The sequence below is a fragment of the Pseudorca crassidens genome, chromosome 17 (genome assembly GCF_039906515.1).
Source record: "Pseudorca crassidens isolate mPseCra1 chromosome 17, mPseCra1.hap1, whole genome shotgun sequence".
NCBI lineage: Eukaryota > Metazoa > Chordata > Mammalia > Artiodactyla > Delphinidae > Pseudorca > Pseudorca crassidens.
Window position 1 is genome coordinate 39,451,999 of NC_090312.1, and position 144,179 is coordinate 39,596,177.

The 144,179-nt window shown below is 40.2% G+C and overlaps 1 protein-coding gene, 1 long non-coding RNA gene and 1 pseudogene across 9 annotated transcripts; all 3 read right to left on the reverse strand.

Moving 5' to 3' along the window:
- Positions 1-910: 910 nt before the first annotated feature.
- Positions 911-55,860, reverse strand: MTDH (metadherin). 7 transcript variants are annotated; one of them, XM_067711682.1, is made up of 13 exons: positions 55,147-55,859; positions 42,169-42,270; positions 29,363-29,447; positions 28,466-28,642; positions 27,001-27,066; positions 25,213-25,449; positions 22,589-22,678; positions 20,321-20,419; positions 14,214-14,338; positions 9,748-9,855; positions 7,412-7,552; positions 4,658-4,814; positions 911-4,019 (listed from the first exon to the last, which is right to left on the reverse strand). In XM_067711682.1, the coding sequence occupies exons 1-13, from the start codon at positions 55,525-55,527 to the stop codon at positions 3,949-3,951; spliced, it is 1,839 nt and encodes a 612-aa protein (XP_067567783.1). In that variant the 5' UTR covers positions 55,528-55,859; the 3' UTR covers positions 911-3,948. The 7 variants fall into 7 exon arrangements, with proteins under 7 accessions (XP_067567783.1, XP_067567784.1, XP_067567787.1 ...); XM_067711688.1 differs by lacking the exon at positions 55,147-55,859 and adding an exon at positions 54,652-54,806 and having other exon boundaries at positions 2,292-4,019; XM_067711683.1 differs by lacking the exon at positions 27,001-27,066 and having other exon boundaries at positions 55,147-55,860.
- Positions 55,861-61,641: 5,781 nt separating this feature from the next.
- On the reverse strand, positions 61,642-86,804 carry LOC137210643 (uncharacterized). 2 transcript variants are annotated; one of them, XR_010936657.1, is made up of 5 exons: positions 86,569-86,804; positions 69,312-69,440; positions 65,360-65,466; positions 64,964-65,234; positions 61,642-64,123 (listed from the first exon to the last, which is right to left on the reverse strand). It is a non-coding gene; the product is annotated as an uncharacterized lncRNA (long non-coding RNA). The 2 variants fall into 2 exon arrangements; XR_010936658.1 differs by lacking the exon at positions 64,964-65,234.
- Positions 86,805-112,939: 26,135 nt separating this feature from the next.
- On the reverse strand, positions 112,940-113,772 carry LOC137210644 (ADP-ribosylation factor-like protein 2-binding protein pseudogene; annotated as a pseudogene).
- Positions 113,773-144,179: the final 30,407 nt, after the last annotated feature.

Here is a 144,179-nt window from a genome sequence, read left to right on the forward strand (position 1 = left end):
TAGCTGCAACTCTGAGTAGCATCCGAGATTTAAAATTTTCCGCTCAATCGGAAAAGCTAAAACCTAACCTCAGAAGTGACGCTTGGCTGCAGGATATACACAACGTAGTCAACCCTGTGACAGACCACTAGCTGTTCCTGATATCCACTTCTCTACTGCTTCCTCAGTAATGAATCCTGAAATGTTACTTTGGCCCATGACAGCCCAAGAGAAACACTATGACTTCCCATCCTCCTCTGTAGCTAGTAGGATCAACTGACTGAGTTTGGGTGGATAAGCCTGTGTGGTGTGAGTAACTTGAAGAAGCGTTCTTAAAGGAAGGGAGCAGAAATGCTGAGAGGAGGTTTCTAGCTAGTGCAGCTGCCTGCAACCGTGACACGAAAGCCACGTGTTGAGAATGTGGAAGGGCAACACAGAAGGACCTTGGATGCCTGGCCCTGCAGACTGTCAGAGTAGCCCTGGCCTGCTTTCTTGGGCCTGCTTTCTCTCTTTTTTTTTTCTACATGCAAGAGAAATAAACTTCTATATTAAGTCACTATTGTTTAGGACACAGCCATACTAATACATAATGCCAAATTTGAGTTTACTTTCCTTAATTTAAAAGGTTGATACAAGTGATACACTACACCTGGTGGCAGTTACATCTACTGCTAAGATGATATAAGATGGAAGCTGTTTCCCACAGAGAACACTGTGTCACGAACAGGGACATTTCAAGAGATGTTTCACTCCAAATACTTGACTTGCCAGTGGTAAAGCCTGCAAGTACAACTATGGTTTCAGAGCATCAAGAACATTTGAAACATTTAGAACCTATAGTTTAGAAACATCAAGAACATCAAAAAGTCATTGCCTTTAGACTAGCTTAGGATGCGAAGTGCCCTCCCGTAAGAGAACTGTAAAGAGCAACTTAAATCAAAAATGGTTTGTTTTATTTACAATACTCAATGCATTTTACAAATAACATATTTGCATTCCCTAAGTCTTTTGGAAAGTAATTCCAGTTTGTGCAATGAGCTTATAGGAACGTCTTAAGACATCTGTTAGACATCCTAAATTCTAAATTTTGAAAGATATTTCACACTCTATTAATAGAGGACTGTTTGTAATTAAGAAAAACTAAACTCTGTAGTTAAATATTGCCCTTCAATATCTTTAACCCAAGTACAAACTGGATTAGCCTATGAAATAATACCATTAGATTCAGATGAGTCATTCCCACTGCCCGCCCAATAAAATGCATGCACAAAGTAAACACGGTCAATTACATTAATGACATTTTATTTCAATACTTGTTTTTGGACTCTCTCAACTATTGTTTTGCTCAATTCAGGATACAGAGAGGTAGGATTCCAATCTGGGGAATTCCTAACCCACTACTCCCTGCTCCAGAACAGGGAAGGATTTTCATTCAGTTAAGTACGGGCAGACAGGTCAGGATGAGAGAGAGTTTTAGTAGTTTCTCTAGGAGGCTTTGTTTGCTAATCAGAACAAGGGTCCCCTCCAGCCCTGACAAAGCCTGAAGGGATCACTTATCTCCCTACTAGTGGTTTGGGGAGCATCTAATCCAAGCCTCCAAAGGACAACAGGCTCCCCTCTCTCCCCTGAATCATTACCTTGATTTTATTGCCTTCTGAGTTTATGTTGGAAAACAGTTCCTCTGTTCAGATGCCAGAAACTGCTTTCATGTCACATAAACAACTTTATGGAACAAGTGAAGAGCGATGAACAATGATACTTTGTGCAAGAGTTTGCATCTCACTCATGTGTAAGAGAATGAACTTACTAATTTTATCACTCATAGCTGCCATCTCTTAAAAGATAAAAATCCATGCCCTAGTTCTTGAGCCAGAGAGAAGGGACAGGTATCTCCATCCTGGATCCACCCCAATTTAGCAGTGCACTTCTCCGTCTCAACACCGAATCTGCCCTCAAAAGATGGTGTTTCTAACACTGGTGTTGGTGGTTGAATGAGAGATACTAAGCTGGAGAAATAAAGTCCGACATTCGACATAGCCAACACAATTCTAAAATAAAGAAATGGTGAGGTAGAGTTGAGAGAGTTCAATTCAATTTGTTGAGCATAGATCTTTTGGCACATTCTAAAATTACACAGACTCCCTATTCAATTCTCCTTTGTGATACCTTTACAAAGTGCTGCAATGTAGGAATCCTTGGATCTCTTTAGGAAGCATCTATATAAAGCGAACAGAGCACAGTCATTTGAAGAAATCCACTCCTGGCACTTTAGCTTATTTACCCCGATATTGAAGCAAATAAAAACAATGCTATCCATTTGCTGAATTTATTTAAACAAATCAATTTAGAAATATAGAATTAAACAAAACTTCTGACATGTAAACATACTGCCATGTTCCTGAAACAGATGTTAACACCTGATAAAAGTTAATAATCACTTGTTAGGAAAGCTGTCCATTAATAAGGCCAGTCTTCAGCAAAACTAAAAGCATTTTGTTTCTTTAGCTTTCCTAGTGTGACAATGCAATACTATCAAACCACAGTCAAATATAATAAAGACAAGATTGGATGGACAGATCAGTACCATTGGTTACAGCTGTTAAACAGTTTCATTCTTGGCGCCACAGGAAAACAATTAAGCCAATCACATCGAATAAATCATGGCTTTTCTTCTTTATCACAATTCACTAAGTGATGTTAATTATGGTCCTTGTCAAACACGTTTGGTAAAGGCTATTTACAGTGTACATGGCTGAGCATGCACTATTTATAGTTACAAAGATACCTGCCAGTTTATTACAATAGAATTACACAGTGCCTGAAAATGGTGAAACATCTCACACATCATTTAAATCAATACAGTTTCAAGCAGGAAACGTTCCTTATTTGATCACGATTGCAATAATTACATGAAAATTCTTATAAAAACACGAATCCCCTTCAAGAAATTGATGCATATTCTACGCACTACAGGTTAAGGCAGTAAAAAAATGTATTCCTGATAACTGGAGGTCTTGACAATGTCAATTAAAGCTGTCTGACTTTAGTTTTTCATTCTCCATCATATAATCAACGTTCTGTCTGTATAACTAGTTTGTGAAAGATTTCATTTTTAAAGTCAAAAAAGTATTAGTAATGATGAAGAGTTGGTGCTGGAAAAAAAAGTAATTGCTAGGGAAAGGAAAAAATGTAAGGTGGATTTTGCCTGAAAGTTTTCAAATCATCAACAAGAGCATTATTTGTGAGTCTGAACCTTAAAAGTATAAAACAAATATATAGTTTACCTTTCTTAACTTAAAATATACTGTACTTTGAACAATTCAAGTAAAGTAAGACTATCAAAAATAACTTCATAAGCCATACAAGTGTCAACTGCATTTTGAATGTTTTAAGAACTTTTTAAAAATTGTAAACTAAACCATGACAGTTTAGTTAAACAAACGATAAATGACTTTTTATTTGCACTTGTGATTTCTTTAATACAAATTGCTACCAACAAATATGTAAAGATATGGCAGATTATGCATTTGATCAAAGCACTTTGATTTAAGCATAAAACAGATTCAAATGGTTTAAGTTCCGTGCATAAGATCCAAGAAGCTGCCTACGAATATGTAGGCAACCCTCTCTCTAATCAGAATCCTTTATTCCTCAGCTGCAGATGAGACAGGGCACAATCTGTTGTAAACAGGGCACTGTTGTAAAACCAGGATAATATTCTTAAATTAAGATCGTTCTTGTTAGATTGAAAAGACTTTCCCCAAGTGTCTTCCAATTCTGCTGACCTCTTAATTTCATAAATTAACTTTCCTTTGATTCCATTTTTACGGTGGTTGTGTTCACAGTTTTGTTTTAAAAATTGGTTTAAATTTATATAAAACTCTGTACATGTTCACAAATTATTGCATAAACAGCATAATCTTCAAGACAGTGTTTGCAAACACATGTCCAATTCAGGAAAAAAAATATTCACGTTTCCCGTCTGGCTTTTTTCTTCTTTTTTATTTGTTTGGGAGATTCCCAACTAGTTTCAGACTTGGCTAAAAGGGGGGGGAAAAAAAGAGAGAGAGAGTTAGGAGGACAGTAAATATTGTTCTGTTTCAAAATAATGAAAGTAGTATCAATAAAAACATGCTTTGAGATCCACTAACGATGCCTCACATTTTATGTTTACATTTTCAAGTTCTAGTTACATGTTTTTCAGGATATTTTCTGGCTGCCTTCCTCTTTTCCTTTCCTCTGTATTATTTGGTTTAACGATATGGATATTATTTCACCAGTTTTGACCTAGAAAAACCATTGTTTAAAAGACTCAATCTAAGTAATAAAAGTGAAAGTGGGTAAAATGGACACTAAAGGTAGCTAAAGGGAGAAAAAGAGGTGGAAAAAAAAGGGCACAGAACAATTTGCAGTCTCAAGAACATGTGCACAGAAAAAGGGAGGGACTGGGCAAGTAAGGGCAGGCATAGCCCTCCTCTGTGTATGTCCTTGGCCACCTATTCTTGCCTGAAGTGATTTCAGCTCCCTGGTCCTCCCAACTGAGGTCCACAAGGGTCCAAGGAATCTTCACAAAGGAGGAAAGGGATGCTCTAATAAGTAATCCATTAGACTTTTAAGATAGTAACACTTATAGACAGTACAGAGAACACCAAAAGAACCAAAAATGAGAATTACTTACTCTGTGAAGGAGGCACACTATTTTGCTTAGTATTCGACTTGGATTTATCTGTTTCTTGTAGCATCGGTGGCACTTGGGAAGAGCTCTTGTCAGAATCATTTTTTGATGAAATAACAGATGGCTCGGTAGAAATAGCAGGTGGAAGAGTCTTGATAGGCTATTTTGAAATGAAATTATCTTAGATTTTCATTAAAAATTTCAAATAAAAATAAATATCATAGTAATACAAGAGGCTGTATAGCAGTAATATGAACATGGTTGCCAAATAATTTATCAGCAGAAGCGCTACAACTCATGCCTGCCCTCTAGTGACACATAACCAAATAAGTCTTTATTTACAATATCCACAAATACAGGTTGGGATAAAAATGGATAAATGTGTAAAATCACAAGATGTTTACTGAATTTCACATGAGTGAATAATTCCATTTTCATTAACTTTTACATTTTTCTTTTTCATTACAAGTAACAGGATTTTTTTATGTTTTGGTATTCAATGCTTCTGCCCACTTCCCACTAACTCTCACCTCCTCAAAACCTTTTCATGTGAAGGCAAAAAGAAAATAGCAAATTTCTGAACTACCAGTAGGTGATACTCCCTTTTGTTCTTCTCAAGAGTTAGAGATATCTCAAACTGCAGCAGCAATAGGTTCAGTTTCCTCCCCAAGGAAAAAGATGGCCTCAGATACAGCAGACTATGGCTACTAGAGTCTTATCTATTAAAGCAACTAGTAAAACTCAGGTCCAAATCGTCAGAGTTTTATTGAGTCTGGTAGTGAAGTCATAATGCGTAGGGCCTGAACTCTTGAATCTTCCTTCTCCTCTGCAACCTCTGAGCAGAGAGGTAAACTAACTGTTTTGCCTGAATGAGGCCTGACTGTTAATGAATGTTCAGGACAGGTAACAACAGAAACTCCAACACCTACAGTGCCTTGAGGCTGTAACAGATGAGTAAGAGATCATCTCACCCTTTAGCTCTACCTGTGATGATTATTTTGAATACAGAAACAAGGGTAAGTCATGCTTCTCTTGCCCCTTGTTCTTCCAGGCTCCATGGGTTCAAGAAAGCACAACGGGAAAGGAAACAAGAGGCAGGTGTGCACCCAGGTAACTACTAGAATTCCTTCTTCCTATCTCAGGTATCTGAAGCTGCATTTATGTCGCTTGGTTCAACTTTAATAATGTTTCCTGTATTTATTTCATACCCAAAAGTTCAGTACTCATTTTAAATCTCTTTCCCCCCCATTCTCTCACTTACCTATATTAAATCACAGAAGGACTCAAATATCCTTTACAAGATGGCTTCTGAAAATGACTTATTAAGTAAAACATCAAAATGTCATGTGACCCTTTGCAGTCTTACTATTAAATTTATGTATGTATTTTTAAAAAAATTAGTTTATTTATATATTTTTGGCCGCGCTGGGTCTTCGTTGCTGCACGTGGGCTTTCTCTAGTTGCGGTGAGCGGGGGCTACTCTTCATTGTGGTGCGCGGGCTTCTCATTGCAGTGGCTTCTCTTGTTGTGGAGCACGGGCTCTAGGTACGGGAGCTCTAGAGCGTAGGCTCAGTAGTTGTGGCTCACGGGCTTAGCTGCTCTGCGGCATGTGGGATCTTCCCGGACTAGGGCTCGAACCCGTGTCCCCTGCATTGGCAGGTGGATTCTTAACCACTGCGCTATGAGGGAAGTCCTATGTATGTATTGAGACTGCATTCTTTTATGTCAAAATACTCTCAGGAAATTAAAAGCATCAAGTCCAAATAGGAAGTATGGTTAAGATTTTTAGTACCAGACTGTTACAAATTCTTTCTCTTAACAGTAATTCAGGTTCTTGTGTAAAGCTGTCTCATTAAATATGTAGCCTCCATAGAGGCAGAGATTTTTTTGTCTGCTTTGTTCTTTGATGTGTCCCCAGAACCTTAACTAGTGTGTGGCACTGTGGTAGGTTCTCAATACATTTTTTGAATGAGTATATAAACGAACCATGCAGAATTTCATGGTCATTCATATTTCTTATATTTCTATATGATATAACTTACCAAATTAGAAATCAGACTTTTAAAGAGCTATGGTCTTTGTGTCACTGGTCTAGACCTTTTGTAAAATGGTCCCTTCTGACATATCAAAATTTTCCACAGAGGCACACAGTTCAAGATACTGTCAGCAAATTTTAAACAAATGCTACATTCTGAGAGGTCGGACCATAGTCGTTTTATATTATGTGCATGCTTTTGGGAAAGTGGAACCAGTCACATTTTCTGTAAGCCATCTATCCCTTGTATGCCTAGATATTTAAGAAAAAAATACAGTCTAGTGGTTCTCTCTAGTTTTGCATCTGATAGTTATGGGACTTGGGCCAACTTATTCAACTTCTCTAAACTCATTTATATAATGGGTTGTACCTTTCTTGTGGGGTTGTTGTAAGGGCAATTTGGTGTATTTAAAATGTTTAGCATGGGCCTCCATAAAATATTACTATTAATACAATTCTCAAGTCATCAAAATTTTATTCCTTACATATCAGAAAGTTACCTGGCTATTTTTTTTTTTTTTTTTTTTACGGTACGCGGGCCTCTCACTGTTGTGGTCTCTCCCGTTGTGGAGCACAGGCTCCGGACGCGCAGGCTCAGCGGCCATGGCTCGCGGGCCCAGCCGCTCCGCGGCATGTGGGATCTTCCCGGATCAGGGCACGAACCCACGTCCCCTGCATCGGCAGGCGGACTCTCAACCACTGCGCCACCAGAGAAGCCCTACCTGGCTATTTTTGATGAGTGCTTCAGCTGGATCACTAGTGCTTATGGTCTTCAAAGAAAAAGCTTTTTCCTGTTTTGGACGGACCTTAGAGGTATTCACTGGGAGCTCTTCTCTAATCTCTTTTTCTAATTCTTCTGTGTCCTACAGAGAAAAGTAGTGCATTAGATGATACAAATCACTCATTTTTTTACTAATTAAAATCTATTTGGTTTATAGTACTACTGTCCAGAAGATATTCCAAGAAGATAATTTTATTTCAGAAACTGCCCAAATGGCTTAAAAGAGCATAAAAAAAATAATTATTCAAAGAATTTTAACCATAGGTACATATGGAATATACGTTCATCATCCCTGCTTTCCTCAGGGATTTAAATCAACTGTGAATTAAAAAACAACACACTCACGTCCCCAAATGGGAACCATTTAATTTACTAAACCAAACAAGTATTTTTTTCCTTTTATAAAAAGTACACGGGGAATTAGGTGCTACTTTAAGACTTTAGAAATAGCATTTCACTTAATGATTTCTTCAAGGAATGAAATATTTATACATAAGTGCATTTTCTAGATAAATTAAGCTTACATAGTAGGAAGGACACAGATAGGAATTTCAGTTTTGGCCATGCCACAACCTAGCTAAGTCAAGGACAAATGCTTACGTCAAGGACAAATCTTTGATTTCCCCAAACTGCAGTTTCCTCAACTGTAAAATAAAATTTGTGTAGATAATTTTTATGGTCTTTTCCAAGTTTGAACATTTCCATTCTTAGGTCTTCAAACTTTTTAAAAGACATTACATGCTTAGGTATGTGAGGTAAGTATGAATTAGAATATATTAAATAGGACTATCATTGTGAATGGTAAGGAAAAAAAAAATTCCAAAACGTAATCATTTATGCATAGGCTACTCTGTGCTATGTACTTTACACAGAACTTCACGGATATCTCATTTAATTCTCAAAACAATCTATGCAGTTAAGGAACTTGTGCAAAATACAACAAACAAACAAAAAACAACTCAGTAAATGGCAGAACTAAAATGTGAATACAGATCTGACTCTAAAACCTGTATACTTATTCACTATATTTAAAAAACAGATCAAACAATTTTTAAAAAGGAATATCAGAATACCAAAGGAACTTTCACAATTTAATGACCTTTGCCAATTAATCTGAAATTTAAGGAATACATCTACCCCACAAAATTTCTTTTAAAAGGAACTCACCTAATCTACAAGTCAGAAAAGCAGTATTAGTAAAGTCCATAGTATGAATCACAGAAATCCAGAAAAAGTTTGGCTAAATGGATTTCAGACAGTATTACTAAACAAAGTATGCCTATCAATAACACTTCTCATCAGCTAGTTCAGCTAACAAGAAAAGCACACCTACTGTATAGTTTTTGTTTTTATGCCCATTGATCTTAGTTATGTTAACCTTAATGCCCATCTATTATTACTGAGAAAAAACTAATACTGATAATGGAATGGTATCATTTATGAAGGGTTGTGCTCCCCACAACAAAAAAGAACTGAACACATACTTCTTTAAAAAGTCACGCTGAAACTTTTTCCAAATAGAATAAGTAGGAAAATTACTATGTAGCCTATCCTCTAGAAATTCTGGTTATCTCCTACATTTAAAGGAATGAAAACAATTAGCCACATGGTTGTAAGTAAGAAATAAGATTTTCATAAGTTGTAATGTAATAGTGATAATGCTTTCAAAAACAAATCCATGCATATTTCCAGTAATCTAGTACATTTGAAATTAAAATCTTTGTTTTCATCTATATAATGATCTAAAAATACTTTCCCAGATAGGAAAAACCAAAGAAAAGAAAAGGAAAATGTAGGAGTGATATAAATAGAAAGTTTCTGTTAGAAGCCAAAAAATCAGGAAAGGATACCAAGTCGAACAGCCAGCAAACTCAAAGTCAAGGGAAAGACTCCACTTGTTATGCACATGGTTCTTCTAAATGTGCTAAAATTCTAATTTGCTGAATTCCATTACTCAAAGAATTTCTGTATGTGTGAAATACTGTACCCCCTGTTCCATTTCATCATAATATAAACTAAAATGCATCTAATTTAGAATTTTAGTTATTTGCTTTTGGTTTATACCTTTGATATTTTCTTTAGAGCAATAACATTTTTATTACAGTATGACACATAAAATGTTTAAAACATTCTATGACTTTTCAAATGCTTCTCAAGTAAATTTGATGTCTCACATGGTGTCTTTATATCTCTACATTTTCTCAGCATCTGCAAATTATCTTTTCACAAGTCAGCAGTAGGTGCTTAATGAATGATGTCTGTTGTTTTATACTTTACCTGTGCAGGAGAGTTATCTTCACCTTGCTTCTTCTTTTTCTTTTTCTTCTTTTTAGATTTCCCTGTTGGAAGAGCTCCCTCTCCCTTTTCTTTATCTTCATCTGAAACCTGATTTTAAAAGCAAAAATACTGAAGTGAACCAACTGGTTAAGTTTTCATTATTCAGAAAATTATTATGAAATAATTCATTAGGTGCAGTCTTTTTCTCCCAAATTCTAAATAAGAATTAGTAACAATAAAACTGATCTGAAATCACATACTCAAAAAATAACAAAAGTGCATGGAACTTCACTCTTCTATTACGATAAACCTCTTTTTCTTACATCTTTCATCACTCACTACATGATCAATTAGACAGCTGTGTAAACCTTGGTTTTTAAAAACTCGTTTCTTAGGTAATTCATTTTATTTAAACACAGAACTATTTGCATTAAAACTGAACTTGACCCTGTTAAGAGAATGGCAAGCTACAGAGTAGGAGAAAATATTTGTAAACCACATATCCAACAAAGGACTTGTATCTAGATTATATAAAAAAACACTCAAAATTCAACAATAAACAAATAAACAATCCAATCAGAAAGTGTGCAAAAGATACAACAGATATTTCACAAAAGACATTAGAAATGTTCCGTATCTTGACCATGTCAATGCCAATGTCCTGGTTTTGACACTGTACTACACTTTTGCAAGATGTTACCATTGGGGGACACTGGGTAAAGGGTACAAGGGATTTTTCTGCATTATTTCTTACAAGTACATGTGACTCTGGGACTTCCCTGCTGGTCCAGTGGGTAAGACTCCGTGCTCCCAATGCAGGGGCCCTGAGTTCGATCCCTGGTCGGGGAACTAAATCCCACATGCAGGCCACAACTAAGAGGTAGCATGCCGCAACCAAGAAGCCTGCATGCGGCAACTCTGAGCCCACATGCCTCAATGAAGACCCAGCGCAGCCAAAATAAATAAATAAATAAATAAAATATTTTAAAAAGTACATGTGACTCTATAATTACCTCAAAAGAAAAGGCTTAATTAAAAAAATTGAATTTGAGAAGGAATGTCATTGAAAATAATATTCTGCATGACAAGAATAGCAAATTAGAATTGTTAAATTAGTATGAATGATATTTCTTCACACATACCATATAGCTGAGTTTTCTATGGAAAAGTGCTTTTAGATTATTCTGTACAGATGACAGCCAAGATTCTTAGACTCTACTTAATGGGAGAGATGATATAGCTAACTTGCTATTTCTCTGCTCAGCACCATAGTCATTAGGATAATTTTGGAGGTCTCATGAACCATCAAATAGTTTACAGAAATTACTAGCAGATGGAAAAACAAAACCAAACCAAATCCTGCACAAATCCTGCTAAACTTAGCTAAGAGACTTTCAGTCCAAGTTGGCTGCTAGTTGTGGAGAAACTTCCACAGAAGTTTTTACCATAGGCTCACAATGATTAAAATGTCATATGAAAACATGCATCCTCTGAAGGATATTCAGGTCACAAGAACTCTGGTCAGTCTGCTTCTCAGCCAATTTATAATCCATCCATACTGTCTATGGCTGCTTTTGCACTAATGCATGGCCCTTTAAATAAAAGTTTGCTGACCCCTGCACTAAAATCTCTCCTATCATTAAAATACAAACGACCCCAACAAAACCCTTCATCTTACTACAGTTTGCTATTATCCACTACTTCTCCTCCATCCATACCCAAACTTGCTTAAGAAAAAAAATCTTAAAAAAAATTTTTATTTATTTATTTGGCTGCACCAGGTTTTAGTTGCAGCATGAGGGATCTAGTTCCCTAAGCAGAGATTGAACCCGGGCCCCCTGCATAGGGAGCACGGAGTCTTACCCACTGGACCACCAGGGAAGTCCCAAGAAAAAAATACCTTATTATTTTTTAACCATCATTTTACTCAACTTACTCCGACTGGCTAGTAGTCCAAGGTTTCTAATCAAACTGCTCTAAATTACCAGAGAACAAATGTCTCAGCCTCTGTGTCCCAGAACTCTCCTCCCTCAGTTTCTTTCATGGGTTAAAAGTTGGGAGTTCCCCAGATTTCTATGCTCATTACATTGCTCTTTTCAACTCTATAAAATTTTCTACACATTTCACTCACCCTCAAAGTTTTAACAACCATATACTAATTACTTCCAAATACAAATCTTTTCCCAAAGCTTTAACCTGTTGCAACCAACTTTTCTTAGGCATATCTACAAAATACCTTACATCTAACACATCCCAAACTGAACCAACCATCTGCCCCCAATTAACTAGCTTTTGCTTTCTCTGTTGGAAGCACCACTTTCACCATCCCAGTTACCTAAGCTACAATTCTGGAAGTCATTTTTTTTTGTTTTTTTTTAAGAACAATTTTTTTTAAAAAATTAATTAATTATTTATTTTTTGGCTGCACTGGGTCTTCATTGCTGTGCATGGCTTTCTCTAGTTGCGGTGAGCAGGGGCTACTCTTCATTGTGGTGCGCGGTCTTCTCTTTGTGGTGGCTTCTCTTGTTGTGGAGCATGGACTCTAGGCGCACGGGCTCAGTGGTTGCAGTATGTGGGCTCTAGAGCACGGGCTCTAGTGCACAGGCTCAGTAGTTGTGGCAGATGGGCTTAGTTGCTCTGCGGCATGTGGGATCTTCCTGGACCAGGGCTCGAACCCATGTCTCCTGCATTGGCAGGCGGGAAATCCAAGGTTTTAAACATGACATTCAAGGGCTTGTAGAACCTGGTTTCTGCTTCCCTTTCCAGTCTCATTTCTGATCACTCTTTGCTACACATTCTGCTTTAACCTCTGGGATGCCTTTGCTAAAACGCCGAAGTGCTTCCATAATACCTAACACATTATAACACTACTTTTATCTTCCAATGTGCCTGTCTCCCTCCTCTCCTCCCTAACTAGACTGTAGGCTCCTCGAAGGCAGTAATTGTGTCTTGTTTCTCTACTAGCACAATATCTGACCCATGGCAGATGCAATTAATGTCTGTTGAATAATAATGGCCCTAGTATCTTCAGAGCCTCTTTGACTTTTCACCCTTCTTTCTATAACCAACCAGTAGAAAAGTTCTATCAGTAGCTTAATGACTCTTGTAAATAACCACTTCCATTTATTTTTCAAAGCTATCAACTTAGTTCATTATCTCCTCCTGATTCATGAAATCAAAATAGTATAAAATAGCCTCCCAAACCAGTCTTCTCATTTTTGCTATATCCAGCCTAATTTTTCTTTTTCAAAAAATTTATTTATTTAGGCTGTGCCAGGTCTTAGTTGTGGCACACAGGATCTTCGTTGCAGCACGCAGGATCTTTTTTAGTTGCGGCATGAGTGATCTTTTTATTTTTATTTATTTATTTGTTTGTTTGTTTGGCTGGCTGTGTTGGGTCTTAGTTGCGGCATGCGGGATCTTTGTTGCTGTGTGCGGGATCTTCGTTGTGGCACATGGGATCTTTTTTTAGTTGTGGCATGCGGGATCTTTAGTTGTGGCATTTGAACTCTTAGTTGCGGCATGTGGGATCTAGTTCCCTGACTAGGGATTGAACCTGGGCCCCTTGCATTGGGAGTGTGGAGTCTTAGCTACTGGACCACCAGGGAAGTCGCGGCATGCGGGATCTTTTAGTTGCAGCATGAGGGCTCTTAGCTGCAGCAAGCAAGCAGGATTCTAGTTCCCCAACCAGGGATCAAACCCCGGCCTCCGGCACTGGGAGCTTGGAGTCGTACCCACTGGACCACCAGGGAAGCTCCCAGCCTAATTTTTCTAACCCTAGCAATGATTAGGTTATCCCTAGTTTAAAAGCTGTCAGTAGGTTCTCATTACTTCTAGAATTCCATAAAAATGTGGCAAGGTATATATACCACTCATTTCATCTATTTATTCATTTACTGAATGTGAATCATGTTTTGTAGCTCTAGTTTATAGAGCTACAAAATTAAAACTTCACGGTCCCTTTCTTTAAGGAATGAAGCCTAGAAAGGGAGACTGACGTACAAACAATTGATCCTACCACCAATTGATTCCACACGTGTATTATACCTCTCCACCAAACATGTTACTTTCCTGCCTTGGTCCCTTTTTCATAAGGTTCTCAGTCTTATCTTGCTATGAAGCTTTCCTTAATTTTTCATTGAGAACCAATCTACTCTTCTCTAAACACACTAAAAGTTGGTAGGCTGTTATAATAATTCTGATGAGGACAGGAATTGTGCGTCTTTTTTCTTATCAGTATATAATAGTGCTTTCCACATAGTAGAATCCTCAATAATTTGTGGAAAGAAGAAACAGTAATGGAGAGAAGGCATGTGGACATAAGATGACTGAAGCAAATATGATTAGAATGTCTCTCTGAAGCAACTCTACCCCTGGATATATTTGTAATACAGAATGTAACCCTTAATAATTCCAATACAGTTGGTTGCTTAGAGAAATAAACACCCACTAATCCCTTTACTCACTTTTTGATCATCAGGAATTGGTTCCTGGGACTTTTGAAGTGAAGCTCTTTCTTCATCTACCCAATTTCCCCACTCTTCTGCTGGCGCATTCCAATCAGAGCTGGGATCAGCAGAAGACATACCATCTAAAATTTAACAGTGTCAATTAGGTATCTGTCACTTCTGCCAAAAACTAAATGCAAAACCCCAAATTCCTTATGTTGAACTAAGCTGTAATTTTAAACTACTGCTCTTCTTCCTCCCAAGTACATTTTAAGGGCTAGGAAAAATACCCAATAACATGACGGTAAAAACCTTTACCCAACTTCTGCTGGGCACATTATATGACTAGATGGAATGTCTAAGAAACTCCAGAAAACTTATGAATTAACCATTTATTCCACTCTCGCTACTTCCTTTATTATCAAAGCAAGTTTATCCCCTGAATTTGCTTTCTTTTCACTGTTTATGTGTAACTTCATCTAGGACTTGGTCATTTTTTCTGATTTGTCCCCTCAGGGTGTAAAATGAGTCACTCTCTAACAGCAGTGCCGAAATCACGCTCTTCCCTCCTTGTGAACTGTTTAACATTAGGTTCTTCTTCAAATTCACCAAGTCATGCACAATAGTCAACCTCTTCTTTTTCTCCTCTTTTTAAAAAAATACTTTACCTTCTTATATTTTTTCAGATTATTCAATGCTACTTTTATCTTTCCAAAATATATGAGTCACTTTCAGGGCTTCTATCACCCTCTTCTCAAGAAAAAAAAATTTTTTTTTTTTGAAGAATAAATTTCTAATCTAGACTTCCAAATTCTTTCACGCTAGGAAGCACTGAATTTTTACCTCCTTTGGGAAGCTATCACTGGCTTATTCTAAAAGAGAAAAACAATCTTTGGCTTTACCCTGGTTAGATAAGTAGCTCTCAAAATTAATTCTTCCCTCCTCTCCCTGGACATCATACACATCCATATATACACCTATAATAACTACTTAATGTTAACATAACAGAACTTAGACTTTATTTCTAAATGGTTAACAAGTCATTCTAACATTGCTCTTTATTGAAAAAAAATCCAACCTTTCCCCAATTAATGCCAAATGCTACTTTTATGAAATATTAAATTCTTAAATATACACTTCAGTCCATTTCTGGAATTTCTGTTCCATTCATCTATTCCTGTCATACAAAATATAACTTGTAATATATTTTATTATCTAGAACAACAAATCTGCCTGCATTACTCTTATCTTCTTCACTATTCTTATTTTTCCACATGAATTCTATTATTTTTGTTTAGAGGGGAGGTATTATTATATGACCTCATGAAGACTTAAAAAAAAATCTGTGTTTTGGATAAATATATTGTGATCTGGGAAAATGCTCATAGAATAAAAATCATAGACAAAACTGCCTGTGCAACATGATCCCAAATTTATAAGAAGAAGAGACAAAAGAAAAGAATACATTAATAATAGATACATCTTAACAACGGAGTTACAGGAATTTCATCTTATTAAGTACTTACTAAATACTAGAACTTGAGCTAGACAGATAACAGAGGTACAAAAATGAGTATGAAATAATCCCTCCCCACATGGAGCTCGCAGTCTGTCTACTCAGGGATGAAGATAAGTAAGTACAACAATTAAGTACAGAGTGACAGATTCTGTCATGGGAAGTGAGAAAAGGGAGAAGAGGGGCTAAACCAGTAGAGGATGGGGAGAGACTGAAAACATCATAAGCAAGAATTTATGGTCCAGCAGAGGAAAAACATGGAGTGATTACAAGTGTGAAATGTGTTACAAAAAAGGAAGTTCCTTCATATATTTCTAAATTTACTACCATGAGCAGGTATCCAGAGCCAGTATTACACAGTAACAGCATAGAGGTTAAGAGCATGGACCTTAGAATCAAACAGACCTATATCTGAATATTGCTCTACCATTTAATAACTATGTGATTTTGGTCAAATGTCTCAATCTTAATTGGCTATGTACCAACTTCATAGGATTGTTGAAAGGATTATATTAGATACATGTAAAGCAGTTCATAGCAATGCAGTAAGTGCTCAATAAATGGTACCTACTGCTTTTAATATATCACTGATGACATTAACGATAGAAAGACAGTTTCTAAGCTATCAGGCATACACAATTAAGAATTTATTTCTCCCAATCCTGATAAATCTCTCAATAAGATACACTTGGTTATGTTTTAATGCAGAAGTCATTTTTATAAGTAAATATGTATGTAGTATGTGACCTCCCGGACTAGTAGTATAGGACTTCCCTGGTGGTCCAGTGGGTAAGACTGTGCTCCCAATGCAGGGAGCCCAGGTTCGATCCTTGGTCGGGGAACTAGATCCCGCATGCATGCCGCAACTAAGAGTTCACATGCCACAACTAAGAAGTCCACATCCTGCAATTAAAGATCCCGCATGCCGCAAGGAAGATCCCGAGTGCTGCAACTAAGACCCAGCACAGACCAAAAAAAAAAAAAAAAAAGTATCTAGTAGATGTCTGGAACCAATTGCTCATCTTACACCAAGCATTCATTAAAAATATTATTAGGAGATTTGAATGCCAAAGCTGTCAACTGTTTTGCTTAAACCTCACAAATAAGAAACCCAGATTTGGAAAATTGCTGTCCATAAGCCAGGTCACTTAGGGATTCCTGTCGGAAAAAAAACTTTATTTTGTCAAAAAAAAAAAAAAGTTTAAGTGAATGGGCACTATTTAACATATAAACTCTTTTCTTAATAAATACGGTGGTGGTGGGGGGTGAGGGATAAAAATCTAGTAAAGTACTCGGTAAAATCATCTTTTTTTGTAAAAGGCTTAGACAGCCATAAAGTTTGAGGAGTAACTGTAGTCTATGTTTCAACTTCTATCAGAACATTAATAGAAGCATAAATCTCTACAGGCTTTATAAAGCTTTATTGTGATTTTTCCATGTTTACTGATTTCAGGTTGGTTTTTATATAATTTTTAAATTAACTGGGATCAAATAAAACTACTCCCCCCCACCCTCCCACCGCCCCTCACCCCCGACCTGTGGGATTTTAGTTCCCCAACCAGGGATCTAACTGGGGCCCTTGGCAGTGAAAGTGCAGAGTCCTAACCAGGGAATTCCCCAAATAAAACTACTTTAAAACAACAGATCAATCAACTAAGCCTAAAAATTGTCACCAGGAGACAACGCATAATTCTTAAGGTTCATGGGCCTAATGAACCTTAGTTTATTAGCACCAAGTATACATATACTTGGTGCTAATAATCTTAGTTTCCTTGAAACTATGTAGTACAGTTTCATTCATAGCATAGTTCCCTCCATTTATAGAGTAATTTCTCATTTCTTAAAATTCTCCCATTAGTTTGCCAAAGTCTTTCCAAAGAGCTTTATATTAGCTGTCTTTTCAAAATGGTAAGGAATTTGTCTCTCTATTGAATTTGCTTGTGAAATAATGTTTTAGGTTTAAGCATCCCGTAGCTATTTTCCTTTTTATCTCAGTAAGAAAATGGTTGTCAGCTGTTTCTGGTCAGAACTTAATTCAGCATTAACTTTAATAAAATAAAACAAATATGTTAGAAAGAATTTCTCTAGTGTTTAAACAGACAATTTACAAATTAACCCCACTGAGTAGACTAATTATGCTCCTAGAAGAATATCATCAATAGCATCACAGCACTTACTGAATATTTACAATGTATCAGGCAGTGTTCTAAGGGCTTTATAAGTATTATGTCACTTAATCCTCTCAACAAGTCTGTGAGGGAAGAAATATTATATTTACAGATGATGAAACTGAAGCACAGAAAAACAATGAAGCTAAGATTCGAACCCAGGTAGTCTGTCCTCAAAGCCCATGCTCTCAACCCATTCACTATGCTGCCGTTAATTCTTTCACTCTGGTGTGCCAACAAAAACAAAATTCTATTCAACATCTGACTTTTTACAGGGGTTATGACGATATTGTTCCTTTATGATCAAGATAATTGAATGATTAACATCTGTCTTTAAAAAACATTACCTTCTGTACTTTAGCATCTTTAACTTTATTAAACAATTTTTTTTGGTCTCAATGCGTGGCATTCGGGATCTTAGTTCCCCAACCAGGGATCAGACCTGTGCCCCCTCCAGTGGGAGCGCAGAGTCTTACCCACTGGACTGCCAGGGAAGTTCCAGCATCTTAACTTTATATTCAACTGCTTGGGTAAATTCAATGCCTTTCTGCTAGATAATGATGTTTATGCCTCAAACCAGAGGGTCAATATATTAATCGTATCACATTGTTAAATGTAAAGATAGTATATATATACTTTGTGGATTAGTAATCTCAAATACTTCATGCATTCTATAAATTTAGAAGGAATAACTAAATTCACTGAGTACCAAAATTAGCGACATTAAAGAAGATAACACAAAAAATAAAATTCACAGAGAAAATGAGGTTAAAGAGTAACTTTGGACTGAAAAGACTGCCAATACAGCATAACAAACAAAAAAGGCGGTCTGATACTTATTACTTAAGTACAGAGTCCCATGGATATGTTTATTTCAGTCTCTTATTTATCAGCCAATTGTGTTTTTCATTATCACAAGAATAAAAAGATAAAAGTAGAGCTATTCTTTCCAAGCAGGGAAGCCTAGAGCCCTGTTTGCTCCATTTTCCTCAGCTTCAACCCACAGCTGCCCAAGACAACTCAGTGCTATTTTCTTACAATCACTCCTCAATTCTATTTTGCATATAGCAGATCATTCTTCCCGAAGTACAGACTGTTTCCTCCCCCGCCCCCCACAAAACAGTGCTTCACATCCTTGTAATACTTTGTATTTATCTGATACTTTATAATTTTCAAAGAGCTTTCATGTTCACTCCCTCATTAAAACCTCATAACACTCTATGGAAGTAGATATGAAAGATTATTTGCTCTGTTTCACAGGTCAATTAATCTAGATTCCAAGATAAGTGACAAAGTCCAAGACATATGAGGTACTATGTTTTAAAGTCAGGACTAGAACTAGGATCTACCTTCTAAACTAGTACTCTGACCCTTGGCTCCCTAATACTTAGCCAGCAATTCAAGGCTTTTCACAATATGGTCCTTCCTAATATACCTTTCCAACCTCACCTCCCTCAACTGTGCTTCAACGAATCTAACAGAGACTAGTCTAAGACTAATCTTTGGATTGTGTTGCAAGCATACCTTCATGATTACAATCATCATCGAGGTTGTACCATGCAGTGGTTAAGAACATGAACTCTGGGGGCCAGACTACCAAAGTTTGATACTAGCTCTTCCACTTAACTGTGTGGCTGGGGAAAATTAGATAACTTTTCTTTACCTCAGTTTCTTCAACTGGAAAGTGTGGGGAAAAAAAATACCTACCTCACAGAATTGTACTAAACAAGCTAATAATATGCATAAGACTTAAACCATCTAGATCACTGCCTGGCACAGTCAGGTGTTTGATTTTATTATCATTAGTACTATTGAACACCTGTGTATAAAAAACTGCACTAGGTACTGAGGATAAGGAAAGTCCTGTTTCCAGAGGGTTTTAAATTCTAACATTTAAGGTTGTGGGGAAAAAGAAAATTTTTTTTTTTTTTTAAATGAAGATGGTATGAACTTTCTGAACATAAAAACCATATTCTTCCTTTTCCCTTCCTCTTTTTTTGTGACTCTTGCCTTTAACTTTCCTATGCTTCTACTGGAAATGAGACTAAGAAAATGGTTTTCTACCAATATAAAAACGTGCATACCTCATGAATTCAAAGCCATTCCTGTATATTCTATTTACTCTATTATATTAAAACTAGGAAAAGAAATAGAACATTCATTTAAAACAATTTAAAAACTAGACAAACTACAGAGCAATTATAAGAAAACTTCATGTTTAAATATTGCCTCAATCATGAAAAGTGAATTTAGTTTTAATTCTACAGGTACTCAATAGTCAGTTTACAAGTAGTATACATTTGGTATTAAACTATATTACTATGACCTAAAAGGTGAAAAATTAGGATTAAAATTAAAACATAAAGCATGAATTAGGGTGTTAGAAAGAAAATTCTGAAAACAAAAACAAAAATAAACTGATAATTTTTAAAAGGACATACTTAACCCAGACCATTCATCATCGATATATGGTTGATTACGGCTAACATCCCACTGATAATCAGAAGTGGTAGACTGAGAAACTGGCTCAGCAGTAGACCCTTAAATGAAAACGAATGCAATAAAATTAAAAATGGAATTTTCTAATGATGTTTCATAACAATAGTTCTATACTTTGCACACGAAGACTTAATTATTTTTTATTTCTCCTAAAAGGAAAACTGCAGACATCAGAAAAAGAGTTAAGATAAAGAAAAGCAGAATTGAGGGTAACTTTAGATTAAGCACGATAATCACTGGATTGAATTCACTGATCAGAAATATATTTTTTCCCTAGTACCAATCCCTTAGATTTTGTCCTTTATAATATATACTTCAAACTAGGTATCTACAAATTTCAAGAAGTCAAAGAAAAATTGTTTTATTTTTCTTCTTCATGAAAAATAATAAAGCATAAAAGAAATACTGGAAATTTCAGGGTATGCCTCTATCCTTAGAACCCTGAAGGACACAACTAGAAAATGTCTGAGCTTGCTAGAACCTTCTGCCTAAGAAAAAATAAAAGAAATGGATGACTATCTAGAGAGGTAAGGCAGAAAGAAGCCAAAGAGAATAAGACAGTTGTGCTGGTGGTTTAGAGACCAAGGTAAGTTCAAGTGCACTTAAAAGCAAGAGAATATTATCTTCTAAATTTTTTCTGTTTTTACTTTTTTAGGAGGTGGGGAATAGGTGGGGTGAGTGGGGTCACACAGTCCTTTAGCAATATGATGAAAGCTGTGGTTGGACTACTGTCCAGGACTTACACAAAGTTTTGCATATAAATTAAAGGATGCCAGGTCAAAAATCCTTGGCTCTATAGCCATAAATTCGTTTTAGAATAGAAATGTAAAGCAGTGGTTTTCCATCAGGGATTTATATACCCCAGACCTTCTGAATCAGAATTTGCACATGTTTTGGAGTCCTTCTTAGGTGACTGTGATATTCACTTTGCATTCAGAGCCACTGATAAAGGGTTAAGAAGAATACCTGTTAGTATAAAAGACACTTCCCCTCACAAAAGTCCTTACTCACTTATAAATTTTCACTTGGTTATAGATGATCTTACTAGCCTTCCACTGATATGCTTGGAATATACTCAAAACAGTTATATATTTTAAATATAAATTTTGACAAATGGAGTAACCCTATAAAATTCATATATAAATAGCACATTAGCTGCTTAGAAAGACTACAGTAACATTGTTGCTATTTCTTTAGCAGCTTTCTCTGAATATATGAATAGAATAGCATCTGTGTTGTACAAAGTCACCAAATGAAGGAAGAAATTAACTTGTACCTCTGGAACTAAAATGTAGCCTATGAGACCAAAGGTTGGCAAACTACAACTCATAGGCCAGATCTAACCATCCCTTTTTTGTATGGCCCATGAACCAAGAACAGTTTTTATATTTTTAAATGGTTGAAAAAAAAATCAAAAGAACAATATTTCAGAACCAGACACACTCATTTGGTTTATGTATTGCCTCTAGCTGCTTTACTGCTACAATGGCAGAATTAAGTAGTTGCAACAGAAGACGGTATGGCCCACAAAGCCTAAAATATTTGCTATTGGGCCCTTTACAGAAGAAGTTTGCTGACCTCTATTCTAGACTAGGTGACTCCAGACACTGTGGAACTACAAGATTAGTACTGGGTCCATGAATTCTAACGTGAACTAAACATTACAAAACTAAATGTGTCCCATGTTTATGTAGTATTTGTTAAGTATATATAGCATCTATATTATTAATAAAAGGCATATCCATGTAAGTAATGCTGAATTATAGTAGTTTAGTAGTAATAATGAATTTTCTAACTCAACAGATACTCAGAGGGTCCACATAACCCGAAAGCTATAAACTCATGATGAATAAGGGCAGATAGAAATAAAATGCCAAACTGCAAGTAGAATTATGGTAGGGGTAAACTAGTAACAGAAGAGTGTCATGACCTTGAAGGGAAGGCCTTCTATTTGCATTCGTCTGTGTGCCAACACACTTTCAGTTAAGTTAGGCCACAAAATCTTCTGATCTCCACCACAGAAAGGAACTAAGCCACCTGCAGGTAAGAATTTAGGTCTTTCTTTATTAAGGCCTCTGCTACTTTATACTGTATATCTATAATTTATGTGGATAGCAGTACTTGACTCTGATTATTTTTTTCAAATAGCAAGTGCTAAAATTAAACAGAAAATTTTTTTGTTAACTAAATGAAAGACTGTTTTCACATACCAGAAACAGCAGAGTTAAGTGTGAGAGATGCAAAAGAAGCAGAATTCTGTTCAGAGGTATTCATTCCCCTATCCACACTAGACCAAGCAGCTGTTAAAATAAAGAACGTCACTTGGAACCTTCAATTTGCAATGAAACTTGAAAGATACGTACAGATTTATAACTATGATAATAATATTTAAAGATACCCTTAGAAATCAGAACCACCTAATATGGCAATAGCTACCATTTATTGAATGTCTATTATGTACTGGGCTCTTTACACCAACTACTTCTAATCCTTAGGGCAGCCCTGCTAGGCAAAGTTTCAGAGCAGTTAAGTGACCTGCTGACAGAAAACACCCGAGCCATGACTGGAACTTAAACCTACTTTCCAAGCCCATGTTCTTTCTCTGCTACAGCAAGCTACACGATCATCTACCACAATTAAGCTACTAGTTTGGATGAGGCACTGAAACTTGGTACTTCACACTCATTATAGCCAATCCTTACAACTACTTGAATATGGGATTCACACAGGTTAAATAACTAGCCTAATATCCATAAAAGCTTGTATGTGGAAAAATAGGGATTCATCCCAAATAGGTCTGTCTGAACTAGGAACAAGCTCATTCCACTACACCATGATATCTTCTCAACATTTTAAAGCAATTGCCTACTTACGTATGAGTATTTTAAGGAACATATATACATCCATGAGACAAGTCACATCTGTCTCTTCTCAGCAACTCACTGCAAACCTCATTTAATATAGTTCCCTTTCAATTTCAATAAAGGTCCTAGTCCATCTAAGCAGGAACTCTAATCTGCTGCTTAAGTTTGTCTACAGCAACATTAAGCAAGTACTACCAACTAATTTATGTACTAATTATGAAAATGCTACATAGGTTTTGTAAGTAAATTGCAAATATCTCAAAAGGTCATTGTTCTTAAGATTACTTGATAAAATTTGACCATTTCTTTTATTAAGTGTGAAAGGATGCTTTATTAGCATAGAAATTTATGCTTTTATTACTGCTGAAAACGAGGCTAGGAATTTAGGGATTGTCTCTTCTTCCAAACAAATCTTGATATTTCTACACAATTTCTGGACATTGCAGGGGAAGAGGGGAGGACAAGCTGAAGAACAATATTAGCAAATGATATAGAGTCTGCTTCTTAGGGATGTTAGTCAACATGAGTTTTTCTAAGCTTACAAGTGATGGGAAAAGCAAGTAACATGCAAAGAAACAGTTCTTTCTACTTAAACACTAAAAACTCTGTAATGTCTATTGCTCCCCCAAACTAAAATAAACCAAGCAAAACATATCTGCAACAAGCACAACAGAAAGGATTATATGTTTAATGCACAAGGAATTACAACTTAAAGCACAAAAAACAGAGGCCATTACACAAATGGGCAAAGAACATGAACAGACAATTTACAAAAGAAACAGAAATGATCAACAAAGTTGTGAAAAACACTCAACCTCATTAGTGATTTTAAAAAGTTAACCAAAACAATTTATGTATTTTTTCCTTATCAAATTAGAAAAGATTAAAAAAATAAGAATACTCAACCTTGGTAAGCATATGATAAATGGCACTCATACTGATGCTGACAGGATAAATTAGAATTCTCCTAGAAAATACTTTGACAACATGTCGTAGAGTAAACATTCATATTTCCTTTAATCCAATAATATCACTTCCAAGAATCTATCCTAAAGAAATAACCCCCAAACAAATATATTCAATGCAACGTCATTTACATTTCTTTAAAAAAAGAAGTTATTTCTCCGATAATACGGGAATAGTGAAATAGTTTATGCTATGTTTACACAATGTATCACATGGTCATTAAATAAAATACAGAAAGTAAAGAAAATGTTTGAGGCACAATATTAAGTGAGGGAGGAGGAACACAAAAATGCATGTATGATTTGGATTGTGTAAAAAAACCAAAATGAAACCCACAGAATTGTACACAAGAAAAAAAAAAAAAGGACCATAAGGAAATATATGGTTGTCACTGGGTAATGTATAACAGTGGGTTTTTCCTTCTCTTTTTGCAGTTTTCCATATTAAATATGGATTTCTTTTCTATAACACATGCACACACAAACACACCTGAAATTAAGTTGCTTTTAACTCGATGGCTCTCAACAGAAATAAGCTTCTCACTACTAGTCTTTATCTTTAGAATCCAGGGGAAAAATTAATTACAAATAGGCATTTTGTAGACTGTAAAATAGTATATAAATTGACGCTATAAACTGTATCTCCATTTACTACTTTTATTTAAACTCAATAGTAGAACTGTTGAAATCAGTCAAAAAGTCTGCTTACACATTACTCTTATTACATCACTAAAAATACACAATTATATCAGTTAGCTAAACTGATAATCAAATGTGATAAAAGCAAGTGAAATAATTAAATAAAGAGTAAATAATAAATGCTATTATTCACTTATTTAGTTCCCATTTTGCTCCATGTGAAGGATGTGAGATGAGTTAATCTATATTCTTTCTGTATAGCATGACTAATTTTTCTACTAATGGATCTGTTTTTCATTCTTGGAAAATTTTAAATGTACCAGATAGGCATTTTAAACAAACTTAAAATTTTCTAACAGTTCTTACCAATGCCAGAAAATATTGATCGGTCACTCCAACTCCTTCCCCAGTCTTTTCCATTTGCATTAGCATCTCCACCGTCTTGACCCCAAGCAGATGGTTCAGTTTTCCTCTTGCCTGCAGAAGGAGGTGAAACAGAGTTCCACTTCTCCTCACCTGCACTGATCTGTGAGGAGAGTTTTACAGACTTTTCATTCCAGCCTCCTCCATTTACAGTGAGGTTTTCATTCAATCCTGAAGAAACTTAAAGAAAAGAAAATAAAGATTAAAAATGGATACATGACTCCCTGTTAAAACTGGGATATTTTCAAGTTTCTATAATTGCTTGATTTATATTTATATTTTTATTTATCCTCTAAATAGCTCAAGCTTTAAAGATAAAATGAAGAATTTAAAAAGTGACATGACCACCATGGATGACTGCTAATTTAAAAACTACGAGTATGTTTGAACTTAATATATATACTAATTATGTTTTCAAAAGCAGACTGACTTGCTCAAAAGAAGTAAAACAGAGCAAAGAAGAAAACACATATTCTGGTATACTCAGAATACTCACCCACTAAGAACATAAAGACTTCTTCTTAGTTACATGCGCTTTCCTTAAAAATATATATATATATATATACACATACACATACATATATATAGTATAAGGCAGTGATTCTAAAACCTGGCTGCACATTAAAATCAAATGAAAAATTTCTTGGGCTTCCCTGGTGGTGCAGTGGTTGAGAGTCTGCCTGCTGATGTAGGGGACACGGGTTCGTGCCCTGGTCCGGGAAGATCCCACATGCCGCTGAGCGGCTAGGCCCGTGAAAAAAAAAAAAAAAAAGCCTTGAAAGAAATGAAAAATTTCTTAAAAGTAGACACTGGAGCCTCAGCCCAAACCAATCAAAATCAGAATCTCTAGGGATAGAGTCCAGACATCATTATGTTTGTGTGTATACATTTATATGCAGGTATATGTACACATGTGTATGTATTATCTGTGTGGTGTATATATATACACACACACACAAATACACATAGGTGTGTGTATGTAAGTACATGTTTCTTTTTATATACGTGTGTGGTTCTCTAAGCTTCCTAGATGGCTGTAATGTGTAGCCAGGATTGAGAACCATGAGAATGAAGGAAGCTGACAGTGTTAAGAACAAGCCTGAAACGAGAAGGTGCTTCTTCATTTGTGAATTTACGTTTTACTACACTTTAGTTTTTAGGAAAGGTGTATCATTCTCTACTTAATTCAATCTTTATCATAAACTAGTAAATAAAATATATTTTCTATTTGTGAAGTACTGCATAACTCTATACTATAGTCCATTTATTATGAAATATGTGATACTGTTCAGGAAGCAGTTTAGAAGATTATAGGTATTAAGGCTTCTTATCTAATTTCAGGGGTAAAGTCTTTTATCCCATATATGCCTATATCAAACCCAAGTCCGGAAAAAAAAAAATCTTTTTCTCTATTAGCTTAAACAATGCAAGCAAGAATCAAAATTGCATATAAATTATTAACTATTAATTGCATAACTATTAAAGAATGTTTTTACATATAGGGGAGAGGGAGAAACAACTAGAATATACCAAAGACTGTTAGAAGTGGGAGTGATTTTTCTGTTTATCTATTTTCTAAAACCTCTGAACTGTGATTATGTTACTTTAGTAATTAAAATCATTTCTAAGCCTTTTTTTTTCTTTCTGTGTCATTCATGTGAGGAAAGAGACATACATATAAGTTTCTATCTTGATGGGCCTTCAATTTAAGTTACATGTAATTTCTCTCACCCTGAAGTGTAGAATCTCCTTTTCCAGACTTAAAGTTGCTAACTTGAACATTTAGATGAGAATCACCTGGTTGAAATAGAAATAAAATTTATTTAATACTAAATAGGCCACTATGCACATTAAGTTAGGAGTAACATACAAATTAATTTTTACTAATTATTTATCATAAATTGCTCCTTTAAGTACTAAAGTCTTACACTAGAAAAGAGCCACTTTTTACTCACAGCATATTTCACATGTCCTTAAGGATTTGAGCTCTCTAGTTATCATATTCTTAGTCAACTAAAATGCCAAAAAAGGACCTGGAAAATTGCCCAAGTATATATAGAGTCTCCTGTTCTATAATGGTTATCAAGATTCTTTAAAGTAGGAATTGAAGAACTGGGCTCTGTAATTGGATTCAACTTTGCCACCTCTCAGCAATACCAGCTAGGTGCCTTTTCAACAATCCTGGAAGCAAACACATCAACTTAGAAGAATTTTGCCAATATTTGGAGCAGGACTTAGGAAATATGGCAAGCGGTAAGACTACATGTTATAACAAAGATACTATTTCTCTGACACTGAAAAGCATAATGATCACAAGGTATCAAAAACCCAGCATGACATAGGATTGTGCTAGCAAGGAAGGCATGCACAAGACAGTGAAAAGGAGTCACCAACAGAAACACTACAGCATGGCTAATATGTGACAGTGAAAATGGATAAGCAGAAGTCACTGCTGTACCACAGCAATAAATTCCACCAAATCATCAAGCAAAAAAGTAAAAGACACCAAGGCTAAGACAGAGGTTTGGAGACAAGTGGGAGGTGCTGGCAATTAATGAAAAGGTGAAGGAAGAAAAGTCAATGCCTGAAGCAAGATGAACAGCATCACTCTGTAGACTGATGTCTCCAGGGTAAAAGTGATGGCAATGTAAGAACTATCAAGAAGCCATCAGTATTGGATAGTTTGAACATGTGAAATACTTGGGAAGAACATTAGCTCAATAATGTTTGCAGTTCCAGTCTAGCTTTATCAAACACCTACAGCATTCTCAAAAAGTTGGGGTGCTAAGAAATCCAGATAGAACCTGTATTATCCAGAACATGCTTGTTTCATCTTGGAATGAAAAGAATGGTGACAAGTCATTTCATTTAATGAATGTCCACTATAAGAAATGGAGATGTTAGGGAGTTGGGGCAAAGCAATACACGTGAGAAAAAAGCAGCAATCATTCTCTCATGTGACAAGGCAGAAAGGCAATTTTAATTTAACAGGCCATTCATTAGGCAGTATGTGACAAGTAACACTGCTGGTATCAGGTAAACCAATACGTGGTCCACAGTACTCTCACGAAGAAGGGTATATCAGCACAATGATGTAAGCAGTTTAAAATAGCCAGATTTTGACGTAATGATATTTTGTACATCTGATTAAAAGGAGTTGGATTTGATGTATCACTCTTATGTTCCACTAATATACCTTTATTCTTCTTGGAACCAACAGGAAATGATGCAGTTGTAACTTGCTCGGTGGTAACTGTGATGGTATTTTCTATCCCAGGGATAGTTGAATCCAATGAACCAGAATCAGACTGCACCTTATCACGTTTACGCTGCTGTCGTTTCTCTCTGTGACTAATTTTAGTTTCCCAGGCTCCTGACATAGCCCCAGAAAAAAAAACGTTATTCAGTAAGGGGAAGACAAAAAAGTTGTAGTTTTGGGGGGAAAACATGGTGGGGCATCTGAAGTATCATGATAAATTTAGATATTAAACTAAAAACCAAGAGTGCTGATTATACTAATTTATCCTATGAATTTATTCTAATCTCGCTGTTCTAGGCAGCTAACTGCCATTATTTATTCTGGTAATTTTTATCAGATCTGTCATCTATGGTTTAGAAAAAATTGATGTAAGTTATCGTGCATATTTTTTATCTTGCTGGATAGTACTAGTAGAGGACTGTTATATATACGTACTAATAAATGGGTTTATTAGGTGAGGACAATAAATGGCTTACTTAAGAATTTCGCACCCAGCCTTCTAGGGATGGTATATTTAAGAACAATGGGAAAAAAACCAAACCACGTTTCTAGGAAACAAAGACAAAATGAACGGCTTTTAAATTGCTCAAGATATTGGGCTAGACCTTAAATTTCAAGGCAGTTCCCTTCAAGGAAAGCATTGTTAGATACTTAAATAATTTAGGGGAAAAACGTGTCTCCTAACAATGTCACAGATGTGTACATTAAAATCTATAGTTATTAAAAAGAAGAGCCAGATAAAAGATTAAGCGAAACAAATGCAGCTTTTATGTAATGCACCTTGGTAAAAAAGGATTAAAAATTTTTCTACAGTCCTTTCACTTGCTCAAGTACCTTCATCAACTTCCTTTCCATCATGGCGTGAACTGTTTTGCACTGCTTTAGCATCTGACTTTGATTTCTTCTTATTTTTCTTTGACTGAAAGTAAAATAGAATGTTACTTAATATTTCATTATGTTTTTGAAAAGGTAGGAGTCAGTAAAATACATAATAAAATGTATGATGCTGACAACCAAAAAAATTTAATGTTTGATTAAAAAACTTAACATATTAAATGGCAATAATAGTATGAGGTTACCATTTATTCAGTGGTTACTATATAAGTACGTTACATTCAATTCTTTATTCCTTAAAAAAAGCTCACTAGAAAGGTATTATTCCCATTTTAGAGATTAGGAAACAAAGACTTAGAGATGTTAAATATTAAATAGGCTGTCTGGGTTGCATTAAGTTAATAAATTAGGAAATAGGTCTATCTGGCTCCAAAGTCTGTGCCCTTAGACATCATGCTATCCTAACTTACATCATAAATAGGGTACTATAACATGATGTTTTCAGAGCAATAAAACAAAAACCTATTGCTAGTGGTCAGAAGGAAAATGATGTACTTGATTATTGGTTTCTTGATTTCGTAAAGCAGATTGTTGGCATACTCTTCGTATAACAAATTAATGAGTCAACTGTACAAAATAGGTAATATTTTGTCAGTTTCCAAGCAGTGTGAAAATACCTAAGATTTGTATATGGTAGATGTGTAGTAATTCATTAAAGAAAAAACACCTACACATACACAAGATATGGACATTTTTGGAATGGCTTTCCAATTCCCTTTGCTAATATTTTCTCCTCTCAAAAGGTTACTAAAAACTTCATGAAGCCATGATTTCTATATTTAGATAAGTGTTTCCAGAAGAGAACTAATATTTAAAAATATAGATTTTATTTATACTTCGTATTCACTCATTTAACTATTTACCGAGATTGGCTATGTATGTATTATTGTGACTATTTACCGAGACTGGCTATGTATGTATTATTGTGCATTATCTTAAAGTTAAGTTTACAACTAAAAAGAAATAGGGTAAGCAGTAACTGACAGTTTGAGTAAGCAATAAATGATAGCTAATTGCTTCTTATCAAGAAACTACTTGCAAATATTCTCAAGTGGCATGGGAATACATAAAAACTATTAAAATGTTTTCTTACGTTCCCCATAGTTGATATGCATCTGTTTCTTTGCATGTTCTCATTATCATTAACATGTATCATGTTTAAGGTACTGGTTTATTACTTCTACCAAACCAGGCTCATATCCACTTAAAAAAAATTGAGATATCTTTTTCAGTGTAGTTCAGCGGTTTTCAGTATCTTCGAAGTTGCACAACTATCACTGGTATCTAATTCCAGAACATTTTCATCATCCCTAAAAAGAAACCTGGGACCCATTAGCAGTCACTCCCTACTACCTTTTCCCCACTGGCACCCACCACTAATCTACTTTCTGTATCTCATATCCACTCTTAAGTAAAGATGTAACACACTGAGCATCTATCAGTTACAATCTAGAGCAAGGGTCAGCAACCTTTTTCTTTTTCTTTCTTTTTTTTTGGCCATGTGGCTTGTGGGAATCTCAGTTCCCCAACCAGGGATTGAACCCACATCCTTGGCAGGGAAAGCGCAGAGTCCTAACTACTGAACCGCCAGGGAATTCCCAGCAAACTTTTTCTATAAAGGATAAAACAGTAAATATTTTAGGCTTTGCAGGCCGTATGGTTCTATATGTAGCAACCAAATAATTCTGCTGCTGTAACATTAAAGTAGTCATATACCATATATAATTAAATGGGTGTGACTGTGTTCCAGTAAAACTGCATTTCTAAAAATAGGAATCTGGCTGAATTTGGGGGTCAGAGTTTGCCAACCCCTGGTCTAGAGTAGTACTGTCCAACAGAAATATAACCCAAGCCACGTATGTAATTAAAATTTTTCTAGCAGATATTAAAAAGTTAAAATATGTAACATTAATTTTTATATTTCCCCCAACGCATCCAAAATACTATCATTTCAAAATGTAATCAATATTAAAACTATTAATAAGACAGTACGAAAAAGAATGCTAAATAGCCACACGTGGCAAACAGCTACTATATTGGACAGTCACACCTATAGAAACTAAAGTAAGTACCCCCCGCCTTACAGATAAGGAAACCTGAGGCCATAAAGAGATTATATAACTTGCCTAAGACATAGGGTTAAGTGTTGAAACCAAGACTAAAATCCAGTTCTGACTCCAGAGCCTTGCCTCACAAATACTTTCCTTTCTGACTCTCTACATATAATGCCAAATATAAATTCAATCATGTATTAGCTATGTGATTTAGGGTTGAATCACTCTAAATCCTTTTCCCCAACTGTCATATGGGACAAAAACTCCTACTAACTTCACATAAGGTTCTTTTAAGGATTAAATAAGATGTGAAAGCAGACTGCTGACTACAAAGCCACATGCATAAATCAGCTTTTTTTTTTTTTAAAAGAGGGAAGCTATGGAAAAAGGACAGGAATTACATTCACACTGAAATATACTGTGATTTGTCATTAAACTAAAATCTGCAGAAAAGTAAGGGAAATTATCTTGATTTAGGCTTCCATCTTGTTTGATTTTATACTATTACTTTTAAAAGTAACCTCACTTTAAAAGTAACCTCTCACTCAGATGAGACTTCGTAACATAATATACTATTAAAAGCTTTAAAGTGGGCTTCCCTGGTGGTTTAGTGGTTGAGAGTCTGCCTGCCGATGCAGGGGATGTGGGTTCGTGCCCCAGTCCGGGAAGATCCCACATGCCGCGGAGCGGCTGGGCCCGTGAGCCATGGCCGCTGAGCCTGCGCGTCCGGAGCCTGTGCTCCGCAACGGGAGAGTCCACAACAGTGAGAGGCCTGTGTACCGCAAAAAAAAAAAAAAAAAAAGCTATAAAGTAAATATGTATACACACTACTAATTGACCCAGCCATCCTACTGAGGTGAATGTCTTACTTCTGATCAGCTCCATTACAGCTAACAGTTGAAGGAAAACTGAGAACGTAAGTTCTGCCTTCCTGTTACCCATAGTCCTTCCCCCCATTGTTGTCAGGCTTCACTATGGAGCTGGGTGGATTATTAAACTAGCCTCTCCTGAATGGTCTTCATACAATCAAGATTTATTAAATACCTACTATGTGTCAGACATTGTTTTAGGAACTCAGTATACAGAACTAAATAAAACTTTCTACTTATGGAAAGTGTACTATACTAATCTAATAGGAGAAACAGACATGTAAATGAGACATTAGGAGAAATTCTTATCTTCAAGGGCTTCCCTCCCATTGCTCATCTCCCAACATATCTATACCAGTCCAATTAATTTACATTCCCATTTAAAAACTCCCTACCATTTTCTACCATCTATAAAGTCTAATAACTTCCTCATATGATACAGGTCTTCCACAAATTAATCTCAACTGTATATTCTTTTATTCACATATACAATCATTTGGTTCCAACACGACTGTCATCTCTAAATATTCTTGTCTTTGCCCAAACGTTACTGACCATGAATTTTCTCTCAAAATAAAGTACGGTAGCCTGGGTGCTTAGGGTGACTTTCCTTGTACCCTTTACCGTGTACCCCCTCCCTCCCTCTACTGATGTCCAATGCCTAAAATGATGTGCATTATTTTTTCTTAACCCAGCTCAAGTTCCACCCCATTTGCTTTATCTCTGTCATCTTCCTCTCCCCAATTAATTAATTAATACCTTTTAACATCCTAAATAAGAATGCCAATGACTATATATAAAACATGAGTAAAGCTTAATATTTTGATAAAAAATAGTATAAACAGAAAACCTAATATTTTCTTCCTTCATCCCAATGGATCTTCTTATATATTCCAATTTGGAGAGTACAGTCTTTAAAGCACATGCTAAAGTAGTTCTAAGACTATGAGTAATTTGCTCTCAAATTCACAGAACTTAAATATAAAAAAAAATGAACTGGTTATCAAAGAAAACACACAAAAATAACTTCCATAATCAAGCTCATCTTTTAATCTTAACATAAACGAACACTCCGTAATATTAGACAATACCCAAATAAGTGTTATCATGTATTAGAGTGGCAAAAGGTATACCTTGACAACAAAAGCAGATCTATTCAAATGGCTAACTGCTCTCTTAACAGATACTGCTATTTTAAAGAACTGCAAAGTATAAAGAAAGGCAGAACAGTGCCCAATTAATGCTGAAAAGATTAACTTAGGGAGTATAATCTAATATTTGCATTGCAACAAAACTATCAGAAGAGGAATACTGTACAAATTTTTAGTTAAATGATACTTTATTTTGCAATTAGCCATTTACACACAAGGTAAATTGCCAGGTTCTGAATATAATCCTTATTCAATTTATTAATGCTCTAATCTGGAAAGTACTAGTCCTTAAAATTTGGGGGAACTGACCTCTCTAATACTTACAGCTCTGTAATCATCTAAAGTCTCTGCTGGTAATGTCAGGAGTGATAAAGTAAACAGAGCATGAAAAAGAGGAATGCTGAGTATTTTCTAAAGGTTAGAAATGGATACTAGAGTGCTCTGGTCTGCTGACTAGTGGCTGGTGTATAAGGTTTTTCATTAACTCACAGCAAAATCTTTTTTCCGAGATTTTTGTTCTTCTTCCATTGTGTCAAAATTCCTTTCTTTTTGTAATGGTGACAGTGGTTTTAAAAATGTACTTGTATAATATCACTTATATGTGGAATCTAGAAAAATGGTACAGATGAACTTATTGGTAAAGCAGAGTCACAGATGTGGAGAACAAACTTACAGTTACCAAGGGGGGTGGGGGTGGGACAAACTGGGAGACTGGGATTCACATATACACACTACTATTGTATAAAATAGATAACTAATGAGAACCTACTGTTTAGCACAGGGAACCCTACTCAGTGATCTGTGGTGACCTAAATGGGAAGAAAATCTAAAAAAGAATGGATGCGTACATGTATACGTACACATACACATATACATATACATGTACGTATAACTGATTCACTTCGTTGTACAGCAGAAACTAACACAACATTGTAAAGCAACCATACTCCAATAAAAATTAATTTTAAAAACATCAGAAAAAAAAATTAACAAATTAAAAAAAAATGTACTTGATGGGATTTCCCTGGCAGTCCAGTGGTTAAGACTTCGCGCTTCCACTGCAGGGGGTGTGAGTTCGATCTCTGGTCAGGGAACTAAGATCCCACATGCCAGGAGGTGCAGCCAAGAAAATAAACAAAAATAAAAGTGTACTTGACAAAATTAAAAGTTGTCAGTGAAATTTATTTTGAAAAGTTTTAGCAATTGCCACTTGAAAAAGTCTGAAAACCATTGCTTTAGGATCAATTTCATCCACTTCCTGCCTAAATGTGGCAAGTCCCTAATTTTATACTGCTCCACATTTTGGCACTATTTATTTTTCTCACTTGTCTCAAACATACAGATGAGTTGGGCATGGTTAAATGGCAAAGGATGAATGGTCTAAGAGGCATACGAATTCCATTTCTCTACTCTGTCTGAACTAGCAGTTTACTTAATCTTAGTACCTTGGTGACACAATATCAGGATGAGATTAATTATGAAAAGTATTACAAACCTTTTAAAAAGTAGACAGGCTTGCAACTGATTTCCCCCATTTTGGGGAGGAGGTATGATTTAAACTAGACTCAGCATCTCTCCACTCACTACTACTCTGATACATTTTTTTTGAATGGAAGTAAGGAGTAGAGATGCAGGTGCAAGGAAGTGCCCACAATGAGCACTTTACCTCTTTCTCCTCACCCTGGTTAGTTATTTTCTTTCACAGCGTTTAACACCACCTGACTTTAGAGACTATACTTGCTTGTTTTTAGTTGTTTTCCCCACTAAACTTCATAAGAATAGTGACTCTTTTATCAATCATTTTATCCTGTTTTATCAACCATTATATTCCTTGTGCTTAGAATAGTATATCCTGCATATAGAAGGTATTCCATTAATATTTTGTTAATCAATGAAAGAACCTAAAATTAGACTGCATTACATATAGCCCTGTCTTCCCAACTCTCACTGTCCCCCCAAATAAAATCTTTGAGCTATTACATTTGTATACTTGATTCATCATCCAAGCCATTAAATTATTTAAATATGTTTGGTGTGAGCTCATAAGTTATGGAACACTGCATAAACAGCATGGTTATCAACTCATAATCTTAAAAAATTTACAAGAAACCTTTCTTAAGAACTTCTTTTATCTAGCCCTGAACTCTTTCCCAGATTTGGTTCTCACATTTCCAATAGCCTAAACTAATTCCACTTGGAGATTCCACTTCCATTCTCACTTCAATCATAGCATTATAAAATACAAATTCACCATATTTCACTTTTGATCCCCTCTTGCCACTATACAAGCAGGTATCATGGAAAAATGATGCGTTAAGGCAGAAGTCCTAGTCCTGGTCTCAGTTCCACTATTCATTAGGTGTTTAGACAGAAAAGTCTATGGGCAGAAATGAGGCTTCTCTGGTAAGATATTCCCACTTTTATTTAAAAAACCACTTGGTTTACCTTAAAGAAGTTCTTGAAAACTAATTCCTTGGGTGAAACCCAAGAAATCACAAAGCTATAGACTGCGGCACAAGGGAGCCTGGAAGGTCAAGAGTCCAAGACCTAGAGAATCAGATGATATTAAAGCACTCCAGATAATGAAACATTTTAATGAACCCAAAAGACTGTATCAGGAGTTTAAAACAGGGGTTCAGCAAAAAAAGGGACCAGATAGTAAATATTTTAGGCTTTGTAAACTATAAGGCCTCTGAACTTTGCTGTTGTATTGCAAAAGCAGCCACAGACAATAAACAAATGAATAAGTGTGTCTGTGTTCCAATAAAACTTTCAACAATAGGCAGAGAACCTGATCATGGCTTGCCAATCCCTGGTTTGAAACTACAGTTTCTAAGATGTATTATGGAACATAAAACAAATGTATGTAAGCTCCCTGAGCATGCAGGTTTTTCTCTATTTTGCTAACTGCTAGAGTTTATGCCTGTATAAAATCTATGCTGCCTCAGAATAATTTTGTCTTTGGTCTTCTAAACACTAATCACTCAAACTTCTTGGTCATAGGATACTCTTTTCTACTCTTAAAAGGTATTGAGGGGACTTCCCTGGCGGTCCAGCGGTTAAGAATCTGCCTTCCAATGCAGAGGACGCAGGTTCGATCCCTGGTCGGGGAACTAAGATCCCACATGCCGCGAAACAACTAAGCCTGTGCACCATAACTACTCAGCCTGCAAGCCACAACTACTGAGCCCATGTGCCACAACTACTGAGCCCATGTGCCACAACTACTGAAGCCTGCATGCCTAGAGCCTGTTCTCTGCAACAAGAGAAGCCACCGCAATGAGAAGCCCGCACGCCACAACTAGAGAAAACCTGCAGGAAAAGACCCAACACAGCCAAAAATAATAAAATAAATAAACTAAATTTCAAAAAAAAAGGAAAAGAAAGAAAACCAAAGTGTCTGGAGCTTAGAGAAGGTAAGCGGTAAGAAAAGAGACTTGAGCCACAGTGCCATTGGATTATGTTCAAGATTGTCGAGTAATAACAATGGGAAATCATGAAGGATTTTAGGTAGAGGAAGGAAAAAATATTACATTAAAACTTGTCAAGTGGTAGTTTCTTAAAAATTGTTGCAAATGTGGAATCTGAAACTACATCAATGAGCTTTCTATACTTTACTACATTAAAATCCATTGGTCTACCTTGCACCTTAAATGAATCTTTTATACTTGTCTACTTTTGTAACATGTAAGCATTGAGCATTTGGAAAATACTGATTCACTGAGTTACATACATCTTCCAAAAGGTTAAAAAACATTCTGGGGGGCTTCCCTGATGGCACAGTGGTTAAGAATCTGCCTGCCAATGCAGGAGACACGGGTTCGAGCCCTGGTCCGGGAAGATCCCACATGCCGGGGAGCAACTAAGCCCGTGCACCACAACTACTGAGCCTGCGCTCTAGAGCCCATGAGCCACAACTACTGAGCCTGCCGCGTCACAACTACTGAAGCCTGCGCGCCTAGAGCGTGTGCTCCGCAACAAAAGAAGCCACCTCAATGAGAAGCCTGCGCACCACAAGGAAGAGTAGCCCCTGCTCGCCACAACTAGAGAAAGCCCGCGCGCAACAAGGAAGATCCAACGTGGCCAATGCATACATATATACATAAATAAATAAAATTTATTAAAAAAACCCCCAAAACAAAAAACATTCTGGGGACTTCCCTGGTGGTCTCCCAGTGGTTAAGACTGTGCGCTCCCAATGCAGGGGGCCTGGGTTCGATCCCTGGTCAGGGAACTAGATCCCACATGCATGCCCCAACTAAGATTTCTCATGCCACAACTAAGGAGCCGGCGAGCTGCCACTAAGGAGCCCTTGAGCTGCAACTAAGGAGCCTGCCTGCTGCAACTAAGACCTGGTGCAACCAAACAGATAAAAACAAACAAAGAAACAAAAAACCCCGATCCATTATATACAATATTAAAAAAACCCAACACATTTGTTAACATCACTGCTGATCTCATCAGAAATTCATTAAGTTCTGGGATGTTGTCAAGCTCATGGTGGTAGACACAAATTTTCCAAATTTCTAATTTTCACTTGGCAACAAATCATTTTATCATTTGCAACAGTACTATCAGTTGTTTTCCTTGAACTGTCTTGATTATTTTTGAGAAAATGTCTACAAATACCCAACTCTAAATAACCATGGTCTATCAGTTGTTCTCTCAAGCAAAAATGGAGTAACAAGAAATAAGTGGCTAGTCCAGCTTGCAACTCAACTGCACAGGTGTTTTTCCTCAAGGCAACCACTGTTTTTCAGTATAGAGCATACTTTATGCATAGTTCCTATTTCATCATACAGAATAATTAAACGGCATGTATTCAGAAGTCAAGATTTAATAAAATGAATAATGATCATTTTTTCAGATTCATCAAGGATACTCTTAAGTGGAATTAGCTTTTTTATTTTTTTTTCCTTTTTTTCCCCCAAGTAAGTGGATTGCAGTAAAGAATTCAACTACAAGTAGCTTGGTGTCACTGCCTTTATTTGTACTAAGGCGTCAGTAGTTTTACTCACTACTGCTTTTGCACCATTAATGCAAATATTAACACAGTGGAAAAGACAAACAATGTCTTAATTATTCTGAAAACAGTTTTGTCTTCTGGGACCCAACAAAAAGGTCCCTGGAACGCCTTCACAGGGGTCCACGGACCATACTTTGGGAACTGCTACCTCAAAGAAATTGAGAGAGCATTACTTACTAGCTATGTGATCCTGGGCAATTCATTAAACTCTTTTCAATGAGCTGTATAAAAAAAATGATACTACCCTCCTCCCTGTGCATTAGGATTAAGAGATGTGAGAACATTTTGTACTCTGTGTAGCATCACGAAAATGTAAGAACTTGTTAATATTTATAATGAATATTTCAGTAGGACACCACTGACTTTGTCTAAAACAACCTGATGGTGACCAAATTTTATACGTTTTTGCTTTTGCTATTTTTCTTACTAATCATCTTTACACTTCTATCTTAAGTCAGACCTTTACAATCACAGATGCAATGCTGATTTGTTAATCACAAATGTTGCTGCCAGCTGAGCATATCTAAGTTTTTATCATACCCCACCCCATCCTGACCAGTCAAACCTGTCTAGGGCTTTCCCTTGAGTCTGAATATGTTGTTTTATTTCAGCTGAACAATGACTGACTGTATTCATTTGTTTCTCTCCCCTGCCAAAATTGGCCTCCCCACTTCTACTACTCACTGAAATACCATCCCCATCCTCAAGAGTCCAATTAAGTCAATCTTTTCTGGCTACCCAAATAGGATAATCTTACTTCTCTGAATACCTGGCAGTCAAGGCCGCATGTTACCTGGTGTCTTATCTTATGCTTGCCTTTCATTAACTAGACTGTAATCTCTCTGAGGGTAAGTACATCTTACATTTCTCCTTATTCTCTTCATCATCAAATAGCACAATGCATTCAGCCTGGCTAATGATCCAATGTATACTCTACTAGACACTAGCGTCAATGAAGCATTAACCTTCATATCCAAATGGACCTGGTAGCTTAACTTGCTTTACAGACCCAATATCTATAGCTCTTGTCATATACGGTTTTTAGACAGTTTTATCTATAAGGCTTACTCAAGTGACAGGACAAGGTATTCAATATCACTGCATATGGGCTTCCCTGGTGGCACAGTGGTTGAGAGTCCGCCTGCCGATGCAGGGGACACGAGTTCATGCCCCGGTCCGGGAGGATCCCACATGCCACGGAGCGGCTGGGCCCATGAGCCATGGCTGCTGAGCCTGCGCGTCCGGAGCCTGTGCTCCGCAACGGGAGAGGCCACAACAGTGGGAGGCCTGCGTACCGCCAAAAAAAAAAAAAAAAAAAAAATCACTGCATAGAGTGCAACTGCTTTACGGGCAAACCGTATTTCTTAAAGTGCCTAATGTGGCTCTGAGAGGAAAACAAATACATGATAATATATATTTAGGTGCATAAGTAGACGTAAGATGTTTATTTACGAAAAAAGACAGTAAGAAGTCTTAAAAAAAACCACCACATATTTAAAACACACAAAAGCATACAGCACAATAGCATAAAAAGTTAACTGAAATGAGAGTCACCTGGACTGAACCAAGTTAAAAAGCATAAATTCAAGATGTAGGATTGCGAAAAGAAACATTAAGCGTGAGTGGTAGCATTTATTATTATGCAAAAAGTCAAATCAAATAGGCGACAAACCAAAGGTAGAAGCCTTGCACTAAAAAAGCAACGCAACTGAAAGGAGGTGGTTCTGTCAAGTGATTAAACAGCGCATGGGCTTTGGCATCAGAATGACCTGGGTTCAAATCCCAGTTCAGAAACTACGTATGAACTTAAGAGAAATCACACAATCCCTCTATGCTTCAGAGCCCTTATCTGTAAATGGGACTAATGCTATTTGCCTGGAAGAGTTTTTGAAAGGACCAAAAATAATACAGAGCAGTAAAAAAGCACAGACTTTGGAGTCAGGTTTGGAGTCAGGTTAGTCTAGGTTAGAACTGACTGTACTTTTAAAAGCTTAGGTAACTTAAGCCTCACATTTCTTATTTGTAAGATATGATACCAACTCCTCAGCATTCTTGCAAGGATAATTAAAGTAACATGTATAAATATTCTATAAAGTCTTAAAAGTACACCCAGTAAGTGCTCAATAAGTTGTCCCTACTATAAGTAAATATATTTACTTATAATTAAATAATTATGTACGAAGTAAATATGTACGATATATACACAGACCTCACCTTGCACAGTGCCTGCCATGTTTTAGATACTTAACAAATGTCAACCATTATAATTACTTCCTAGCATAAGAGATTTCAGAATGATTTAAAACTTTAAACTATGGTTTTACATCCTGATACATACAATCTATATATAATTAATCAATCAGAGATGAATGGTAGTTGATTAATTATTCCAACTACAGATTTTTCAGGATAATTCAGGGAGTGGAAGCAGGAGTTAAGTATAAAATGCTCACTAGTAGAGAGAAAGCCCAGGAACAAGGAAACACTAGATGGGAGAAGTATACATCTACATTAAGCATATAAACTATTCACAGTGTAAATTCACAATCCCTAAATTGTATGCTTATTTGTTAATAAAAGTAATTTACTATTTATTTTTCTGCCAAAGGCAAAGTCAGACATATATTTAATTCTTTCCCACAACCATCCTTCATTTTAAGCCATCCTACCTGCAGCTGTCTTGGCCCTAGACCAATTTCACCGGGTTACAGGGCAGAATTGATCTCACCAGTTCTTCAGTGGTATTTTGAAATTATGAGCATTAAGAAACTGTACCAACCACTTCACACCACTACTCTACAGGGCTGGAGTTGTGGCACCTTGGTTCCTAGAAACCACTTACCTACCTGTGGTTTTTTGTTCGTTTTCTCTGAAAAGGAGCTATGCATGCAAGGGTTAAAAAAAAAAGGGGGGGGGAGGTTGCAACTTTTAATGTACCAAAAAGAATTAAATAAAAAGTCTCTCGCCCACAGCAGGAGGTACCACTGTTAACAGAGTCTTGTACATTTTGCCTACTTACAAACTAAATTAAGTCAAATAAAAACGGGATGGTTCTAACACTGGCAACTGGAAAATGAATAAAACCCCAGGAATGTACCATTAACGAGGTATAATAGATTGTCTTATTTGAAAACTTAAGAGTGTACATCCAAACCTTTTAATAATGACCTGAGTACAGAATATTTTCCTTTGTTAAACAAATTCAGATTGTATCTAATAAGTAGATGATTATGTCGCTGTCACAATAGAAATCTACATTAACACTTAATACCATAGAACAATTTTGCCAAGCTTTCCATGCCAAAAGTGCACTATTAACAAAGGTATCACAATTTTGTTTTCCAATAAGAGGTATGTTACATATCTGGAACCTTACTCATATAAAAGATGTTCAAGTCATGAATAAATTGTTCCTGGCAAAATGAAAACTTAATAATGTCACAGCAATGTTTAAAATACTTGGTGATACATCCCTCCTTAACAAACAAACAAACAAAACCAACTTACTTAAACCTCCACCACCCATCCATCGCTATGATAAATTCAGATTTTTAGCTTTCCTTAAATGGGGGTGTACATGTAACATTTTATATGTCACTCTCTTTATTAAGAGCCTTGCATATAATTTCACATGCTCCCAACTGACCTTTTCATTTTTCTTGTGTGTCTCTAATGGCTGCTTAGCTGCTGCACTCCGAGGAGTTCGGACGACCTCTTCCTCAGCCACTTCGATGGTCCGTCCGTTTGGCTGCACAGCAACAATAATGGATTCTGTTATCAAACTGCTTGGCAGAGCAAATCAAAGATTTGTACTCAGGACACAGAATATACAACAATCAAATTCTACCCCCGACCCAAATTAAAAAGATTTTTGTACAGCTGTGTTATCTAAGACTATTGTCCCTAGGAACTACATCTTGTAATATAATAAAGAATGAACTTATAAGCAAAACTGTACCACAAATTTATTTTCTGATTTCACCCAGGCATCAGTACCTCCAACAAAAAATAGTGGAATGGAAGCAGGAAAAAGAACTAAATTGTCTTTGCACTCTGACCACCAATTGGCTGTGTAATCTCAGAGTATTTCACTCGTTATCTTTGAGTTTTTTTCTACATCTATAAAAGTGATAGGTCTGATCTATTCAAAAGTCCACAAACTTTTTTTGGTAAAGGGCCAGACAGAAAATATTTTAGGCTTTGTGAGCTATGGAGTCTCTGTTGCAACTACAAAACTCTGCTACTGTAGCACAAAAGCAGCCATAGATGATATATAAACGAATGAGTACCTCTGTGTTACAAAAAACTTTACAAACACAGGTGGAGGGCCAGATTTGGTCCATGGACCACAGTTTGTTGGTCTCTGTATTAGATAATCGCTAATGTCCCCTGTAATCTTACAATCTAATAGCTCTACTATTCTAGGATTAAGAAGCTTTACTAACCCACTGCCACATAAAAAGGCTACCTCAGTTTTCCTAACAACCCCAAAATAAAATGACAGCACTTAGAGGTGTTCATGAGTAGAATTAAGTCTCTGAACACCAATTCTGGCTTTTAATCAGAATCACCAGTTTGGGTTTTTTTTTTTTTAAATGACGCATTTCTGAGCCCCATCACCAGAAATATACTTAGATTCAGAACTTTGAAGAAAAGGGCCCAGGTATCTCCCAGGTATCTGTATTTCTAACCTCTTCTTTCTGGATCTTACTACTACTTTTCACTTGCCCATTCTTCTCATATTCAACACAGTAAGTTAGTAAATCAATATACTAGTTTAAATTGCTTTATTTCTACTTCTTGCAGAACAGATTTCCACCAGATTACTTATCACAGTGGAGTTATAGTAACAAAAACAGTATGAATGTTCAAAGTTTTTCTAATGTGACATTACCTGCATTTGTGCAAAATTATCAGGGATATGCAGTTGGAAAGAGAAACCATTAATATTCCAAAACCCAATCTGCAGGCTTCCCAAAGATTTATGGCAGAAAAATCCAAACAAAAGCTGTCTTTTAGCTGATTAAATTCCTAATTAACTCAAATTTAATATGCTGAGTCTTAAGCAACTTGGTAAAGTCAGACAGCTAATGTTGAAACCAAGTGTCCTCACTCTCGGTTTGGTTTTCTTTCCTCTGGGCTGTTTTGCCACTTTAATGCTGTCTCTTCTCATTTCTCTGTGTTTATGTATATGGGGGGGCAGGGAGGGGTGGAGGAGACAATGCATTGAGAAAGGTCAGAAACCCCAGAAAGGAATTTGGGCTTAGAGCCATATCCACACCAGGAACATAAAACTTTATTTAATTCTACTTTCCCGTATCACCATCTTACTTGTCAGTTCTCGTATGCCATTTCTTATTTCAGACTAGTCAAACTTACTTTTTCTGATTTTCTGGGGTCATCCTCACCTTTCCATGTAAGCTTTACTCCAACTGACCAATCTTACAGCTCTAAGTCCACAGTTTCCCTCTCTTCACGTGGCAGCTCACAAGCCTCACATCTATGAAACTTCATTTAACTAATCCCTTCAGCAAACTATCATAGTCACTTATATGATACCTCCATTTTACTCATGTAAATGACTAAATTAAGTCATTTTAATTTATATAGTAACTGTAAAAAGGTGAAATTAAGTGGTTAAAAACTATCTTAAAAACCGCTAAAAAGTTCAATGCAATTCCTTTGAGACAACTGCAAACAATGCTGATAGAGCCTCCCAAATGAAAGATGAAAAAATCTTTCCTTCTGGACAAATACAAAGTCTGAAGTCCTCAATCAGTGACCAGCAGAGGAACACTCAGTCTCCATTTCATAGGCTCTGCAATGATCAGCAAGCCAAAGGTGGTCCCACATTCCAACCTGTGCCAATTTTACTTCCTTCTTTGCAACAACTTATGTAGCGGCTAGAACTGCAGCTCTGGCCTATGCAGATTTCCCAATTTTCCACTAACTTTTGGGCTTTATATAGGTCTCATAACTATTGGGGTTCCGTAAGTCACCAACAGCTCCCCACAAATGCCTGACACCATGAAATAATAAGCCCCCTATCCCAAGGGAAAAGTCAACAGCATTCTTAGGTAGCAGGAAAAGAGGATACACTTTGATGGTTGTGCCTCTCCTACCTATCAACAGCACTAATCTGATCTCTACTAGCTGGTCAAGGAAGCCTTGTCCTGGTAAAGCATTAACCACATTTAAATTAGCAAATCCCTAAATGGAAGCATATTATGTAGATCTGCTCACGTGAAAAGAACTAATCGCAAACTAACACTTCAAATCCAATATGACTTCCATGCTGGGTTTTACATGAAAGTATCTTCTCTGATCATAGAGACTTTATAATATATATGGTGCTGTTTCTACAGGTTAGAATTACATGGGCCTCTTGCTGTACCCCGGTTTAAAATTCTCTGGAAAATTCTGAGGTGTTCCCCTCCAGGGCCAACCAAAGTTAATTTTATATACAGCATGCAATCTATATTTTAAATTAGACCACCCCAAAATGTCCTTCAAATTTGGTGAAAATCAACCAGTAACAGAAAAATGATATAATCATTCCTTACATGGATAAACTTGTAGATAATGCCATGTCAGCCTTGTTATTAAACATTCCCTCAACTCCCATCCCAGATCCTTTTAAAAAATACATTCACAAAAGAACGTGTGTGTGTGTTGGGAGGGTGATAAGGCAGAATGAAGACACCTAGCTGACAATCAGGAAAATAAAATGGAGGAGGGGGCCACACAGCAGGGGAACAGGGTCTTATTTGATAACTACTCAATAAAATTCTTCACATTAGTCAATCTCCAATTTACTAATTTCATAAACATTTATTAAGTAATTAAGTACAAGGCATCACATAGGGAACTCAGGGTCAAGGACATATGAAAGGAATCTGCCCTCTGAGAGTTTTAAGGTTCAGAATAAGAAGATATGCTTAATAATAGACTTCTACTCCATTTGAGTGGCCTTTATATATCTGTTAAACTGATTCTAAATTGCAGAAGAATCTATAGCTAAGGTAAGCATATACAAGGTTTAACATTTGACACTTCTAAAATGAAAGCATTTAGAATCCTATTTCCACTTAGTTATATAAATTTTATTTTTAGCTACGAAATGTAAAAACCATGACTTCAAATTACTTGGAAACTTCTTAAGTTTATTTATTTATTTTTTAATTTTTTAAAAAAATTTATTTTAGGGGCTTCCCTGGTGGCGCAGTGGTTGAGAGTCCACCTGCTGATGCAGGGGACACGGGTTCGTGTCCCGGTCCGGGAGGATCCCACATGCCGCGGAGCGGCTGGGCCCGTGAGCCATGGCCACTGAGCCTGCGCGTCCGGAGCCTGTGCTCCGCAATGGTAGAGGCCACAGCGGTGAGGGGCCCGCGTACCGCAAAAAAAAAAAAAAAAATTATTTTATTTAGTTTTGGCTGTATTGGGTCTTCATTGCTGCGTGTGGGCTTTCTCTAGTTGCAGCAAGTGGGGGCTACTCTTTGTTGCAGTGTGTGGGCTTCTCACTGCAGTGGCTTCTCTTGTTGCGGAGCATGGGCTCTAGGCGCCTGGGCTTCAGCAGTTGTGGCTTGCGGGCTCAGCAGTTGTGGCTCGTGGGCTCAACAGTTGTGGCCTGTGAGCTCTAGAGCGCAGGCTCAGTAGTTGTGGCACATGAGCTTAGTTGCTCTGCGAAATGTGGGATCTTCCCGAACCCATGTTCCCTGCACTGGCAGGTGGATTCTTAACCACCGCACCACCAGGGAAGTCCACTTCTTAAGTTTAGAAACTAGAAGGGCAGTCTACTAACTACCAAAAAAAAAAGTGAAATATGAAAAGACTACGGGCTTTGGAATGGACAACCTGGGATTAAGGCCCAACTTCCATATTTAATCACTGTGACTTTAAGCATATTCCTTGACTTAGCCCTCAACTTCATCATCTGTAAATATGAAGAAAATATGTAACTTGTCTTATGTAACTTGTTAAAGTGACAGTAAATGAGAAAACATGTGAAAGCATACTTTACTTGCTCAAGAAACAGTTTCTCTCCTTCAATATCCTTTCCTCTCCAAAGCTATGATGACCCATAACCTCATCCCATGTTCCAGCACTCAAGTCATTTTTCATACTAGCAAGCTCAAAATAAACGTTAAGTCCTGGTGGTCAAGACAGCTAACAAACTGTACATGTATCCAATGGGCCCAATGCTCCAGGCACAAATTCTTTTGGGAAGTTAACAGAATACAAATGATGAGTAAATGTATCCTCTCAGAGGCTAAAAATAGTCCAGGCTTGCTCTAGAGACATGTCATACTATCTTTCTTTTTTAAAAAGCTGCTTACAGTTTCACTGTTTTCTAAAAAAATTACACAATAATCATTCATGTTCATTCACTCAATATCCAGTAAGTGAACTCAGTAGAGTAATATGCAGAACCCTTAAAACCTTGAAACAAAGACAAGTGAGGCACGATTCCTGCCCTTGAGAAGCTTCGACCAAAGCAAAGGAAGAACACAGGTATACAATAGCGCACACTAAAATAACAGACAGGGCTTCCCTGGTGGCACAGTGGTTGACAGTCCGCCTGCCGATGCAAGGGACACGGGTTCGTGCCCCAGTCCGGGAGGATCCCACATGCCGCGGAGCGGCTGGGCCCGTGAGTCATGGCCGCTGAGCCTGCGCATCCGGAGCCTGTGCTCCGCAACGGGAGAAGCCACAACAGTGAGGGGCCCACGTACGGCAAAAAAAAAAAAAAAAAGTCCACATAAAATAACAGACAAAAGATGTACTCTGCCTCCCCCCGCCCCGCCCTCCACCCGGCCCCATTCCCCAGCCTCTTTAAGGAGAAGAGTATGAGTTTTGAAGGCAAGCTGAGACCACGGTTGAATCCCAAATGTCTATCACCCTGGACAAGTTACTACTTCACCGGAGTCTTAATTTTCTTAGCTGGAAATTATACTGAGCATACAGGAAGCATAAGACTACATATTATGTCCATGATAAAAAAAAATAAAGGCAAGACATCATGGAAATTCAAGAGATATCATCTTTAGCTGATAGATCTAATAATTTCCAAGTATTTGCCATGTGCCAAGCACATGCATTATCTCATTTAACGGACAAGACTAAGTCTTTGTCAGTTTCTTAGTTTTAGTTGTGAAGAATGCTGATACATATTCAAGATAGAATAATTTCTTGTCATTTATGTGAAAACACAAATTGTGTGTTTTTTCCTGCCAAATGTTGTGTACATATCAATTACGTAAACTAAACATACACATAAACTACAGCTTCAGTCACAGTAATTTACCAACTTATTTTTAAATTCACCCCCAATTTTAAACTCCTAAAAACTAAGAGGATAATCTTACAAATATGGCCTATAAATCAAATTTGCAAAATCTTGCTATATATCCTGAGTTATTTCCTTTAGGGTAAAGATCCTTGTGCCTTCTCAACAGCTAGCCAAAACTAAATCCTCTTCAGGGATTTCAAAACATCTCTTTGTTGACTGCATCTGGGATGCTCAGGGCTACTTTTATAGGTTAGAGAGATGACATTCAATACCTATCACATGGCCAAATTATTCTAAAGATGATTTCTGAAACGGTAAATACAGCTTTGGTTTTCAAGGCTTTATGTCAGATGGGTACTGAGATAAGGATTACAGGTGATACAGCAGACACATATCCATGTAATTCTTTCTCAGATCCTGATGGATGCGTTCTGGAATACTGGCATTCTGTGGAACAGTTTGAAAACCACTAGCATAGCTGGAAAGAAAACAGAGTAAATTTAAAAACTGGAGAGGAATTCCCAGGTGATCCAGTGGTTAGGACTCGGCGCTTTCACTGCCAAGGGCCGGGTTCAATCCCTGGTCGGGGAACTAGGATCCCACAAGCCGTGCGGCGCGGCCAAATAAAACTGGTCAGATAACACCAACTCCTCACAGAGATCCTATGATTTTGTTTGAATAGTAATAATAGTAACAATCATTTAAAAATGTTTTCAAGGCTCTCACAACCTTGAGAAGTAGTACATTCCTCAATAAAGCCAAAGTGCAACAAAAACAAGTGTTCGGAGGGTTTATTGCTGCTCTTGGTATTTAAGATGAGCATGACTATTTAAGGTCTTTTCTGTCAGAACTATTGAAGGTCTTTTCTGCAAGGCCTCTGGCAGAAGAAAATGACAGGATGAAAAAGTCCTGTCATGTAACCAAACAAATAGAGGCAAAATTCTGGAGATTCTGTAAAGGTCATTATAATTTTCAGCAGAAACTTCTGATTCTAAAAGTAAAATTTAAAAGCAATAAAGTAATTCACTGAGAAAATTAGATTTGTTCTCTGAATGCAATATAATATCCTGGAACATGCTATCAAAATGGGAGGTTAAAAAAAAATCAGAGAGGTATAATGGAAATAACAGTGAGTTCTTAGACTAGAAATCAGGATATTGTTTTGCCTTTGAAATGCCTTTGCTCTATGACCTTGAATAAGTCACTTAATCTCTCTGAAACTCAAGATTCCTTTTGGTAAAATCAGGAATGTTTGTTTTACCTATCACTCAAGATTTTTAAATCAAATGAGTATTCTTCTAAGAGTTAAAACTAAGGGGACTAGTGACTTAAAAGGAAAAAGAAAACCCTGTAGATGACACGTAACTTTAGTAATACCTGGGATGACATGGCAAAACTACCACCTATGAATAAAAGACATAATTCTATTGAGAATATCTTAAAAGACAAATTTATTTAGCCCCGTAACAGTTTAGATTATTCAACTAAACAGTGAGATGTCATTTTAGATACTTCATTCAGCATTTAGTTTAACAAATAATTATCAAAGGCTGTTATATGCCAGTCACTGCTTGCTATCCCATATCAAGGCTTATAATCTAGTGGAGAGAAAAGACCCTGAGCAAAAGTAAATGAATAAGTTACTAGACAATTTACAAACTACAATAAAGGAAACACATATAAGAGGTTAAGACAGAAAATAAAAGGGGATGCCTATTTCAAATAGGGTGATCAGGAAAGCATTTTCTGGGAAGGTGAGTTTTAAAAGTGAGATCTAAAGGCTGATTAGAACAGTGGGGTCAAGATGGTTCCAGAAGTGTTAATAACAGCTCATGTAAAGGTACTGGGTTGTGAGAGTTTGAAGAACTGAAAAAGATTACTATAGGTGAAGGTAGCAAATGAGAGGAAACCAACTCAAAACTGCTTAGGAAAAAGAGCAGGTGTTGGGCCATATAGGAAAGAAGTTTAGATTTTAAATGCAAAAGCTACTGAAATGTTCATTTTAGACAAGATTGTGGGTTTTTTTTTTAGCGGTACACGGGCCTCTCACTGTTGTGGCCTCTCCCGTTGCGGAGCACAGGCTCCGGACGCGCAGGCTCAGAGGCCATGGCTCACGGGCCCAGCCGCTCCACAGCATGTGGGCTCTTCCCGGACCAGGGCACGAACCCGTGTCCCCTGCATCGGCAGGCGGACTCTCAACCACTGCGCCACCAGGGAAGCCCCTGTGACTTGTTTCTAAAAAGACTCCTTACTAGGGTGTCGAGGAAGCACTGGGGGCAGCCAACAGAAGCTACTGCTGTACAAGTGAATTAAGGTGATAATAGCTGGACTAAATATATGTTTTGGAGATAAAACTGATGGTACTTGCTGAAGGATTAGGATATGAGGTGAAGATGAGGAGGTAAGGAAAAGAGAAGAACCAAGAACGATTCTTAGATTTTTGGCTTGTATGACTGAAGGAATGGCAGAGTCATTTACCATTTATAGAAATGGGGAAGACTGGGAGAGGGCAGGGAATTATAAGCCCTGTTCTGGCGATGTTAAAGTTTTTGAGACAAACATCAGGTTTCTAATTGAAGAAATTCAGTGTACATCTAGACATGAGGTTTTGGAGATGAGAGGAATAGTCCAGTTACAGACACAGGCAAATAAACAGTTGATCACCACTATCTGAAGATTCCATATTGGAAATTTGCTTACTCACTAAAATTTATTTCTAACCCCAAAATCAATACTTGTCATTCTTGGGCATGCACATAGCTGTGAAAAGATCTGAGTCATCCTACAAGCACATTCCCAGGCAATGCTCTGCCTTCTTGTTTCAGCTCTCATAAAAAATATAAAATAAACATAAAAAAAGAGAGACTAACTCTAGCTGGAGAGCTAGAGAAGGCTTTATAGTAAAGGCAGCAATGTAGCTGGGCCTTGAAGGATAGGTAGAAATTGGTAGAGATACAGAAAAAACAGGCCTTTTAGAAAAAAATAATATGAATAGAAAAAGATAATATGAATAAAGAGACACTGACGTCTAGCTAATGGTAATGTCTTAGGGGTAATGGTATGAGATAAATCTAAGATGGGGTTAGATCATGAAAAGGCTTGAGTGCCATGTCACTGGATCTTATTCAGCAGGTGCTGAGGAACTACTGAAAAGATGTGAACTTGAAAGTCACATGATCAGAACTGGGCTTTAAAAGATTTAGCTGGCATGAGTGCGTAGAAAGGATTGGCAACAAAGGGACTGGAAACAGGAAAACCAGTTAGGATGCTTAGGACAGCCTAAGCAAAAGGTAATAAAGTCCAAAAGCAGGGCAGTGGCAGTGAAACTGGAAAAGAAGTAATGACTACAAAAGACACAGCATACTATTAGAATGATTTATTGGCTGTAGAAAGATGGACCTTACAAAATTTTAGCCAGATGAGGCAAACACAGCCATTTTCCACTGTAAAAATAAAAAGGTGGCTCACATGGAATTTACTAGGCATGAAAAATAGGAGTATGTTGCATAAATACTTCGGTGGGACATCTTACTATATTATGCATTCAATAATTACTTATTGACTGCCAGCACCGTGCAAGGTTATACAGTAGCAAACAAGACAAAACACTACTCTTTTATTTACTGAGCTTATAGATATTAACAATCGCACTATGGCAAATCTTTATGAAAATTCCTAAACTAATATGAAAAAAACTTGTCCACTAAAATGAGTTTTCTTTGACAATGATCTTGGTTACCTGCTTCCAGTTGAAATTCAAAGCAACAATTGTTAAAGATCAGTTATCTGAGATCTTACATCCATCCATATCACTGCACAGATTAAGTCAAGCAAAAAATATTTACTGAGTGCCTATTTAACACTCACAATGAACTAGGTGTCATGAAAAATACATGTATGAAAACAATGATTTCCAAAAATGCCAAGAGCTAAGCCCAGTGAAAAGTGCTGCCCCCTTCATCACTCCCTTCACTTTTAACAGGGGAACAAACTGCAATTCATGCCCCCCAAAACTTATGGCAAGAAATTAGGGGATAAAAAGCAAACTGATATAAGAATTAAAAAAAAATGCTTATGAATAGATTTTAAAAAGCTAAACAACATCTATTCTACAAATAAAAGAAGGCAACTAGAAACAAATTTTGAAAATTCGAGTTGTAAAATTTGGAATGATTTAAGAGAAAACTAAAAAGGATGGACTGAAAGGACGAAAATAAAATATTTAAACAAATATGGAATGTCCTTTTTAAAAACTGCAGTAGTTGACATCACTGATTCCACTTGAATCAGAATTAAGTATATCTTAAAATGTTTATCAGAATGATGTAGTAATAAAAGATGGATCATAAGATTAAACATGACTCCATTTAGAAATCTCTCTTATACTATGGATCTTACGGCCCTATTGCAGGGAATGATTTTCAAACTCATAGGCAAGGGAGCTTGTTAAAAATGCAGATTCCCTGAACCCAGTTCCACAGATTCTGAATTTACAAGATATGTAGTAGGACTCAGGAATCTACACCATTTAACAAGCATTCGAAGTAACTCTATTGCAGGGACTTCCCTAGTGCTCCAGTGGTTAAGCCTCCATGCTTCGAATGCAGGGGACGCTGGTTGGATCCCTGGTCAGGGAACTAGGATCCCACAGGCCGTGTGGCACGACCAAAAAAACCCCCAAAGTAAGTCTATTGCAAGTAGTTAGGGTTAACACGCTGAGGAATCCTGCAGTGTTTTAACTCAACTAAGATCTTCAATTTATAAACAAGATAAGCTAATCGGAGCATGGTTAAATGCCTTACTCAAATTTAGAGGTCCTAATTCCTGCCAGGCTGACAGAGTTAAGTCTTCCTCCCCTGAGCCATTGCTGTTTCTTCAGTCTCTCCCACTATCCTGCTCCTCCCCACTTTCAAAGTCAAATTCTGTGATAAGGTTTTTCCTGGCCACCTGGGCCCACACTAGGGTTTTCTGATATCTTTTTCCACAACTGGAATAAGCAGCTCCCTGGGGAAAAACTAAGCTTTTACTTTTGTATTTCCTTCACTGTGAGACATATGAATATTGTTTTCCTTTTTACTGCCTTCAATTTGCAAGCAGTATCCTGCTTTTCCCCAAGTAAATATTTAGCACCGTGCAAACCATATGAGTACTAACTAAATAAATGGAAGCTTATATTTCTTAACCCTATAAAGCAGTGTTTTTCTAACTGTGGGTCACGCTTCATAATCAAATATGAAACCAATTTAGTGGGTCACAAATATCATTAAAGAAAAACAAATAGAATAGTTTGATATATGTGTGGGGGGTATTGCAATGTAAAATGTTTTCACTGTAGGTTGCAAAAACATTTGAAAGCCAGTTTTGTGCTGATGAACTTCTCCAACACAACTTTACCATTAGGTAGGCAAATACGTTTTCTCACGTGATTAACATTCAACCACTCCGTTAGTCTTCCCATTCTCCACTCCCCAAAGATAATACTGGATTTATTTATTCATTCCCCTTTCCTTAACTCAAATGAAAAGGAGAAGGAATAAGTACTAAGTTTGATAAGCATATTTCACAGCTCAAGTTCCAAAGGAGCCTGTCTGTGTTCCTTCTTCAGATGGGTCATCCAAGTGTTGTGATGCACTTCATGTGGGCTCTTGGAGCACCTGTCTCTTGACCCAAGTCTATCTGAAATTCCAGACGTCCCAAACAGGGCTTTGAAATTTTCACACCCTGCTTCATCCACACTGGTCCTAGGCTTATTTATGTATGTGTTTTTTTCAAGATCACCTTCTTTCCTGTCTTGGAGCCAGGTTCTTTATTTCCACCATAACATTACTTTCTGGTAATCCTTGATACTCTCTACAAGTTTAAATATAATTACCTATGTTCCAAGTCACTTGTATTTTCTCTTTTCCTAACCTAAGGTGGTATTCACACTGACAAAGTTGTATCCTTTTCCAGGTCTTGCATGTATCTTGCATCCTCTTAATCAGCAAGTCTAAGCTAGACCTAATAATGCAGTAACTGTGACCTGTCACATCTCTACTACAACCTTATCCTTTGTACTGTTACCAACCATACTCTCATTACTTTAGCTTCAACTCAGATCTCACTTCCTCCAATAACTTGCCTAAATGCCTCCAATGCAAATAGTCTCCCACTCTCCAACCCTCATTTATACTGCTCACACCTCTACAGCACCTGTCAGTCTACAAAATTTTAGAATTATTTTTGAATCTGTCTCCTGTATTAGTTTCCATGCCTGACTTTTAACTCTCACGTGTATACTTCTCAGTATCCAGCAAAAATCAGAGCGCAGGTCACACAGTATTGTACTTTATCGTACTGAAAAGGGGAAGAGCTAAATCCAGTGGCTATAAAAATAGGTTAGGAGCTGCTTCTCATTTTGCACACCCTCCATACCCTGTTCAACTGCACGGTACTTTCTTTTTTAAATGAATAAAACCATGAACGTTCCAATGGGAGAACCGCGGGGAAATGGCCATAAAGGCCGCAGAAATGAAACGCGAAGGCATGCTAAAACAGCTGTGATGCTCTCTGCATTTCCACACGTGGCCCGGTAAATCGGTGCCGGAACGCCTCGCGCAGCCTGCGCCTTTCTGCTCTGTCATCCCTTTACTCTATTTCAAAACGCCCACACCGCTCCGCCGAACTTGCCTGAGCGCTCTCTCGGGGGGCCCCGGAGCCCCGAGTACCCGAGAAAACAGACCCCCCTCTTGCCTTGCTCCAGGTCCGGCCTCCACTTGCCACAGGCACCGGAATGAGAGGGGGCCACCGTCTCCCTTCAACAGTCCCAACTAAAATGGAAGCGCGTCCAGACCTGGGTACCTTTAAGCCTGGAGTCAGCCCCGGAGTCTGCAGGCCGCCGTATCTCCCCATCTCAGTGTGACCTGAGCCAGGCTCTGCCTCCCCGGCGCAGTCTTGCCACAACTTCCCCACCGTCAGGTCCCATCAGCCTCCGCACACACATGCAGCCGACCCAGCAGGCCTCGGGGACGTTGGCATGTCGTTCCGGCGGTCAAGGTTCCCGAAAATGACCTGACCGCCGGGCGCTTCTATTTAAACATACCCCACACTAACTTCCTTCCTCTACACTCATCTTCCCCACCGGTCCCGTGCTTCCTGAGTTTCCACCGTTCTCCAAGAAACGTGTCCACCGATCACCTCCTCCGCCTGGGGAGACTGCGTCCCGGCTCTCGACTAACCTCACTCTTTTCCTTTTCCATTCCCGGCTGGGGCGGCTCGCGTTTGGCCTCCCGCAAGCTCGAGGAGCTCCACGCTGGCCCCTCGCCCCTACTCTCCCGCCACTCCTCCCCTACTCACTTTGGGCTTCTCCGGCAATTTCTTCCGGTTCTTCTTCTTCTGCTCCTCGCTCCTGAGATTCTTCAGCACGCCTAGGTCGTCAGCGGCCGGGCCCGGCGCGGCCGCCGCCTCCTCCCGCTTGCGAGGCGGGCTCCTCCGCTTCTTGCGGGCGCCGGCGCAAGCCGCGGCCCAGCCGTAGCCGAGCAGGAAGAGCAGCAGGAGCCCGAGCGCGCCCATGCCCACCAGGATCACCCAGCCCGGGTACCGTTTCGGCTCCAGCCCCAGGTCGAGGCCCAACTCGGTGCGCAGAAAGCCTAGGCCGACCGAGAGCATTTCCTGCAGCCGGGCTGAGCCCTCCTCGGCCTGCTGGGCCAGCTCGTCCAGCCAGCTCCGTGTAGCCATCTTCCCTCCCGTCAGGGGCACTCGCAGAATGACGCCGGGGCGCAGAGACGCCGTGGAACAGTCAAGGGAAGCAAGGTAAGGCCAGGCCGGACCAACTCAGGCCGAGCGCATTGCGGCCGCCCCTCGCGCCGGAGCCGGGGATCGGCCGCTGCCGCCGCCAGGAGGACAGGGGGCTCCCAGTGCCCCCGTCAGCCTCACTCCGCCGCCGCCAGGAGGAGGGGGGCGGCGGGAGGGAGTGTCTCCAGCGGCGGCCGCTAAGCGGCGTCTCCGCGCCAGGGCCAGGCCCCGCTGTCCTCCCTCGGCGGAACAATGGCGGCTCCGGCCGCGATCCACGCAGCGAGCGTAGACTAGGAGCAGGGCAGCGGGTCACGTGGACGCCGATGGGCGGGGCGTGGGGTGTCACGTGGGCGCGGGCGAGGCCGGGCGGGGCTGGAGCCGTTAGAGCTAGCGCGCCGCGGCTGCAGTTGGCGGTGACCCTTTCGGGCCTGGTGGCGGCGCCGAGCCTTGGGGATCGGTGACTCTGGGCGGGTGGCTGGGAGGGGTTAACCGGAGGAAGTCTTTGCGGGATGGCTGGTGGCCCGGAGCTAGGAGACGTGGCGCTTTGAATGAGTCCAGGGGAGGGGCTCTCGGCGAAGCCTGGGGGTTGTGGGGTGTGGAAGAGGGCGAAGAGTGAGGAACCGGGTCACGGGGTCTGGGTCAAAATTGCCCTAGTAGCTCTCTTTTCTCCATTCTTTTTCTGGTAGTGGTGTCGGGGTGGAAGCGGCTTTTTCTCCCTGGGTCACCGGAAACTAGATGCTTCCAGGTGGGCTCAGCCGAGTCTGAACCCGGTCACTCTTCTTTGAGCGCGTAGGTTTAGTTCACAAATTGGGTTTGTCTCTTCACGGCCAACTTACCCACCTTGCGTGTCTACCATTTGCCTGCCTGGGTAGGGCGCTTTTACGTGGTTTCTCTCCTTCGCTCTTGCTCTCGCTGGTATTAGTCGCCAGAATTCAAAAGTTGGAAAGCCCATGGGCAGTATTCTTTTCCTACTCGTTTGTAGCTTTAATAAGAAATAAGAGGCATACTGGATTGTGTTTTACATGTAGAGGTAGATTCCTTGTTGCGTTTTATTTTAAGCTTTTGGGCAAGATCACAAAAGGAGTTTGCAAAATTCTGGGGTTTTTTTTTGCTGTGTTGACCATATCTGGGTAGCGTTAGTAAGAAATGAATTTTCAGATCTCAGTTACAAAGATGGTATTCGGGGCTGCCGTAGGGTTTTCAAGTTACATTTCCCTGTAAGGAAACTGGTGTTTTATCATTAAATGATAATTAGCATGTAAGCAAGTGTCTTAAGTGAACTAAAAACAGGCTTTCTCAAAGAATAGAAAGTAAATAATTGGTAATTATTTAATTGGTAAATAATAAAAATAAACTGCTACTCTTGCGAAGCTTTATACAGACTTATAATTAAAGGTTGTGTAAATTACAAGGCCAAAACTTAAAAGATGTCATTGGAACTACTTCATCTCTAAAAGGTTCCAAATTCCACTTGTTTATGAAAGTAGATTTATCATTCTACATTTATGTTTTGGTTCCACAGACATGAAGGATGATGACTTTCCTAAGAAGTTCCACTGCCCATTCTAGGTTAGCACCTGTGGATTTATGAATTAAGCTATTATACAATAATAGTAGCTGGGTTTGCCTGTTCTTTTGGCAGCCTAGCAAGTATTGATTATGTAAAATCCTGTCATCTTTCTTTTTCCGTGACTCTCCTTTGATCTTAAAAATAAAATGTTTATTTTGGTAATACAGGTATAATCATTTTTCATATATAACTTTGTAGTCATCTTTTTAAGTTTTTATTTTAAGAACAAAAATGGAGTCATACACTGTTTACTGTTTTGCATTTGATGTGGTCATGAACATTCATGTCACTTGATAAAGCCCACCTGATGAAGCTCACCAGGAACATACCAGTAGCCCCACAAAGCTAGGTTTATTAACTTGCAGCAGAATGAAGTTTAGGTAAAATTTAAAGGAAGGAATGCTTTGAAAGACAAAGCAAGCTGTGTCTAAAAGAGTTACTATCAGGCCTGGCCTAAGTAAACTCAGAATCCTAATTCCTTGGACATGGCAAAGTTAAGAGAAATATAAAACGTCATTTCTGAAACCTTTTTCCTGGAGGCAACTGGGTTGGGAATGAAAACTGCTTATTCTGAGAGTCAGAGTGACCCATACAATGGAATACCACTCAGACATAAATACATGCAGCAACATAGGTGAATCTCAACATAATTATGCTGAGTGAAAGAAGGTGAAAGAAGCCAGGCAAAAAAAGAGTATGTACTGTATGACTCCATTTGTATAAAACTAGAAAGTGCAAACTAATCTATAGTGACAGCAAATCAGTGGTGACTTGGGGAGGGGAGTGGGACCAAGAAGCAGTGGGAGGGAGGGGTTTAAAAGGGGCACAAGGAAACTTTGGGGAGTGATGGCTATGTTATCTTTATTATTATGGTTTTATGGGTCTGTGGGTTTTATGGGTTTATGTATGTCAAAACTTACCAAATTGTATACTTTAGATATTGTAGTTTATGTCAAATATACCTCAATAAAACAGTTCACAGAAGTTTTTTGAAAAATGACCCATGTGGAACAGCTGTGTATAGGGGTGGCATGCTCCATGCTCGCAGATAGGATTTTTTTTTAATGATATTTATTTATTTATTATTTGGTCGCACCTCGCGACTTGTGGGATCTTAGTTCCCTGAAACCAGGGATCGAACCCTCGCCCTCGGCAATGAAAGTACGGAGTCTTAACCACTGGACTGCCGGGGAATTCCCACTGATAGGATTTTTAACAAAGTTTTTACCAATCTATGATTTTAAGGTTTCTCAGCACTATATCCATTTATTTATTTATTTATTTTTGGCTGCATTGGGTCTTCCTTGCTGTGTGCGGGCTTTCTCTACTTGCGGCGAGCGGGGGCTACTCTTTGTTGTGGTGCGCGGGCTTCTCATTACGGTGGCTTCTCTTGTTGCGGAGCATAGGCTCTAGGCACATGGGCTTCAGTAGTTGTGGCTCGCGGGCTCTAGAACACAGGCTCAGTATTTGTGGCACACGGGTTTAATTGCTCTGCAGCATGTGGGATCTTCCTGGACCAGGGCTTGAACCTGTGTCCCCTGCATTGTCAGTCGGATTCTTAACCACTGCACCACCAGGGAAGTCCTCAGCACTATATCCTTGATGTTAATTATCAAAAAAATTTTCTTTTTTACAGGTTTGCATAATAAATATTCACTTATTCTATGATCTGGTTCTACTGTAATTTATTTAACATAATTTATTGTTGGATAGTTAGGTTATTTACAAGTTTTTTTTGTTTTTTTGCCATTAAGTGCAATTCTGTCATGAATATGCTTGTAACTAAATAGCTTTGCGAATATCCATAGTAACTTTTTAAAATCAGTTTTATTTTATTTTTTAAAGAATTAAATAATTAATTAATTAATTTGGCTGTGCGGGTCTTAGTTGCAGCATATGGGATCTTTCCTTGCAGTGCATGGGCTTCTCTCTAGTTGTGGCGCTCAGACCCCAGAGCACATCGGTTCAGTAGTTGCCCCACGGCATGGAGGATCTTAGTTCCCCAGCCAGGGATCGAACCTGTGTTCCGTGCATTGGAAGCCGGGTTCTTAACCACCAGACAGCCAGGGAATTCCTTATGATAAGTTCTTGAGGGTAAAATCCTGGCACTGTCATTGCCTGAGGCATAGCCCACGGTATGTGATTTAATGCTTAGTTTGGAAGTTTTAAGAGACCTGAAGAAGTTCTACCTAAGGCCTCTCACTTCATAGAAGAGAAAAAGGAAGCTTCAAAGGGTTAGGGCTCGTACCACAGTGTCAGGGTGGCTGAGCTCATAGTAGAACCCAGTCTTCCCTGTTCGTGACCCCTTGGTTGCTCCTCTTCTTCATATACTCTGTGATCAATTCTTGGGATTAGTGTGTGTTTGTTTTCTCCGACTGCTGTAACAACATTCCATAGACTAGGTAGCTTAAACAACTGAAATTTAGTTTGTCACAGTTCTAGAGGCTGGAAGTTCAAGATTGGGGGCCAGCATGGTTGGGTTGTGGTAAGGGCTCTCTTCCTGGCTTGCAGATGGCCACTATCTTGCTGTGTCCTCACATGGTGGCGAGAGAGCCAGTGAGCTCTCTAGTGTCTCTTATAAAGATGCTAATCCTCTCAGATCAGGGCCTCACCCTTACGACTTCATTGAACCTTAATTGCTTCCTTAAAGACCCTATCTGCAAATATAATCATGTTGGGGTTAGGGCTTCAACATATGAATTTGGGGGGAGGGGGACACAAACTTTCAGTCCATAACAATGCAGGAAGCTTCCATTCAAGTAGCTTAACTTTCAGGGCTGATGAAAGAAAAATGCTGATTTGGGTCTTTAAAATGGAGGCTATTGACATTATGAACTCCTGGGTCACAGGATTATATACCTAGGAGGAGGATTTTTTTTAAAAAAAATTATTTTATTTTTGGCTGTGTTGGGTCTTTCTTGCTGCGCGCAGGCTTTCTCTAGTTGCGGCGAGCCGGGGCTACTCTTCATTGCAGCGCACGGGCTCTAGGCACATAGGCTTCAGTAGCTGTGGTGCGCAGGTTCAGTACTTGTGGCACATGGGCTTAGTTGCTCCGCAGCATGTGGGATCTTCCCAGACCAGGGCTTGAACCCGTGTCCCCTGCATTGGCAGGTGGCTTCTTAACAACTGCGCCACCAGGGAGGTCCTAGGAGGAGGATTTTACAGTAAAGCAGGGAATACAGTTGAGTGTGCCAAGAATTTGGAGATATGGTCAGGAAAGGGTTACCCTCAGAATAAATTTTGTAAGAATTAGTAAATAATAAAGTTCTCTGCAGATGTATGCTAAGCTGAAAGATAGTTTATGAGTGTGTTGCTGAAAGGGCCAGGATACTTCCAAGCCTCTTTAAAAGATTGGAGAATTTGCTAAGAACCTGGGTGGAACTAAAAACTGGTTGGGGCATGAGGGCAGGGGCCAGGGGAAGCAGAAAAGACGGTGAATATGGTAACAAATATGCAAGTTGTGGTGTATCCATTCAGTGGAATGCTGTGCAACAATGAACATGTCCAAGGACACTCATTGCGATACCATGTATGTAAAGTTTAAAAAATAGGTTTATAGGGCTTCCCTGGTGGCGCAGTGGTTGAGGGTCCGCCTGCTGATGCAGGGGACGTGGGTTCGTGCCCCAGTCCGGGAAGATCCCACATGCCACGGAGTGGCTGGGCCCGTGAGCTGTGGCCGCTGGGCCTGCGCGTCTGGAGCCTGTACTCCGCAGCGGGAGAGGCCACGGCAGTGAGAGGCCCGCGTACCGCAACAACAAAAAAAATAGGTTTATAGATAAAGATGTAATACCATGCATGGGAATAATGAACACCAAGTCAGAATAGTACTCATTTGTAGGGAGAGAGAGAGACAGAAATGGGATTGGGGTGGAGTATACACGGGGCTACAAATGAATCTATAGTGTTTTTATCTCTTAAATTAAGTTATGGGTAAAAGAGTGCTCCTTATCTCTACTTTTTGTATGCCTGAGATACTTTGTAATTTAAGTGACAAAAATTAAATGAGAGCTTCCCTGGTGGCGCAGTGGTTGAGAGTCCTGCTGATGCAGGGCACACGGGTTCGTGCCCCGGTCCGGGAAGATCCCACATGTCGCGGAGCGGCTAGGCCCATGAGCCATGGCTGCTGAGCCTGCGCGTCCGGAGCCTGTGCTCCTCAACGGGAGAGGCCACAGCAGTGAGAGGCCCAGTACCGTACAAAAAAAAAAAAAAAGAAATAATGGCATTCTTTATTAAAACAGTCAGGAATATTGATGATTAGTAGTAACATGGTTAGAGGTTTAAAACAGAAAAGAAGATGTGTGTCTTTGGAGAATTTTGCTTCCCTGGAGCTGAGGGCTAGTATTAGAGAATAGTGCCTGTCTGGTGAGAATAAGAGTAATAGGATTTCTTAGTCAGCTTGGGCTGCTATGTAACAGAAGGCCACAGACTGGATGGCTTAATCAACAGAAATTTATTTTCTCATAGATCTTGTGACTGGAAGTCTAAGATCAAGGTGCCCTCAGGGTTGGTTTCTCCTGTCTGCTTGTCTGGTAGACAGCTTCCTTCTCACTGTGTGTTCACATGGCCTTTCATCTGTGTGTGTGCAGGGGGAGAGAGAAATCTTTGGTGTCTCTTCCTCTTCTTATAAGGACACTAGTCCTATTGGATTAGGGCTCCACCCTTATGACCTCACTTAACCCCAATTACCTCCTTAAAGGCAGTATCTCCAAATGCAGTCACATTGGGGGTTAGGGCTTCAATGTAGGAGGTTTAGAGGGGACACAATTCGGTCTATAACACAGGATAAGACCTGGGATTGTTCTATAGAGCAGGGGTCCCCAACCCCTGGGCCATGGGCTGGTACCGGTCCACAGCCTGTTAGGAACTGGACCACACAGCAGGAGGTGAGCAGCGGGCAAGTGAGCAAAGCTTCATCTGCTGCTCCCCATTGCTCACGTTACCGCCTGAACCATCATCCCTCCCCTCCCTCCACCACCCCCGTGGAAAAATTGTCTTCCATGAAACCGGTCCCTAGTGCCAAAAAGGTTGGGCACCACTGGGGTAGAGTCTTTAAGGGCAAGAATACCATAAAATTGATTTGCTGGTATCCCTGGCTAGAACATAAGCTCCATGGGGGCAGGAAGGGCATCTTACTTGTGTACTGTGGTACCCCTAACACTTACTGCACTGCCTGTTAATATTAATATTTGATCAACTGATGAATTAACAGATGTGGTGATTGGAGAGTGGGGTGGAATGGAGGTTGTTGCAGTGGTCTGGGATGTGAGGGACCAAGTGCCTAAACCCAGTGGAAATGAAGTGAAAGTGTGACAGTGAGTGACAGTAAGAAGGTGAGATAAAGGGGAGGGAAGAATCATGGATGACTGGCATTCTGTTTTTGCGCAACATGATGATCACTGTTCCATTAGTGGAAAAAAGAGAAGTTGAGAGAAGTTAATTTATTAGCATGAATCCTCATTTTGCAATGAGATACCTCTTAAGACTTATTCATAGTTTGTAAAACTGAAAGTCCTCGTAGTTTCTTCCAGATATTCCTTACGGCTTCTTTGAACTCTATGTGATTTCTTTCTCATCCATCAACATTTAGGGCTTCTATTTTCTGACTTACCTCTCTCACCCAATTTTGGTAGCCCAAAAAAGAATTAGAAAGAGTAGAAACACACATTTCTTCTCCTCTTCTAATAATACTGCTTCTATCTTCACTGTCTTTTATTTGTGGTAGCCATAGTAGAAACAGAAATTATGGTCTTATTGGGCATCACAGTGAAATAAAACTTCTAGCACTAGTGCTCTTTATTTCAAAATTATTTCTCTTTTTCTGACTGCTTCCTTATCTTTATAATTCTCAAAACTTTCTCACTTAGTTCTCTAACTGAATTATTTATGAGTGCAAATTTGTGTCTCATAGCAATCTACTTTCTGAAATTGCTTGTAGTTACAACGATCTCAGTTTATATCAGAAACTTTTTGAACATGTCCATTATCTCTTCTGAGCAAACTATTCTTAGCTAACTTTAAAACCGAAACTGAAAAGGTTGTTAAATATAGATTGAGAGTAATTTGTTTGTATCTCCTAAGAGGATTCAGCAACAGGAAATCATTTATCTTGAATGACTGGAATGCTTTCTTCTAGTTTGTGCTTTAGTTGTTCCAACAAGAATGAAGTTCAATATTTAGGTGCACTTTCCCTAACAGACTATGTTAATGGTTCTTTGCGAGTAGACAGCACTGTGCATAATCTTGAGAATAGGGTTTGTTCCCTGAATTTGGAATTTATAATTGGCTGATAAAATGACCATTTTGAACTATCATATGATGTTAACATCTACCAATTTTAGCAAAGTTACCATCCCTCTTTGTACAGAAATATGTATAGTTCTTTGAATGTTTTGTTGCTCCTTGATTGAAATACTCTGCAACAGCTAGAGAAAATGAAAGTGCAATTAGTAACCAAAAGCATAAATTCTAAATGTAATACAAGTGGAATTGTAAAGTGTTTCAATTAGGATACACGATGAGCTGCTTTAACAAAGACTTACAGGGGTTTAAACAGTATAGAACAATATAGAATTTAAGTCTGATTAATTTCTCACATAGTATTGATATGTTGGCTCCTTCCATCCTGCAGTTCCACCAATGGCCCTAAAATATTAACCTCATCTGCTTGGTCCTAGATGGCTTGTCAACACATCTAACTTTTAGGCACTAAGATGGGAGAAGAAGGAGTAGGATGAAAAGACACATCTTCCATTTAAGGGGCGCAACCAGAAATTGTATATGTCACTTCTGCTCGTATTCTGTTGGCCAGAACTTAGTCATATGGCCAAACATAGCTACAAGTTTTACAAGCTAAAACTCAGGGTTTTACTTCTTAAGGGAACGTGAGAAGATGGATACGGCATGCCAAAGGTTGTGACACTTCGGTCAGATGAGCACTCATTGGACTAAGCTGGTTGACTGTGGATTCAACTGTGAAGGAAAAAAGAAAAACAAAATTATATATCATAAGCAAAATGTAGACAATATGTCAAAAACCGAGTCTAGAAGATGAAGTTTAATTAGCTATTTTATATATCTTGTGGGTCTCAGCAATGGAAATGCTCCTTCTAACTTGCAAGTCTATTGTTTGACTTTCAAATCTTTGGACTTTGAATTTATTTAGAGTAACACACTTTGTATGAAAACAATGAACAACCTATGTGAATGGAAATTTCTGGCTCTCCTTTGTTCTGAAATATTATGGTTGAATCAGTGTTACTGAGTAAGCCAAATGCTTTGAGTAGCCAAGTTTCAGTTAAGAGTATAGTGTGGTGGGTTTCACTAGCTGGAACTTCTCTGTTGAACCTTAGAAACCTTAGAAAATGCCTTGACTTTGTGCACAGGGAAGACTGTCGTCAGGCGTCGTCAGCGTCCACCTTAACCACAGCTGCTCTGGAGGAAAGTAGCATTCTCTGGTCTCCTGGCCAGTGCTCTGCTGTGGTTCTGTGAGCCTGTCCGGGAAGAGGGAGAAGAGAGCAGCCTGAGAGCAAGTGAAGTGCCCGGAAAGCATGGGGCTACTTCCCAAGTAGACCAGAGAAAAAGATGATTAGAAAGGTCAGGGGTCCCACCTCAGTAGGGAGAACAGTCACATGATGCTTCCCTGCTCTGGTTCCATTTGAGAGCATCAGAAGCTCAGCAGGTGGTGAGGGAATGACCAGTGTTGGCCACCTCCTGAAACACCAGAGTCACAATGGCTTGAGAGGTTTGATACCAGACCAGGACTAAGTAGCCATATGCTTGGGCTTCTTTGAGGATTCCTCCAAGTCTTACCTGGACGTATTTCACTTAGTTGTCTATGATAGCCCTTGGGGACCTCTGAAAATTTGAGATGCCATAACTTCCTTCTGGCTCCCCTGGCATGAGTTTTCTACCACTGAAGGCATTCCTTTAGGTTAAGCCATAGAGGTGAAGATGTGGTCTGTGAAAGCCACAGTCTCTTACGTCTTCTGGGAGGGCAAGGAAGTGGGATGTTGTACCTCTGGTCTTCTTTAGCTCATAACCAGTTATAACTGACCTGTTTATCTCATTAACTGGTTGCACACTGGGAGTAAGAGAAGTTTGAGTAAGTACGTCAGCAACAATACAGTCTGATGACCATGGGCTGTTTTGAGGGCATTAAGCTAAGGAGGGCAGGGCCTGGGTGCTGCGTTGTATAAAGGTGAGTACCTGGTGGCTGTGCATCAGAAAAGTAGGAACGGCACACAAGTTTCATCCAGTGAAACATATTCTCCAAGGCTGCTCCTGCTCTGGCTTCTAGGCCTAGAATGTCTGGGCTGGAAATAACATACATTATTATGGTAGCCTGAGTCATGGTGGTTTAATATATTAAATATTTTTCCTCTAAGGATTCATAATTTCTTTTAACTAGTTATGTCACTGCATTTTTGGTACCATAATCTTTAAAAAGATATATTGTGATAATTATGAATTTGGGTAAGACTTTTATAGTGTGGGTATGGCCAAGAGCAAGCCTTTGATGAGCTTAGTGTATCTCTATGAGAGACCTATGAACAGTATAGAGCTTCAATGGTATGTCTCTGTCCAAACTAAACAAGTTAAAAAAACCTCTACATTTATTTCTGTATAAATACTTTTATAAACCTTCATGGCATTAGAGATGGTTCCTTTAATAATGTAAGCGAAGCTGTCAGTCAATGGAAAGTTCACTGGACCTAGATTCCGAGTTCCTAGGTTGTTGTCACAGGTGTTGCTGAAATGATTTTGTTGTGTTTTTAATGGATTGTTTACGTGGTTAATAATTTACAATGAGAAATACACCTTCAGAGCATTCATATCTATTGACCAAGAGCCTAATCAGGGTATTTGGGAATAGGTGTAATATTATTTCTGATGTAGTTTCTCGTGATCTTAACTCATTTTTTGTAATATTAGAGGTTTGGATAAACCTTTAAGGCTCCTTTCAATTCTAAAAATTCCTATTGTATGTTCTGCATTATAGAAAGGAGAAGCCCCACGTAGAACTTAGAAAGTAGATGGTTCAGTGTCAGGCACTGTGATAAGCACTTAATGTGCATTGTTTCATTTAATCCTTGCAATTTATGAAGTAGGTATTATTATCATCCCCTTTTTACAGATAAAGAAACTGAAACCTTACAGGCTTTACATAACTTGTTCAGTGTCCCACAGCTAGTGAGGGTAGAGTCGAGATTTTGAACACAGGCCTGTGGGACTCCAGAACTCGGGGACTGCAGGGTACACCTCTTAACTATCATACAGTAGCAGGTATTAAGGAATGTTTAACCACCCAAGAGCAATAAACAGTCTGACCAAGAATTTTTACTTTTTAACAAATTATGCATCAGCAATATTTCTCTAGATATTTTCTGTTCATACATTATTATAAGTTTCTAAGATTTGAAAATAGGGTAAATTGACCTCTGAATACAATGGCAAGATAAATCCAGATTAAACACCCTTCCTCCAAATCTAATGAAATGAACAGAAATAGTGAAAAAAAAAAAAGGCAACAATTTATGAATGGCATCCAAACAAAGGAGAATAATTTTACATCATAAGCTTCAAAAAGTGATGGCTAAGGAGCGTGTGAGAGGTTTGGGGGGTAGCTCTTTTCTTCACACCCACTCCACAGGAATGGTATTGAGAAGTCTGATAATTTTTATTAATGCCTATCAAATGGACGTAAGCAGTCTGAGGGAGTGAGTAGGGAACCCTGGGAAAGGTAAAGGAAAACGCTTCAAGTATAGCCAACCCTACTTACACCTTTGGGGCCTTGACAGGGGCAGGAAAGGCCTCCATGGCATCTGAACTTCCAGGTCCCTGTGGGGAGCTGGATGAATGAGAGAAATATACCCACAGCTGGGTGGGGTGGGCACTGGTACAGGATGTTTAACTGGACTTCACAGGAGAAATCAGAGGCTCCTCCTGACCCAGTGTGGGTCACCCCTCACATATTACCCACCATGACCTCAGGCTAGAGATAAGTGGATTGAGAGCAGCTCCAGTACATTAAATTATCTCCAAATGGGGCAGACTGACTGATCCTAATTAGGACAGAGCTATCTAATGAAAAATGAAAAGAAATGGAATGGCAAGTAAGCAAACTCATTAGAGTAGGAAAAAGAAGGAAGAAAAGAATGAAAAGCAAAAGAACAGAACATGGTATTAAAAAGACAGGCGTTTTAAGGGGGAGAATGGGTTTTTAAATAGAAAAATATACCCTCTCCAAACAAACAAAAAAGATTTCTTGGGAGTGCTTTAAGGTATAGAATAACTTTATAATACTATTTTATCATTTTTTAATTTATTTTTGACTGTGTTGGGTCTTCGTTGCTGCCCACGGGCTTTCTCTAGTTGCAGCAAGCAGGGGCTACTCTTCCTTGCGGTGTGCAGGCTTCTCATTGCAGTGGCTTCTCTTGCTGTGGAGCACGGGCTCTAGGTGTGCAGGCTTCAGTAGTTGTGGCACACAGCCTCAGTAGTTGTGGCTCGCGGGCTCTAGAGCACAGGCTCAGTAGTTGTGGTGCACAGGCTTAGTTGCTCCGCGGCATGTGGGATCTTCCCGGACCAGGGCTTGAACCCGTGTACCCTGCATTGGCAGGCAGATTCTTAACCACTGTGCCACCAGGAAAGTCCTGAGAATAACTTTATAATACTATTATTTTATAGAACTAAGTCCTCCAAATGAAGTAATAAAAAAACAGAATGAAATGAACATGGAAATTTCTGTGCTAAGGAAACTGAGACCCTACAGAGCACCATAATACAGTTAATATATAATTTAGGAAGAGCAAGGAACAGGATGGATAGTGGATGAAAATAAAATTAGTGACATGGAGGAAATGCTTGCAATAATCAGTGAATGCAGAGAAAAAAGACAGAGATTAAGATATGTCAAAGACAATATGGAGGACAGAGACCCTCCAATATAGACAACAAATGGAATAGGAAAAGTAGCTAGATACTTAAGAAGTAAACTTTCTCTGAAATTAACAAACTGACTCCTTAGATATGAGGGCACATTGTATGCTAGAAAAAATTGGTACAGCATCATAAACATCAAGACATACTTTGGTTAAGTTATTGACATTCAAGGATAAGAAAAGAAATTTTTAGCTGTTCAGGAAGACAAAGTAAGTCACGTATAATGAAAATTAGGCTTGCCTTAGACTTCTCAGCCATATTCAAGGGCAGAATGCAATGGCACAATATTTATAAACTTCTGAGGAAGAGAAAGTGTAACCCAGCTGAACAACTGGATATGAAGTCAGCAAGTAGGTTTTCTCAAACATGAAAAAGCACAGGGAAAATAGTGTTTAGAATCTAGTATGTAAGAGATATAAAACCTACAAATCCTCAAACAAACGAAAAAACCACTTGACATTGAAATTCAGCCAAGGAAATGAATGAAGAACAAAAATTTTAAATTGGGGGATCTTCCCTGGTGGTCCAGTGGTTAAGAATCCACCTTCCAATGAAGGGGGACATGGGTTTGATCCCTGGTCAGGGAACTAAGATCCCACATGCTGCGGGGCAACTAAGCCTGTGTGCTCTAGAGACCATGCGCCACAAATAGAGAGCCCACGTGCCGCAACTACAGAGCCTGCGTACTCTGGAGCCCCTGCACCACAACTAGAGAAAAGCCCTAGAACCGCAAGTAAGAGCCCGCGCGCCGCAACTAAGACCTGATGCAGCCAAATAAATAAATATTTTTTAAAAAAGAATTTAAAATTGGTACAAGAATTAGAAATGAGCACTGGATCCATTTTTAAAAAGAACAAAGACTGAATAACTAGGAGTACCACTGTTACAGAACACAATGTTAAACCTGGCAGAGTAAAATGTCTCATAAGCATTGAAAAATGGAAAGAGGGAAAGTGTAGGTAGGAGAAAAAACAGGAGTGTATCATCTCATCTTTCACAGCAGAGAGTCATGCTATCTAAAATTTAACCTCGTAGTTAAAAAAGCATTTCCAAACCTTTGATGACTTTTATAATCTCTTTGCTTAACCTGAGAGCCAGCAAGACAAGCCGGCATGTGTGTGCCAGAATTGCCCGCAGCTGTATTTTGGTTTTGTAAAGGGTGGTTCAGTGTTTTTAAATATTTTAAGATTTGAATATCTTTAGGTGGGGGCAAACTTACCAGTCAACCCTTATTTTCCACCTTCTTATTTCACACATTTAGGGGGCTGCATGGCCCTGCTGTTGGAGGAGTCTTTAGGAGCTAAAATTTCCTGTAGTGAAGAATCATTTATCTGAAGTTCAGTAATTCCTAGAGTAAGATAAAATAATAATAGACCAATAGATACATTCTTCTCACTTGTTTTGTAAAACATCTTTTTCTCTGGCATAACAAATGGTATTTTCCCTACTCTATAATGACAGAAATCTGTCTCTTGGCAAACGGAAGCACTACTGCCCCACTTTTTTCTTATCTGGACTGCAACCAAGCCTTCGACTCCAGTGCAATCGTGAATGATACACAGGGAGTGATCACTGTGTAGGAACACTCCAAGGAAACTTCTTATGTGGTGTCTCACTCTATTTAAAGCCACGTGGGCTTAGCTGCTGTCACCTCCTAGCTATTTCTTTGGCTCGGTTTTAACTTTCAGCCCTTTAAATAGTGTACAGATTGAGACTGAAACAGCCAGAAGAAACAGCTGATTGGCTGTGAAGGCCCCCTTGGGAGCTTCTGGACCTGGCCTTAGAGGCTGAGTTGGTCATTCTAAGAAAAACTGTGTGGACAGCCCTAGGGTCTACTCTGATGGCTTTAGGAGGGGTATCTGATGGACGTTGGAAGGACTGGTACTCCAGCAGGAGACCATAGATTAGGCACTGAAAAAGAACTGCAGAATTTGTAAGTTAGAATTTCCATATACAGGTACTGTAGTAGTTCTTCAGCAATCTGCTGAAGACAAAAGACATTACCTTCGAAAAGCAAAACTAACCTTTTATTTAAATTAAATCCTGCAGTAATCAGGAGAGAGATGCCTGCCTCTCATAGAGTTTTGAACTTCTAAATATTTCCATATTTTGAAGATATTTCATGGGAAAGAGGGAAGGCTGGACTGAATAATAGTGGCAGTGAGAATTGGCGTTGGGGGGTAGGGAGTGGGGCAGGAGGGGGTAGGTATGAACCCCACTCCATTCTCACTGCCATTATCATACAGTCATAACATGTGAAAAGAAGAACCAAAGGCTCATACCATGTGAAAGGCTCCATTCTATATCAAAGGAAGAACCAAAGTTTGGTTCCTGATTGGATATGGGAACAGAGAAGGAATCAAGCTTGATCACTTGAAATGCGGGTAACATTAACCATGAGCAAGTTGAGGGTTTTAAACACAATGTGTTCTCACTTGCCCAATTACTGCTTTTGCAGGTAATACCATTATAGAGCATTTCCTCTGATGAGATGAATTTCCTCTGTCTCAGCAGTGCTTACAATGACAGGTCTCGTAGGATAAAAGCACCATCTCTGAAAGCACCATGACAAATTACCCAGTGCAGATGGGCTTCTTGTGCTTAACAATTTTGTTATGGAAAAAAAAGTTCATGAATTTGTGTAAAGCTGACCACACTTCACCTATTGATTAACTTAAAAGTTCAGCTTTTAAAAGTTCAGCTTTTTTAAATTGCTTACAATGCTTCAAGCATATATATGGAATGATATATTTTTCAACTGTTTGGATACTGAGAAGAAATCTCAACAGAAATTATCCCCTCATTCTGTGTGCCATCTATGACATCCTTTCAGTTTATACCTGAGTGCTATCATGCATGGAAAGTACTATCCACATTTGCTTGTATTTAAATAATGTCCAATTTATTATAAATTGGGAAAATGCATTTTTCTTAAGCTTCTAAATCCTATTTGTTATTTTGTTAATAAATCTTGTGAATTTTTGTAAAAGTTAGGAAAAGTCGCTTTTGCTTGCTTTTTAAATCGATGTTCCACTAAATTACAAATTCAACAGATTAAATTCCCCTAAATAAAACTAGTGTATTAGCTTCCTGAGACATTTCAAATTACTATTAGAAGTTTAATACCATCAAATCTATGATGCCATCAATTGTGAGATGCACCATTATTTCATGTAGTATCATGAAAGGAAAAGTACTGCCAATGCTATCTTACCACACTGATTGTAAGTCACACTCAGGTTGCAGATTTGTTAAAATGAGAAAAAAAGTGCATCTTGGAATTGATAAACTATTGTATATCTGAATATCGCAAATAGTACAAATGCAGGGCATTTCACTTGTTAGGTTTGAAACAAACAAAATCTTTTTTTAAGGATTTAAGCAACTCTCGTAAATCTTGTAAGCACATTAAATTAATATACATGCTATGGCCTGAATATTTGTTGCCCCCTTCTCCCCACAATATTCATATGTTGAAATCCTAACCCCCAAGGTGATGGTATTAGGAAGTGGGCTTTTAGGAGGTGATTAGGACATGAAGGCAGAGCCCTCATGAATGGGATTAGTGCCCTTGTAAAGGGGGCCCAAGAGTCCCCTTACCCCTTCCATCTGTGAGGACTCAGCAAAAAGTTGGCCATTTACAAACCAGGAAGTAGTCTCTCACCAGACACCTAATTCGCTGGCACCTTGATCTTGGACTTCCTGACCTCCAGAACTGTGAGAAATAAATGTCTGTTGTTTATAAGCTACCCAGTCTGTGGTATTTTTGTTATAGCTTGAACAGACTAAGCACAGATTTCTAAATGTAGTATATCGTAAGTGTTTAAATACTGTTTATAAATGTAAACAAATTCTGTTATGCTTTCTAAAATAAGTATAAAAAGACAGATGGAGGGACTTGCTTGGTGGCCCAGTGGTAAAGAATCTGCCTTACAGCCGAGGGGATGCGGGTTCGATCCCTGGTCAGGGAACTAAGATCCCACATGTCCCAGGGCAGCGAAGCCTGTGTGCCACAACTACTGAGCTCGTTGCATGCCTCAACTAGAGCCCGTGTGCCCTGGAGCCTGCGCGCCACAACTAAAGAGAAAACCCTGCATGCTACAGCTAGATAGAAGCCCCCACACCACGACGAAGATCCCGCATGCTGCAACTAAGACCTGATGTAGCCAAAAATAAATAAAATAAATAGGTAAATAATAAATAAATCTTAAAAAAAAAGATGGAAAATTTCAGTAACTCATAAGGCTAATATGTCAGTTTCTGTAATATGTCGGATTCTCTTAAACATTTCAAACACCTTAAATGGCAAATACACCAAGATTTTCTTGATGTTTAAAAACTGATTCCTAAACTTAACACAAAAGAATTAATAATGGTTTGGTTACTTCACATCATTCTTCTTATTTCAGTCCCTTCATAGTATTATCAAATCACTTATCCAGTGAGCATACTTACCATGTCATTTGCATGAGTTACTGGTTCTCAAAACACCCCAACTGGATTATAAATTAGATCCAGTGGTTCTCAAACTTTTTGGTGTCAGGACCTTTTTATACTCTTTAAATTTATTGAGAACCCCAAAGAGATTTTGTTTATGTGGTTATAACTATCAGTATTCACTATCATAGAAATTAAATGTGAGAAAAAATTTTAAATGTTACTGATTCACTTAAAAATAACAGTAATAATCCCATTACATGTTAATGTAAATAATACATTTTTATGGGGAAAACTATTTTTTCAAAGCATAAAAAATCTTTAAAAAATTAGAAAGATGGCATTGTTTTACATTTTTATAAATATTTTAAATGTCTGCCTTAAGTAAAGAAAATTGGATTCTCATATCTGCTTCTGCAGTGATATCACAGGTCACGTAGCCTCTGGAATACTTTACTGTATACTAGTAAGAGAATGAGAGAGACAAAGGCAAGAACATATTAGTTTTATTATAAAGACAGTTTTGACCTTAAATCCCCCTGAAAGTGTCTCAGACACCCCTGGACCACACTTTGAGAACCACTGAGTTAGATAATAATGAGTTAAATAATCAGGCCAGGACTTGGGTGCTACATACGAGGATAATTCTGCCGAAGCCACAGGTTAACAGGCTGAGCTTCCTCTCACAGTAGATTTGTCTGCTGTGCCAATGGGGGTAAGTCTGTGTCTTTCATCATGTGTCCCCTGGGGATCTTTCAGTTTTCATCCCTCCTTAATTTTTTTCAACTTTTCATCAGCTGATTTAGGAAGTTGGAAATCTTTTTGCTGCATGATTAGAACTCACCGACCCCTGAACTCTCTCATCTAGATTGTAATACTCTCCTTTGCTGTCTAGTTGGACTGTTGACCATAATTCTGTAGTCAATTTATTGCTAGGGCCTAAAGTGCTATTCTCTTGCGGCTAATATCAAGCATCCAAACACCACTACGTTGTGTGAATTCAGCAGAAGCTGAATGACCATGTGTTAGAGAAGCTGTAGAAGTAACTCCTTCATTAGGCAGGAAATTGGGCTAGACCAATGATCTCAAAGATTCTGTGCTACTGTTCCTTCTCCTATCAACCCTGAAAAACTGCAGGCTGCTCTGAGGACCACTAGAGATCAAGCTGTCTGTTCTCTTCCCTGGTATTCAGTCTCTCCTTTTCCCTTTGTAACAGAAATTCAGTTGTGTTAGATTCTTACCATGTCCAGTTAAAAAGAAAAAATTCCCTGGATCCTTTGCAACTAGGGGTGGCTTCACGACCTAATTCTGTCCAATGAGATGTAAGCAGAAGTGCATGGGTGAGGGCTCTGGGAAAGTGAGTATTTCCGTTATAAAAAAAGAACACACTTAGAAAATTTGTGTCTTTTTACTTCTTCCTTTCCAAAAGGTAGATGTAATACCTGGGGATGGGGTAGCCCTTGTATGACCATGAGGAAGAAAGCCACATGCTAAAGACTGAGCAGGAAGCTAAAGGAGACGGAAGCCTTGATGATTTCCTTGAGTCAATGCATGAGGCCTGGTCTACATCCTTTTGGACTTCTTTAAGAAGAAGAGTCCTTCTTTAAGACACTGTAATTGAGTTTCTGTTACATGCAGGCTAAATGTGCTCTTATTTGTCTAATCCATCTGCTACTCACTAGTTGTGGCAGCTGGTGCTTTAGCCTGTCATCTCACTACTTGAGTGTTCTCGAAGAGGTTAATACCACGGTCCAGGGCAAAGAGTAGCTTCGGCACCCACCAGTAGAATCCTGGCTCTGTATCAGTGGCCGTGTGACCTCGGGCAAGTTACCTAATCCCTCTGAGTCTAAGTCTTCTTATCCATTGAAATGAGACTGAGATTTAATATCTCCTGGTTTTTGTGAGGATTAAATGAGGGAACAAACAAAGTCCCCAGCACAGTGCCTTATGGGCCAAGGTAGGTACTCAAAACGCACAGGCTCCAACTCTGTCTTCCTGCTACGGTAGTAAATCAGTTCCATTCATAATATTCCAGACCTATCTCCTACTAGTTTGAAGTTGAATAACAAAAATAGAGCAGGATTTTGATATACTAATACTTAGGCAAATATTTGTACAGTAAGTCAGATAGGGGGGACCTGCCTGTGACAACTGGCAGGGTATGCAGATGGCAAAGGTGGTGTCCTGATGATCTGTGACAACACTGAATGGTGACCCTTCAAGGGTAGGAGATTAATAAAGATGATGATAGTAGCTGATATTTCTTAAGCACCTACTAAGTGCTAGTCACTGTGGTAAGTGTTTTACATGCATTATCTCGTTTCTAACACTCAAGAACTATAAAGTAGCTGCTGTTATTATCTCCAGTTTATGGATAAAGAATTGGAAGCTTAGAGAGGTTAAATAATGTGTCCAAAGTCACCCAGTGGTAGAGTTGGGTCTAGACTTCAGCTCTGTCCAACTCCAAGGTCATACTGTTATCCACAGCCAACTGATGCGATGTAAATCAGTGGTGAGCTGAAGTTGGTAGTGAGAGCATATCATGCACATCTCTTCTCAAATCTGTGTTCAGTGAAGTCACATTGGTAGCTTGAAATCAGCCACAGTGAGTGTATTTATACCACAGAAATTGGTAAATGCTACAAATCAGGTTTTTCCTCAACTTCCCTGCCCTAAGAGCTGGTTGTTATGCATTTACCAGCACATGACTGGATGGAATATAGCTGTTTTTAAAAATCTGTGATTGGGAAACAGTGAAACTGGTGAATAGCAGACATCACAGCATCAAATAATTGAGGGCAGGGAAGCCTCTTGTACATTTGTCCTGAGTTGTCTGCCAGGTGAGATAGATTCCTGTGAACAGGGGAATGGGAGAATGAATGATCCTTGGAGGTACAGAGAGAAAGGAGTCAAGTTGGAGTGAGGGTCTGAGGATCTCAAACAAAAGTATGCAATGTACATTTCCCCACTTATTCCTTGATCCTCTTTTTGAGTGCTGGTACTTCTTACGTGTCACATATAGGAACATAAATAAAATAGAATCCCTTTTCTTGTGAAGCAAACAGGTACACAAATAATTACAATGTAATGTGAGAAAAAGTAATAAAAAACTGTGCACATCAGTTTTTAGTGAGGTGGGAATTTATTTGTCAAAACTACTGCAAGTAACGTTTTTAGTGCTTCACGGATCTTCTGAGGCTCCTTTATTATGATGGATTATGTTAAAAAAAATAAAGCCCCAGGTTATACAGACGTTGTTGTGTTCTCAAGCCATGAGGTTAACGTGAACAGCAGTAGAGACCGAGGTACCCCATTAACATATGTTTGTCCAAGTAAGTTGGTGAAGACGGCCAATTTTAGCTTTCTGAGAGTAACTTTCTTCTCCCTTTCAGTAGCCTTCATGTTGTCTTCAGGTTGTCAACTGGGAAATTATCTCGTATGTCGTTCTTAATGTTTATTGACAGACTGCTTGCCTATCCCTACTGTGTACCATTTCTGTCACTGTGTTGTTTAAACACACTTTTAGTCTTTTAACTTCAACTTTTGAATAAAAGGATTTTTCTGCTGCTAAAGGGACTTCAGCAAACTGTAATAAGCCATAATGGAAAAGAATATATATTTCAAGAGTTTTGTGAGATAATTGTTAAACACAGCTATTATTAAAAACTTAATTATACTCATGTATAATTAAATTATATTAAAACAAAGATAATAAATATTCAAAGTTCCTTGCTCCCTAGGTTTTTTTTTTAAATCTTCTGAAAATATTGAAAATATAGCTACCTGAAGGCCTGTTCTGCAAGTTTGTCCCAGAGCACAGAGTGCCTCATTCCTTTATTTATTTATTTATTTGATGTGGACCATTTTTTTTTCCCCCCACACACACACTGTATTTTATTTTTACAAGAGATAAATAAACTGACACCAAGCATTGTAAATGGATGACCACAACAAAAGCAACAATGATTGCAATTACCAAACACGAAACACACCCATACTATGTCATAATATTGACATTCAGGCCAGTAATCCTCCACTGTAACAGCTCCTTTACTTTGCAGTGAAAATTGATTTGTATATGTTTTGCCTCTGAGTCCTTGTGGGATTTTTTTTTTTTTGGAACAGAAAGTCACAAAAATTATAATCATCCTCATCAGTTCACTCAGTCCCATGTAATTAATTTTTTTTCATCTTGGTCTTTTGTTAGCACTTTTATGAATTCATCAGTTTTCCATTAGAGTTCTGAAAATGCTTATTCATTCAGTTCAGCAGTATAGTCCGTTACCAGAAAGCTGTACTTTTCAGAGGATGTGGACCATTTTTTTAAGTCTTTATTGAATTTATTACAATATTGCTTCTGATTTATGTTTTGGTTTTTTAGCCCGGAGGCATGTGTGATTTTAGTTCCCCGACCAGGGATCCAATCCGCACCCCCTGCATTGGACGGCGAAGTTTTAACCACTGGAGTGCCAGGGAAGTCCTGCTCCCTAGTTATTTTACTACATTATACTATTATTTATGCTCCTGAGCTTATTTATGTCTCTATGGTGAAGAATTAGATTAACAGTGTGCTACTACTGCACGTCTTTCTCCAACTCAACTCTGTTCTCTGTGTACCAGGATGTCACACTGGTAGCTTGAAATTGGACGTGGCGCTCTCATGGAAATTTAGACCACAAATCTGCAAGTGCTACAAATCAGGGCCTGATTTATTGTTTTGTTGATTGTTTTTTAAGCATAATTTCTGTGAGGATATGGCCGAGGAAGAATAGGCATGTTGTAGTAATGAGTGAACCTCAAAATCTCAGTGGCTTAGCACAATGAAGTTAATCTCTTGCTCACAGAAACCTTGATGAAATTGGTGACTTTCCAGGGTACTGTCCTCCTTGTCGTGATCTTCCACTCCAGGCTGCTCCTGTCTTGTGGAACTTCATCTCAACACATGACCCCCATGACCATCATGGCAGGGGAGGAAAGAGCTGGAAGGCGGCGCTGTCTCTAATATGCTTCCTCCTAGAAGTGACACATTTCTCCTCTCAGCCCATTGGCCAGAACCAATCACATGATCCTGTCTAATTGAAAGGTCGGGTGGAAAATTTGGGAGACAACATGGATATTCTAGCAATACTAAATATCTCAGTGAGTTTTCTGGTAAAATAAATACCCAAATTTAGCTTCCACTTTTATATTCTCTCATAGCACCCTATACTTTCCTTTTTAGGAGTTATCAGAATTGTCATTACATTAGTTCCTAATATCATATTATGGTCTAATTGTCTGTTTAGTAACTTGTCTCTCCCAAAGCTTCATGTAGGTGGGGGTCATCTGTCTTATTCATAGTTGTCTTCCCAGTGCCTAGCACAGTGCTTGCCATATAATATTTTGGTTTGTCAAGTTTACTGCTATATTTTTTAGGTGAATGAATAAATATATAATCTACATTGCTATAGAAAATGTACATAATCTACATTTCCTATAGTAGGGAAGAAAGTTATGTAAGTGAGTGATACATAAGTGCTTTTAAAAATTTAAAATAAGGATGACAGCACTTACATTATCAGTAATCCCACAGAGTGATGGTGGAGTTGATTTGCTGTTATAGTTCTTTTAACAATTCAATGTGTATTATTCCTCTGATTGAGTACAAAATATTGACACATTCTCTTTAGTGGAAAACACTGATAAAATAGAAGATCTACTACAGCAATTTAAGATGTTCTAATTTACCTACATTTATGCTACTGTATGTTTTCTCAGTTTTCATTAAAAAAATTTTTTAACCCCTTTGGGTACTATTGGAGCATCTATATGGGGTGTTTTCCTTCTAAGTTTTTTATTTTATTATTTTTTATTTTTTGGAACTAAAATCCCATAAGCGCCATGCAGTGGAAAAATTGATAAATAGAAAATCTATTTTCTATTTAAAATAAAACCATAATAACATTATTAATATTGGTTAAAATTAATTAAATTTATAAAATTTTAATAAATTCCATTAAATTAATAAAATTAATACAAAATTTAATGTCATCAGCCATCAATCCACTGTTCAAGTTATTAATTTGAACTCATAATTTAAAAAATAACAGTTTATTTGTTTGTATCTGGATCCAATTAAGGTCTACACATTGTTATTGTTGATACTGCTCCTAAGTCTTTTTAATCCATGGTTTTCTTATCCTCTCTTTGCTTTTCCCCTTGCAGTTTAACTGTTGAAGAAACTGGTCATCTGAATTTTGCTAATTGCTAACGCCTAGTGTGTAGCATGTTCCTTTGCCTCTTATGATTCTTGTGAACTGGTTGTTAAACCTTTTTTTCTTTTTTCTTTTTTTTGAATTGAAATATAGTTGATGTACCCTATTATTTAGTTCCAGGTGCACTACATAGTGATTTGACATTGGCATACATTATGAAATGATCACCACGATACGTCTAGTAACCATCTGTCCCCACACAATGTTATTACAATATTATTGGCCATATTCCTTATGCTGTATATTATATCCCCATGGCTTATTTATTGTATAACTGGGAGCTTGTGCCTTGTAATCCCCTTTACCTATTTCACCCCACCCCTACCTCCTCCCCTCTGGCAACCACCTGTTTGTCCTCTGTATCTATTTTCTTTGTTTTTTTAATATTTGTTTATTTATTTAATTTTATTTTTTTGGCTGCATCTGGTCTTAGGTGCGGCATGCGGGATCTTCCATTGTGGTGCGCAGGCTCCTCATTGCTCTGGTAGGCTTCTCTCTATTTGTGGCCTGCAGGCTCCAGAGCATGCAGGCTCCAGAGCACGTGGGCTCTGTAGCTGTGGCATGGGGGGGTCTCTAGTTGTGGCCCACGTGCTCAGTAGTTACGGTGCGTGGGCTTAGTTGCCTTGCAGCATGTGGTATCCTAGTTCCCTGACCAGGGATCGAACCCACATCCCCTGCATCGGAAGGAGGATTCTTAAACACTGGACCACCAGGGAAGTCCCAATTTTCTTTGTTTTTAATTTAATTTTATCTTTTGTAAAATAACAGTTTTTAAATAAAAAATTCTTATTGAAATATAGTTGATTTACAATGTTGTGTTAGTTTCTGGTGTACGGCAAAGTGATTCAGTTTTATATGTATGTATATATATATATATACACACACATACATACATATGAATATATATATTCATATTCTTTTCCATTATGGTTTATTGCAGGATATCGAATATAGTTCCCTGTGCTATACAGTGGGACCTTGTTGTTTATCTATTTTATATATAGTAATTTGTATCTGCTAATCTGAAACTCCTATTTATCCCTCCCCCCTTTCCCCTTTGGTAACCATAAGTTTGTTTTCTATGTCTATGAGTCTGTTTCTGCCTTGTAAATAAGATCATTCATATTATATTTTAGATTTCTTACATAAGTGATATCATGATATTTGTCTTTCTCTTTCTGACTTACTTTGCTTAGTATGATAATCTCTAGGTCCTTCCATGTTGCTGCAAATCTTTGTTTTTTAGATTCCACATATAAGTGAGATCATATGGTATTTGTCATTCTCTGTCTGACTTATTTTACTTAGCATAATACCCACTAGATCCATCCATCTTGTCACAAATGGCAAGATTTCATTTTTTAATGACTGAGTAATAATATTGCATTGTGTATATATACCATATCGTCTTTATCTGTTCATCTATTAATGGATACTTTGGTTGCTTCCATATCTTGGCTATTATAAACAATATTGTAATAAACATTTGAGTGCATAAATCTTTTGGAATGTGTTTTGGGTTTTTTTGAGTAAATACCCAGAAGTAAATTTGCTGGATCACATGGCAGTTTTATTTTTAATTTTTGAGGAAACTCCATACCGGTTTCCATAATAACTGCACTAATTTACAATCCCAACAACAGTGCACAAACGTTCCATTGTCTCCACATCCTCGGCAACACTTGTTATTTGTTGTCTTTTTGATAATAGCTGTTCTGACAGGTGTGAGGTGATATTTCATTGTGGTTTTGATTTGCATTTTCCTGATGATGAGTGATGCTGAGCGTCTTTTCATGTGCCCGTTGGCCATGAAAAAATGTCTTTGGAAAAGTGTCTTTGGAAAAATGTCTATTCAGGTGTTCTGCCCATTTTTAAATCAGGTTGTTTGTTTATTTGATGTTGAGTTGTATGAGTTCTTTGTATATTTTGGGTAATAACCCCTTATTGGATATATCATATGCAAATATCTTCTCCAGCTGCATTTTAAAAAATTTATTTATTTATTTATTTGGCTGCGCCAGGTCTTAGTTGTGGCGTGTGGGGTCTTCGTTGCGGCATGTGGGATTTAGTTCCCTGACCAGGAATTGAACCTGGGACCCCTGCATTGGGAGCATGGAGTCTTAGCCACTGGACCACCAGGGAAGTCCCTGCATTTTTTTTTTTTTATTTATTTTTGGCTGTGTTGGGTCTTCGTTTCTGCGCACAGGCTTTCTCTAGTTGCGGTGAGAGGGGGCTACTCTTTGTTGTAGTGCACAGGCTTCTCATTGTGGTGGCTTCTCTTGTTGCAGAGCATGGGCTCTAGGCATACGGGCTTCAGTAGTTGTGGCGTGCAGGCTCAGTAGTTGTGGCTCGCGAGCTCTAGAGCGCAGGCTTAGTAGTTTTGGTACAACGGCTTAGTTGCTCCATGACATATGGGATCTTCCTTGGCCAGGGATTGAACCCATGTTATCTGCATTGGCAGCTGGATTCTTAACCACTTCGCCACCAGGGAAGTCACTCCAGCTGCATTTTTGCTTTGTTGATAGTTTCCTTCACTGTGAAAAAGCTAAAAAGTTTGATGTAGTGTCATTTGTTTATTTTACTTTTTGTTGTTTCCCTTGCCCAGGAAGACATAGCCAAAAAAATATTGCTAAGACTGATGTTGAAGAATGCACTGCCTATGTTGTCTTCTAGGAGTTTTATGGTTTGGGTCTTACACTTAAGTCCCTAATCCATTTTGAGTTTATTTTTGTAGATGGTTTGAAAAAGTAGTCCAGTTTGATTCTTTTGCATGTAGCTGTCCAGTTTTTCCAAGATGATTTATTGAAGGGGCTGTCTTTTCCCTGTTGTATATTCTTTCCTCTTTTGTCATAGATTAATTGACCAGATAAGTGTGGGTTTATTTTTGGGCTCTCTATTCTGATCCATTGACCTATGTGTCTGTTTTTCTGCCAGCACCACACTGTTTTGATGACTGTAGCTTTGTAGTTTAGTTTGAAATTGGGGCACATGATACCTCCAGCTTTGTTCTTCTTTCTCAAGATTGCTTTGGCTATTTGGGGTTTTTCATGTTTTAGTACAAATTTTAGAATTTTTGTTTTCTGTGAAAAATACCTTTGGTAGTTTCATAAGGATTACATTGGATCTGTAGATTGACTTGGGTAGTATGGTCATTTTATTTTTCTTATTTTTTAAATATTTATTTATTTAATTAATTTATTTGGCTGCACCAGGTCTTAGTTGCGGCATGCGGGATCTTCACTGCCACATGTGAGATCTTCATTGTGGCATGTGGGATCATTTTTTTTTTTTTTTAGCCATGGCATGCATGCTCTTAGTTGTGGCATGTGGGATCTAGTTCCCTGACCAGATGTCGAACCCAGGCCTCTTGCATTGGGAGCATGGAGTCTTAACCACTGGACCACCAGGGAAGTCCTCTCATTTTAAAAATATTAATTCTTCCAGTCTATGAGCATGGTAGATCTTTCCATTTGTTTGTCTCATCTTCAATTTCTTTCACCAGTGTCTTATAGTTTTTTAAAAATTTAATTTAATTTAATTTTTAAATTTTTTGGCCATATCACACAGCTTGTGGGATTGAACCCAGGTCCCCTGCAGTGGAAGTGCAGAGTCCTAACCACTGGACTTCCAAGGACTTCCTCTGTCTTATAGTTTTCAGAGTACAAGTCTTTTTCTTTTTTGGATAGATTTATTCGTAGGTATTTTATTCTTTTTGATGAAATTGTAAATGGGATTGTTTTAACTTCTCTTTCTGATAGTTCATTGTTAGTGTATAGAAATGCAACAGATTTCTGTATATTAATTTTGTAACCTGCAACTTTATGGAATTCATTAATTAGTTTTAATAGTTTTTTGGTGGGGTTGTTAGGATTTTCTATATATAGTATCATGTAATCTGCAAACAGTGACAGCTTTACTTCTTCCTTTCCAATTTGAACTCCTTTTATTTCTTTTTCTTGTCTGATGTCTGTGGCTAGAACTTCTGATACTATGTTGAATAGTTGAGAGTGGGCATCCTTTTGTTCCTGATCTTAGAGGAAATGCTTTCAGCTTTTCACCATTGAATATGATGTTGACTGTAGGTTTCTCGTATATGGTCTTTATTGTGTTGAGTCATGTTCCCTCTCTACCCACTTTGTTGTGTGTTTTATCATTAATAGATGTTGAATTTTGTCAAAAGCTTTTTCTGTGTCTATTGGGATGATCATATGATTTTTATTCTTCATTTTGTTAATGTGATGTATCCTGTTGATTGATTTATATGTATTGAACCATTCTTGCATTCCTGGAATAAATCGCACTTGATCATGGTGTGTATGTTTGCTTCCTTCCCCAGGTTAGGAAAGTTTCAACTATTATTTCTTCAAATAAGTTCTCTGCCTCTTTCTCTCTTTTCCTTCTGGGTCCCCTGTAATGTGAATGTTAGTACACTTGATGTTGTCTCAGAGGTCTCTTAAACTATCCTCATTTTTAAAATTGTTTTTTCTTTTTTCTGTTCAGTTTGGGTGATTTCTACTACTCTGTCTTCCAGATGGGCTGCTCCTTTCCTCTGTATCATATAATCTACTTTTGATTCCTTCTAGGGTATTTTTAATTTCAGTTATTGTATTCTTCATGTCTGTTTCTTCTTTTTATTTTCTCTTTGTTGAAAGTCTTCATGTGTTCATCCATTCTTCTCCCATGTTCAGTGAACATCTTTATGATCAGTACCTTGAACTCTTTATTGGGTAGGTTGCTTTTCTCCACTTAACTTAGTTTTTCTGGGGCTTTGTCTTGTTTCTTTGTTTGGAACATACTCCTCTGTCTCCTCATTTTGCCCAATTCCCTGTGTTTCTTTCTCTCTCTTTTTTTTTTTTCTAAAATGCTTAATGTGACGGAAACCACAAGGGTTTCTCATTATTCTTATTTATTTATAAAATTTATGTATTTATTTATGGTTGCGTTGGGTCTTCATTGCTGTGCATGGGCTTTCTCTAGTTGCGGCGAGTGGGGGTTACTCTCCGTTGTGCTGCACGGGCTTCTTGTTGCAGTGGCTTCTCTTGTCGTGGAGCACAGGCTCTAGGCACGCGGGCTTCAGTAGTGGTGGCTTGTGGGCTCCAGAGCACAGGCTCAGTAGTTGTGGGGCACAGGTTTAGTTACTCCGTGGCATGTAGGATATTCCTGGACCAGGGCTCAAACCTGTGTCCCATGCATTGGCAGGTGGATTCTTAACCACTGCCACCAGGGAAGCCCCCCCTGTGTTTATTTCTGTGTGTTACTTTTAGTTACATTTCCCAATCATGGAGATGTGGCCTTATGTAGGAGAAGTCCTATGGGGCCCAGAAGCATGTTCCCCTGTGATCACCAGAGCTATATGCTCTAGGGGTGCCCTCTATGTGAGCTGCATGCACACTTCTATTGTGGTGGGACCAACTACTGTGGGTGCACTGGTAGGTGGGGCTGGCCCCCTGCCTGGTTGGCTGTGAAGTTGTGCCTTGTGCAGTGGCTGCAGGCCCACTGGTGGGCAGGGTAGTCTTCCTGCATGGTTGGCAGCACAGCCATAGTTCCAGGGTGGGGCACAGGACTGCTCCTGGCCTGCTGGTGGGCAGGGTGGGGTCCTGAGCAGCTATCTTTGTGGGCCTGGGAGGGCTTGGGGCTAGTGTTGACCTGTTGGAGGGCAGGCCTGTGTCCTTGCACGGCTATATGCAGAGCTGAGGGGGCTTTGGGCTGGTGCCAGCCTGCTGGACAGAGGAGCTGGGTCCCTGCATGGTTGTCTGTGCAGCCTGGGAGGCTCAGTGGTAATTAGATTTTGAGGCTTTGTCAGATTCAGGTTGGAGTTTTCAGCAGGACCACTTCATAGATCACATGGTCCCTCTTACCAGAGGTACCTGATGTCTGGTTGTCTCTTTGGGATGACATTGATGGTTAGTGCCTAGATCCATTAATTCACTTTGAGTTGCAGAATGGTGGTATTCTAATTCTGTCATTCATTCTTCCTTTCTTAGCTGGACTACTATTTGGTTACACAGTGGTACAGTTTACATAGGAAAGTCAGGATAAATGCTTGATTGTCTGTCTTTATCAATGTTCAAAATAATAAGCCAGTTCACTAGTATCCTCCAGTAGTGACCAATATGTTTTATTTTGCTTTAATATCTTTACAGACTCATGAAGTCAACATATTTGTTGTATTTAAATCCTTTTCCCTTATTTTTTGTATTGATGCTCAGTGGTTCCATCTTTGGTCAAGTTGATGCCTGAGCCCCACTGACATGACTCTATAGTCTGACAACTTCTCTGTTGTCTGACAAGATGTTCCAAACTCATCCTTTATTTCTCTGCCCCTAGAATTAGTCCTTTCTAAGGAGCCCTTATTTCTTTCAGTGAAAATAGTATTTCAAGTTCACAACTGGGGCACTAGGGTGCTTATTTCTACTTTTTTTGGTCTTTGTTTCTAGAACTTCTCATCAGACAGACCTGGGAAATATAGGTTTTGTTTTAAAGATAAAATGAATCATTTGTTCATACTGATACTTCATAATAAATTCATGACTACAGGATTTTTACTTAATCTCTTCTATTTAATTTATTTATTTTCTGTTCATGCTAAGATCCCCAGTTCTCAATAATGCTGGATATGAGAGAATTTGAACATCACATATTTATTCTCATTTGCTTTATCCCAAGTTATACACACAACAGCCTCAGACACTGACAGTTCATACTCTAAAACTTTGAAGATTGTCTTATTAGTTTTTGTTCTTAACAGTCCCTTCTATCCCTAGGGTGTATCCCACAGGGGATGTCAGTCAAATTACTGTGTTTTTAAGTCATTTAGAATAGTCCCTCTCTGGTGGTTATGCCACCATCTGGCTATACAGTTATGTTCATTTTTTCCTTTCATTTTTTGTGAAGGATTGCTTTTTCTCAATTTAAGTATCAATTATTTAAATATTTACATGATCCCAAAGTTACATCTACCAAAGTGCATCTAAAGAAGTCTAGTTTGTGTTTGTTTCTTCTCTACCTCATTTCCTCCTTCCTTCATAGGAAGGAGGTATTATTATTTTTATTTTATGATTATCCTTTTGTTGTTTTAAAACATAATCATATATGTTTAAAAAATACAAGCAAATATATTTTTTATACTGTGTTTCCTTATAAGCCTAGCGTACTATTCTTCACTTAATATATCCCACAGCTTATGACAGACTTCTAGAAACAGGGCTGCTAGATAGAGGAAAGACAGATTTGAAAGCAGTAGGGCAGAGGAAGGTACTGGGAGAGGAGAAAAACCTCCGGTAGGAGCACTCTGGGATCTAAATTCCTAAGGTTAGGGTTAGGGTTAGGGTTAGGGCTCCAGGCTCCCCATCTCTACTTGCTCTTTTTATTCTGCAGAGCTCTTTAGGGCTCACTCCCTCCTCCCTCCAAAGCTCCTGACTCCCCCATCCAGCAAAGACTCAGATATCAGGACCCTCCCATTGGAAGCCAGTGGGAAAATAAATCCATAAGTAAACAAACAAATACATATATATATTTCAACTGGATATATTATATATTTTAAACACATTTTTGATCTTTAAAATGTATAACAGCAAAACTCAAATTGTAAAGCCAACGTAAATAACCAGTAGAGAGAAACATCTCTACAATTTAAAACTTCTGTGTCTAAGCCATTGAAATCTGTGGTCTTGGCTTACAGAGAGAAAAATTATTTTTTAAAAATGTCTAATTGATTGGGAGGTAGGAATATTGTCCTTTAAGCAAACTCCATAGAAAGAAATCAAGTTAAGAGTGATCACTCACATCAGCAGTTTTCAGCTTTCTTGTCCCTCTTGAAAATCTTCCTCCGGCTAAACTGCTTTGGTTGCCATCCTAACCAGGAGTTACTTGCTCATCTCGATTTCACTGCCATGGACACTCGCTTCCCACATTTGGAAAGTCTTCTGTTTCCATCCACTGCTTTCATCAGCAGTTGGCTTAAAACTCACGTTCTCCAGGAAGCTTATCTGACCCAATCCACTCTATTAGGATCCTTTCTGTATCCCACATGCCTCAAATTTAGAGTTGTCAGATTTAGAAAATAATAATGCAGGATGCCCAGTTAACTTGAATTTCAGATAAAGAGCAAATACTTTTTTCCTCTTCCTTTTAGCATGGGACATGCTTATAGTAAAAATTCTTTGTTATTTATAGAATTAAAATTTTAACTAGGGGTCTTGCACTTTATCTGGCACTTCAAGTTTAAAGGTCTTAAAAAACAAATAATCTCCAAATATTGTTACACTTGATTATTATGTTGCTTTTAAAATTTTCCATGAGTTACTTTATGTGTGTGTTTTGCTTTCTGAGTAGATGACAAACTCCTTGAAAGTGGAAGCTGTGTCTTCTGTGTTTGGAGTTCACCTCTCCCACACTTTGCTCTCCACACCATGCTAGTCATCAGTTCTGAGCTAATGTTTGATGAATGAATAAATCCTCAAAGTGAGTTTTTTTTTTTTTTTTTTTGCGGTACGCGGGCCTCTCACTGTTGTGGCCTCTCCCGTTGCGGAGCACAGGCTGCGGACGCGCAGGCTCAGCGGCCATGGCTCACGGGCCCAGCCGCTCCGCAGCATGTGGGATCTTCCCGGACCGGGGAGCGAACCCGTGTCCCCTGCAGCGGCAGGCGGACTCTCAACCACTGCGCCACCAGGGAAGCCCCGAGTTTTGTTTTTGATTAAAGAGAGAAGTCTTTGAGTTAAACATAAAATACTATAAAAATAATTTAAACTATCTTAAAACCAATCTAAATTCCTAAGGTTGATTTAGAATAAAATCAGAAACTATTATTAACATTATTAATGATTTACATTCTAAGATTTTTATCAATGAACTTACATGAACAGCTATTATTAAACATATTTATAAAAGTTGGGTCAAGTTGTGACTTCTTTGTGTGAGTAGAAGTTATTTTCATTTACTGTATCTTATCCTTGCAAAGTTGTACCATTATCTTACCTGCGATATACATTTATATTAATTAAATTTGGTAGCTGCTTCTTGCTTCACTTAAAAAAAATTGTAGTAACAGTTGCTTCTAATCGCTTTAATCACTAAGTCAATGCAAAAAATTGCCTTATGCCAGAGGCAGTATCTGTTGCGTCATGCTCTCAGTCAGCAGTGCTTGAGCCCTTTTGAATCAGCAGAGGGAGCCAACTTCAGTTTTGCTGCGAAGTCACTGCCTTCTAGTTCCAAAGGTGCAAATGTAGGGGCTACTATGTGAAGGCCATTTATTTGTTCTTAGTATGGAGAATGAGGGCATAGATAAAAAAGCTAATTGAGATAACTCCGTAACCAGTAGCAAGTTTATGTTGCAAATTGAGTGGGGTGCAGTTAAAGCTAATGCCATGAATTACAGTAATGAAAGCAGTGTAATTTGCTGTTAATTCTCTAAACAAAACAATCCCATGCATGTCAGGATTTTGACACTTTAATCTTGGTTTCTGAAGGCGCTAGCAAGGTTGTAAAGAGAAAACCTAAGGGGAGGCAGGTTTCATCACTGGGACAAAGGATACAGAGCAACAGACAAAGGAAAAGGAAGGGGGTTTGAGGGGTGGGCGGAACAGGAGAGGAGCTCTTCTTTTTATCTAAAAGGAACAAAAAGGGAAATGGTGTTTAAACACACACACACACACACACACACACACACACACACACACACACACCCCCAGAAACAGTGCGAAACCTAACAGCGGAATTCAGTTTTCTCTAACAAGGAGTGGTTTGGGGCCTGTGGAAGAGGAAGTAGGGATTGAATGGAAGGAAACCTTTTTAGTCCACCTGGAGGGCTTGCAGGGGTGGAGAGGGGTGGGAAACCAACACAGCCAGGCCAGAGCAGAAAGCAGTGTTGACTGCGGCTTTGGACTAGCCTGGGCGGGGGAGGATCCTGACAACGAGCTAGAATTAAGGGTGGGTATAAAAACGTTCAAAACAAGCTCTGGTGAGGTGAGAGGTGGAATCAAATTTAAAAAGAAAGGAAAAAGGAAAATTATTAGAGAGATACGCTGTAGACTTTATTTTAAAACAGTGATTTTTTTTGTTATTAAATAAAAAATTGAAAAATTATTTTTCCTAGAAATGTGGTATGGAAGATTATAGTTATAGATCTCCATGCATTTGAGCATACAGAGCCATCATCAGAATTTTTTCCCCCAAATTGCTAAGAGCTTTAATTAAAATATCACCTGTGATCTCACCACCCCAATATTATAATCATTGTAACATTTTGATATGTATCCTTTTGGAAAATGCATATGTCCACATATAGATATATTGGATATTTATAAAAACATTGGTATCACACTATATGTAATAATGGTAGCTAAGGCCTGCTGGGAGCTTAGTAGATGCTAAGTGCTGTTGTCAGGGCTTTCCCTGTAATACTGTATTTAATCTTCACAACAACCTGGTGAGGTAGTAATATCATTCCTATTTTGTAAATGATGCCCAGAGAGGTTAAGAAACTTGCTCAAAGTCACACAGTTAATAGTTGGTACTTGATCACTGACCATCTGACTCTACAGGCTTTTAATCCTTATAGCAAATTATCTTCCATATCAGTATTGGATAATCTGCTTTCTTTTCACTTAAAAATAACATATAACGGACATCCTTTCCTGTCAATACAGAACTTCATCATTAATAAGTCATCATAATGTATCAGTCCTCCACTGATGGACAATTTAGGTGGTTTCACTTTTTTTGCTAGTATATACATACATCTCTGTTCATTTATTCCATTATTTTAATAATTTATTCCTAACGGTGAGATTTCTAGGTTAAATGCTTTTTTGGGGGTAACACTGTGATTTCATTTTGAGAAAGAATTTCAATGAGCATTCCACCAGCATTGAGTTCTGAAGGCTTTGGGAGCTAACCTTGAAGTTGTACTCACATGTCGGAGATTCCCTGTTGCCACCTAGTGGCACCATCTCTAAATTGTTAGTAGCAACATTGTGTGATCATTCAAGAACTCTCCAGGGAAGATCTTGAGCAAAATGTCCTCACTTTTTCATTATTATAAATAATACTGTAATGATTAAATTTATTCATATTTAAAATCACTTCCTTAGGGAATAGAGTCATAGACATTTTATACATTGTCAAAAGGTATAAACATTAATTTTTTGTCTTATAAATGTAATACATATTATAAATATAATAAAGAATGAAAAATTACGTTGAATTATAAGAAAAAAAATGCCCTGTAATTTCATCAGCCAGAAAAACCACTTTTTGGGGGCCATTTAGGTAAATTTTATTTTAATATTTTAAAAAACAAAATTAGTGTTATAAGTGTCACAACTTAATAACCTGCTTTTTTTTTAAAGTTCATGTTTTGGGGAGGGGTTATATCTTACTGATCTGACTGCCTCCTGGAGCTCTCTTTTTTTTTTTTTGCGGTACGCGGGCCTCTCACTGCTGTGGCCTCTCCCGTTGCGGAGCACAGGCTCCGGACGCGCAGGCTCAGTGGCCATGGCTCATGGGCCCAGCCGCTCCGCAGCATGTGGAATCTTCCCTGACCGTGGTACGAACCTGCATCCCCTGCATTGGCAGGCGGACCCTCAACCACTGCGCCACCAGGGAAGCTCTCTCCTGGGGCTCTTAAGATCAGGAACTTTGCCTTATTTACTGTTGTATTAGTAACACCTGCAACAGTGCTTGACAAATACTGGTTGACCAAGCAAGTTTTGCAAGAGCTGAAATAAGCATGTCTTTTTCTTTCCTTTTTTCCTCCCCATTTTTATGAGGTTAAGTCTCTCAGGCTATGGAATGCTTGATCCCATCTTAAGGGGAAATAGTTTCAATATGTTTTTTTAAAGATTTTTTTTTTTTGATGTGGACCACGTTTAAAGTCTTTACTGAATTTGTTACAATACTGCTTCTGTTTTCTGTTTTAGTTTTTTGGCCGTGAGACATGTGGGATGTTAGTTCCCCGACCAGGGATTGAACCCGCACCCCCTGCATTGGAAGGTGAAGTCTTAACCACTGGACGGCCAGGTAAGTCCCTATTTTCAATATTTTAATTTGCTGATTATCTTGGGCTATTCTTAACTCTGCTATCCCTCTTCTTTTCCCTTACTGTTTTCAGTAGTCAGGTGGCATGAGAGACAAAAGGACCTCCCAGATGAGTGTAGTTAGAAAACTTGCTGTGAGAGAGAAGTGGGCACCCAGGTAATTGAGTGGGGAGAACCTGGGGCTGGAGGTTCAACCAATATGCCCTCATGGTTGCCCCTGAACCAACCTCTGGGTTACCTGGGGTGTAAAATGAAGGCGCTGGCCTCTGGGGTCCTTTGCAGCCCGAAGGGTGTGGGAGTTGATGATCTTAATGTCTGCGTGTGGCGGGTTCAAGGGGGGCAAGTGTCATCTTGAAGATAGAGGCAGATGGGTGAGGAATGAGGCACCAGCAGAGAAAGGGGGGGCAGGGCCGGCTGTGTGCGTGTGTGACCTGCTCTGTGACACAGGCCCCTACTGCACGCAGGAGGACCCCTGCTTGGTTTACTTTAAGTTCTGCTTTGGCCATCCTGAAAATTTTTAATAGTTTTTGAAAAAGGGACCTCACATTTTCATTTTGTACTGGGCCCTGCAAATTATGGGTTGTGGTCCTGGGTAGGGAAAAGGATGGAGGCAGAGGCACAGAAGACAAGAGAGATGTGGCATCGAGGGGAGAAAGAGCAGAATGTGAAAAGAAAGGGGCATGGTATCCCCCCATCTAGAGGCTGCCACCCAGGTGTTGAGTCCCCAGAGTCCCCCACCAAATGCTCCACCAGTAACCTGAATCCTGGGGTCCCTTTCAGCCTCCTTCATGTATCCCTTAGCCCCTAATCAGCCATACTTTCCAGTATCTACTGTTCTCCCCCTTCACAGAAAATTATTGTCAGGCAGCCTTCGTTAAGAGTAGTCATTTTTTGGGCTTCCCTGGTGGTGCAGTGGTTGAGAGTCTGCCTGCCGATGCAGGGGACACGGATTCGTGCCCCGGTCTGGGGAAGATCCCACATGCCGCGGAGCGGCTGGGCCCGTGAGCCATGGCCGCTGAGCCTGCGCGTCCGGAGCCTGTGCTCCGCAACGGGAGAGGCCACAACAGTGAGAGGCCTGCGTACCGCAAACAAAACAAAACAAAACAAAACAAACTCAAATTAAATGACGACCATTTAAAAAAATAAAAAAGAGTAGTCATTTTTTTTTTCCTGTGAATTCAGCAGAATTTGCACCTTAATCCACTAAATATTTTGAGGTATAAGCTTATGTCTACTTTGCCTGCCTGACACTTATGCTCAGGCCTGAAGAGTCGGGAAGTTAGAAAACATCTATCAAGTGTGTGCACCTTGGCTGAAGGCAGAGAAGCCACGCCTACTTGCTCAGGTGTTCTTTGTCTCACCAGGCACAAGATAGCCGGGAGAGAATCCAAAGGCGTGCTTTCAAGAGTTTGTGGCAGCTCGCTCTTTGCAGAGGGAGTGAAGCTATGCAGGCTGGGTGACAGCAGCGTGGAAGTTAAAGTAGGCCTGGAAAGACACAAAATCTGATCTCTAAATTTAATCAGTCATTTTTTTACAGAATCCCAGACATTTAAATCTCACAGCTGAATTTCCAGATTACCTGTGGGCATTGCAAAGAATTGAGGGGTAAGGTACCATGAGGTATTATTAATTTACAAATAAGTATTATTTACTTACCTTCAACAACATGCCAGGTGCTGTGATAGGAGCTTTAAGTAGTTTTTTGCATATAATCCTCATAACAACCCAGTGTGGTAAGTCGTTACTGGTTTTATTTTACAGATTTTAATCTCAAATACAGAGATTAAAAATATGTATTAGGTCTCAATAGTAGAATCAATATACAGAGAGCTTTCTGAAGGCAGGGAAGGTGGTCCTTAAGGGATATGGAAATAGCTATATTCCCATTTATTTGATTCATTCCTAGACAAGTAAAATGACTTATTCGAGTCTTCAAGGTCCTACTCTGGCCATCGAGTTTCCTCTGACCTTATGTCTGGGAGTCGGGGCCCTGGGGGTAAGACTTCTTAGACCTCTCATGTTAGACTTCTCAGATTTCCCCCATTTGAGACTTCCCATCTCCCAAAGGAACGGGTGGAGCAAGATGGTCTGTAATGGGAAATCTCTCTTACCTCTCTTTCCTCATTAGCCTCTAACAGAAATTCAGTATTTCCTTCAATTACAAATACAGGCCACAAACCACAGTTTTATTAGCGGTATCTGAGACTTAAAAAAAATTTTTTTGTATACATCATGTAATTAATTTATTTATTTTAAAATTATTAATTTATTTATTTTTGGCTGCGTTGGATCTTCATTGCTGCGCGTGGGCTTTCTCTAGTTGCGGTGAGCGGGGGCTACTCTTTGTTGTGGTGCGCGGGCTTCTCATTGCGGTGACTTCTCTTCTTGCAGAGCACGGACTCTAGGTGCGCGGGCTTCAGTAGTTGTGTCACGTGGGCTCAGTGGTTGTGGCTCGCGGGCTCTAGAGCGCAGGCTCAGTAGTTGTGGCGCACAGGCTTAGTTGCTCCACGGCATGTGGGATCTTCCTGGACCAGGGCTCGAACATGTGTCTCCTGCATTGGCAGGTGGATGCTTAAGCACTGTGCCACCAGGGAAGCCCCTCTTCTAACCATTTTTTAAATGTACAATTCAGTGACATTAATTACATTCACACTGTTGTACAACTATCACCAGGTTTTAAAAATATTTTGTTAGCTATATATATATTTTTATAAATTTATTTATTTTATTTGTGGCTGCGTTGGGGTCTTTGTTGCTGCACGTGGGCTTTCTCTAGTTGCGGCGAGTGGGGGCTACTCTTCGTTGTGGTGTGCGGGCTTCTCATTGCGGTGGCTTCTCTTGTTGGGAGCACGGGCTCTAGGCGTGCGGGCTTCAGTAGTTGTGGCTCGCGGGCTCTAGGCACACAGGCTTCAGTAGTTGTGGCTCATGGGCCTAGTTGCTCCATGGCATGTGGGATCTTCCCAGACCAGGGCTCGAACCCATGTCCCCTGCATTGACAGATGTATTCTTAACCACTGCTCCACCAGGGAAGCCCTGTTAGCTATATTTTAATGTAATAGGTTTCCTTGTGATTGTCTTTGTTTTATACGCTTAAAAGCATTCATCTCGGAAGGAGTTAATATGGTTCATCAGACATCTAAAGGGCTCTGGGACACAAAAAAGTTAAAAATCCCCAATCTATAGGCTCTTTCCACTTTTAACATCCTATGACTAAAAGAATCTAAATCAATCCAGCTTTCTTTTAATAAATGGGGATTATAATGTTTCTCTGCCCTATCTACCCTTGGGTATTGCCCCTTAATGCGCTTTTTGTCGGTGCTGTAGGGTACGCAGCAGGCAGGCAAGCCCCAGCACTGCCCTCCGCAGAGCATTAGTATTCCTGGACAGTCTTCAGCATGTGAAGACCCTTGGAGGTTCAGGACTTGGGGTCATCCAGGAGCCCTGTCTCTGAAAGCCTCCAGTGAATGTGGCTGTCAGGAAGCGTTCTCCGCTTCACTTCTGTGCCAGAATCAGGCCAGGGAACCATAGACCAGTAGGTATTTGCTTCCCCTGGGCCATTCTCAGGATGGGCCGCATTAGCTGGTGAGTGTGAATCACCCAGCAAGTGATGTAAGACATTTGATATAGTTGGGAAGATACCCATTTATTCAGTTCATTCCTTTGTTCAATCATCTGTTCAGTCATTGAATAAAAATTTACTGAGTGCTTATGTATGTGCCAGGATACTTTAGTGAAAAAAGAAAAAAAAGGCCATAGGTTTTGCCCTTATGGAGCTTACATTCTAGTAGAGAGGAGGGAAGGGATAGACAATAACCAAAATAAAAAAAGTGCACTATATAGCATATGATGACGATGAATTCTGATAAAAAATGAAGTAGGGAAGTGCTGTTGGGGATAGGTTGTAATAATTCCTACCAATGGGAAGTGGGTTGACTGAGGAGGAAGTACACCGTGGGTCGCAGAGACCCTTCTGCTGCCTTCCCTTTTGGGATATGCCTGCCAGCAGAGAACATTTGTTCCCACTTGTTTTCAGCCACGTGTAAACCTTAAAGGCCCAGTGGTGTGGGGAGCACTCCCTGAGGGGATCCAGCGTCCTCTGTGACTTGACTGGATGAGTCTCCAGGGGGACTGGGGATCCTACATCTAGAGCCAGATTCTCTATATTAGCTTTGTCAGTTTTCTTATTTTTAAAAATTAAAAAAAAGTATTTATTTAGGGCTTCCCTGGTGGCACAGTGGTTGAGAGTCTGCCTACCGATGCAGGGGACACGGGTTCGTGCCCCGGTCCGGGAAGATCCCACATGCCGCGGAGCGGCTGCGCCCGTGAGCCATGGCCGCTGAACCTGCGCGTCCGGAGCCTGTGCTCTGCAACGGGAGAGGCCACAACAGTGAGAGGCCCGCGTATCGCAAAAAAAAAAAAAAAAAAAAAAAAAAAGTATTTATTTATTTGGCTGCGCCGGGTCTTAGCTGTGGCACACGGGATCTTTGTTGCAGCATGCGGAATTTTTTTTTTCAGTTGTGTCATGTTGGATATTCAGTTGCGGCATGTGGGATCTACATCTCTGATCAGGGATCGAACCTGGGCCCCCTGCATAGGCTGCGCAGAGTCTTAGCCACTGGACCACCAGGGAAGCCCCTGCCAGTTTTAAAAGTGATGTTTTGGTCTCCACATGCGGATCCTTTAATTTCTTCGTTGTTTTAGAACATAGGCAGGGAAACGGGATGCTATTTGTTGGTGTTCCAATCAACTCCCTCAGTGTTTTTGTATTTGGGTTTTTGATGCATTTCTTCCCTTCTGAATGTGAGTCCTCCAGGGCAGGAAGGATATTGGCCTTTTCCTCTGCCTGGGATATCCCTACTGTGCCTAGGATAGTACTTGGCACAAAGAATGTACTCCATAAATCTTTATTTACTAGATAAGTTTCATGTAAAGTACAGTAGCCATTGAGTTTTGGTTGTGGATTCATCGGAAGCTTACTGTGCTATAGGTCAAATGAACTGAAAGGGCAAAGGCATTTTTTGTCTGAAGCTGCCCCTATTAACCCATAACTTATTTAAAGGGATAATAATACTTTCCATGGAACATATATTTAACACAAACCCTTAGACATTATGAAATCTTTTCTAAAAATCAGGATATTAGGTGATCTTTTTTTCACACAACTCATGTTAACTTGACAGCTCCCACAATTAACATTGTAATTCACTTGTGAAGCCCAAGGTGAGTCAGTATTTAAGGTTTCTACCATCACAGCATTGAGTATAGCCTGGAATGTAAAATAGTACATGAGATATTTCAAGAGCTTCAGATATTTGACAACCAATTATGTAGCAGACATGATGCAACTACTGTATACACACAAAATACATTGTGCTGGACACGGGCTTACACAGAGATAAATAACATACACCCTCAACCAGTGAGCTCCTAGGGGCTAGGGTTATGAAATAATGTTAGGGCTTCTATGTACCTAGCACTATCTTAAAGGCTTTTTTTTTTTTTTAACACATTTAATACAACAACCTGGTAATTTAGCTGCTATAACATTCCCCACATTTTATTGAACATGTAGCAAGCAGCCTTGGGAGATATACTGTCTCCCTTTGGAGCAAAGAGCAGTTTCCCTGAACTCAGGGTTCCTCTCCTGTAACCACACTGCGTGTGCAGGTTTTTGCATCTCCCTGTGGGAACCGGGGCTCAAGGAACCAGTGTAATACATACTGATTCTCTGGTTACTGCAGTTGTCTTCAGTAATAGACTGTCATTTGTTTCTGACCCAGGAGTTTCGTGTATTCTGCCGGCATCTATGAAAGTATGGCAGGCTAACTTGCTAGTTTGCAAGTAGGGCAACATCTCAGACCCTTCCCAGTTCTTGATGTTCACGAAGGGGGAAATGGAAAGACAGAACTTGCCCAAAGTCACTCTGCCAGTAAGTGGAGGAGGTGGGATCCAGACTCTTGCCGTCTAGGGTAGCCGATGAGCTTACTTCCAGGCATATGTGGTTTGAGGTGCCTTGGGCCATCTAGCTGGTGCTATATCCAGTAGGTCTTTGATCATACACGGAGGAACCCAGAACGCAGGCTCTCATTTGGGAACCAGTCACATTAATGTTGTTGCCGAGATGATGAAGTGGGGATTGAATGTATGGATTCCTCTAAAATCTTGGTTACGGAGAGACAGAGATAGCTTGAATGCTAGAGAAGGACATAGAGGAAAAAATCACTTATTTATGAATTTTTAATTGGACGCAGACCCGAACATGTAAAAATATTGTTGGAAAAGAACCACTAGCGGGATGAGGTTGAAGGTAGAGGAGAGGAAAGTTGGTGGAGTCAGTGCCCTAAGGAAATGGAAACTGATGAAACCCAGATCATACATTTTCCACTGAGGTGGGAAGGAAGGAGGGAAAGATAGGTAAGATGCTGATAGGTGTGTAGATATCTGGATGGCGTAGGGAGTTGAGGGAGTCCTTCTCTAGAATTGGCTAGATCACTGCTAAGAGGAACGAGGAAGGTATTGGGGTGGGGCTTCAGGAGAACAGTGTAGGTTAGAGCGAGAAACAGCAGGTGGAACTGTCTATAGACCATTGACTCTCCTATGTTTGGCCCAATGCCTTGCACATAGTAGGTGAAATTAAATGAATTGAATTAATGAGTAGACACGTGTAGAGGGATTCTTAGGCAATGTACTGAGGTGCTGGTTGAGGAGACCACCTTTCTGCAGAGGCTAGTTTCTGAGATGCTGAGTTAGATGGAGTTATGGGCAGGGAACAGTCTCCTATTTGGTGACTGCCTGCAGCCGCTAAGTGGGTAGCACCCAGCCCACCTGCTGAGAGATAGCAAGACAGTCAATCCTGGGCCCCAGGCAGGGCCAAAGTGGGGATCAGCTGGGATGGGGAAGGAATAGTACAGCTTGAGTTCTCCCCTTTGACCACTCTGGATGCCAAGAGGTTGGAGCCTGGTCATGTCTGGATTCTAAGCATATTATAGAGCAAACAAGAATTATTTGTCATGATGTGCTCTGAGAATAAATTCAATGATATGACCTCGTTCCAAATGGGATCAGTTTTTATTTTTAATGTATTTATAGACTTGAGGTTCAGGCTTCCAAGGGAATGAGATAAAGGGATAGAGGTCAATAAAGGGGGTGAGAAATACAGCTCAAAATGAGCCAAGGGGCATTCCATTTTAGAAGAAATGTGTCTGTGACCGGCCAGAAAATGAAGATAATGGTTGTAAAGAGAAGACAGTCATGAGAGAAAGATTTTAAGTAACTTTCCATTACTTGGCAATGTTTTTAATTTGGCTACATCTGACACCAAGAGGTGAGGGAGAAAGCCAGCCCATAATTCTAAAACTAAATTAAAACTGCTCCTGAGGCATCTGAAGATTTTGATTTTGGAGAATAATTGGTTTTTGTTTCAGTTCACACAAGTCAGCAGGCAGGGTGAAAAAAGCACGGACCTGCAGCAAAGCATTAACCTTCCAAGCAGTGGGTCTTGGTTTCCATAAGTGCAGTGTGGGAGAAAACTCTACAAACCTTCTGCATCTAAGCTGAAAGGGTGCTGTACAATTTAAATGTTCAGGAACCTCCACCCACACGCATTTAGCAGGTGTCCAAGGATACAGCAGCTCATGGTCTTGACCTGCAGTGAAGGACAGAGTGATAGTATGTCTCAAGAGAGCTATTTATAGGACACTAGTGCATGTCATTTTCTTTAACTATCATCTACTCTTGATGTTTGGGGGCTCTGCCATTTATTTCAACATTAAATTATAGGTTTTTAAAACTAGACCATTGTGCCTGACCATCCAGTGGTTTCCTATTACTCACCTGTCACTGCTTGGGAAAGTCATCTGAGGAAATGTAATGAGATCACTGGGGCAACCCCTTTTCCAGGCTAATTATTCCAGCACTCTGTATTGCATTGTTATTTTTAGTTTACTAACATTAGCTTTTTTTCTTCCTAAGGAGACTTGAGTCCACTCAATTTCCCTAACTGTCAAAGATGGAAATTGCAATTTTATTTATTTTTTCTTATTTCCTCAGAAACTATAACCCTCATGCCCAGCCCCATTTTCTCTTTTCTCTTTTTTTTTTTTTTTTTTGATTTTCTTACAGAGCAGGGATTAAATCTGATCACTGCAAGATGACATTGCAAGAGCAGGCTGGACACATTTTCAAGTGGCCAGGCTTTTGCAGGGGAAGGCTACTGGGAAGGATGGCTTCCATTCATTCAGTGGGGCAACAGCTCTGAACTCTTCTTCCGGCTCTGGCCCTGACACCTCTCCAATCTATTCTCAGTCCAGCAGCCAGGGTGATCCTGGTAAGACATCAGTGGATCGTAAGAGTTCTCTCCCCCAAACCCTACCCCATCTGTCCCCCCCATTCCCTCCTCTTTTTGCTGTTTTCCCTCCTTCACTCTGCTTCCCCCTGGGACTTTCTTACCGTCCCTCAAACACACCAGGAATGCTCCTGCCTGAGGACTTAGCCCTTGCTATTTCCTCTTCCTAGAATTCCCTTTCCCCAAATTCATATTTTTTTTTCACAAGGAATGTGAATAGTTTTATTTTTGTAAATGTATTAAAAATTCTTTCATTTTATATGGAGCCTAGAATTTGAAAAAGAATAGATACATGTATATGTATAACTGAATCATATTGTTTGCTGTCTCGCACCCTTAAAGTCTTTACTCACCGAGGCCATCCTTGACCATTCTATTCTTATATTGCAAGCCCCTCCTCCAACCCTCACCTGGAAATCCCTCTTTGCTGTCCCTGTGTTCCTTCTCTCCACAGCACTTATCACCAACTATCACTACGTGCATTTCTTTTTTATTTTTTCACGTCTGTTTCTCCCCACCAGCATATAAACTCCAAGAAGACAAAACAGTTTGTGTATTTTGTTTATTGCCGTGTCCCTACCGCTTAGAAGAGAGCCTTGAATGAATCGGTAAGTATGTTACCTAACTAGTGACATGTTTCAGGAAGCCTACTGACATTTTATAAGGTCATCCCTTAATACTGCCTGGAATCTCCCTTCTCTTGGTGTGCCGGTGGTATCCTTCCACAAATAGAAACCACAAATGCCCATAACCATCCCAGAAAAGAGTTACAGAAGAAACACAGAAGCACAATGGATTGTTAACGTATGTCTATGTTTCTGAACACTTGGAAAATAGGTCATTCATAGTCTTTCCCATATAGTTAAGAACTCTATTAGCACCATTAGCAAGTTATCGGCAGTGAGTTGGAAGTAAGTCTGTGTGTCATAATCTTTCCCCAAATAAAGGGTACAATTTTAATAGCTCCGAAAGATGTCTTTGACTGAATTTGTTCAACTTGGCTTTATTTTTTGCAGAAGTGATTTCTCTGTATCAGGGATCAATTTTTCAACTCATTCAATATTTATTAAGCAGCTTCTATTCCAAGCAACAATATCATGCACTGTGTTGGAGTTATTTCATTTATGAACTTCTATTAGCAGTCTTGCATTGGGGTATTTGGTTTCTGCTGAGCCAGGCCCTTGGTAAAGGTGTTAATTATTTTCCCTTTTAAGAATCCCCAGGAGGTTACACCTGTTAAAAACAAGACAACAGGCCCCAAATGGAGTTGCTTATGCTAAGCCCCACATCATCAAACTGAGACTTGACTTAATTACAGTTTTAGCTTTCCCAGAAATGGAATCTTTTTATTTTTAAATTTAAAAATTTTTCTCTGCATTGGGTCTTTGTTGCTGCATGCGGGCTTTCTCTAGTTGCAGCGAGCGGGGGCTACTCTTCGTTGTGGCGCACGGGCTTCTCATTGCAGTGGCTTCTATTGTTGCGGAGCATGGGCTGAAGGCATGTGGGCTTCAGTAGTTGCGGCTTGCGGGCTCAGTAGTTGTGGCATGTGGGCTCAGTAGTTGTGGCTCACGAGCTCTAGAGCGCAGGCTCAGTAACTGTGGCACATAGGCTTAGCTACTCCGCGGCATGTGGGATCTTCCTGGACAGGGATCGAACCTGTGTCCCCTGCATTGGTAGGCGGATTCTTAACCACTGCGCCACCAGGGAAGTCCCCAGAAATGGAATCTTAACCCAGTCCATCAGGAAAGGCCTGATCAGCACGAGTTAGGTAATCTGCCTGATGTTCCCTGCCATTTCCCTAAAGGAAAGTGACCTTACAATAACCAACCTGCTTTTTGGCCTAGTATAATTTTCTTATTCCTGCTCCATTCTGACTATAAAAATCATTTTGTACAGCTCCTAGGAGCTCCTTTCTATCTGCTAGATGGGTTGCTGTCTGATTCATGAATTGTTGAATAAAGCCAATAAAATCTTTAAAATTTACTCAGTTGAATTTTGTTTTTTAACACACCCTTTGCGAGACGCAGTTCATTCTCCTGGGGAAGGTCTAGCTTTTTGGTAAGTCCCAGTCTTGGTCTCAAAGGTCTGTCTTGCTTCCACCAAATTCCCAAAGAAACCAACAGATAGGATTTCCCCAGAGCAGCTTCTGCTGTTCTGTGTTTATACGCAGTCTTTTGTGGGGATATATATTTTATATATATATATATATATATATATATATATGTATATATATATATATATATAATATGTATATATACAATTCTCTTTTGCACCAGTTTACTCATTGCTCTTTCAGGGACTGATGGGTTCCAACTGTGATTTGCACTCCCTTCTTTTTAATTTATTTTATTGAAATATAGTTGATTTGCAATGTTGTGTTAATTTCTACTGTACAGCAAAGTGATTCAGTTATACATATATATACACATTTTTTTCATATATTTTCCATTATGATTTATCACAGGATATTGAATATAGTTCCCTGTGCTATACAGATGGACATTGTTGTTTATCCATCCTGTATATAATAGTTTACATCTGCTAATCCCAAGCTCTCAATCCATCCCTCCCACACCCCCTGCACTCCCATCTTTTATTTAAAAATTTTATTTATTTATTTATTTAGGCTGCATTGGGTCTTCGTTGCTGCACACGGGTTTTCTCTAGTTGCGATGAGCGGAGCTACTCTTCGTTGTGGTGTGCGGGCTTCTCATTGTGGTGGCTTCTCTTGCTGTGGAGCACGGGCTCTAGGCACACAGGCTTCAGTAGTTGTGGTGCAAGGGCTTAGTTGCTCCGTGGCATGTGGGATCTTCCCGGGCCAGGGATCGAACCTGTGTCCCCTGCATTGACAGGCGGATTTTTTATTTTTAACATCTTTATTGGAGTGTAATTGCTTTACAATGGTGTGTTAGTTTCTGCTGTATAACAAAGTGAATCAGCTATACATATACATACATCCCCATATCTCCTCCCTCTTGCATCTCCCTCCCACCCTCCATATCCCACCCCTCTAGGTGGTCACAAAGCACCGAGCTGATCTCCCTGTGCTATGTGGCTGCTTCCCACTAGCTATCTATTTTACGTTTGGTAGTGTATATATGTCCATGCCACTCTCTCACTTCGTCCCAGCTTACCCTTCCCCCTACCCGTGTCCTCAAGTCCATTCACTATGTCTGTGTCTTTATTCCTGTCCTGGCCCTAGGTTCTTCAGAACCACTTTATTTTATTTTTTATTTTTTTTAGATTCCATATATATATGTCAGCATACGGTATTTGTTTTTCTCTTTCTGACTTACTTCACTCTGTATGACAGACTCTAGGTCCATCCATCTCACTACAAATAACTCAGTTTTGTTTCTTTTTATGGCTGAGTAATATTCCATTGTATATATGTGCAACATCTTCTTTACCCATTCATCTGTCAATGGACACTTAGGTTGCTTCCATGTCCTGGCTATTGTAAATAGAGCTGCAATGAACATTGTGGTACATGACGTTTTTTGAATTATGGTTTCTCAGGGTATATGCCCAGTAGTGGGATTGCTGGGTTGTATGGTAGTTCTATTTTTAGTTTTTTGAGGAAACTCCATACTGTTCTGCATAGTGGCTGTATCACTTTACATTCCCACCAACAGTGAAAGAGGGTTCCCTTTTCTCCATACCCTCTCCAGCATTTATTGTTTGTGGATTTTTTGATGATGGGGCAGGCAGATTCTTAATCACTGTGCCACCAGGGAAGTCCCTCCCTTCTTAAACATAATCAACATATATTCAGTTTCATTCATTCATTGTAGTATAGTAGTTAAGCATGTGGGCTTTGGTGTGCCAAGTACAATTTCCAGAACATTGAAAATCTAACTCTCATACAAGTATAGAATGAACATGTGCCACACATTTAATTAACTAATTAATGAGAGAAGTAGCAGGATGGTAAACCTGGTTCAAAGGATTACAGTTGGGACAGAAGTATTTACAGTCATTGAAAGAAAGAATGCTGGAATGAGACTGCTGTATTAGATGCAAAATGAGCTAATCTCCTAGAGAACAATACAGCTGTAACCTCTGGAGTTATCTTTTTCACTAGAGAGAAGCTCACTTGCCCTCCTATAGGTCAAGAATCATTTGAATCACCCTCAGCTTTCTACAAGTTAATATCTACTCTTACAAAGTTGTAGACTATCCTAATCAATAGTAAAGAGCGAGTCATTAGGGTAAACACCCTAGAGACTAGGATAATTCTGGAGTGGCTCTGTAATGGTCCAGCATGACATTGAAAAGATGGGCAGCCATCCTTTGTGTGTTTCCAAGTTTTGGATATTTTTGTCTTCACAGTTAGTTAGGCTGCCTGGATTCAAATCCTAGTTCCCATTTCCACTAGCTGTGACCTTGTCCAAGTTATTTAACTTCTCTAAGTCTCAAGTTTCCTCATCCGTAAAGTAGGGATAACAATAGTTTCTACCACATTAGGTTATTGTGAGGTGTCAATGAGCTGATCTGTTTGAGGACAATAGAATAGAATAGAATATAGTAAATGCTCAATAAGGCTTAGCTACTATTATTTATATGGGCACTAGGCTGAGCTGCAGGTAATCAGGGCTTGTGTCCTCTATGTCCTGGCCTTATAAGGGAGAGAACTGTGACCCTAAGGCCATCACAGATTTGGTTGTAGTGGTCAGAAGGAGTTCATGTCATTTAGGAGTTTCAGGGAACTGTCAGCTCCAGCCTGTGGTCAGAGTGGCTATTGGCAGTCCAGAGCAAAGCCTTGGTGGAGGCAAAGATGGGGGCCCATGTGAGAGAAATAAGAGGTGGAACAAACAGAAAAGGAGAGCTGAGGGCCTGGTATTACTCACAAGTGGGGCTACTGAGCTAGTAGACATCTGAGTTTTACTTTCCTCCTTTACCTTCTTCCTGTTGAAGTCTCCATTGCATGTACTAGGTACTCTTCTCGTACTTTTCTACTATTCAAAGTTGAATATGATATAGTCCCTACCCTTAGGGAGTTCATAGACAAGCTGAGGAACCCAATGTGACCAACTGTTACAGTATGTATACAAAGTACCTGCCTCACATGAGAGATGTGTCTGCAGAAGGAAGGCTTTTTACTTCCTCAAGTTGTTCCGTCAGGTGGCCTGGACCACAGAAGGGTGGCAGTGGAGTTTATGAATGTATTAGCAGAGCTCTAGCAATTGAGGGGTATTATGGGTTGAGTTGTGTACCCCCAAGACATATGTTGAAGTTCTAACCCCCAGGACCTCAGAATGACCTTATTTGGAAATAGGTTCTTTACAGATGTAATTAGTTAAATTAAGATGAGGTCATACTGCAGTAGCATGGGCCCCTAATCTAACATGACTGGTGTCCTTATAAGAAGAGAAAAATTTGGACACAGACATGCATAGAAGGAAGACAATTCAAAGGCACATAGGAAGACAACCTGTGAAGATGGAGGCGTTGGTTGGAGCTATGCAGCCACGAGCCAAGGAATGCCTGGGGCTAACAGAAGCTGAAAGAAGCCAGGAAGGGTCCGCTCCCAGAGGCTTTGGAAGGAACATGACCCTGCTGACACCTTGATTTCTGACGTCTAGCCTTCAGAACTGTGAAAGACTACATTTCTGTTGTCCTAAGCCACCCAGATTGTGGTACCTTGTTACATCAGCCCTAGGAAACTAAACAGCTTTTTTTGGAGGTGATGTTATTTATAATTGCCTCAAAGTTTGCATTAAAAAATCATAGAATAGGTAAACATTGATATAAGATTTATAAAGCACAACTGACATACTCATTTCTAGAATGGTTTGGTCAAAGAGAAAGATCCATGAGACCAAAATGACAAAGAACACGAGGTAACGTTCACTGAAAGCTTGTGATGCCCACACTGTTCTAAGTGCTATATACAGATTAATTAATTTACCTTTTTAACAACTCCTGTGAACTGGGTTTTATTATTATCTCTGTGTTACAGATGAGGAAACGGAGGTATGGAGAGACTAAGTAATTTGCCCAAGGTCACAGTTCATAAGTAACAGGACTGGGATTTAAAACCAAGCCGTCTGGTTCTGGAGCTTATGCTCTTGACTGTGGCAGTGCTGGAGTCCTTTACCTGGACTTCAGGGATGGGGGAAGGGACGTAAAGTCACCAGCAGCATTCCACTGCCCACTACCCTCATAGTCACAGCTGTTCCTTCCTGAGTGGCTGCCCTCAAACACTCTCCCTCCAAATGCCTCCTGGAGCTACCTCTTCTTTTCTTTTTCTTCAACGGATTTAAAAAATGAGATGAAATTCACAAAACATAAAATTAAGTATTTTAAAGTGAATTCAGTGGTATTTAATAAATTCACAATATTATGCAACCACTACCTCTATCTGGTTCTGAAACGTTCTCATCCTCCCCAAACCCGGTACCCAAGAGGTGGCCACTCCCCACTCTCCCCTCACCCTGGTCCTGGCACTCACCAATCTTCTTTCTATCTCTATGGATTCACTTATTCTGGACATTTCATATAAATGGTATCTTAAAATATGTGGCCTTTTGTGTGTGGTTTCTTTCTACTGGCATAATGTTTTCGAGGTTCACCCAGCATGTATCCACACATCCCATTGTATGTATGTACTGCAATCTATTTATCCATTCATCTGTTGATGGACATTTTAGGTTGTTTTTAACCTTCAGCTATTGTGAATACTGCTGCTATGAACGTGAATGTACACGGTTTGTTTGAGTATCTGTTTTCAACTTTTGGGGGTCTATACCTAGGAGTGCAATTGCTGGGTCATATATTATTTCTATGCTTAGCTTTTTGACCAAGTGTCTCTTCTTGTTTCTCATTTTTCCGTGCTGATTCCTCATCACAAAACCCTACATGGAGTGTGGGGAAGCTGAAAATCCCACAATAGGCCAAAGAGTAAGGTCAGGATTAAGGAAAGGCTAGGAACACGCCCACATTAATCATCCTTTATTTCATCTGTCACGCTTATTATGTGGGACTGTTTTCAAGTTTTGGGAAAACAGACTAAAAGTTTGCTCTTTAATATTGAATCATAGAACTTTCAGGCTGGAAGAGACCATAGAGATTTTCCAATTTGGTGAATTTTCAAACTTTCCATGGCTGACTTCTCTCAGGCCTCATGGGGAGGGCCCTGGGTTCCTCCCATCTCCCATCCACCCCTTAACCATACTGGTTAGTTTTTATTTCTCTTACATTTTGGATTTCTGAGTAAGATTTCACATGAAGAGCAGAGGGATAATATTTTAAAATCTAAGTTGTTTTTCGTTTCTGGTGTTTCTTTATATCCCTGGGTCCTTGACCCATTCAGTGAGCTTGACTTTCTGTGTTCATTGCCTTAGGAGAAGATGATTCAGAGAAAACAGAGGGACAAAGAATGGAAAGCATTCTTTGGTTGTAAATTTCAAAAGCCTGGGCTTCCAAAAGGGCAGATTTCTGTGTGTAGAACAGAGATTTGGGAAATGAGGAAAGGCAAAGATTCCTGCCTGAGGAAGGACTCAGATCTGGGAGAGGGGGAAGAGGGGTGTAGTGAATTGTGGGAGGTCCCTGGGTGAGGGACCAGACTCTGATAGGTGCAGAGTCAGTCAGCATCTAGTGACTGCCAGGCTCCCCTGGCACATAAGCATTGATGAATGGCTCACCTGTGTTAGGTATCAAAGGAACCAAGTCTCCACTGGAGTAAGCACTGTGTCCTCCATAAGGAGGAGCTTCGATAATGGATTTCTTGGTGTCTGGCAAGGACTCCCTTTTAGACAAACATGTGCATATCATCCAATGACGAGCACGAGGACCTCCATCTATGTCCCAATACTTTCTCATCCCTGTGGCATATGCGGCTAGCAGCCTATTCAATTTCCATGCACCTCTTTTTCCTTGCTGCTCTATTTCCAGTTTGGTTTGGGGGGCAATGTGCCCATCAAAAAATTCCCAGGCCTTCCCTGGTGGCACAGTGGTTGAGAGTCCGCCTGCCGAGGCAGGGGACACGGGTTCGGGCTCCAGTCCGGGAAGATCCCACATGCCGCGGAGCGGCTGGGCCCGTGAGCCATGGCCGCTGAGCCTGCGCGTCCGGAGCCTGTGCTCCGCAACGGGAGAGGCCACAACAGTGAGAGGCCCGCGTGCCGCAAAAAAAAAAAAAAAAAAATTCCCAGGCTTCCTTCAATGTCATGCGGATAGTTGTGGCCAATGAGATGTGAATGAAGCCTTCCATATTCCACTGGATGAGGCTTCCAGGAAAGCTATAGCTTTCCTAATAGAAATGGACAGACTCAGCTGGCATGGGCTCTTTGCCCTCTCCTGTCCCTGCTTTTCCTGCCAGACATGGAGACATGATGCCCAGAGAGACTACAGACACTTTGTGACCCCTTGGTGAGGATGGCAGAACAGAGATGTAGAAGGAGCCTGGTCCTCGAGCAGCTACATTTGAGCTGGGCACCTGCTACTCAGTTTCCTTGTTACATTAGAGAAATAAATTCCTCACTTAATCTACTGTTTAGCTCCTGAAACAGGTAACTGAGCACACTTGGGCCCCATGACTCTGACTTCATGTGGACAGCTCCAGTGGGAACACCTGTGCCACATGCATGAGCCCCATCCCATGACTGATGGGGGTCATGGTTCTGGAGGCCTGGAGAAGTGGTACGGTGTGGAAGGGAAAACCCCCTGAACTTGGGTGACTCCAAATGGAACCCATTTGCCCTAGAGCCAGGACATTGATAGACTTTCCCCTTCCATTACAGAAGAACAGGTTCACTTAAAAAGAAAAAGTAAAATCCTCTGTTCCAGTCTAGCCCTCTCTCATTTTATGAGGGAAGAGAATGAAGTTTAGGGGCAGGAATTGACTTGCCCAGGATCCCACAGGTGGCTAATGGGGATTGGAAGGTAGGTCTCTCCCACACCCATTCTTTTCCCACCAACAGAGTGGTTCCAGTGCTAAGTTCCTTTATATTTTGTTTTGTTTTCTACTAAGGCGATCCGCTGAATATCTGGTGTGCCAAATTAGTGAAATTTGAGGGCTTTTGAATGAAAGTAAACCAGGATTAAGTAAATCGAATAATTTACAAGAGATCCAGATGGTAATTAAAAGGATTAAGCGTGGTATTTCTAAATGACAAATAGTTCTCTTAATTATTAATTGCCAAATTAAATGCAACAGCCTCATATGTTCTCATATTCTGATTTATTCATCAATGTACTTAAGAGAAGTGGAAAACATAAATTAACTGTACGTAAATTTCTATATTCATGAGCAGATGCAACAAGACATGTCCCACTAGTGCAAAAGGGCTACAGCTGACATAGAACTCCAGTTCGGGGCAGTGTTGATCCCATGTGACTCTCTGCTGCTAAGAAATGGTGTCATGATCTGGAAAGCTAGAGCTGAAGATACAGTGCTTTCCCATGGAGTACAGTTTATGGACAATTGGTTGAGAAAACAACCATGAAAGCTTTGAGACTAGCCCTTGGTAGGTCTTCAATATCTGAGCGTTTTATAGGGAACTCCCTGAGGGAGTGCCTTTGGATTTTGGTAGAGTACCCTCTGGTGGCCAAATATTTTCCTGCAGGTTTTTCCACAGGAAAACTAAAACAAAACTGTATGATGAGAGTAATTTTGGAACCACCGTTTTTGTGGTGATTCTGTACCTCTTTTAGGAAAGCATTCCACTGCTTCAGATATTTTATGTTCAACAAAATTTTGCTAAGTCTCAACCTGGATTGCCTTTGATGCTGTTTCAATTCTCTACTTGGTTTTTCTTCAGTTGAAGAATGTAATGATGCTTCTCCAAGCCCCTGAAATGCACACTTTCAAATTCTGCATTTAAAGACCAATTTAGTGGACCAAATGGAAGGAAGGAAACAACTTCTCCTACCTGCAGTCAGTATAAAAGGAAAACTTGCTACCATTCTTGACTTGTGGTCAAGTTTTATTTTCTGGGTTAATTTAATCTAAAAATGATTTTCAATGTATGTGAGAGTACTTGGAAAACTGTCAAGTTCTGCACATATGTAAGTCTTATCTGCATCTCTGTCGTCTGTCTCAAGAGGCTAGGAAACAGGACTTCCCTGGTGGCACAGTGGTTAAGAATCCACCTGCCAATTCACGGGACATGGGTTTGAACCCTGGTCTGGTAAGATCCCACATGCCGCGGAGCAACTAAGCCCGTATGCCACAACTACTGAGCCTGCGCCCTAGAGCCCGTGAGCCACAACTACTGATGCCCATGTGCCACGACTACTGAAGCCTGCACGCCTAAAGCCCGTGCTCTGCGACAAAGAGAAACCACTGTAATGAGAAGTCCGCGCACCACAACAGAGTAGCCCCCCGCTCTCCACTAGAGAAAGCCTGCATACAGCAACAAAGACCCAACACAGCCAAAAATAAATAAATAAACAAATAAATAAATAGACTAGAAAACAGTCACCGAGCTCAATTGTAAAGGCAGAGAATCCTCAGCCAGAAGGATGGAAGATCATTCTTTCATTCCCTCCGCAAACATTTATTAAGCACATGCAGTTAGCAAACACAAAGAAGTTCTTAAAGAGCAGGTAGTCTAGTGAGGAGAGAGAAACATCACCAAATAGTTACTGTGAATGAGTGCTTTTATAAGACAAATTCCCTTAACGTTAACCATAACACAGAACCACTTTTAACCCATAGAATTTGGACATACTGTCTAAAGACATACACCACCTGGTAACAATTATACATGTATATCACATAAAGGAAAAAGAACTCACATCTGTTAATCATGGAATAATTCATTGGTTCAGATCATACCTTAACATTTCCTTTTATTCTGCCATTTTCTGAAATAACAAAAAAGAATACAGACATATCAAAAAATGAAAGAAGGAAAGAAGGAAAGCAAGAAAAGGGGAAAGTTTCCGTGGCAAGCTCAGTGTCTGGCACACGGTAGAGACTCAACAAATATTTGAGAAATGAACAAATATATTACTAACAAGATGGGCGAAGGGACTGTTTTGAGTGGCTTCTGTAGCTGGTGGCCACAGAAGGAGACTGGGCCACATCTGTGACCAGGAGCCCTTTGGAGGAAAGGTTTTGCTTCTTGTCTCTCAGGGTGATGGATGAAAAGAGTGACCAGTGGTCCTTGGACAGGGGCTCCTCTGCTGAGCCAGGGACAAAGTTCACACGCTCTACACGCAAACTCACACACCTGTCTTTTCCCATTGATCTCATATGATAAGCTCACAGTTTCCCTGGCTGGGTGCAATGTGCAGCTGAGAAACGATGGCTCCTTCTGGGGTGAGGGTGTAGCTCCTGTGTTGCTCTTTCCCTGCTAATTTACACAGACCAGGTCCATAGTCCCTTATTCAAAACCCCTGGGTCTGCCTCTGTTTTGGCCTTCAGCTGCTGTGGGTTTTAGAAAAGTAAAGCAGTGCACATGTTATATATAATTTAAAGCCCTCAGCACAGTCTGGGGAAATACCCCTTGACCTAACACATTAATATTTGTGCAGAAAAATATGACCATTCAGACTCAGCAGGATCGATAAAAAATGTACAGAGCCTCATCCGTGTCAGGTCAGGTTTTGCCAGCAAATAGACTTTGATGACAAAAAAAAAAGAAAAGAAAAAAGAAAAAGTTTTCAGAGGTTTTTGCGTTTCAGAAATGTGAATAAGGTTGTGGGCCTGTGTTCGGTCTTTCTAAAAGTGCCACCTTCCAAAGGTTCATTATTCATTTTACCGCAGAAGCACATACATGTAGCGCTTCAAGCTCTTCTTGGTAATTTCACGTTCTGACGTGTTTATTCCACATGCCCATCCTCTCCACATAGCCTAACACATAATGGGTGCTTAGCGAGTTTTTGTTAACTAAGCAAACAACAGTCTTGCAAGATAAAAGTTATGATAACAGCAGTTTACGGCTGGTAAAACCAAGCCCCAGGAGGTTGAGGGGCTGGGCCTAGGGTGACTGGCGTCTTGAACCCCTTGTGCTTTGTCCTCACATCCCTGCTGGTTTGCACACAATGGGCCTGAGGGGTTGTAAATACACCCAGGTTTTAAGAGGAAAAGAAGCTGGGTCTGAAGCCGGGGTTCTCGGCAGGGGGCGATTCTGTCTCCGCTCCTGGGGGCTGGGTGGGGGAGGATTTAGCAATGTCTGGAGGTGTTTTTGGTTGTCACAACTTGCCGGGAGTGCTACTGGCATCCGGTGGGTAGAGGTGAGGGATGCTGCTAAACAGCCTAAAACGCACAGTCCTGAAAGTTAATAGTGCTGAGGTTGAGAAACCTAAAGTTTCTAAAGGTATCACCCAATCAAGCTTAATTCAGAAAAAGCCCTAATCAAACCTCTTGAATTAGGACAGCATCCGATTCCTGTTGCTGTCACAGCCTCTCCATTACTTTGTGCAAACCCCTTACCTGCCCTGAGGCACCAGGCAGGAACTCGCCCAACCCCTTCTTTCTTTTTTTTGTTTTGTTTTTGTAAAACACCTCAAATGTTACTCATGGTACGAAATTATTTCATAAGCACCGCGTTGGTACAGAAAAACACATAGCCTAGAGCGCATCCTTTAAAACCAGAATAGCCAAGTGAAAAGTCAGTAGAGATTCTTATTTTTACTTGAAAAATAAAAATAAAAACAACAACCACAAAAAAACTAAGGTGCATACTGGGAATTGAACAACTATGGTTTTTCTTTCGAGGGATGTGACACCCATGTTTTCTGGTCAGTAATGTTCTATCAAACATTGTACTAAACCAAACCAATCCAGGCAGATAGATGACCAGTGAAGCTGTTTGCTATCTCCTGCTTGTACTGAGCTAGACCAGAAGAACACTATCTTGGTGGGATTATTTTGACAGCGAGAAGGAAGTGCAGAGCCCCTATCCCAACAGAAAACCTAAGGAGCTGATTTACACAGAAAGAGTTTTAAGCAAACCTGCACAAACACTAGCATGCTCTAAGAAAGGAAACCTTTTAGACTACTTCCAGCATACACTCATTGTTGCCCAGTAAAATAGGAATACCAACATAGAAAGCATTTTTGCTTTCATAGCACTAACAGCTAGAAAGCACAGCATATAATACTTTGATCTTGAAGTGGGTAATCACAGAAGTTCCAAGATTATATCCACTAGGTTAGCCAGAGTATTCATCTATAAAAATATTTTTTCAAAAACACGTAAATGAGTTATAGAAACAATGGGACTACATCAGGACCAGCAGAAGACAGTGATACAAGGACTACACATATAAGACTAGAAATTGATTTCTTTTTTTAAAAATAAGTTTATTTATTTTTGGTTGCGTTGGGTCTTTGTTGCACTGCACAGGCTTACTGTGGTGGCTTCTCTTGTTGCGGAACATGGCCTCTAGGTGTGCAGGCTTCAGTAGTTGTGGCTCATAGGCCCTAGAGTGCAGGCTCAGTAGTTGTGGCGCACAGGCTTAGCTGCTCTGCAGCATGCGGGATCTTTGCAGACCAGGGCTCGAATCCATAGTCCCCTTCATTGACAGGTGGATTCTTAACCACTGCGCCACCAGGGAAGCCCAGACATTGATTTTCACATGTAGCTTTTAGGTAAAGGACATCTCTCTAAGTTGATTTCTACAGCCAAGACTAGCTGTGATAGTAGCATTTTCAGAAATCTTGAGATGGGCAGCTAGCTTGAGTTAAACTCTAGATAAACACTCCCAGTCAAAAACCCCATAGAGGCTGCAGGACTGAAACTCTGACCCATATAAGCTGTGAGTGCACAAAAAGCCTGGTGGGACATGCAAGGCCCGCTGGGCAAGAGGGCTGGTGATGGTGGGTTCTCCCAATATGGACACGCTAACATGTATGCTGGGAAAGGGCCCCCCAGGTGGAATGCTGGGCTTGGGCTTGCTGCGGGAGCCACTCAGAAGCCCCTGAGAGAGGTGTCTACTCCGGGAGGAGTACTAGGGTTACTGAAGACAAGAACGTGTCCCTGGAAGGTCAGGTAATTTTCTTCTGACCCATCAATACTTAACATTAATGAAGGGTTGCAGAACAGTCAGTCTTTCCGAGATGTATTCTTCTGACGTCATTAGCCAAAGCCTCTCCCAGTCTATTCGGCTGGTGATGTCCAGAAAGATCCCAATACCTGGAGGTGGGACTTGGGGCCGCATATTGTTCTGGGAATCTGGCAATGAAGATGATTTGCGCAATGAAGATGATTTGCACAATGAAGTAACCACTAAACCGCAGCTTAAGTCCAGTCCTCGGCCTTCTTTTTCTGCTTGAGAGTCCAGGAACATTTCCTTAAAAGCCAGAAAATCCGTAAACGTGAGCAGCATGTCGAAGATGTCACTGGCCACTTCATCTTTATGGTGCTGTAAAGTTGTAGTGAAAGCCTCCATGTTAAATCCAGGAATCCGCTCCAACAGCTCTTCTATATACTTTTCCACCAAAGAAATACATTCGTTAAAAACAGGCGTGTATGTGAGCTTCTTCTCTTCCGTGTCTTCAAACTCCTGGTAGTAAATCCTTGTCCGTGAAATTCCTCTGTAATAAACGGAACTCATCATCCATGATAATGTCCTCTAAATATCCAACCACAGCATCAAATTCTGCATCAGAGGTGGAAGAGAAAGTGCGAAGCTCTCTTCCTCTATGGTGTCCATCGCCGCCGCCACTGTCTCATCCACCGGGCGCGGGCGAGGTGCCCGCGGGCCTTGTACCCCACCCGCGGCCCGGGCCCGGGCGCAGCCTCAGCTCTGCTCCGCAGACACCCAAGCGGCACCGGGAAAGCCTCGCCACCGAGGCCACTCCTGGCTCATGGCCCAGCCGGGTAGCGCATGCGCACGAGGCCTGGGCCTCAGGCTCCCTGGCTGCGGCCACGCGCCGGCCTCGAAGTCCGGCCAGGCCTCACTAAGCTCGCCACTGCCGCCGGCCACCCCTGCTTTCTTACACCCTACAAACCGAACCATTCTTCCCGCCAACTGAACGAATTCCTGACTTGGAAACAAGATATTTTGAAGTCCCAGCCCGAGGACCGGCTGGGCTACTGGCCCAAGAAGGAAAGTGAACCAACAGACTTTTCTATCCTACACTTAAAGTAATTCAAAACCCAAAGTAACAAAAAGAATGGGTTTATAATCAGAATGATGAGTTTGTATTTCTTGTTTCTTCATCACTTTGTTTTAGGAAGCCGGGAAAGAAAAACTCTTGCCCTTGGTAACTAACTTTTGAATCACCAGCAGAGGGCAGGCATTGCTCACCTAAAGGAAACCCGGAGTTGCCCGTCTGCGTTCAAGTACAGACTGAAATGCCAGTATCCGCAGGAACCCGCTGCTGGATCAACTCCATCTCCTGGTCGTTTTCTTTCTTTCTTTCTTTCTTTTTTTTTTTGCTGTACGCGGGCCCCTCACTGCTGTGGTCTCTCCCGTTGCGGAGCACAGGCTCCGGACGCGCAGGCTCAGCGGCCATGGCTCACGGGCCCAGCCGCTCCGCGGCATGTGGGATCTTCCCGGACCGGGGCACGAACCCGCGTCCCCTGCATCGGCAGGCGGACTCTCAACCACTGCGCCACCAGGGAAGCCCTGGTCATTTTCTTGATCCCTGTCACAAGTGACACGATTAAAGTCGTCTCACGCAGTTATAATTCTGTATCAGGAAAGATTTGATTTCTTCTCCTTTTGGGAGACAACTACGTTGAGGTGATGTGAAAATCTTTCTTGAAAAAAAAAGTATTATTTTTCCTAATTAAAAATAAAGCCTAAGCATTGAGGAAAATCAGAAAAAAAATATAAAAGCACAAAGGGAAGGAAAATTTCACCTCCCAGAGATGATCCCTGTTGGTTTGCTTTTTGGAGCTTTTTCTTCTAATCTCTTTTCTATGAACACTTCTGAAATGTATTTCCAGCAGGAACACACGAGGGGTCCTAGACACACTGATAAATGTTTAAACATGCCGTGCTTTCTCGCCTCTGTGCCTTTGCTCACCCAGCTGAACTGGAGACGCCTTTACTAATCTCTGAAAATCCAAATCCAGGATAGTTTTGAAAGTCAGGCTCAAATGTCGTGCTTGATCCTCCCCAGCTGGAATCGATTTGTTTTCTCTGTAGTTTTTGTGTCACTCTGTTTATGACTCTCATGGCAATTACCATCTTTTCCCTTGTATTATGATTTGTATGTACAGTTGAATCTTCCTACTAGGTAGGTCTAAATCTTTTGAACGTGGGAATATCAACTTCATCTTTCTACCCTCCATAGCAGAACATAGGGTTATCACGTAGTAAATATTCATAAATATTTGTAAAAAGGAGGAAGAAAGGAAGGAAAGATGGAATGCCATTTATAATGCCATCTGGTGGAATATTTCTCAGAGTAAAAGATTCGGAGTTGAATTGTGTCTTCCAAAATGATATGTTGAAGTCCTAATACCCTGATACCTGTGAATACGACCTTATTTGGAAATGGGGTCTTTGTAGATGTAATCAAGTTAAGATGAGGCCACGCTGGATTAGAATGGGCCCTAGACCCAATGACTCTAAGGAAAAGGATATATGGTCACAGAGGCCCACAGAGAGGGGGGATGACCCTGTGATGACCAGGCAGAACCTGCCATGATGCATCTACAAGGCAGGGATTGCCGGCTACCACCAGAAGGTGGAAGAGGCAAAGAAGGATTCTTCCCTGGAGTCTTCAAAGAGAGCATGACCCTGCTGACACCTTCATTTCAGACTTGTAGCCTTTAGAACTGTGAGAGAATAAATTTCCGTTGTTTTAATCCGCCCAGTTTGTGGGAATTTGTGACAGCAGCCCAAGGAAACAAATGCATCATGTTCAGAACTCTTAGTGACAACAGTCCCCCCAGGAGTGAAGGGCAGTTCCATGGATATTTGGATGGAAGTCAGAATTCCAAGGAGATATAAGGAGTTCTTGGTGAGAATCAGACAGAAGTGGGTTTTTAATGGGTTCAAAGGTAGGTTTCAGTTGTTTCTTGGCCAAAATTTTAGCACAGGCACTCCGTCTTTTCCCTTCATTTATTTTATTTTTCCCCTGCTTCATTTATTTTTGAAGGCATTTGGCCTGACTGAAGGTCTTTGAAAAACATGGCAAAAGTGAACCATCTGATTTCTTCCGTGTCATCAACGGAGTATTTCTAAATGCATGTAATGGTATTGGAATCTTCTTATCTCCTAAGTAGTTTCTGTTGTATCACGATATATTTGAAAGGATGATGCACGATATATTTGAAAGGATGATGTGAAAAGCTAAAATATGGTACCCACCTAGCTCAAACTCTTAGAAGGGAAGGATGGATTTTCATGTACTGCAGCCATTCATTTATGTGTTATCCTAATTAAGGTTCTTATGGATTCTGAGGGTTAAATTATAACTGGGAAAATATTGCCAAAGTAGGGGAATGGAGTTTCCTCTCTGAAATAAGCACAATTGTTCCCTCTCACCCCCACGACTCAGGTAACTTAGATTTTATGGTCCAAGATAGGTAGATCAATTCTTAGAATAAAACGACTTGCTGGGAGGTGTAGGTGAGACTGCTTGGTATATGTCATCATCTCTCCCCATAGTAGGAAACATACATCAGCAGACATCTAGATGACTTTCCTTGGGTTCCCATGGTAACCTTCACATGCTGCCAGAATGGCAGGAATAATGATGAAGATGATGGTGACAGGGATAACAATGCGTCATCACTGGAACAAAAACAATAGCAAACACTATTTATTCCAGAAAGGATTTTAACCTAGCAGTGTCTGGCACATAGTATCCACTCAATGAAAGTGCTGGATGAAAGGAAAACATGAATGAATGAATGAGAGGAATTGAATCCCTTATAGCAGTGCCCTTTATTGCTTTGCGACTGAGTTTATTTCTGTAATTTCCTACCTCGACGTCTGGGAGTGAGGGAGGCTCAGTAGATACTGACAATACATGGCCAGAGCTGTTAATTTCAAGTAGTAATGAGTTTTGGTTTTTCTATATCATCTCCTGTCTCTTCAGGGTCACTGGCTCCTGAGCATATTAGGGCTGGGATTTGATCCTAGACAAAGATTTCAGGGCTGCTGTGATACATTGTCTACAAAACCAAAGGCAAGGGACTTCCCTGGTGGTGCAGTGGTTAAGAATCCACCTGCAAATGCAGGGGACACAGGTTTGAGCCCTGGTTTGGGAAGATCCCACATGCTGCAGAGCAACTAAACCCACGAGCCACAGCTACTGAGGCCCGCGTGCCTAGAGCCCGTGCTCCACAACAAGAGAAGCCATCACAATGAGAAGCCTGTGCACCGCAATGAAGAGTAGCCCCTGCTCACTGCAACTAGAGAAAGCCTGTGCGCAGCAGTGAAGACCCAACACAGCCCAAAACAAAACAAAAAAACACCCAAAGGCAACTACATTGAACGTTAGCAATGCCCATGACATTTCTGCTTTCAGCTTCTGGTAAGTCACTGGATTAAGTTTCTATTGGCTAAAAATAATATTGCCATTTGAGTATTTCTTGACCTTAGGATCAATGCTAATTGATTTATTCAACAAATATTTTTTGGATACCTACTATGGGCCAGGTGCTTTTAAGGCACTGAAGTTTTTTAGTGAACAAAATGCCTCCATGGAGCTGAAATTCCAGCAGGGAAAGAGTAATAAGAAATAAAAGTGTAAAACAATATCAGGTGTTGGTCATACTATGAATCAGAACAGCAGAATAAGAGGATGGAGAATGTTGGCGAGGCAGGGATCTCTATTTTATTTTATTGTTTTAATTGAAGTAGAGTTGATTTTCAATGTTGTGTTAGTTTCTGGCGTACAGCAAAGTGATTCAGTTATACACATATGTATTTTTTTCATACTCTTTTCCATTATGGTTTATTATAAGATGTTGAATACGGTTTCCCGTGCTATACAGTAGGACCTTGTTATTTATCTGTTTTATACATAGTAGTTTGTATCTGCTAATTCCAAACTCCTAATTTATCTCTCCCCCATCCCCTTTCTCCTTTGGTAGCTGTAAGTTTGTTTTCTGTGTCTGTGCAGGGGTCTCTATTTTAGACAAGGTGGCCAGGGAAGTCTTCTCTGAAGAGGTGACACTTCAGCAGAGACTTAAATGAACTGAGAGAGTGAATTGTGGGAAAATCTTTGGGAAGAACATTCAGGCAGAGGGAATGGCATGTGAGAAGACTCTGAGCTAGGAATGAACTCGAGGTGTTTGAGGAGCGGTGTGGCTAGAGTGAAAAGAATAGGTCTGAGAGTTTAAGGAGATGAGGTTGCAGGGTACATGGGGGCCTATAGAGCGTAGGAAAGAGTTTAGATTTTATTCTGAGTGTGATTGGGAGCCACTGGAGGGTTTTGAGAAGAGGCATGACATGATCTGGCTTATATTTTGAAAAATAAAAATCCCTCAGGCTGCTGTGACTGTAACAGAGAAGATTTGAAGCATGGAGTTTAGCCAGGTGGCCACTGCAGCAGTTCAGGGAAGAAATCAAGGTGCTCAGACCAGGGTGGTGCAATGTGGTCTGTTTCTGGGCATGTTCTGAAGGTAGAGGCAGTGGGACTTGCTAACGAATGAAGTGTGGGATGTGAAGGCATGAGAGAGATGTCAAGGAAGATTTCTAGGGTGTGGGTGGGTGTATACTTTTCAGTTATGGGGGAGACAGGGAGAGACACATTATGAGGAACAAAGTCAAGATCTGTTTCAGCTATGTTAAGTTGGAGATGCCTATTAGACTTCTGAATATCATGTTCTTCTGATAAGTTATAGATGTGTGTGTGGGTGTGTGCATGTGTGTAAAATAATATGAAGAAATGGGATGGAATTAAAAGAGCACTGGACACGATGTCCAGAAGCCTGGACCCAGCTGTAGGAAAAAGAATAAAAAAGCTATGTGACGGTAAGCATATAACTTAATTAACTTCTTGGATCTGATTTTATCTTTAAAATGAAAAAGTTCATTAAGATGATCTCTTTCGGGGCTTCCCTGGTGGCGCAGTGGTTGAGAGTCCGCCTGCCAATGCAGGGGACGCGGGTTCGTGCCCCGGTCCAGGAAGATCCCACATGCCGTGGAACGGCTGGGCCCGTGAGCCATGGCCGCTGAGCCTGCGCGTCTGGAGCCTGTGCTCCGCAACGGGAGAAGCCATGATAGTGAGGGGCCCGCGTACAGGAAAAAAAAAAAAAAAAAAGATGATCTCTTTCTACTATTTTCAAATCCCGTGATTCCGGCTTGTGGTATTTCTACCATGTAACTCTAGGCCCTTGTAGAGTAGCTTCCCTGTTGCCCTAAGAAGGCTATCAATGTCCTAAGCTTTTCCTGAAGGCATGCTTGTCTGGGCAAAGGAGACAGTGCTTTGACCCATTCATTCATTCTCCATCACCAATAGTTGGAGCATGATGAATCCATGATAAAGAGAGTTTTTAGTTAATGTACGTTCTCGTTCTTACATAATGGGTGAGTTGTGGTTGTCCTGTACTTAAGATGTTACACTGTGGACCTGTTATGAGGGAAGCCACCTCCATTGCATGGGAGGAAAGGTTTAATCTCAAGAGTGAAAAAATGCATTTTGACGAACACCACATCCCACCTCTAACATTTACTACATGGCCCCCACCTTAACTGTGAACTCCAGTGGGCTTGCCTCAGTTTCGTATTAGTTGACTGCTTGATGTACGTCACTTGGCATTGCTGCTGAAGCTCTCATTGAACTGCTTCCTTCATTGCCTTCTAGATCCAGATAACCCTCATTCTCTGCTTACTTCCCTGATCCTTTCTTTCCTGTGTCATTGTCATTTGCTGACCTTTCCTTTTCCTCCCCATTCCTTGAATAATGGACTCTCTCCATAAGGTCCTATTCCTGGTTTTGTGTTTATTCCCTTTTCTTTCTGCACATCCTTCCTGGACCATATTATTTTCTGCCTCGACTTCCTCCACCACTTGGATAACATTGATTCCTAAATCCTCAACTCTGACCTCTCTTAGGAGCTTCCTGTTTTCAAATGATGATTAGGCATCTTTGTTTGTATGTCTTCCACATGGCAGATCTAAAATCGAAGTAATTATCTCCTCCCTCTTCTCCCAAACTGATTTTTGTTCTCTTGTGTTCTGTATCTTGCTTAATCCCATTATCGAATCATTCAAGCCAGAAGTCTCAGAGTCAGCCTTTTAACTTCCATCTTGTTCGTTGCCATAGTCAGGCTCCAAGATGGCCCCCAATTATCCTCACCTCCTGCTGTTTGAATCTTTTTATGGTCCCCTTCAACAATGTATCATGATTGCTTTGTGTGACCAAAGAATATACTAGAAGTGATGGTGTGTGGCTTCTCAGGTTAAGTTATAAGAGAAAGTACCACTTCACCTTATTCTCTTTTAGGGCACTTGCTCTGGGGGAAGCCAGCTGCCGTATCATAAAGACACTCAAGTGGCCCTATGGGGAGGTCCATAGGGGAAGGAACTGCGTCCTCTTGCCCACAGTTAGCATCAACTTGTCAGCCATATGAGTGAACCATCTTGGTCGTGGATCCCCTAACCCCAGTCAAACCTTCAGATGGTGTAGCCCTGGACGATCTACTGACTGCAATCTGAGAGAGATCCTGAGCCAGAACAGCTAAGCTGTGCTTGAACTTCCTGACCCACAGAAAATTGGTAAAATAATTGATAAAAAAATTATCATTATTTTAAGCTGATACACTTGGAGTAATTTGATATAAAGAAACAGATGACAAAAATATTTATAAACCACATTTTCTTAATCACTGAATTCTTTTTTTTTTGCGGTACCTGGGCTTCTCACTGTTGTGGCCTCTCCCGTTGCGGAGCACAGGCTCCGGACGCGCAGGCTCAGCGGCCATGGCTCACGGGCCCAGACGCCCCGCGGCATGTGGGATCTTCCCGGACCGGGCCACGAACCCGTGTCCCCTGCATCGGCAGGCGGACTCTCAACCACTGCGCCACCAGGGAAGCCCCGTCAGTTACCTTTTAAAAATATCAATCTGATAATGTTATTCCACTCCTATATCCTATATCAGTCAGGATAGCCTGAAGTTTTGTTGCGGTAATAAATAATCTCCAAATCGAAGTGGCTGAGACAACAAAGGTTTATTTTTTACTCCTGCTGCAAGTCCACTGTCATTCATTGTAATCACTCAGGAACTGAGGCTGACAGAAAAGCCAGTATCTTAAGATTGCTGGTCACTGGCTGGAGGTAAAAGAGAAGGTGGCAAAGCATGCACTGGCTCTTAAACGTCCATGCGTAGGTGACCCCCGTCACTTCTATTCACATGTCATTGGCCAAAACAAGTCATATTATCACTTCTAACTTCAGGTGGGCGGGGAAATTCTATCCCATCATGTACCTGCTTAAAACTTTGACTGGTCCCACACTGCTTTTGTTTATTTATTTTCTTAGAAGTATAGTTGATTTATAATGTTGTGTTAATTTCTGCTGTATAGCAAAGTGACTCAGTTATACATATATATATATATATATATATATATATATACACTCTTTTCCATTATGGTTTATCACAGGATATTGAATATAGTTCCCTGTGCTATACAGTAGGTCCTTGTTGTTTATCCATCCTATATATACTAGTTTGCATCTGCTAATCCCAAACTCCCAATCTTTACCTCCCCCCCGACCCCCACCCTTGGCAACCACAAGTCTGTTCTCTATGTCTGTGAGTCCACATTGCTTTTAGACTAAAGTCCAAATCCCTTTGCAGAGTATGCAAGGTCCTTTGTGATTTGGGCGCAGTCTACGTTCTCAACATCAACTCCTCCCACTCTCTACTTTTCACCCAATGCTCTGCTCCAGTTACACTGAATTGCTCTCATTTCTAGAACATTCTATGTACTTTCTTGCCTCTGTGCCTTTGTACATGTTGTTAAATGTGCCTGGCAGACAACTACTCATCCTTCAAGGCCTTATTTTCCCTTTCTTTATGAAGCCATCCCAGAACTCCCTAAATAGTCACTCCTTCCTCTTTGACCCCACTCTAATTTGTCAATATCTCCATTATAGCATACTTTTCAACACATCACAGGGTAGGAAGTTATTTATTTCTATATCTGTCTCTTCTCTAGTCTAGAACTCCCTTAGGGCAGGACCAATGTCTTTACTCACATTTATGTGGCCATGCCAAGCACAGAACCTGGTGTAGCTTAAGAAATATTTGTTGAATGGGGGCTTCCCTGGTGGCGCAGTGGTTGAGAGTCCGCCTGCCGATGCAGGGGACATGGGTTTGTGCCCCGGTCTGGGAAGATCCCATATGCTGTGGAGCGGCTGGGCCCGTGAGCCATGGCCGCTGAGCCTGTGCGTCCAGAGCCTGTGCTCTGCAATGGGAGAGGCCACAACAGTGAGAGGCCCGCATACCGCAAAAAAAAAAAAAAAGAAAGAAATATTTGTTGAATGAATGCATAAATGTTCTTTTCCACAATCCCGGGATATTAATCATATACCCTCTACTCTCTGGTTCATGTACTTTAAGGGATTTCTGCCATCTTATTTCTTTCCCACTATGTCATTTTATATCTCCCACTTTCTAATAAAAGACTGACTCTTTCACTTAAAAACCCAAGAAGTCTGTTAGTCATACCCCATGAATTCCCTAAGTAGCTCTGATTGAACTCTCACTTGTGATTCCCGACTAATTTCAATCACATTTAATGCCAGTATTTATTGCACTCTTTATATGCCAGACACAGTGCTCGGTACTGGGGGACATGAAGACAAATGATAGTGTCTGTGCTCTTTGAATCTTGCACCAACATACTCTATTTCACCCACACCTTCGTGTGTACAGTGAGATCTGATTAGGTGCCTACATAGAGGGGGTTAGCTAAAGTTCCTATTCCCATTTTTTTCTCACTGTAGGATCCATATAGTCCTTTAGTGGGAAGAAAGAGTCTTCCTTCCCACCATCTATTAACATTCAGGCTGTTACTTGGCAGTGTTGGCCACTTTAATTATTAACCAACAACAACAGATTAAATAAAAATTTTAGGACAGGAATCTGGAATTTGAGATGAATACATTTCATAAGTCAGAGTGAATTAGGAATGTTCTTGACCTGGAGTGATATTACGGTGTGGGGTGGGGAGTAGCTGGGCACCTTGAAATGTGTCCAGTCTGGATTGAGATGTTCAGTGATTGTAAAATACACAATAGAGTTTGAAGATAATACAAAAAATTGAGAATCCTATAATCATTTTTCATATTGATTACATATTGACGTGATAGTATTTTGGATATATTGTGCTAAGTAAAATGTATTATTAAAAATTATCTCATCAGTTTCTTTTTTACATTTTTAATGTGGCTACTAGAATATATCAAGTTACATATGTAGCTCACCTTTAGGGTTGGCATTACATTTACAGCAGACAGCCCTGGTCTAGAAGTTAAACATCACCCATTCGGTTGGTTGTTGCTTCCACCTTCCTTCTTTCCCTTCCTCCCTCCTCCCTTCCTTCCATGCCTCCCTTCCTTTACTGAGCATCTTTTATGTTCAGGTTCTGTTCTAGTCTCTGGGTTCTTTCTAGCAACGTCCAATTTAATGGCAAAGAAATTCAGAGAAACAAATGATTACACTCTAGTGATAAGTACTTTCTTAGGCCATATATTGGGAGTCCTTTGGGGGAGAATTTGATTCCGAGGAGCTGAGGAAACTTGAGCTGACTTTCAGTTCTGCCTGCAGCCTTCTGTGGGAAATGGCTGCCCCCAATCAAACCAGTCTCTATAATTATGGCTCTAATTACTCACCTAATACTGCAAGGGAACAATGACCCTTTCAGTCATGTCAGGAGTGGAAGGAGAAAGGAAAAGGAGCTCAAAAATTGGGACTATACAGTGTACAAAACACTTGCTCTGGGCTTCACATGTACCACCTAACTTCATCCTCTCCACAGACCTTTGGATTATGTATTACTGTAATTACAGGTAAGGAAACCAAGGCTTAGAGATATTCAGGAACTTGCACATCTCACCTTGGCCAACTGTCTTCAAAGAGGCATTGGATAATTGGGTGTGGCTGGCTCAGTGCTAATCCTTCACTAAAATGAGGGAATTGTCTTATTGATCATGAACTAATAATATCATCTCATACACAAAGGATATTTCATGGCTTTAATTTTTTTTTAATTTTATTTATTTGTTTTTATTTTTGGCTGCATTGGGTCTTCGTTGCTGTGCACAGGCTTTCTCTAGTTGCGGCGAGAGGGGGCTACTCTTCGTTGTGGTACGCGGGCTTCTCATTGTCGGGCTTCTCTTGTTGCGAACACGGGCTCTAGGCACGCAGGCTTCAGTAGTTGTGGCACGTGGGCTCAGTAGTTGTGGCTTGCAGGCTCTTGAGCACAGGCTCAGAAGTTGTGGCACATGGGCTTAGTTGCTCTGCGGCATGTGGGATCTTCCCGGGCTAGGGCTCGAACCTGTGTCCCTTGCATTGGCAGGCAGATTCTTAACCACTGTGCCACCAGGGAAGCCCCATGGCTTTAATTTTTAAATCTTTTCCTTTATTATTTTTTTACCTTTCATTTTTCTAAAATTGAAGTATAGTTGATTTACAATCTCATGGCTTTTAATATCCATGATCAATTTATAGTAATTTTGGTCCAGCTTCCTTATTTCAACAATTCTGCCATTTGGTCAAATGTCACTATCAGGATCCTAGTGAGTTCTGTTCTATCTGTTATCCATCTTTCCTGTGCGAGTTAACTTCTGCTTTCATCTCAGGAGTTTTTCAGTGGTAGTATATTACGTCTCAGATGACAGAATGCTTTCTATTAATGGGAGAGAAGAGCTCTCAGAGGCCTTTACCTTTTCACGTTAAGCTCCTATTTTCATTTTGTTTCTATCAATTATTATTTCCTTTCACGTTTTTCAGTTTGAATAACCTATTGCTACCAATGATGAATATTGCCTGAGAATGTTAGAGTTAACCATGATTTTAGCTATTGTGAATTAATGAAAATGATTTTTACATTAGTACTGAATTAGCTGAATGGAATTAGTTCCAAGAAATAAGTCTAGGACCTTTAATTCATACCTCTAACACCCCAAAAATCATCCTTCAGAAAGTGTCTAGGAGTAAGGTATTTTAGGATAAGAGCACTGGCCAGACACTCGTGATCTGGTGTCTGTCTGGTTCTTTGTGTCTCTGTTCTGCTGTCCTCAGTGTTGGTTGCATCTTCAGGCTGGCAGCAAAACGGCTACATCAATATCAGGCAGCCATCTAAAAAGAACAACCCACAGAACCTTCCAGTGGCTCCTTATGGAGAATGAGCGAGGGCCCTTAGCAGACTTTTTCTTGCACCTCATTGGCCATCACTGGGTCATTAGCCCGTGCCTGAGCCAATCACTCCGAAACAGTGGCATTAACCTTGGTGGGGCTGACTTTGGTGGGAGTCACCTTCCCCTGAGGCACTTGGCTGTTACACCTGAGCAAAATTATGGTTCTGTTAGGAAGGAAGAGAAAAAGAATGGGTGTTTGGTAGGCAATAGAGGTGCCCACTCCAACAAAGCCAGCACAATTCAATGTGATGCAGATGATAGGTAGTTATTTTGGTGGACTGTGGTACTACAAGGAAACACTAGTGTTAGTGACTTGATTCTCAGGATAGTTAAGAAAGCCATAGTGAGTCGGAGAACACTCCATAGGCACTGAAGTTTCATAGTCAAGAATATGGTTATATATAAAATTGCAATGTTGTTGTTCTGCTGATGAATCCAGGCCTCTGCAGGGGAAAACAGATGTTTAGAGCAGAGTTAGAAGAGAGAAGAAATGAATCCAAGTTCTGCTGCCTAATATTCAGGTGTTTCATCAACTTAGCTGCTTGAGTACCTGGAGAGAAGGCAAGATGCTCTGAGTCAGATGTTTACACATAAGTAGTAGGTCAAAAATAAGTTAGCCTCTTGTTACATCATGCAGCCTGGGGTGGTGTTTAGTCACATCAGACTTCTTATTTATTCACGTTAACAGTAGGAACTAACAGGACGAGTGTAATAGGTGGGACTGGATCCAGACCACACTTGGGAATAGTGGGAAGTTCTGCAAATTCTTGATTATTCACAGCAACGGATGAAAGCAAGAGCACAGCTAATCTAAATTGGCAGTCAGAAGGGTTTCTTTTTGGCAACTATGACTTGTATATGAATATGTGTGTTACCTGCTGTTTTGTTACTAAAAAATCTGGCTCCAGAATTAGAAATCTCTCCATTTCCTCCCTTCTGCCCTCCTGCTGCTCTTTGGACCTCTGTTTCACTCAGATGGAGTAACCCCCATGCCTCTGCAGATGCTGGTCCTTCTTAGAATGCCCTTTCCTACCTTGTTCACCTGGCAAATTCATGCTCCTCTTTCTGGATTCAGATCAAGGCTTTGGAAATTCTCCCCCGCTAATGACTTCCTGCCACTGAAGTGACTGAAGTGGTCTATTGTCTTCAGAATGTCTCCAGCCTAAAAAGAAGCTCTTCATCTTCTTTGTCATCAGAAGGATGACAAACTGTCCCAGTTCACCTGGGCCTGGGCCTGATTTTCAGTGCTAAACTCACAAAAGTTCAGGGAAAACTGTCATGAGTTGGTAATCCTAGGATATCAGCCAGTTAAGAATAAGGAGAAAAGAGGGACTTCCCTGGTGGTGCAGTGGTTAAGAATCTGCCTGCCAATGCAGGGGACATGGGTTCGATCCCTGGTCCAGGAAGACTCCACATGTCGCGGAGCAACTAAGCCCGTGCACCACAACTACTGAGCCTGCGCTCTAGGGCCCGCGAGCTACAACTACCGAGCATGCATGCCACAGTTACTGAAGCCAGCATGCCTAGAGCCCGTGCTCTGCAACAAGAGAAGCCACTGCAATGAGAAGCCTGCACACTGCAATGAAGAGTAGCTCCCACTCGCCGCAACTGGAGAAAGCCCACACACAGCAACGAAGACCCAACACAGCCAAAATTAAATAAATAAATACATTTATTTTTTAAAAAATAAAAGAATAAGGAGGAAAGAGAGTCAACAGGGGTTGGGCGGCAAGAAGCAGTAGGCGAGGTAGAGGGTAAAACGGTGCCAAAGCTCTCATGAATCCCTCTCCCTCAAACTTCAAAATTCATTACTCTGTTCAGGCTTTGAAAACAGTGAATGAGAACAGTTTTGAGATGGAGACAATTAACAAGGTGTTGGTCTTTTTTAAAAATCTTTTTATTATTATTATTATTTTTTTAACATCTTTATTGGAGTATAATTGCTTTACAATGGTGTGTTAGTTTCTGCTTTATAACAAAGTGAATCAGTTATACATATACATATGTTCCCATATCTCTTCCCTCTTGCGTCTCCCTCCCTCCCACCCTCCCTATCCCACCCCTCCAGGCGGTCACAAAGCACCGAGCTGATCTCCCTGTGCTATGCGGCTGCTTCCCACTAGCTATCTATTTTACGTTTGGTAGTGTATATATGTCCATGCCTCTCTCTCGCTTTGTCACAGCTTAACCTTTCCCCTCCCCATATCCTCAAGTCCATTCTCTAGTAGGTCTGTGTGTTTATTCCTGTCTTATCCCTAGGTTCTTCATGACATTTTTTTTTCTTAAATTCCATATATATGTGTTAGCATATGGTATTTGTCTTTCTCTTTCTGACTTACTTCACTCTGTACGACAGACTCTAGGTCTATCCACCTCATTACAAATAGCTCAATTTCATTTCTTTTTATGGCTGAGAAATATTCCATTGTATATATGTGCCACATCTTCTTTATCCATTCATCCGATGATGGACACTTAGGTTGTTTCCATCTCCGGGCTATTGTAAATAGAGCTGCAATGAACATTTTGGTACATAACTCTTTTTGAATTATGGTTTTCTCAGGGTATATACCCAGTAGTGGGATTGCTGGGTCATATGGTAGTTCTATTTGTAGTTTCTTAAGGAACCTCCATACTGTTCTCCACAGTGGCTGTATCAATTTACATTCCCACCAACAGTGCAAGAGGGTTCCCTTTTCTCCACACCCTCTCCAGAATTTATTGTTTCTAGATTTTTTGATGATGGCCATTCAGACTGGTGTGAGATGATATCTCATTGTAGTTTTGATTTGCATTTCTCTAATGATTAATGATGTTGAGCATTCTTTCATGTGTTTGTTGGCAGTCTGTATATCTTCTTTGGAGAAATGTCTATTTAGGTCTTCTGCCCATTTTTGGATTGGGTTGTTTGTTCTTTTGTTATTGAGCTGCGTGAGTTGCTTATAAATTTTGGAGATTAATCCTGTGTCAGTTGCTTCATTTGCAAATATTTTCTCCCATTCTGAGGGTTGTCTTTTGGTCTTGTTTATGGTTTCCTTTGCTGTGCAAAAGCTTTGAAGTTTCATTAGGTCCCATTTGTTTGTTTTTGTTTTTATTTCCATTTCCCTAGGAGGTGGGTCAAAAAGGATCTTGCTGTGATTTATGTCATAGAGTGTTCTGCCTATGTTTTCCTCTAAGAGTTTGATAGTGTCTGGCCTTACATTTAGGTCTTTAATCCATTTTGAGCTTATTTTTGTGTATGGTGTTAGGGAGTGTTCTAATCTCATACTTTTACACGTACCTGTCCAGTTTTCCCAGCACCACTTATTGAAGAGCCTGTCCTTTCTCCACTGTACATTCCTGACTCCTTTATCAAAGATAGGTGACCATATGTGTGTGGGTTTATCTCTGGGCTTTCTATCCTTTTCCACTAATCTATATTTCTGTTTTTGTGCCAGTACCATACTGTCTTCATTACTGTAGCTTTGTAGTATAGTTTGAATTCAGGGAGCCTGATTCCTCCAGCTCCATTTTTCGTTCTCAAGATTGCTTTGGCTATTCGGGGTCTTTTGTGTTTCCATACACATTGTGAAATTTTTTGTTCTAGTTCTGTAAAAAATGCCAGTGGTAGTTTGATAGGGATTGCATTGAATCTGTAGATTGCTTTGGGTAGTAGAGTCATTGTCACAATGTTGATTCTTCCAATCCAAGAACATGGTATATCTCTCCATCTATTTGTATCATCTTTAATTTCTTTCATCAGTGTCTTATAATTTTCTGCTTACAGGTCTTTTGCCTCCTTAGGTAGGTTTATTCCTAGATATTTTATTCTTTTGTTGCAATGGTAAATGGGAGTGTTTTCTTGATTTCACTTTCAGATTATTCATCATTAGTGAATAGGAATGCCACAGATTTCTGTTTATTAATTTTGTATCCTGCTACTTTACCAAATTCATTGATTAGCTCTAGTAGTTTTCTGGTAGCATCTTTAGGATTCTCTATGTATAGTATCATGTCATCTGCAAACAGTGACAGCTTTACTTCTTCTTTTCCGATTTGGATTCCTTTTATTTCCTTTTCTTCTATGATTGCTGTGGCTAAAACTTCCAAAACTATGTTGAATAATAGTGGTGAGAGTGGACAACCTTGTCTTGTTTCTGATAATAGTGGAAATGCTTTCAGATTTTCACCATTGAGGATGATGTTGGCTGTGGGTTTGTCACATATGGCCTTTATTATGTTGAGGAAAGTTCCCTCTATGCCTTCTTTCCGCAGGGTTTTTATCATAAATGGGTGTTGAATTTTGTCGGAAGCTTTCTCTGCATCTATTGAGATGATCATATGGTTTTTCTCCTTCAATTTGTTAATACGGTGTATCACGTTGATTGATTTGCGTATATTGAAGAATCCTTGCATTCCTGGAATAAACCCCACTTGATCATGATGTATGATCCGTTTAATGTGCTGTTGGATTCTGTTTGCTAGTATTTTGTTGAGGATTTTTGCATCTATGTTCATCAGTGATATTGGCCTGTAGTTTTCTTTCTTTGTGACATCCTTGTCTGGTTTTGGTATCAGGGTGATGGTGGCCTCATAGAATGAGTTTGGGAGTGTTTCTCCCTCTGCTATATTTTGGAAGAGTTTGAGAAGGATAGGTGTTAGCTCTTCTCTAAATGTTTGATAGAATTCGCCTGTGAAGCCATCTGGTCCTGGGCTTTTGTTTGTTGGAAGATTTTTAATCTCAGTCTCAATATCAGTGCTTGTGATTGGTCTGTTCATATTTTCTCTTTCTTCCTAATTCAGTCTTGGAAGGTTGTGCATTTCTAAGAATTTGTCCATTTCTTCCAGGTTGTCCATTTTATTGGCATAGAGTTGCTTGTAGTAATCTCTCATGATCTTTTGTATTTCTGCAGTGTCAGTTGTTACTTCTCCTTTTTCATTTCTAATTCTATTGATCTGAGTCTTCTCCCTTTTTTTCTTGATGAGTCTGGCTAATGGTTTATCAATTTTGTTTATCTTCTCAAAGAACCAGCTTTTAGTTTTATTGATCTTTGCTATTGTTTCTTTCATTTCTTTTTAATTTATTTCTGATCTGATTTTTATGATTTCTTTCCTTCTGCTAACTTTGGGGTTTTTTTGTTCTTCTTTCTCTAATTGCCTTAGGTGCAAGGTTAGGTTGTTTATTCGAGATGCTTCCTGTTTCTTAAGGTAGGATTGTATTGCTATAAACTTCCCTCTTAGAACTGCTTTTGCTGCATCCCATAGATTTTGGGTCGTTTTGTCTCCATTGTCATTTGTTTCTATGTATTTGTTTATTTCCTCTTTGATTTCTTCAGTGATCACTTCGTTATTAAGTAGTGTATTGTTTCGCCTCCATGTGTTTCTATTTTTTACAGATCTTTTCCTGTAATTGATATCTAGTCTCATAGCGTTGTGGTTGGAAAAGATACTTGATACAATTTCAATTTTCTTAAATTTACCAAGGCTTGATTTGTGATCCAAGATGTGATCTATCCTGGAGAATGTTCCATGAGCACTTGAGAAAAATGTGTATTCTGTTGTTTTTGGATGGAATTCCTATAAATATCAATTAAGTCCATCGTGTTTAACGCATCATTTAAAGCTTGTGTTTCCTTATTTATTTTCATTTTGGATGATCTGTCCATTGGTGAAAGTTGGGTGTTAAAGTCCCCTACTATGAATGTGTTACTGTCAATTTCCCCTTCTGTGGCTGTTAGTATTTGCCTTATGTATTGAGGTGCTCCTATGTTGGGTGCATAAATATTTACAAATGTTATATCTTCTTCTTGGATTGATCCCTTGATCATTATGTAGTGTCCTTCTTTGTCTCTTGTAATAGTCTTTATTTTAACGTCTATTTTGTCTGATATGAGAATTGCTACTCCAGCTTTCTTTTGGTTTCCATTTGCATGAAATATCTTTTTCCATCCCCTTTCAGTCTGTATGTGTCTCTAGGTCTGAAGTGGGTCGCTGGTAGACAGCAAATATATGGGTCTTGTTTTTGTATCCATTCAGCCAATCTGTATCTTTTGGTGGGAGCATTTAGTCCATTTACATTTAAGGTAATTATTGATATGTATGTTCCTATTCCCATTTTCTTAACTGTTTTGGGTTCATTATTGTAGGTCTTTTCCTTCTCTTGTGTTTCTTGTCTAGAGAAGTGCCTTTAGCAGTTGTTGTAGAGCTGGTTTGGTGGTGCTGAACTCTCTCAGCTTTTGCTTGTCTGTAAAGGTTTTAATTTCGCCATCAAATCTGAATGAGATCCTTGCTGGGTAGAGTAATCTTGGTTGTAGGTTTTTCTCCTTCATCACTTTAAATATGTCCTGCCAGTCCCTTCTGGCTTGCAGAGTTTCTGCTGAAAGATCAGCTGTTAACCTTATGGGGATTCCCTTGTGTGTTATTTGTTGTTTTTCCCTTGCTGCTTTTAATATGTTGTCTTTGTATTTAATTTTTGACAGTTTGATTATTATGTGTCTTGGCGTGTTTCTCCTTGGATTTATCCTGTATGGGACTCTCTGTGCTTCCTGGACTTGATTAACTATTTCCTTTCCCATATTAGGGAAGTTTTCAACTTTAGTCTCTTCAAATATTTTCTCAGTCCCCTTCTTTTTCTTTTCTTCTTCTGAGACCCCTATAATTCGAATGTTGGTGCATTTAATGTTGTCCCAGGTGTCTCTGAGACTGTCCTCTATTCTCTTCATTCTTTTTTCTTTATTCTGCTCTGCAGTATTTATTTCCACTATTTTATCTTCCAGGTCACTTATCCATTCTTCTGCCTCAGTTTTTCTGCTATTTATCCCCATCTAGAGTTTTTTTTTTTTTTTTTTTTTGCGGTACACGGGCCTCTCAGTATTGTGGCCTCTCCTGTTGCGGAGCACAGGCTCCGGACGCGCAGGCTCAGCGGCCATGGCTCACGGGCCCAGCCGCTCCGCGGCATGTGGGATCTTCCCGGACCGGGGCACGAACCCGTGTCCCCTGCATCGGCAGGCGGACTATCAACCACTGCGCCACCAGGGAAGCCCCCATCTAGAGTATTTTTAATTTCATTTATTGTGTTGTTCATCGTTGTTTGTATCATCTTTAGTTCTTCTAGGTCCTTGTTAAACGGTTTTTGCATTTTGTCTATTTTATTTCCAAGATTTTGGATCATCTTTACTATCATTATTTCGAATTCTTTTTCAGGTAGACTGCCTATTTCCTCTTCATTTGTTAGGTCTGGTGGGTTTTTATCTTGCTCCTTCATGTGCTGTGTGTTTTTCTGTCTTCTCATTTTGCTTATCTTACTGTGTTTGAGTTCTCCTTTTTGCAGGCTGCAGGTTCGTAGTTCCTGTTGTTTTTGGTGCCTGTCCCCAGTGGCTAAGGTTGGTTCAGTGGGCTGTGTAGGCTTCCTGGTGGAGGGGACTAGTGCCTGTGTTCTGGTGGATGAGGCTGGATCTTGTCTTTCTGGTGGGCAGGTCTACCTCTGGTGGTGTGTTTTGGGGTTTCTGTGGACTTATTATGATTTTAGGTAGCCTCTCTGCTAATGGGTGGGGCTGTGTTCCTGTCTTGCTAGTTGTTTGGCATAGGATGTCCAGCACTGTAGCTTGCTAGTCGTTGAATGAAGCTGGGTGCTGGTGTTGAGATGGAGATCTCTGGGAGATTTTCACCGTTTGATATTATATGGAGCTGGGAGGTCTCTTGTGGACCAGTGTCCTTAAGTTGGCTCTCCCACCTCAGAGGCACAGCACTGACTCCTGGCTACAGCACCAAGAGTCTTTCATCCACACGGCTCAGAATAAAAGGGAGAAAAAGTAGAAAGAAAGAATTAGTAGAAGTAGAAAGAAAGGAGGGAGGGCGGGAGGGAGGAAGGAAGGAAGGAGGGAAGGAAGGAAAAAAGAAAGAAAGAAGATAAGTAAAATAAAATAAAGTAAGATAAAATATAATAAAGTTATTAAAAAAAATCATTAAGAGAAAAAAGGAAAAAAAAATGGACGGATAGAACCCTAGGACAAATAGTGGAAGCAAAGCTATACAGACAAAATCTCACACAGAAGCATACACATACACACTCACAAAAAGAGGAAAAGGGCAAACAATCATAAATCTTCCTCTCAAAATCCACCTCCTTAATTTGGGATGATTCGTTGTCTATTCATGAATTCCACAGATGCAGGTACATTAAGTTGATTGTGGAGCTTTAATCCACTGCTTCTGAGGCTGCTGGGGGAGATTTCCCTTTCCCTTCTTTGTTCTCACAGCTCCCACGTGCTCAGCTTTCGATTTGGCCCCGCCTCTGAGTGTAGGTCGCTGGAGGGCGTCTGTTCTTCACTCAGACAGGACAGGGTTAAAGGGCAGAGGTCGGCGTGACGTTGCACCAGCCTGAGGCGCGCCCTGCGTTCTTCCGGGGGAAGTTGTCCCTGGATCCCGGGACCCTGGCAGTGGCGGGCTGCACAGGCTCCCCGGAAACGGGGTGTGGCTAGTGACCTGTGCTCGCACACAGGCTTCTTGGTGGCGGCAGCAGCAGCCTTAGCGTCGCATGCCTGTCTCTGGGGTCTGCGCTTTTAGCCGCGGCTCGCGCCCATCTCTGGGGCTCCTTTAAGCAGCGCTCTTAATCCCCTCTCCTCGCGCACCGGGAAACAAAGAGGGAAGAAAAAGTCTCTTGCCTCTTCGGCAGCTCCAGACCTTTTCCCGGACTTCCTCCTGGCTAGCCGTGGCGCACTAACCCCTTCAGGCTGTGTTCACGCCGCCAACCCCAGTCCTCTCCCGGCGCTCCGACCGAAGCCCGAGCCTCAGCTCCCAGCCCCGCCCGCCCCGGCGGGTGAGCAGACAAGCCTCTCGGGCTGGTGAGTACCTCGGCACCGATCCTCTGTGTGGGAATCTCTCTGCTTTGCCCTCCGCACCCCTGTTGCTGCACTCTCCTCCGTGGCCCCGAAGCTTTCCCCCTCCGCCACCCGCAGTCTCCGCCCGCGAAGGGGCTTCCTAGCGTGTGGAAACTTTTCCTCCTTCACAGCTCCCTCCCACTGGTGCAGGTCCCGTCCCTATCCTTTTGTCTCTGTTTATTCTTTTTTCTTTTGCCCTACCCAGGTACGTGGGGGGTTTCTTGCCTTTTGGGAGGTCTGAGGTCTTCTGCCAGGGTTCAGTAGGTGTTCTGTAGGAGTTTTTCCACGTGTAGATGTATTTCTGGTGTATCTGTGGGGAGGAAGGTGATCTCCGTGTCTTACTCTTCCGCCATCTTCCCGGAAGCCCCCCAAGGTGTTGGTCTTTTCCCATTAAAACGTGTGTATTAGAAGTATCAGGGCTTCCCTGGTGGTGCAGTGGTTGAGAGTCCGCCTGCCCATGCAGGGGACACGGGTTCGTGGCCCGGTCCGGGAAGATCCCACATGCCGCGGAGTGGCTGGGCCCGTGAACCAGGCCGCTGGGCCTGCGCGTCCGGAGCCTGTGCTCCACAACGGGAGAGGCCACAGCAGTGAGAGGCCCGCGTACCACAAAAAAAAAAAAAAAAAAAGTATCACTGTTACCTGGAAGCAATGACTGTCGAATTGCCATGATCACTTAGTCAAGCACTTACGAGGTGCTTAATGAGAGCTCAGTCTCCACACCTGTCCTTGTAACTTATTCCCCACTCATCCATTCATTTATTCACTCAGCAGACATTCACTGAGTGCCAGGCACCGTGTGGGGGCCATCAGACTGGAGGAGCCCTGGCGACAGCCCTGTCTCCACCAGGAGCTGACTAGCAACTCCTGCCTGTGCATCTTCGTGTTCATAACTGATGGGTTTACTGTGCAGGAGGATCTTGGTGGGCTTCTCTAGCAGTCTTGGGAATGAAATAGTGAGCAGGCAAACCTTGGCAAGTTTGACTATAGCTTGGGACCACAAGTACTGTGAGATACCAAGGAAAGAACATCGCCAACTACAGTTCATCCTCAGCTTACATGCAGTTGTGAGAAATGAAAAGCAAATCATTCTTCGGGTTAACTCCACAGCTCCTGTCCTCGTCGCTTCCCTCTGTCTACGCGCAGTGAACTATGTGTAGCTCCCTGAACTTGTCTGCTTCTCTTTGGCTTCTAGGCCCTTTTGTGGTCTATTTAGGTTTGCTTGAATCATCCTTCCCACTACAACAGCTGCCCCTACTCCAATGAAGTTTCATCTTCGTCATCACCTTCTGTAAACCTGCCCAAATCTTTTCCTTTGTGGCCACGAGAGCCCACGGTACCTGCCCCATTGTAGCATTTATTACACAGTATTGAAGTTACTTATTCAGTTATATGTCTTTGTCACTAGACTGTGAGCTTCTGGAGGCAGGATTGTGCTCTGCTTACCGCACAGCAGGTGCTAATAAATATTTGTTGAATAATTGAAGGGGAGAATAAAATAACATTTCCCTAAAACGATAGTAAACATATGTTCCATGATTTTTGAGGTCAGCTGACATATTATTCTGGTTCAAGAATTATATTCAAAATATTGATTACTACTGAACTAGATCATCAGTTGGAATAGACCCTGGCCCAGTGGGGCTGGATTAAGGTGCTGGAGCCCCAGCTGTGCCAGATGTTAAACTTTTAGTTGCTGGATCCTGGGGAGGTGAGGAGACCCAAGGAAAGAGCCTGATGTCGGAGTGGGGGAAGGGGCATGATGGAAAGATGTTTATTTGCCCATTGATACTGAAGTATTTTAATATTTTAATCACTGTCATGGTCATCCAGGTGCATTTGGGTCACATTTCAGCCCTGGTCAGATTCATTTTCTCATTAAAATGGATGCTGTAGAGTTTGTAGCAGGGAGAGAAAGGCTGCATTTTAAATCACCCCAGTTTCCCCTGGTGGAATGCTCTGTGTAATCTTATCAGATATGTTCATGCATGGGGAGGACTCTTTATTCAGTTTCCATGGCAGAGCAGAGAAACTAATGGTGGAGTTAGTAAGCCCCGTGCTTTGACAGAAGGTGGAATGGGGTGGGGAAGCCGTGGTGGGAATGTTGGCAGCCATGCAGTATTGGGGCCTGCTATGCCCTCGGGAGCTTTCCAGAAGATGCCGACCTTTAAATCAGAGTTTTGAAAACAGACAAACAACGCCTGAGCTGATTTTTTTCAGAGCCTGAAAGTGCCAAAGTAAAGTGTGAAATCATTAAGAAATGAAGACACTTGGATATATTTGAAATCTCTTTGTGTTTCCAAAGACTTTAAAATCTGCCTTCATTTAATTTAGCCATAGGGAGATGGCTGGTAAAATCTCTCGGCCTATTTTACTCAAGCACTGAATATAGAAAGGTGTTTAACTACAACTTGGATGCTAATGAGTGCAAATTTCAGCAACTCTGCCACATTCCCCAGTGAAACTCTGATTTAAAAGAATTATACAAAGCCATACTTTCTAAGCATAAGGGATTTCCCCGGGAAAGAGGTAGAGTTCAGAAAGTGCAGGTTTGTGTTATAAAGCCTGTTTTCTACCCATTTCAATATACGCTTTGAAAACGCAGGAGTATTAGAAGCAGAGGAGAATGTAAGATCCAAGTTATGTACTGAAAGATCCTGGGGAATAGCTTCTAAGGTATAATAGGATGTAAGATGGTAAGAGATTGCGTCAGCTCTGAGAGCACTGTCCCTGATTAAGAGCTCAAATCTGACAGCCGGGACAACTGAAACAGCTGAATGAAAATAGAATCCCCAGAAGAATCTTTGAAAAGAAAATAGGACAGAAACCCAGAGGCATATACAGAAATTGCTAAAGGCACCATGTAAAGAAAGGTCACAAAGAATAAATGAACATGGACTAGGGCTTCCCTGGTGGCATAGTAGTTAAGAATCAGCTTGCCAATGCAGGGGATACTGAAGCCTGTGTGCCTAGAGCCCGTGCTCCGCAACAAGAGAAGCCACTGCAATGAGAAGCCTGCGCACTGTAATGAAGAGTAGCCCCCGCTCACTGCAACTAGAGAAAGCCTGCACACAGCAACGAAGACCCAACACAGCCAAAGATAAAAACAAATAAATAAATTAATTTAAAAAAAAAAGAACATGGAATAGTGAAAGGAAGGGGAAGACCAGAAAGGAGCATCTCATTAAAATTTAATGTGAAAGGGACTTCCCTGGTGGTGCAGTGGTTAAGAATCTGCCTGCCAATGCAGGGGACACAGGTTCGAGCCCTGGTCCGGGAAGATCCCACATGCCGCGGAGCAACTAAGCCCGTGCGCCACAACTACGGAGCCTGTGCTCTAGAGCCCGCAAGCTACGACTACTGAGCCCACGTGTCTAGAGCCTGTGCTCTGCAACAAGAGAAGCCACTGCAATAAGCCTGCGTACCGCAATGAAGAGTAGCCCCTGCTCCCTGCAACTAGAGAAAGCCCGCGTGCAGCAATGAAGACCCAACGCAACCAAAATAAATAAATAAATAAACTTATTAAAAAAAATATAGTGTGAAAAACTCTGCTATTTCTGCTTACTGTGACTTATACAGAGGAAATAACCTTCTGTGCAGGCCACAATTTATGCTCAAAGATGTTCACACAATGTTATTTATCATAACTCAAAAGTGGAAATCATCTTAAAAGTCAACAATAAGGGGCTTCCCTGGTGGCGCAGTGGTTGAGAGTCCGCCTGCCAATGCAGGGGACACGGGTTCGTGCCCCGGTCCGGGAAGACCCAACATGCCGCAGAGCGGCTGGGCCCGTGAGCCATGGCCGCTGAGCCTGCGCGTCTGGAGCCTGTGCTCCGCAACGGGAGAGGCCACAACAGTGAGAGGCCCGCGTACCGCAAAAAAAAAAAAAAAAAAAAAAAAAAGTCAACAATAAGAGAATGATTAAAGAAAGGCCAGCATGCCTATAAGATACACTGTAGCATACAGCCATAAAAAAATGTTCTTTGGAAGTTTTTACTGAAGTGAAAATATTTGTGGCATCCACACAGCTTAATCTCACCCATGTAAACAAACAAAGAATTTTTTTTTTTTGCTGCAGGTCAGTTCATTGAAATAGTTTGTTTTTCTCCCTATAATTTTTCCTTCTCCCCACTTTGAATTAGAAGGCAGATTTTGTCATTCTTGGCCTCAGAGATCTGAGCAGCAAGCAGAAATAGTCTGAAGTCAATTACCTTTCAAAATATTACTTTTATAATCAGAAAATGGCATAAATGTTATTTAAAAATACTACTAACAAACAGTCCAACTTTAAACATCAGGGGAAAAAATTATGCAATGCCATTTGGCAAAATGGTGCATACAGCCTGCTCCAAAGTAGCCACCTGGGCTGCTGACCCCGGCTGGCCTGGGGCAGCTGCTGCTGCTACGTCTGCCGAGGACAGGAAGGCTGCACGAGGCCTCTGAACCCTGGGGAAGGGATGAGGCGTCCTCATTCTTTCACAGTGGTTGCTAAACAGCACCTCAACTTCTATTAAGAGTGACTTTGATCTTGTAATAAACTATAATGGAAAAGAATTGAAAAAGAGAAATATAGATATATACATGTATATGTATAACCAAATCACTTTGCTCTACACCTGAAACTAACCCAATATTGTAAATTAACTATACTTCAATAAAAAAAATAAATAAAAAAGATAGACTTGGAGCATTTATTATGTGTACATATAACGTATTGGGAGAGCCAAGAGTGATAAATGCTGTTACCATCCTTCTATTTTTTTTTTAACTTTTAACTTTTATTTATTTATCTATCTATTTATTTATTTTTGGCTGAGTTGGGTCTTTTGTTGCCGCGCGCTGGCTTTCTCTAGTTGCGGTGAGCGGGGGCTACTCTTTGTTGTGGTGCGCGGGCTTCTCATTGCGGTGGCTTCTCTTGTTGCGGAGCATGGGCTCTAGGCGTGTGGGCTTCAGTAGTTGTGGCACGTGGGCACAGTAATTGTGGCTCGCAGACTCTACAGCTCAGGCTCAGTAGTTGTGGTGCATGGGCTTAGTTGCTCCACGGCATGTGGGATCTTCCCAGAGCAGGGCTCGAACCCGTGTCCCCTGCATTGGCAGGCGGATTCTTAACCACTGCGCCACCAGGGAAGCCCACCATCCTTCTATTAACCACCACTTCCATGATAAGACCTTGCGGTACTTCCTGAATCATCTACATTGGCTCAGTACAGGTTTAGGGTGAAGTACATTTTGTTGTAATCCAATTCTTTCAACATTGGTAATTTAGGTAGCGTCTGAGTCACGACTATTAACTAGAATAGTGGTTTCCAAACTTTCTTTTCAACAGAGCAACAGTACATTTTTCAAATCCAAGGTTATATGAAGTTTAATAAAAGTTGAGTTGCTCTGGTAAAGTGGTGCTGAAGAGCCCCCAGGATCCCCAGCTCAGCCATACTTCTTTTCCTACAAGTTATCTCCCCCTCTTCACCCAGGAGGGCCCGCAGAACCCCCAGTGCTCTGTGAGCACAATTAGAAAACCACAGAACCTCAGTATTTTCATGAGAATGGGCTTTGTTCTAACCGTACACAGAAGAAAGAGATCCTACAGCTATGGATGGTCTAAGCTTATTACACATTACCGTGGCTTGTGGGGAGGTAGGGGAAAGAGAAAGAAAGGGGTATCTCTCTTAACTGGGAAAGGTTTAACAGTCCCCGAACCCTTTCCCTCCCCTAAACCTCATCATTTATGCTTTTCTTTGGACTCTGAAATCTGAGAGTGAGATAATACTGCTTTATGGAAAGCAATGTAAAATTAAATGAACCCCCAAATTTTCGTATATTCCAGGGTCAACCGTACATTTGAAACACGAGAAAGAAAAATGCTCTAACAATGTTGCATCAGAAAGCCTTTGAGTTTTTGTTTTAGTTTTAATTTTTTAATTTTTTAAACATCTTTATTGGAGTATAACTGCTTTGCAGTGGTGTGTTAGTTTCTGTATAACAAAGTGAATCCGCTATATGTGTACATATATCCCCATATCCCCTCCCTCTTGCGGCTCTCTCCCACCCTCCCTATCCCACCCCTCTAGGTGGACACAAAGCACCGAGCTGATCTCCCTGTGCTACGCGGCTGCTTCCCAGTAGCTATCTAATTGACATTTGGTAGTGTATATATGTCCATGCCACTCTCTCTCTTCGTCCCAGCTTACCCTTCCCCCTCCCCACGTCCTCAAGTCCATTCTCTGTGTTGTCTGCGTCTAGTTTTAAGATTCATTTGGCATGACAAATTTCTTCCCCTTTCCTCTTTCCCCAATTAAAGTCAGATTTTCCAGGGTTCCTCCAAGCTCATTTACTAACTACATGGCTTCAGTGGAGAACAGTGGAGGCTCCTGGTGGACAGCCTAGCCTGGGTTCTGGTGCAGACAGAGTGGAGTCTGCATCCTGCCCCTCGCTTAGGAGCTTGGTGTCGGGGAGTAAGCTGTAGGAGCTTCAGTTTCTCCTTGTGGAGGGGGAGAGTAAAAACTTATTTCAGAGGGCGGTTGTAAGGACAATGAGATGATGCATTAAATGCCTATCACAGTGCCTGGCATATTGGAAGTGCCCAATAAGTATTTATTATTATTGTGATTTTTGTTTGTGAGCCTCTAAAACAGTAATGAAAAAAAATACCACGGCTGCCCGTTAGAATCACTAGGAGTGCGTTAAAAACTGTAAATTACTGATAGCCCAGACCAATTCAATCGAAGCTTTTGGGCTGGGGCCCAGGCATTGCTAATTCAAAAAATCACCTCAGTAATTCTAATGTTGACAACCACTGGGCTGAAATATACAGCTGTGAGTGAGAACACCTGATGGTGGAAGAGAGCGGATTTGGGAGCAGGAAGGAGCCTATGGGGGACCCACAGAGATGCTCGGCCTCCTCTGATCTGGCGTGTGTGTGTGTGTGTGTGTGTGTGTGTGTGTGTGTGTGTGTGTGTGTGTGTGTGTGTGTGTGTGTGTGTCTGTCTGCAGGGCGACTGGTGACTGCGAGGGAGGGAAGAACTGATTTCAGAGAGATGCTTGGAGGCAATGGAACCAGTCGCTGGATCTTAAGTGTGCATGGCCCTTTACCATTTTCAAAGTGTTTCCCCATAATTAAGACGTTCAGTCCTTTCAGTAACCCCGTGAAGTACACAGGGCACACGTTATGCCCAATTAAAGAAAGGGGAATTGAGTTACAAACAATTAGGCCCTGTAATTTCAGTCAAACAGTGCTTGACACAGTCAGGAGGATTTCAGTTTTGGACTTCGTGTCAATAACAAACCTTAGTGCTACTTTTGGGCCCAAACTCCCGGAAGTTGAATAAAGTTTGTGAATGGGAGACAAATACATTGCAGGATGGGTTTCAAACGACTTGTGTTGAATATTCCAGGAAAAGTTGACCTGAGTATACGTGGTGCTCTCAGTGTCCCATGTAACTTCTTAGAAGAACCTGTTCCAAAGTCAACTGTGGTCTGGAGAACAGCAAAATGCTTACACACATATGTACCCACCCACTTCCCCCAGGGACAATATCCCAGAATTGGATCCAGCTCTTAGGTACTCTGTGGCCCACTACTTTTCTGATACTCCAGCCCTGTTTATTAGTCCAGCATAAACTATCTAATTTCCCTAGGGGATCTGTTGCAACTTTAAATGTTGTAAGTAGACAACGGGTTTACGGGAATCGCCTAACCAGGCATTGCATCTTGATTTGTGGTCTTACAATTGGTTTTGGAGTTGATCTGGATTCAAAGAAGTGAGTGACCACAGAATCAGGATGTGGGTTGGTCTTAAAAATTAGGGTGGATGTTCATTCAGTTACAGCCTTCTGGGAACTAGCTTATTTTGTATCATGAAAGAGAACATCAAGGTGTTTTTTTGTTTGGTTTTATTTTGTTTTTAATGAGACTTGGTTTAGTAATTTATTCGGAGACTTCAAGCTACATGTGAGATCCCCCAGGACCTGAAGGTATGAAGGGAAAACTATTTAAAATCATGTTTCAGTCAATGCTAGTGAGAGAAATATTATTCAGAAAACCTCTGTGTTTCATCCTTAGGGAGTTTTTTTCTCATGAGGATCTCAGAAACATAGTCAGAGAAATGTCAGGTTTATATCTTACTCTCTGGATTCTGAGCAAGGTAACCATTACCACAGTTTTGATGAGCTGTCCGGAGAAAAGATCATCACACACAGATAAGCTGAGAAGTGTGACCATGGGGTAATGTCACCTTCCTTCTTTCTGGTCCCCCAATATCACCCTCCTTCCTGCTGTAGGACTTTTGACAGGCTCTCACCTGTGCCTCTCTTGTTGTCTCCTAGTTAGCTCCTAACCAACTGTTAAGGGTTGAATTGTGTCCCCCAAATAGGTATGTTGAAGTTCTGATCTCCAGTACCTCTGAATGTGATCTTATTTGGAAATAGGGTCATTGCAGATGTAACTATTTAAGATGAGGTCATACTGCAGTAGGGTGGGCCCTTGGTCCAATATGACTGGTGTCCATAAAAGAAGGTCTTGAGAGACACACAGGGAGAAATACCATGTGCCAATAGAGGCAGATACTGGAGTGAGGCAGCTGCAAGCCCAGGTACACCAAGGATTCATCCATCTGGCCACCACCAGAAGCTAGGAAGAATCTCGGAGGGAACAGGGCCGTGCCGACACCTTAATTTTAGGCTTCTAGCCTCCAGAACTGTGAAAGAATAAACTTCTATTGTTTTAAGCCACCTGGTTTGTGGAGTTTGGTTACGACAGCCGTAGGAAACTAATACCACATCTTGATCTGGGTTCAAATGTCACCTTTGGAGAAGCCTTCCAGATCCTTCCATGGCTTAGAATGCATTCTGCTGCTTTATGGTCCATTGCTACCTCTAGTTTTCCTTCTTAGCACTTATCACATTTGGCAATTACTGCAAGGTTTATCTCTTCTCTTACACTGTAAGTGCTCTGAGGGCAGAGGTGATGTTTCTGGGACTCATCATTGCATTTCCAGCAACTAGGCTTGTACCTACCATTAGCATGCATGCTCGAAATATTTGTTTAACAAACCAAAGAATAGTGAGTAAATTCTAGTGAAAAATTCCATTTCTAGCTTTTCAAAATTATCAGGATGCTAACACTTTAAAAACAGAAATTTTCTCGTTAAATTCATTTTATCTGAGAGAAGGGATTGCTTTTTTGGAAGTTTGAAACCCAGCCTTTTCATACTTATAATATTTTTCTTCAAAGTACTGAAAATATATTTAGGCTTTCTTCTTTTTTTTGCATATATATATATATATATATATATATAAACATCTTTATCGGAGTATAATCGCTTTACAATGTTATGTTAGTTTCTGCTGTACAACAAAGTGAATCAGCTATATGTGTACATATATCCCCATATCCCCTTCCTCTTGTGGCTCCCTCCCACCCTCCCTATCCCACCCCTCTAGGTGGTCACAAAGCACCGAGCTGATCTCCCTGTGCTATGCAGCTGCTTCCCACTAGCTATCTATTTTACATTTGGTAGTGTATATATGTCAATGCTACTCTCTCATTTTGTCCCAGCTTACCCTTCCCCCTCCCCACGTCCTCAAGTCCATTCTCTACGTCTGCATCTTTTTTCCTGTCCTGCCCCTAAGTTTGTCATAACCATTTTTTTTAAGATTCCATATATATATGTTAGCATACGGTATTTGTTTTTCTGACTTACTTCACTCTGTATGACAGACTCTAGGTCCATCTACCTCACTACAAACAACTCAATTTCGTTTCTTTTTATGGCTGAGTAATATTCCATTGTAAATATGTTCCACATCTTCTTTATCCATTCATCTGTCAATGGACACTTAGGTTGCTTCCATGTTCTTGCTATTGTAAATAGAGCTTCAATGAACATTGTGGTACACGACTCTTTTTGTTTTTTATATTTAATTTTTTATACAGCA

Bases quoted from the DNA above. Each gene is read 5' to 3' on its own strand.
- MTDH (XM_067711682.1), bottom strand. From the start codon at position 55,527: ATGGCTACACGGAGCTGGCTGGACGAGCTGGCCCAGCAGGCCGAGGAG. The intron at 20,420-22,588 runs GTATGTGAAAAC...TTTTCATTTAAG, and splicing joins ACTTAACTCTGCTGTTTCTG to GGTCTACTGCTGAGCCAGTT. The intron at 4,020-4,657 runs GTAAGTAATTCT...CCCCCCTTTTAG, and splicing joins TAGTGTGCCTCCTTCACAGA to CCAAGTCTGAAACTAGTTGG.